The sequence below is a fragment of the Mesoplodon densirostris genome, chromosome 15 (assembly GCF_025265405.1).
Source record: "Mesoplodon densirostris isolate mMesDen1 chromosome 15, mMesDen1 primary haplotype, whole genome shotgun sequence".
Taxonomy (NCBI): domain Eukaryota; kingdom Metazoa; phylum Chordata; class Mammalia; order Artiodactyla; family Ziphiidae; genus Mesoplodon; species Mesoplodon densirostris.
In genome coordinates this window covers 683,521-822,034 of record NC_082675.1, presented here as the reverse complement: position 1 = coordinate 822,034, position 138,514 = coordinate 683,521, and the positions used below count along the sequence as shown (strand labels likewise).

Here is a 138,514-nt window from a genome sequence, read left to right as displayed (position 1 = left end):
ACTATGATGGGCCATTTTGTCACCGTGGCAACCGCTGTGGTCTGAAGGGTTTGGAGAGCCCTGATGAGGCCGGGAAGGCTGCTGTGACAGGAAGTGACAGGGACAGCGAATCAAGGGGGGCTTTTATGGGGCTGTGCGTGGAGCCCGCACCACACGTCGTCTCTGCACCACTGGGAAGGCTCCCACTGGCAGCCGAGTCCAAATGGAAAACTAATGAGGCGGCGGACCCCGTGGGCCTTTGCCGATCTCCTAACAAGCCTCGTTCACAGGGTGAAGGCGGCAGAGCCCGCGGACACGGCCCGCCCCAGGCCCCTCCTGGGCAGCAGGTGGGGGAGCCCTGCTCGGTCGGACCCTGGGCCCTGCCCTGGGCACCTCACACAGGGGAGGCCTCCCCCTAGCCCAGGACACGGGGGGTCTCGGGGTGGGGGGGCTGTCCTCAGGAAGACCCCACATCTCCCAGGGACTCACGTCCTACGTTAAAACTCGGGAATGAAAGCAACACATATTATACATAACTAATGACCACTAATTCCAAGAAGGCTTCCCCGTCCTGCTTCTAAGTCAAATAATCGCCATCCTCCACTTCGACTATGGTTTTTTCAAGTAATCATAGTAATAGCAAGCACTTGCTGAGTTTTCCTCTGTGCCTGGCATTATTTAAAGTCCTTTGGGTGGATTATCTCATTTAATCCTCATAGTAACCCTACGAGGTGGGTACAGTTACTCTCTCCATTTTACAGATGAGGAAACTGAGGCCCCGAAAGGTTCCACAACACTCTTAAAGCCGCACGGTTAGTAAGGGCAGAGCAAAAACTGGAGGCCCGAAGCCAGGCCGGGCTCAGCAGGGAGGCACGGCCCAACCCGAGTCCAGTCCCTGGGCTCTGGCTGCCCTGGCTCTGGTCCCCCACTGGTGAAACAAGAGAGGCAACGCCGGGGGCACAGGAGGAGCCAGCCCCCCGCAGCCCACCCAGGCGGGACCCTTGCTCCAGCTTCACTCCCGGAGTCCGCAGCACCTCATCTGCAAAGTCTCGGCATCTCCCCTTGTAGACCAAGCTCCCAGCTTTGCCGAAACTGAGAGTGTCTTGGACTCCAGTTCTGGATACACTTTCTCTGTCCTACCAGCTCCCTGACCCCTGGCTGATATTCTGCTCTCAGTTTGCAGGACAATAAGTTAGGGACCCAAACAAAGCAAGAGGGAGAAGGTCGCGCCACAGGCTGGGTCACCTCGTCCTAGAGCAGGAGCCATTGACATTCTGCCGGGGTTTTGGGGGCCGTGGCTGGAGCAGGACTCCATGGGGCGGAGGGGCCGTGCCTTGGGCTCCTGGGGCAGGGCTGCCGTGGAGGCCTGCGGGGTGCGGCCCCATACGGGACCTGGCTTGTCTGGCAGGAAAGGGAGGGGTGAGTTCCTCCAGCCTGGGCTCCTTTCCTGCTGGGATGGAGCCATGATGAAATATTCCCAAGGAATCTGGGGAGATGCTATTCACAGCCCCCGTGGGCAGGCTTTCATGTTCCAGACTGCAAATGCTCAGGCCACTTCTGACTGTCCCAAGGGAGACTGCGCGGACATCCTGTGTATCTGACCCCTGCCCCTGCCACGGCCCGTTGCCTGTCGGGAGCCCAATAACTTTTTTTTTTTTTTTTTTTTTGCGGTACGCGGGCCTCTCACTGTTGTGGCCTCTCCCGTTGCGGAGCACAGGCTCCGGACGCGCAGGCTCAGCGGCGATGGCTCACGGGCCCAGCCGCTCCACGGCATGTGGGATCTTCCTGGACCAGGGCACGAACCTGCGTCCCCCGCATCGGCAGGCGGACTCTCAACCACTGCGCCACCAGGGAAGCCAATGCCCAATAACTTTTCATCAGAAGTCAGGCGTGACCTTCTCTTTGTATCTCTTCTGTCAATAATCATCTACCGTCTCTCTTCCTCCCTCCCAGAGTCTCTACTAAGACAGTAAGTTCTGGTTTGGGTTTTGGATTGGGTTGCCAGAGCCCTTTTCCTCTGTGGCAAGATCAAGTGGTCTCTCCATGAGGCTTGTCCATGTGGCTTTGTTACCGAACCCGCCTTGGGTCTGCTCACCTGACGCACAGCAAAGCCAATCTACTGACACGGGTTGTGGTGAAGGAAAGGGCAGTGTTTACTGCAGGCGCCCAACGTGGGGCCCAGCAAGGAGCAAGGTTGGCTAGTGCTCGAAAGACACCAACCCCCGATGGCTTTCAGGGAAAGGTTTTTAAGGACAAAGTGAGGGAGGGGGGTTTCCGGGTGTATGATCACTTTGTGGACCTTCTTCTGATTGGCTGGTGGTGAAGTCATCGGGAGTCGGCATCAGCAACCTTCTGGTTTCAGCCAGTCTGGGGTCTATGTACTTGTGGGCAGCAGACAGTTAACTTCTCCCACCTGGTGGGGGTCTCAGTATCTGCAAAACAGCTCAAGGACACGGCTCAGCATAGTATCTATAGCCCTTGAGGAGGAACTAAAGGTCCTTGGCTTTGTTTAATGGCTAAACTATTATTATTTTATGTTGTTTGACTGTTTTCCTTTCTTTCTGCATTTTCTCACTTCTCTGATTAAATTTGTTCTTTGGAACCGGGGGAAGGCCTAGCAGGCTAAAGTTTTTCTACAAACAAGAGGCAGGTAGAGGGCATGGGAGGGTCTGTCCCGGGAAGGCCCCGTAGGGTCCTGCTCAGTAAAAATTCCCCCTTTTCTTTGATACTCCTCAGTCTTGAGGGGGAACAAGCACAGGACAAGAAAAGGAATAGCTTTGGATAGAGAGGTTAATCATAAACTCGACAGAGGTACTCGGTTTTAGGGGGACTTGGCTTCAGCTTCTCCACCTGGTCTCTCCACGTGGTCTGGGTAGCTGAATTTCTTATATGGCAATTCAGGGCTCCCAAGAGTATATGCGTGGAAGCTACCAGAGCTTCATAACTGGCGTGGTGTCGCTCCCTCCACCTTCTTTTGCTTAGAGGAGGGCTGCAACCTAGTAGGACTCTCCAGTACCTTCCTGGGACAGACCCTCCCCCACATCCTCTGCATTAGCTCCTCTCTGACGTACCCAGATAACAGCATCTGATGCACATTCCTGAGTTGTTTTACAGATGCTAAAACCCCCACCAAATGGATGATGTTAACTGCTTGGTGACCATGAGCACGTAGCCCCCAGACCTACTGGCATCTGAGGATTGATGGTGTGAACACCTGTGACCCCTCCCTGTTACCTCACCATCAACCAATCAGAGAATCGTGCACAAGCTGATCACACACCATGGGACCCCGTTCCTCAGCTGGCCTTTAAAGATACTCACCTGGGACTTCCCTGGTGGCACAGTGGTTAAGAACCCGCCTGCCAAGGCAGGGGACATGGGTTCAATCCCTGGTCTGGGAAGATCCCACATGCCGCAGAGCAACTACGCCCGTGCGCCACAACTACTGAGCCTGCACACTAGAGCCCGCGAGCCACAACTACTGAGCCTGCACACTAGAGCCCGCGAGCCACAACTACTGAAGCCCGCACACCTAGAGCCCATGCTCCGCAACAAGAGAAGACACTGCAATGAGAAGCCCATGCAGCTCAATGAAGAGTAGCCCCTGCTTGCCACAACTAGAGAAAGCCTGCGCGCAGCAACAAAGACCCAATGCAGCCAAAAATAAATAAATAAAAATAAACTTATATATATATAAAGAACTGCTCCCCTGAAAGCATTTAGGTGAGTTTAGGGGTCTCGAGCACTAGCTGCCCTGGACTCCTTGTTGGGCGCCTGCAGTAAACACTGCCCTTTCCTTCTCCACAACCTGGTGTCAGCAGATTGGCTTGACCGCGCACCAGCGAGCAAACCCAAGTTTGGTTCCGTAACGGTTCCAGTGATGAACAGCCTCTTCATGGCAGACTGAACATCCCAGGAGTCGGGGCCCCCAGACCCACCTCAACCACTCCTGACCCTTCCCCTCCCAGACTCACAGGTTTTCCAAACACTCCCAGGACGTGGCTGTAGCATAGGCTGGACTTTGTCCTGGGTGGAGCACACCCAGGCACTTGCCTTCACCAGGGAGGTGCTTCGGGGTTCAGCTTTTCTCTAAACACACATGAAGGAGGAAATGAACAGGCCCAGCGAGGAGAGCGCAACCAGGTCTCCTAAGCAACCACCCGTCTGTTTGGCTCCGGCCAAATCCTGAGTGGCGAGACTCATGAGACCGCCTTGGGAGCTCGGGCCGGGGAATTAGGGTGTTGCAGCTAAATGGCTGCGCTGGTCTCCCCTACCTGAGCCTCTCTGTCCGGTGCTAATTAAGAGAAGCCGTGATGTGGCAGACAGGCACGCAGGTAACACCTCTCTCTCCAGGCTCTGTGAACAGCCTTGGTGACCGTGCGTGCAAGTTCCACCAGGAGTCCCCCGCCCCGCCCCACCTGCACCCCTACACACCTGCACTCACACAGGCAGAGGAACAGATGTTGACTTCAAAGCACTAACAGTCATGCAAATGTTTAGGCAAAATAGAAGTTACTTTAAGCAGAATCTACACCATGTGGCAAACGGGGACCTGCTAGGTGAAGTGTGCTGTCAACAGACAACCAAACCCTCGTATCAGCTTATGGAAAGGAACAAAGAGCAATTTGGGTAACGTAACTGTATTCAAAAGAGAAGAGGAAAACGGGATGCTGGCATCTGGGAGGAAACCTCGTTTGCTGTAAGGTAGAATCAACACTTAAAAAGAAACTGCATGGTTCCTCATACCTGAAGTGTAAATTCGAATCCACTGCAAATCTTTTTTCTATTTGTAGGTTCAGAGCCTAGTGAACCACGGGAGGGGCACCGGGCGCAGAAACCAAACTGTTACCATTTTGAAAACAAGAGTTTCCCCCGAACAGGGGAGATAAACCGTAACTTCTCTTGGAAAAAGATGGAAAACTTCCACGTGACCAAGGCAGCTGGGATCTGCCTTCCGTCTGGTTTCCACCCAGAGCTCCGGAACCCGTCCCTAACCTGGCCAGGCCTGGTTTAGTCCCTTCATCACTGTTGCTATCAGATGAACCAATTGTCTCCCTTCCCGTAAGCCGAGCTGCGCGAGCTGGGTGGGGGGAGCAGCCTGGAACAGAATGCCTGGGCTCACTGTCTCTCTAGCCGTGTACCTGTTTCTTCATCTAAACATAGAGGATGAGCCATGGCACCCACGGTGCCTGGGCTCTATGGGGTGACGTGTGCGATGCACTCAGCCCGTGCTTGGTCCTGTGTGTCTGCCGTTAACACTGAACTGACAGGTGGCCCGGGCTCCGTGAGCCTCCTGCATTTGGCGGCCCGTGAAAAAACCCAAAGGTTGGCTGGTAGGGATTTGGATTGGTTATAACTGACAGAAACTCAACTCAAACTGCTTCAACAAACACACAAATAAAAGCCAAGGGAGAGATCATCTGCATCCTGTATGAGGGGCAAAAACATCAGGACCTGTTTGTGTGTCTCTGCTTCTCTTTATTTCATTTTTCTCTTTTGAAAACAATATCTATGTGCTACTGTAATAGGGAAGAGCTAAGTCAGACTCCATGTTCGATCTATTTCTATGACCTTAACGTTTGCTTTACGTTGCTTTTACTACTATAATCGTATATAATGGCCTGCCTCGGGGAACCCTGCCCACCTGGGGATGGCTGCAGAAAAGAAAAAACTAACACGTCCCCTCCCCGAGGCTGGCCATTCCAGGAGATGTTTTGCAAGACTGGTGGCCGTTTTACTTGACTTCCTCACCGCCTCTCCCTCTCTGACTCTATAAAAGAAACTGTCATCCAGACCCAGATAAGATGGTTTTTCGGAGACACTCGTCTGCCGTCTTCTCGGGCTGCCGGCTTTCTGAAAGAAATCGCATTCCTTGCCTCAGCACCTTGTCTCCGATTCATTGGCCTGTCGTGCGGTGAGCAGAGCGAGCTTGGACTCAGTAACACCATTAGCAGATGGCTGTAGACTCCAACTGACCTCCTTCTTATAGCCTTTAATTCCAGATGAAGAGACCTAGGTGGCCGTGATCTAGTCTCAGGGTAGACCCTGATTGGTCCTTCTTGGGTCAATCAAGAGGAAGGGGAGCTCTGATAGGCCACCCTGGATGTGAGCCCACCTGAAAACTCTAGGAAAGAGATGGAGGGATGACCCTGTTCCCAGAGCAGGTGAGCAATTCCACAGACATTAAAAATACCACCTGCCCTCTGTGTCAGGGGAGTGGGAGAGAACTTGACAGTGAGGAGGGGGCTGATGCTCCCCTGGCATAACGAACCCTGGTGATAACAAAACCTGGTGACTGCAGTAGGAGGAATGTCTCTCTGGACAAAACGAAGGTTTTCTAAAGAAATTGATTCCTGTAGCTGGAGTGTGCTCACTCTGTGAACAATTGCTGAGGATGTAAAAACCCACGACCTGGAGGGGCAAAGTCAGGCTCCGCCACCACCACACACCCACCCCCCACTCCTGTCCTTCCTCACCACAGACTCCATCTCCTCCTTGGCCAGAGAAAACAGGGAGAGGGAACTCCATTGATTGAGCAGACCCTGGAGGCGCAAAAATCACATCAGAGAAGGGCCTTGGGCCTTAATTACCAAGGAAGGGCTAATGCTTCCTAGAAAATGAGAGAAGCAGGAACTCCCTGAGGATGAGGGCTTTAAGGAGACTGGAGAGAAGGAGCCTTGCCCAGGAGAGGCAGTGTTTGCCGGGGTGGTGGTCAGCTCCATGCCTGACCGCTCCGCCGCTGAGCACCCACTCAGAGGGGCAGCCATAGCCCCGCTGGACCCTAATGGTGCACCCTCCCAACTCCTTACTAGGGTAAGTTAGCCCATCTCTTAGGATGTGTATTGATCAGCTCATACTAGGTTGCGCTGCGGTAACAAACGATCCTCACATCTATAGCTTTATTTCTCACTTCCATTCTATGTTGCTTGAAGGTCTGTTGCAGTTTTGCTCCCATTTATTCTTCATTCCCTTTTATTCTTCATTCTTCAGGCAGGGGAAACAGCCAGGCTGGAGCATTCACTATCACGGCAAAGAGCAGAAGTGGAGCCAGGTGATGGCTCTCAAACCTCTACCTGTAAGTGGTCCATCACCCTCCTCCTCATTTTTCAGTAACCAAAGCAAGTCCAACGGCTAAACCTAATGTCCATGGTGGGGAATGGCATCCTCTCATGGGAAGGAGCAGGGAAGATTCCAGAACAGCACAGCCCACCCCAGAGTGGCAGCCTCTTGGCCCCTGTCCCACCTCTAACCTGAGTGGACCCCTCCATAGGAGCCACAGTGTTCCCCAGCCCCAACCTCCCAAGGCCTGAGACAGGGCAGGCATTACCCCATTTCTTCCTGGACATGTGTGTGTCACGGTTCCTCCAGGCTCTGATGGCACAGGGCTCTCCTTTGGGCAACTCCAGACCAGAAAAGAGCTCTGGCCTCTGTCTACTGCTGCAATTATTCATTGCTCTATAAGAAATACCTTAAAACAGTCATTTTATTTCACAATCCTATGGATTGGGAATTTGGCAAGTCTCAACCGGACAGTTCTTTTGCTCCATGGGCATTGATTGGGATCACTGACTGGGCTGCATTCAGCTGGGAGCTCGGTTGGGGCTGGAAAGTCCATGGTGGCTCAGAGTCTTCCTACAGGGCCTTTCTTCCTCTCCATCAGGTTGAGTTTCTTACATGGCAGCCAGCATCCAAGAGACAGCCTCCCTAGTAGAGACGGTGGGAGCTGCGGGTCTCTTAGGACCTAGCCTGAGGCGGTCACTTATATCACATTCCGTTGGTCAAGCTCCATAGGGCCAGCCCAAATTCAAGGGGAGGAGAAACAGACCCTACCTCTTCACGGGAGTACAAAGGCTTTGCAGCCATCTTTAATCCAGTATATTCATACATGTCCCCAAACTTTACATGGCATGTGGTGAGAACATTCTCACCACACGGTTCTCTAGCCACAACCTGGGTGGCCTGGTAGGTATCCTCACTCCGAAAGCATGAAGCCAGGGAATGCATGGCAGCCTTCCCTTCTTGAGACGACTTCTCACAAGATATTCTCTCAGAGCCCTCTGACTTCACTTTGGGGGAGGGGATCCTGCACTACCCCAAACGCCCGTGACCCTGACCCCCTTCCCTCCCCAGCCCCTTTTACATAGACTCAGTGGGCAGGGGGATGGTGATGGTAGGACAGGATATGCCACTCTTGAGCCAGTCCCATCTCTTGGTAGCTCCTTGGTGCTTTCAAATAGGGGGAATTTGGCTCCTTTGTTCTAATCCTTGGGTATTAGTTACCTCTCTAAGACAACAAGAGAAAATTCACCTCAGCATGCTGTTACTCTAGACTAAGGGCACACAATCTCATGATTACCATCATCCTCACCACCACCACCACCATCATCACCATCATCCTCACGATCACCATCTTCACCATCATCATCACCATCATCCGCACCATCACCATCATCATCATCTTTATCACCATCTTCCTCACCACCACCATCATCACCATTAGCACCACCATCATCAGCACCACCACCAACATCATCACCATCACCACTAACATCGTTCCATAGCTGAGGAAACCCAGCCACAGGGAACTAAGTGATCATCACATGATAAAGAGATTAAATTAATCTAAAGCTCAAAAAATCCTCTTTTTCCTGGGTTCTCCTAGGCCAAAAGGAGCAGCAGTGAACCCAGGCTGACCGGACCTCATTCAGCCAGTGGATGGGATGAATGGGAGGGGTTCAAATAATGTCATCAGAGCATAATCCTCTCTCTCTTTCTGCCTCTCTCCTCCCGCTCTCCCTCTTGCCCTCCTCTCTCCCCCGCAGCCCTGTTTGTCCCATGGTCAGCTCCATCCTCAGCCAGGACCTCCCCCAGGTGACTTCTGGCAGCTGTCCTGACCCAACCCCACCTGCTTGCTGCCCCCAGGCCTCTCTTCCTTTGTCAGCCCCACCCAGGGCTCCAGGCAGCTCGGATCACAGGCTTGTCCCACACCAATCAGAGCTCTGAGTGCTGTCACCAGGCCTGGGGCAGGAGCCAATCAGCAGAGCTGGACAGGGGGTGTGTCCAGGCCCCAGGACATCTGGGCTCAGGAGGCAGAGGTGATTCTAAATGCAGACACTGGGGCTGTTAGCAGCAGGTGGGGCAGAGGTACAGTCAGGACCGCGATCTGCCCCCGATGGGGTGGGGCCTTTGCCAAAGCCTAGCGGGAGAGAGTCTGAACTGCTCTGGTTGAGCACGGCCTGCTCAGCCACTCGCTGGCTGTGTTGCAGGATGGAGGACCCTTCCAGGGCCCGAGAGTGGGCTCTTCTCTAACACGCGAACATGAATTGTCTGAGGAGACCCTCGTGCTGACGAAGCAAGAGACTTTGTTGGGAAGGGGCGCCCGGGCGGAGAGCAGCGGGGTGAGGGACCCCAGGAGAACGGCTCTGCCACGAGGCTCGCAGTCTGGGGTTTTATGGTGACGGGGTTAGTTTACGGGTTGTCTCTGGCCAATCACTCTGACTCAGGGTCCTTGCTGGTGGCGCACGCATCGCTCAGTCAAGATGCATTCCAGAGAGAAGGATTCTGGGAAGTTGGTAGGACATACGGACTGGCGTTTCCCCTCTCTTTTGGACCTTTCCCGAATTCTTCCGGTTGGCGGTAGCTTGTTAGTTCCGTGCTCCTTAACGGGACCCCCTGTTGTAAGATAACTCACGCAAGCGGTTACTATCGTGCCTGGCCAGGGCGGGCAGTTTCGGTCAGTGGTTCCCCTAATAGGTGTGTTGTCCTGGATAAGTTACCCTCTCTGTGTCTGTTTCCCATCTGCAAAATGGGAATAGCAGTATATCTACATCTCAGGGATGAGTGTGCATTAAATGATGAATGTGTGCATACGCTCAGACATAGCTGTGTGCCTTGAGGTTACCGTTAGGACAGCAGAAGCTTCATCCCACCAGGGAGAAGAACTCACCTGGAACTAATGGGGCTAACTCACAGGACTGGGACACTCCTGATGGCCCCAGAAAAGACACTGGAAAGAGCTCCTCCCACCATACCCCAGCAGGGTGCAGGGAGAAGGGGCCCAGGGCAGACCCTGAGAGGTGAGATGGCCTCAGGCCGGCGGCATCCCGGGACACGACCTCCAGGCCCAGGCCTTACTGTGTCTCCTTCATGCCTAATTGGATTCCGTTGTAAAGAGATAAAGGCCGTTACTTTGTATCAGCAAGGCATCTTTTTCTGCAGGATTGAGTTCCTGAAAGGGGGGAGACTCTTGAGAGAGACACAGCCGGGACATGGAGGGAAAGAGCCGGGTGTGAATAGACTTTGGGATAAAATCCTGACAGACTGAAATTGATTCTGCCGCCGGAGAAAGCTGAGCGCAGAGGGAATTAGATTTATGCCCTGTCAGATGTAACTGTCTCCTGGTGTCTGTACCAAGAGCTGTTAAAGTGGTAATCTTTAGAGATGTATGGAAATTGCGTGTGAATAGACCCATGCTCCATCCGGGGAACAGGCTTCTTCTGTGGGGATGTACATAAGACGGCATCATGATTATTAACGACACGATAAACACGATGCACTGTGGGTGGAATTTCATCAGAGCATCTCAAAGCACAGCAAAGCTGAGGCTCCTGGCGACTTCTCCATGTCTGTGGTCACTCGGGAACTCTGCGGGCTACTGAGGAAGGCTCTGGGTCCATCGCCCCGGGCAGTTGATGGACTGTGGGGTCCCCCAGCTGAGGGTGGGGAGGGCAAGATTCACTGTGCATCCACCAGCCTCAGTCCAGGACACGCTCATGAGAAGGCTCAGACCTGCCCCTCCCTCGTGACAGAGCCCTGGGACCCTCATAATCCCAGTCCTCCAGACCCCTTGCCCCCCACAGCCAGAGCTGTGCCTCCACCCAGCCTTGCCCACACCACACAGAGCACCCCTGGAGCCTTTCTTTTCATTCTCTCTGACACCCTAGAAGTAAGGTGTTTTGAACCTCACTGAGAAGCAGACCTGTGCCCACTCCCTCTGAACCAGGAGCAGAGAGACAGCTGCCTATACATGTTTGGGGGAGTGTATCAGTCAGGCTGGAACAGGGTCTGCTGTGTAACAAACACTCTCCACACCAGCGGCTGAACACATCAAAGGTACACCTCTCGCTCGTGCTATGTGTCCAATGTGGGTTAGCAGGGCCCTTTGCTCTGGGTAATCACATGGGATCAGGAAACCAGGCTGACACAAGCTTCCACAATCACCAAAGCAGGAACTAGGAAACACCATAAACTGACCTTTAAATGCTCACATGGGGTTTCCCTGGTGGCACAGTGTTTAAGAATCTGCCTGCCAATGCAGGGGACAGGGGCTCGAGCCCTGGTCCGGGAAGATCCCACATGCCATGGAGCAACTAAGCCCGTGCGCCACAACTACTGAATCTGCTCTCTAGAGCCCGCAAGCCACAACTACTGAGCCCGTGTGCCACAACTACTGAAACCCGCGCACCTAGAGCCCGTGCTCCACAAGAGAAGCCACCACAATGAGAAGCCCGCGCACCGCAACAAAGAGTGGCCCCCGTTCGCCGCAACTAGAGAAAGCCCATGTGCACCAGCGAAGGACCCAATGCAGCCAAAAATAAACAAATAAATTTTTTTTAAATAAAAAAAATAAATGCTCACGTTTCATTGTCCAAAGCAGGTCACATGGCCAGGCCAGACTTCAAGCGAGCAGAGAAGCATAATCTCCCCAGGTGTCCGGAAAAGGAGGCCAAATGATTGGTGAACAGCTCAAACGACTCTGGGCCAGCTCATTCTATTCTCCCTCATCTCCCCAAGCAAGACGACCCCAAAATTCCAGCCACATACAACCAGGACCTCTGGGCGAAGCTTTGTACCCTGTCCACATGGGCCCCACTGCATCTGAAGACCCCAAAACTAGAAAGATAAATCCTTTCCTTCCACACACTCAGTGTTGCATGGAACAGAGACAGGAAAACCACCGTAAGCGGGGGAAGGACGGAGGTGCAGCTGTCGTAGAGGAGGAGCCCTCCCTCCCGGCGGACACTCTGAGCCCCTGCAGTGGGCCTGTTTCTTCCTGGTGGCCAGATTTGGGGCCTGCCTGGAAGCCGCCCCCCAGCTCTGCCCGCTGGGAACTTCCGGACTTTCCTCTGGCCTCTGGGCCAGTGTGACGTGGGACTCGGGTGGACGCCGCCCAGGAGCGGCAGTTGTCTCAGCGTGTTCTCTGGTCGCAGGCGGTTAGTGGAAGTTTGTCTCAAACGTTCCCATTCCTCTTTTCTCCTAAACGGGTCTTGTTTTGTCATCACAGCTGTCTCGGAACCTTAGCAGGTGTCTTATTTCTAATCCTGGTCAGCTCTGATGCCAACGCCCCGCAGGTTTGCATGGTTGGGCGCCTCGCCCTCCTCTGTCAGCGGGTGGCCACGTTCCCCGCCCCCGCACCATGTCCAAAAAGCGTGTCTGACACGCCTTTAGCCACAGGGAGATTTTAACAGAGGCCACGATGCCACACCCTTAACTTGGCTCTTGTCATATCTGTGTTTTAATTGAGTTTAAGTTGGGGGGTCTTAAATTCAGTCCGCTTTTCCAACTTGGTGGAAGCCCTTTTTTCACTTTCACTCCTGCTTCAAGATGGCCAGTTCTCCTCTGAGTTTGGCAGCTGACAGCTGCCACCAGATACCGCTACTGGCCTCTCGCCCCAGAGCTATGGTTTCACTAGGTTCACAGTCTGAGGTCCAAGTCGCTGCAGTCACGTCCGACCAAACACTTCCCACCGCAGAGCGTGGAGCTCTCTCTCCATCTTCCGACTAAGCCAGTCCACACGCTTTCCAGTGTTTATTTTCTGTTACAGCAGCACCGTTTCTGGGTGTCACTTTCAGTGTTAGTCAGGGCTGGTTAGGTTCTGCTGCACCTACTAAATGATCCCCAGTCCTCACGGATGGAAAGTGACGAAGGCCCACTTCTCACTCACATCACTACCCTCCCAGGACCTCAGGTCACCTGCGCCTTGAACTCACTCAGGGGCCCAGGCTGACGGGCACCCCGTCCACCCATCCGGCCATGACTGTGGGCAGGAAAAGGGGACATGGTGACAGGGTGGCTGCTCGAGGCCTCTGCCGCCTGGCCTGTGGTCCCGTCTCATCTCCTGATGGTGTCTGCAGTTTCCTAACACACATCAATAGGGGAGTTTGGTGGGTAGTTACTTGCTGTTATAGAATTTTTTACAAGAATGATTCAGGCATAAACTTGTGTGGTTAAAAAGTGTTTCTTGTGATTTTTAAGAAGAAAATTGGGAGAAAAAAATTGGAGTGTTGTTGCAAAGTACACATTTGTACAACGCGGCAAAGGGAAAGAAAACAGTGGAGGCCCCCTGCACAGCTCGGCCGGCTGCCGCCAGCCCCGTGGTCAGAGGGCTCTGGGGGTTCCCGACGCCTCGAGCTGGCGCTCTGAGGCCCGCCTTTCTTCATCAGAGCCTTATCAGAACAGATCTAGGTAGTGTCCGTCTGAGGATTACGTTTCTTCTGATAGGCTCAGAGTTTCACATCCTCACCTGTGTCCTGTGGGACAGATCCACTCAGTACATATGTGTGGGGCACCTGCTGTTGCTGAGCACGAAAGGGCGATTTGCTGCTGGATTCGCTCTCTGCTCCCTCTGTTCATTCATTTATTCAACAAATACTTATTGAGGATCTGCTCTATGTCAGACATTGATCTAGACCGTAGGGATGCTGCAGGGGAGAAAACACAGGCACACACAGAGAAACCCCTGCTCTCATGGCGTGCACATCCTAGCAGCAAAAGGGGGAGCCAGGAAACAGAGTGCCGAATGCTGGTGACAAATGTGCAGGAAGGGACAGGGCGGTGGGAGGGGGGTAAGCTTAAGTAGGGGGTCGTGCGAAAAGTGAGAGGGTGACCTAGTCGCATAACTCAGGGAAAAGCATCCCAGGCAGACGAGACAGCCAGTGCAAAGGCCCTGAGGCAGCTTGGACTGTCCAAGAAGAACACAACATGCACGGGGCTGGAGGAGAGGGAGCAAGGTGGAGGAGAGTTCAGATCGAGGGGTGATGAATGAGGCGGGGCCTGTGGGCTGCTTCAAGGACTCGGGCCTTTGCTTGGAGTGTGAGGGGGTCCCTGGGGACTGTGTGCAGACAAGTGATGTGAGCAGTCTGGCTGCTGGCCGAGAGCAGGGTGTGGGGCATGTACCAGTTATCTGTGGCTGCGTAACAATTGACTCCAAAATTAGCAGCTTAAAACAACTCGAGTTCACGCCCTCACATTTTCTCAGGTCAGGAACCTGGCGTGGCTTAGCGGGCTCCCCAGCTCAGGGTTCGTGGCAGGCTGCAGCTGGGTGTTGGTGGGCTGAGGCCTAATCTGAAGGCTTCACTGGGGAAGGGTCCACTTTCAGGCTCACTCACAACTTCTCAGCAGGACCAGTCCTCCGAGGGCTTGGCTCCTGGCTGGCTTTCAGCGGGGCCATCCTCGGTCTCTTGTCACATGGGCCTCTCCACAGGGCTGCTCTCAACGTGACAGCTGCTGACTTCATCAGACTGAGAAGCGAGAGCAAGAGAGGGGGAGAAGGTGGAAACCAGAGTCTTTCTACAACCCCACTTAGAAGGGACCTCCCATCACTTTGGCCACTTTCTACTCGTTGGAGGCGAGTCACAGGCCCCACCCACACTCCAGGGGCAGGGATACGCCGGGGTGTGACCAGCATCAGGTGAGGCTCCTGGACAAGCTGGAAGCCCGCACAGGGGGCAGGGTCAAGCAGGCCTGGATGGCAGCAGAACGGAGCAGAGTGAAGGTGGTAGGAAGTGGCCAGATTTGGCCACTTTTTGAAGGTGCTGAAAGTGGTCTTTGGGCTGTGAGACCACAAGAGGCGTCTTGGTCTGATTGTCTTTCAGCTTGAAGGGGTTTTGTCCTGACCTAAGATGGGACTAGCCGGGACCCACTCTGGGCGGGGGTCCCTCCCATACTCTGCGACCCTCCTCCCAGCAGAAGAAGGACGTGAGAAGAACGTGTGGGAAACCCCAAGTCCCAAAGCCCCCTGAGAGCAGATGCCCACCCAGGCCCCAGCTCCGATCACCCCACCCGCTCACATCCCCCAGTTACTAAGTGAGTTAATCGCTGTGAAAAGGGAGCTGCAGAAGCCTCGGAGGCCCCCCTGAGGCCCTAAGCCAGCTAACCCTCCCACTTAATCTGCTTTAAGACTGAAGCCTCAAGGGGAGGACCAGTAATCAGTTTTTAAGGTTACAGACAGCATCCCTACTCTAGTGGTTGCCCAGGGCAACCGTGTGGGGCTGAGCCTGAGATTGGATTACTTGCCTTGTGGATTCATCCTTACAGTTTATCCCGCTCTGCCTGAGGCCGAGAGGGATCTGTGGCTGTGTCATGAGAGCGCGTGAACGCAAAGAATTTACGTGGGAAAACATGCAGACCGACGACAGGGATTCATCTCAGCCAGTTCTGGCTTCCTCGTGCACCTTTCGGTTCAAAATATTCCCTGAACTGATTGTCTCTGACAAGGACCCGGCCAGCGGAGGGGATGCTCAGCACCTCCCCCAGGAAGACCGGGTTCTGAAGGAAACCGATCCAAGACCTCAGCCTCCGTTCTCTGGGGACGCAGGTTAAGGCCGGCTTCCCAAGGCCGGAGAAAACAATCCTGCCCCAGAACTCGGTCTCTGAGGGCTCTCGCAGGGAAGGGGACCCCCAGGGGCTTCCACAGCTCCATCTCCCCAGTTCCCTGACCACATGCCTCCTGTCCTCTGCATCAGCCATGCCGGCCTCTGCCTCGGGGCCTTTGTGCTTGCTGGGCGATTCCCGCCTCCCCCTTTCACACGCCCGGTGCCCCTCCGCAGGTCTCAGCTCGCCGCCTCTTCCTCCTGGACGCCCACCTGATGCACCGCCAGCACTCTAGAGCCCATCTCAGGGCACTCGACCCCTCCTGAAATTAACTCGTAGTGAAATTCCTTGCCCAGCACCCGACTCCCTCCCCAAGATGGATGTCCCAGAAGTTTACTGGCCTTGCGCAGGTGTTCTCCCTGATCCAGGGAGGGCCTGGATGAATGAGTGGGTGGGTGAATGAATGAATGAATCAGGAGGACATGTGGGGTTGGACAGGAGCAGGTTGAGAGGCAGGGTCTTCTCTCAGCCGGAAGTGGGCGTGGGCCCAGCACGGATGGGCGGCACCTTAGCAGACCACGCTCGAAAGGCAGCCCAGCCAAACAGTGCTGGGGTCAGGGGCAGCTGAAGCCACTCCCACCTCTTCAAGGACACAAGCCCAGTCGCCACCTCAGCCTGTCCTGCCAGCGCCCTGTCCCACGCTGGCTGGGTGACCCCTGCACCCTCGATGAGGAGTCAGCCCAGGCACCCACCAGGGGACGGAGGGAGCTGCCTGGAGTGGAGGGGCTCCTCCCTGGGCTGTGGCGGCTTCGATGGGGCGGCTGCAGGGACATCGGCTTCCTGGAAGCGTCCTCCCGTCCGCAGCACTTTGTCACTGTGTTAGGCAGAGGGTCTGGGTGCTTCCAGCCCAAGTGTTCCAGAGGGTCCTGCCCTCCTTCAGTCTCCACATTCTCCCCAAAGCTCCTGCAGGACGATGCCCAGTAGAGGATGAAGCAGAAGGTGAAGGAGGCTGGGGAATGAGGCGTCTGGGCCAGGCCAAGTCTTGTGACCCGTGAGACATGCCCCTGCCAGCAGGACTCTGGGCAGGGACCACCGCTGAGTCTGCATCCTGTCCTGGAAGAGCCCCAGGTGTGCTGGGGCCAGCCTGGGAGGGCTGGAATGTCCCTGCGCCGCTCGGGGAAGAGACCACCAGGTGGCAGTGTGAGAACATCCCGCCTGGGTCCAGCCCCTCAGCCCTAGCTGGGCCAGAAGAGACTTGGAGCGGCGTGGCCGAGAATTGGGGAAAAGTCCCATCTGCTTCCTGCGCAGGTGGTCATAAGGCATCAGCAGACCTCCCACACTAGACCTCGGGCCTCAGGAGTCTAGGGTAAGACATGCTGAAGTGCCTGGATTCCTGGTCCTGGCACCCAGCACACCTGCACACACCTGGGTGCACACCTGCACCTGTACCTGTGTACACCTGCACACCACCATGCTCTTCTCATTTGGCTGTGGCATCCTCCCAGGCAAGCCACCAAAGCTGAGGAGGCCGCACGAGAAAGCGAAAGGAGTTGCAAGGCGGCGAAGAGCCAGCTGCAACACAACAGGGAGTGGTGGGGACCGGAACACGTCAGACCGGGAGCCCCGTGCGGGGGCAGCCGCTCCACACACCACCAGCTGACCGTCACCCTGTAGAAATGACCAGCATGCCCACATCTGGCCCTTCGAGAGAAGCTGCAAGCCTGGAGCTGGGGGTGAAGATCCCATTTTTAGAAGCATCCTGTTGGCCAAACAAAACGTGTCTGTGAGTTGGATGTGACCTGACAGGCCCTGGAGTGTGACGTCTGTTTCAGAGTCCAGGTGGCATGTGGATTCCACGTCTGCACTGACCACGCCCTGCGTGGAGGGCCAGGCCTCCAGCAGGCCTCCACTCAGTTTTCTCATGTGTCAAAAGATGTCATCCCCTGACCGGGCCGCTGTAGGATGACAGCGATGGTCCAAATAAAACACCTGCACCTGCCCTAGGGCCTGGCACACAGCTGGTGCTCAATAAACCAATTTGTGTTTGAGAGCATGGGCCCTGGGTCTAGAAGGCCTGGGTCTGGAACTCACGTCTATTCCCAGATTGTAGGTAGACTGCATCACAAATGGCCAACCCAGTATTTTTCAGTCCCCCACACTCTTCCAGAAACTGTCACACCCCTCGTCGCCATGAGGCGGAACCTAGTCCCCTCCTTTGAATGAAACTGGGTGGGCCCCAGTGGCGGCCTCATTGAGCAGAGCTGTCAGAAGGGATGCCGCAGCCTTCTGAGGCTTGGTTGTCTACAGCCAGAGTCTCCGCCTGGTTTTCTCTCTGTGCTCGGGATGCTTGTGCCTGGAACCAGCCGCCAAGCTGTAAGGAAGCCCAGGTGACATGGTGAGGCCAGGGTCCAGCTGAGGTCTCAGCCGACAGCCAGCGGACCCACCAGACCTGGGAGAGGACCTCACCCCCGCTCCTGCCAAGTGGAGCAGAGACCAGCTGTCCCCACCCACCAAGCCCTGCCCAAGCTGCAGATTCACGATCAAGATCAATGCTGTCGTAGTTGTATGCCACTAAGCTTGGGCTGGTTTGTTAGCTCAACAACAGGGAGCTGAAAATGTCTGCTCCCTCAGGGACCTTGGACAAGTCGCTTAGGGCCTCTGTGCACGTCTCCACGTGTGTAATTACAGATAATAAGGTGCCCACCCCTCGTGAGCATCATGAGGATTAAGTAAGAATGTATATGTGATGCACTGGGTTGAATAGTGTCCCCTGAGCATGCAGGCCCCTCCCGGAATTTCAGAATGCGGCTTATTTGGCAGTAGGGCCTTTGCAGATATAATCAGTTAAGGTGAGGTCATCCTGGATTAAGGTGGGGCCTAAATCCAGTGACTGGTATCCTTACAAGAAGAGAAAACAGAAACACAGCAGAGATGCAGGGAGGAAAAGGCTGAGTGCAGGTGGAGGCTGGGCTGGAGGGACGTGTCTGCACAGGGAACACCCAGGCCCCAGAGCTGGGGAGGGCAGGAGGGACCCTCCTGGAGCCTGCGGGGGCAGCCGCCCAGCCCGCACAGTGATCTGGGACATGTGGCCTCCAGACTGGGAGAGGATAAACTGCCCTTGTTCCTAGTCGCCCAGTTTGTGGTGACATCACAGCAGCCAGGGCAGCCGCGCTTGGAGAGACGCCAAGAAAGCATCCGCTGTCACTCAACCTGCACCCAGATCTGCTGCCGGATTCCAGCTGGGGTGAAAATGCCAACTTTACAGTAATAATAAAATGAATCCCCCTCGCCGCAGGCCCCCTGGCTCCTAACGGGACTCCTGGGATGGAATCTTCTAGCGAGCACCTGCTCCTCAGTGGATGGGGCTGTTCTCGTGACAGGTGGCATCAAGCACGGCGCCCACGGGCATGGGGCCGAGGGCAGGAGACCAGCCCCCGCCGGCCCCGGGCACACACTGCTGCCACCCCGCGCCGAGCCCAGGTCCCCCGCTGGGAAGCTCAGCCACGGGGTGGGCGCAGCCCTGGAGACCCCGTCGCAGCGCCCAGGCCTCTGCCTCCTGGGTTGCCTGGTGGAGGGGGTGCTCGGCACTTGCAGCCCTGCAGCCCGCTCCTGCATTTCCAGGGCTGGCAGCTCAGAGGCTGTCCACCTCGGGGAGATGTCGCCACGTGGGCCCCGGGCAGGGCTGGGCTGCAGCTGCTCGGGGCTTTTCCTCCGAAGCACGGCCTGCCTCCGCTCCTGCCTTGGGGAGTTTTGCCAAAGGCATTTAAGCGTGGAACGTGCCCCTCGCCCCACCCCCAGGTCCCAGAACAGAGCCGGTTGTTCAATCCAAGTGGAGGCAAAGACCGCCCCAGAGGCCAGGGAGCCAGGCCCTGGTGTGCACGGCCCTGCGTCCTCGGGCCCATCTGTCTGTGAGCACATGGGCCCACATGAGCACACGTGCACAAGGAGATGCAGGTGTGTCTGTGGGTGCACACATGTGTGCCTCTGCTTATGGACGCATGGAGGCCCACGAGGCACGTGCGTGAGTCAGGCGTGTGAGTCTGAATCTGGACGCCCATGTGTTTGTGAGTGTCCGGAAATGTGCGTGGCCATCTGTGTCCGGGTCTGCAGCTGGGCCCAGATGGGCATGAGCGCGAGTGTGCGTGTGTGAGCACGCGCGTATGTGGGGGGTGTTTGCATGTGCACGGGGTTTGTGACGTGCATGTGCGCATGTGTGAGAGTGTGTGTGTGCAGGCGTGCTCGTGTCTACCTTGGCGGGGTTTCTACATTTGAAGTACACTCGTGGGTCTGTGTGTGTCCTCCTGTCCAAATGCACGTGTGTGCTTGAGGCATGTGCAGGATGGGACAGCGGTGGGGGGTGGACAGAGAGGACGCACCTGCAGGGGCGGGTCCTCCATGGTCGGGGGTCTGTCCTAGCTGCCGTCGGAGAGCTGCGGTCGGCAGTGTCCTGGGCACAGCCTCTCCTCTGCTGCGCGGCCCACCCAGGGTGGGCATTTCTCCAGTGGGTGCACAGGTTGGGGTGGGGAGGGGGCACCTGCCCCAGCACCCGGGTCCCCCTGCAGAGGTCCCCTGACCTCCCAGGCATCTGTCCCTCTGCCTGAAGCTCAACCTGCAGGAGGAGCAAAGTACAGAAAAGGGAGAGGAAACCAAAAACCCTCCAGAGAAATGGAGCACAGGTGCCTGAGAACAACTTCCAAGGGGCCCCCGCTCTGCCAGTGTCCCCGAGTCCCTGCTGGTCCAGGCTGTCTCTTCCTCCAGGGCCCGTGTCCTGCCCCAGCCCCAGGATGGAGGGGAGAGCAACCCTATTCACCGCCAAACCCTTCCCATTACAAACTTCCCTTTGGAGGAATTTGATGGCTTAATCCTGTCACTGCAGGGATGGGCTTATCATCAATAAGAGGAATTTGCCACGTTGGAGGCGGGGCTGGCTGGGAGCTGGGGCCTGGTGGGCTGACTCAGAGAGGTTGCTGTGAAACAAAACAGGAGGGCCGGGGTGGGAGTGAGGGTTATGGGAAAACAATAGAACAAATGAATTGGTGGAACCTTAATGCTGCTTCCTGATCTCCGTGTGACCAACCGTGCTCAGCGTCATGGGGTCCTGAGAGCCCAGGCCTGGGCCGGATGGGCCTTCCCTGAGGCCTGAGGTGGGCGCCCCGCTCTAGAATAGTAGGGCCTCAGCTGGGGGACTTCGGAAGCTGGGTCTGAGCTCACGGGGACGCTCCTATCTGCCTTCTTTCCACATCACGACCCCGATGCCCCCAAAGGTGGATGGGAACCCCATGAACGGGGTTCAAGATCACTTTCCGAAAGCACCGTCCCCAAATTTGCTCCAGGTTTTCCCCACAAATGTGCCGGGATGCTGGGATGGTCCTTCCTGGGCTGGGTTGGTATGCGGCCGGTCAATGTGGCACACACCCTCCCTACCGCCCAGTCCATTCTCTGTCCTGGGTCGCCTTGCCATGCCACAGATGCCTTGACGGCTGCACTTCCCAGGCTCCCTGTCCACTGGCTTCTGCACTGGCCAGCCAGTCAGCTCCGTGGGCATCCCCTCCCGGTCCCCAGCGCTCACTGGACTCACGTAACCAGTGCTCGCTGCGCAGTTACTTTGGAGGCAATGCCTCCCACTCTTGTCAGTCCCTGGGTATCCCAGCATCCCTTAGCCTTGCCTGAACGTCTGCAAATCGTCAATTTATACGGTTTCTTTGTTTGAATTCTGTTTCCTGCTGGCAGCCTGAATGTTACAGGCAGAAACCCAGCAGGGCTCCACCACTGCCTGGAAAGAGCCGTGAGCCTAGACGCGTGAGAACCAGAGACGAGGGTCTTCATGTGAGTCCTTTTCCTAAAAACCAAGCAGATAGGGACTTCCCTGGTGGTCCAGTGGCTAAGACTTCACCTTCCGATGCAGGAGGTGCAGGTTCCATCCCTGGTCGGGGAGCTAAGATGCCCACACGCCTCGCAGCCAAAAAAACAAAACAGAAAACAGAAGCAATATTGTAACAAATTCAATAAAGACTTTAAAAATGGTCCACATCAAAAAAAATCTTTAAAAAAACCCAAACCAAGCGGACATCCGCATTCCCTCACCACCACCACTGTCACCCACTGTCCCCAACAGCCACGCCATTATCCACAGCACCCCAAACACAGCGGCACCGCTATTGCCGACACCGCTTTTGGCATCCCCCCCCCCCCCGCCCCGCCCCACCGCCAACAGCGCCACGAACCAATCATCCATCTACCGTCCCAGGATTCAGGAGCCAAGGTCCACACCCTCAGGTAGCTTGCATTCCAGTGACATGGGACAGAAGACGAACAAACCTCCACGCAGATACACAGCACTTGTGGGCCGGCTATGTGGGCCCGGTGTAAAAACTGAAAAGCAAGGCCCCTTGCTCAAAACACAGGGGGAGAGGGTCGTAGGCACTAAACTCTTTTTTCTTTTTTCTCTTTCTTTCTTTCTTCTGCTGTTTCTCTTTCTCTAACTGTCATAGTGTTTTTCACTTGCTATTTAATGTCATTCTAACTAAATAAAATATTGACACTATTAGCACGAATTTTGCTCTTCATTTCTGCATCATGCAGCGCACATGCCAGAGCATGTAATCTACGGGCAGCGTCACCAAACTCACATGATGTGTGTGGCTCCTCCCTCAGCCGGCCCAAGAGAAAACACAACCTAGACCAAGGGAAGTCACAGGGGGAAGAGAGGACCCCCCAAAGCTTGGAGCCTGTCTGAGGGACGTTGTAAAGCACAGTGTACTGATGGGAATGTGAGGTGCCACCAGGCCAGTGGATCAGGAGACCACGTCCACTTGATGGGAGGGGGTTACTCCCAGCTCCCAGGAGGAGGGGCCACGGGGAGGTCAGGAGGTCAGGAGGCAGAGGGTGGGGTGCACCAGGGTCAGAGCCTTTAATGGGCTTCCCAGGGGAGATGCCTCAGGGGAGCCCAGCAGTGGCTGGCTGAGCCATTCCCGGGGCTCTGGGGCGCGGGGCTGGCCCAGCCCTGGGTGTGAGAGCCCACAGAGGGGGGTCAGGGTGGGGCTCAGGCTGGCTGGGTTACACGTGACAGGGGCGCTCAGGTGAGTGGTTTACAGCCTCCTGGAATCAGGAACCTGGGAGAGGCCGTCCCTCCGGGTCAGCGAGGCCCCAGACACTCATAATTACAGAAGATGGAAGGCGTGGTTGATACCAGGGAGGGTACCAGGCATGGGGATGTCTGTGGGGCCTGTTCCTGCCACACGGGCGTGTGCTCGGACCTGACGACTGAAGGGCCTCCTCCTGATGGTCTGACGGCCAGCCAGGGTCTGGGGGTGTTGGGCCAGGTGTCTCCCCTTCCCAGAGGCCCGCACCCCAACAGACCACACAGACGGGTGATCCCCCAAGGAAATTAGACTTCCGTGCTGGGACGCACGTGCTTCCCTGATCAGGGTCCCAAGGGGCTTGCGTCCACCAGGCTTGCTGCCGTGCTGCCATCCGGGTGGAGCGGCCACCGCCACCCAACGCTGAGACACTGCAGGGTGGGCTCCCAGCCTGATCTGACCCCTCTGCCCACACCAGGCCCCTTGGAGGGCAGGGAGCCAGGGCCTGGGGCCCTGGGGTGGGAGAGGGGCACTCTCCTCCATCCCGTCCAACCCCACTCACAAAACAAGCTCAAAGACAAAATTATTAGACGTTTCAAGGCAGGGACCGCAGAGCATTAAACTTAAGTGTGGTCCCTTGGATTGGGGGCCCATGCGGTGCTCGGGTGACACTCTGTGACGCCAACCCGAGGTGGTGTTTTGATCAGAGGAGCCCAGGGGGAGAGCTGTGCTGTTCAGTCCTGGATGGAAGGTGGTTCCCGGCCGAGGCCCCGAGGAGGGAGCGGGGTGGCCAAGCAGGTACAGGCGGGAGGACAGTGTGGCCGGAACAGATGAACAGGGTAGAGGATGAGCTCAGACAGGATGCAGGGAGGAGGGGCTCAGCCGCGGACAGACAGCAGGCCAGGGGAAGAAAAACAGAAGCTGGGGGCTATGGAGGGAGAGTCACGTGTGTAGATGGAAGAGTGCCTAGAGAGAGACTGTGGACAATGCAAGAAAGAGGCAGCTGCTGGGGGGCCACGCGGTCCAGGTGAGGGACGCGGGCCTGGGCGCAGGAAGCCAGAGGATCCTGGCAGCTGCCCCTTGCGGGCGGGCAGGCGGGCTCCCGGCAGATCAGGAAGCAGGCGGACGCAGGGTGCGGGGCTGGGGAAGTCCTCTTCCAGCTGCTGGAGCAGGAGACGAGGGGGTGGGGCGAGAGTGAGGATGGGGAAGGGGCACCTGATGTTGGAGAAGGGGAGAGACGGACGCCGGGAGAGAGACCAGGACTGGGAAATGCAGGACAGACAGCTGCGGCCGCACCCGGGGGTCAGTGGCTGTGGATCTAAAGCGAGAACAGCCGGCACGCTGTCCTTATCTCCCCCGCAGCCAACTGCAGCTGAGCGATGCAGAGAGCGGCCCAGGATGATAGCTTCTCAGCAAAGCGCGATGAAGAGAGAGCTGACGGGGCCAGGACACCCGTGCAGGAGGGACCGTGAGGGCTACCCGCCGAGGAGCAGCGGGCGGGAGAGGCGGGGGCAGCGAGAAGGCGGTGGTCCTGGGGCAGCAGAGGAAGAAGCGGGACGGCCGGACGAGGCTCCGGAGACGGGGCTGGAAAGCGAGGTGCCGAAGGACGGGGCGCTGCAGACGAGGCTGAGCATGGGGGGAGGTCAGGGGACCCGGCACATGACGGAAGGTCACCTCTGTGCACCCTGAAATAGGCAGGGGGGCGACCCAAGTACAGCGGATGGGTGTGGGGGGAGCCGGACCTGAACGCCTCAGGGAGTGAGGGGCGCCCGGCAGTGGGCAGCCCAGACCCCGGCGGGGAGGACAGAGCGGGAGGGCAGCCCAGGCCTCGGGGAGGCCGTTCAGGAGGGGCCCACGGAGGCTGCACAGTCACACCAGCCGGTCTGACTATGTCGACTTGTCAGGGACGCGGGATGCTGTCCTGCTCCTGCCCGCTCCACCAGGGAGACCCCACGATGCCAGAGCAGCAGGTGGGCACATGCAGGGCGCCAGAGCCCACGTGGCAAAGGCGCCAGGCTCCAATGGGCTCAGGTCTCCCGGCCTGGAAGAATCTGATGTCGCTGCTACCCACCTGGCCAGCAGAGAGGCGGCAGGGAACAGGAGTGTCCCCGAAGCCTGCTGCTCTGGGGTCAGAACAAGACAAAGGCAGATCCTACACACACAGAGGCAGACCAGCACCTCGTACCTTCACGTGTGAGACTCTGGATCCATCATTTAACAGTGGATGGACCTCCCGTGACTTGGGGGGGCGGAAGCACCCTCCTGTGTTCAGGCAAGTCCCCACAAGCGCAGGGGTGGTGAGGGGCGGACCCTGTCTCCCACTGTCTATGCTGACAAGTCCAGACGCCGCCTCTCAGCCCCCGCGGCACGGGACCCAGCTCTGGCCACCCAGACACTCCTATGCCCGTCTTTGATGCAGAGCAGAAGTTGTGCTCATAGTAGCCGTGGGCGGGAAAGGGTTAACTCAGAAGGTCCCGCTTGTCCATACTCTGCAAGCTCCCAAGGTCCTTAGGACTGGCCCTCGCCAGTTTCAGGGCAGTGACCTCTGAGCCCTGGGGAGGTCCTGCCTGATAAAAGTGTCTTTGTTTACCTGGGGCCTTGAGCCACACCACACTGTCTCTGCTGCAATGTGATTTATGGTCAGGCCTTTGGCCACACAGCATCAGCTCGACTTCCAGAGGGGCGGGAGGCTAAGAGCAACCACATGGGCAGGCAGCTATGTCTATGTGATCAAACCCAGTGAGAACCCTGGACCCCAAGTCTCGGTGACCCTCCCTGGTCGGTAGCACTGCACATGTGGTCACTCATCACAGCTGGGAGAATCCAGCGTTGCCCACGCGACTCCCCGGAGAGGGCAGGACCGGGAGCCCACGCCTGGCTTCTCTGGGACTTGGTCCTGTGTGTTTCTTCACTTTGCACGTTCTGACCTGTACCATTTGCTGTAATAAACTGTAGCCCTGAGCATTACAGCTTTTCTGAGTCCTGTGAGACTTAGCAAATCATTGAAACTGAGGGTGGTCTTAGGGACCCCCAGACTTGCAGTGGGTGTCAGAAGTGAGGTTGTCTTGAGGACCCCACACAAGCAGGAAATGTGCAGGTGTTTCCAGGTGCCTGAGCCCCGGCACAGGGAACCTGTCATGCTCTGGCCTCTGACCTCCACGTGTGTGTTCTGCACCTGGGAGCCAACCAGCATCCTCTGTACTAAACTTGTTTCCTGCGTAGATCACCGAGTCCATTTCTGCTGCTCCAGATCCAGAATGCTGACTGATCCAAAGGATGCAGTCTCGCCAGGACCTGAGACGGGACCACTGAGAAAGGTCGTCATGCCAACGGCAAATCCACCTGGAGACCAGGAAGGAGCAGGTGTGCAGCCCTGAGTGGGAACAGGTGTGCCACGTCAGCAATCAGCCGCAGGTGAGATGGCTGGTCATGCTCTTTGAGGCAGAAGGAGGGACAGACATGAAGTCCAGAATGGGGTTTCTCACTGAGACACCGGGAGCCTTCCAGGCCCATGACGGAGTCAGGGACACGCTCGGATGAGGGCTCAGCGGGGCAGCTTCATTCAAGGTCGGCTCAGCTATTTTATCTAATTCCTTCCTTGTCACCTGCAGTTTGGGGGTCCCCGAGACCACTCTCGCCCTAACCCTGATTCTCTCCAGCAATCGTGCATAATGTGCATTTGTTTACTTATGGTCTGTCTCCTGCACAGGGGCAGCCACTGAGGGTGGAGGCGTCCCTGGTTTATGCACTGCTGGGTCCTGAGCGCCTGGCGAGGACTCGGGGAAGGAGGGGTGGGGACGCCAAGTTCCCGGGGCTCAAGACCACCCCCACTCCAGCCTGGTAGGGAGGACTCACCAGGGGTGACAGGCCCAGGCCACGGCCAGAGAAAAGGCCTGGAAGGTGCCCTCCATCACTGGGAACTTGCTGAAGGCCCTCTTGACCAGCAGGTGTGGGGCAGGGCTGGGTCTGCTTTGCCAACACATGGTCATGGGCACATGTTCCCGCTCAGCATCACCACGCCCCGGGAGGAGGATGCCCCAGATACCCCCGTCAGCCGTGCTGTCTGAGTGGGGCACCTCGGGCGCTAACCCAGGCCTAAGGTGTTGGCTCGTGACACTCCCTGGCCGCGTGACCAGTTCTGGGATGGACACTATGGGAGCCAGTGTGACGAGTGAACCGCAGGACTTGGGAGGCTGCTGGGACAAGGGCTTCCTCTTTCAGGACCCTCCACGCCGGCAGGGCCAACGCCCTCTGTCCCTCCCCCGTGCAGCCGCCGGTCACCAGGGCACCTCTCCCTCCCCGCTGCTGCCCTTGGCCCTGCCAGCACTCTGCTGGCTGCCCCCTGCATCCCACTGCTCTGTTTGGACCCCCCAGAGGCTCCTGACTGACAGATTGCAGCCACAGCTCCCACGAGGAGTCCCGACGCCTGCCCTGAGTCCAAGGTCACAGCGTCTCCCTCTCTGTGCTGTTGGCACCCGTCCACCCGCCCCCGGGGCCACCCCCTCGGGTCCTGGGAACACAGCCCGTAAGTGTTCTGCAGAGGACGGCTCAGTCCTGAGCCCCCAGGAGAAGTGCTCTTCTCCACCAGCTCTGCCAAGAGAATCCAGTGTTAACCCACTGGCCGCTGCTCAGAGCACCTGCCGGAAGCCGTGGCCCCCGTCTACCAGGTGAGCTTTCCAGCTGCATCCTGGCACCCGCTGCTCACGCTGTAGCCCTGGGGCCGCAGGGGACTGAGAGGCCAGAGGACCCTCAGGCGGAGGCCACAGGTGCTGAGTGTGGCCGAGCTGGGCCAGAGGTCCTGCGCAGAGTCAACCTCCCGGTAAATTCTCCAAAGTTCAAGTGTAACATGCTTCCGCTCAGCTTGGACTGGCGACCAGAGATCTCCGGGCGGTGACAAGTGACTTCCTCTGAGCTCACCACCCAGGAACTGGATCTCCCAGCAGGACCACTTGAACGGGAGGGTGTCCCGGGGACCCCTGGGCTGACGTAAGGGGTGTAGATATCTGGGTCTGGGGGTCAGACTTCCCCCGCCCCGGTGTGTGGACACACCCTGTCAGGGAGGGCTCTCAAGGCAGGCACTGCCAGTACAATCCCAGACACCCGAGTGACCCCCATGGGAGGGCCCCCAGGAGCCAGGGCCAGGCCTGATTGCCCCTGGGAGACGCCCCCTGGCCTGTGAGAAGAAGCCACGCAGAGTCCAGCAGAGAGGAGGCCAGGCCCGCTGCGCAGCCCTCGCCCAACGGAATAAAGGGTCCCCAGGAGGCCAGGCAGGACTGAGCGGTCCCCGCTCAAGAGGCCAATGGGAGGAGGGTGAGCCCAACCGGCTCGGGATGGCAGGGGGCAGTGAGGGCCACCCGGCACCGCCCGGGAGCCTCCAGGGCCTGCCCGCACCGCCCCCATGCCAGGACCACATCCTCTCTGGTGCCTCCTGCCACTGGTCAGAAGTGTCTGAGTAAAGAGTTCCCAGGGCTCGCTCTCTGGGGGATTTGCTGAGGATTTCACTGGTTTTCCTTCTGCAGCGTCAAGAGTGATCTGAACGCCCTCTTAAACAGGAGAGGCTGGGCAGGGGAGGCGGGGAGGGGCGCTTGGGGGGCACACCCATCCCTCCTTCCACTGGATGTGCAGCGGCCCAGGGGACCAGCCAGGCGGGCTCGTGTCGCGGCTCTGAGGACACAGGCCCCCCAAGGGCAGGCTCAGAGGCCAGGCCGGGGTCCCCACAGGCTGAAGTGCACGGAGGCTGGATGGATGGTGGCCCCAGAGGTCAGGCCCACGAGTCACAGGGCAGGATGTCCACCGCTGGCGAGGAGTGGCCAGGCCTGGAAGGGGCGATTGCAGCACCCGCAGCGGGGCTGTGCTCTCCTGCGGCCCCTCCGGCCCCTCCTCGCAGCCCTCAGGTCCCTGGGAAGGGCATCCAGGGCTGCAGAGCCGTCAGGGGCAGGTGTGGAGCAGGGGGCGGGGGGGGACAGGGCCAGGCCCAGCCTCACCCCAAGCGGCTCCCACCACGGGGGCTCGTGCAGGTGTATGAGGGGGTGTGTGCAGGTGTGATGGGCCCCATCCCCAGCCGCCTTCCCCAGGCTGACCCCAGAGCCCCGGTCAGGTTGCTGTCAGGGCAGCTTAGCTCCTACGCCCTCTCTATCAGGGCTGCCGGCTCCCCTCTCTCAGCCCAGAGCCCACGCAGGTTCTCCCTTTTCCAGAAAGTTGTAGAATATGGACACATATACCCACAAGGAGATAATTTCTGAAAGTGAAACCACTAGGTCAGAAGGGTCTGAACCACTATGAAACTGCCCTTGAGAAGGGCCGGGTCCATGTAATTTGTCTGCTGACTTCCATACTGAGCTCCTGTGCTAAGAGACAGAAACCCACAGTGACCGCCCATCAGGGCGCCCATATCTCTCCCAATCAGGGAGCCCTACTTGTCCCCCCATGGCCGCACCCGGTACCTGCTTGTATGTTTTTTTTTTTTAATAACTCTACTTATTTCTTAACTTATTTTTGGCTGCATTGGGTCTTTGTTGCTGTGTGTGGGCTTTCTCTAGTTGCCGCGAGTGGGGGCTACTCTGTTGCAGAACGTGGGCTCTAGGATGAGTGGGCTTCAGTAATTATGGCACATGGGCTCAGTAGTTGTGGCTCGCGGGCTCAGTAGTTGTGGCGCACGGGCTTAGTTGCTCCGCGGCCTGTGGGATCTTCCCGGACCAGGGCTCGAACCCGTGTCCCCTGCATTGGCAGGCGGGTTCTTAACTGCTGCGCCACCAGGGAAGCCCTATTCGTATGTCTATATGCGTGTTTATTCACCCTGCTGACTCTTCCAGCGTCCCGCGGCTCCTGCAATCTCTGCTCTGTCTTCAGGGGGCCTTCTCCTCTCTGTGCCTCCGTCTCTGTCTCTCCTCTTATAAAGACCCCAGTCTTTGGATTAAGGGCCCACCCTAATCCCATATAACCCCACCTTAGTTACATCTGCAAAGACCCCATTTCCCAATAAGGCCACATTCTGAGGTGGACATGAATTTGGGGGTCACTCTCCCACGCAGCACATTATGGAACCACAGTCCGTATACAGGCTTTGGAGGCCTGCTCCCTCAGCCACCGGCTCCCCACGCTGTGCTCCGGCCTCGCGTCCCCTCAGGGTGTGGCCAGCATTCCGGCTTCGTGTCCGAGGGCCTTTGCATGGGCTGTTGCCTCTGCCCTCTGCCCCCATGTTCCCGGGGCTCGTTCCTCACTGAATTCTAATATCACCTTCCTGGTCATCCAAAGCAAACCAGCCATCCTGGGCCTCCTGAGCCCCATTGCGAGGCACTAACCTCCGTATGGCACACAGTGTGGCTTCATGAGGCCACATGTCCCTCTAACTGGATGGCGCCCCCAGGGCAGGGCTCTATCTCTGCTCACAGAGGCACCCCAGGTGCCTGAGCAGCATCAGGCACGTGACCTGTGTGGAGGGGGTAAGGGTCCCAGGCAGAGCCGGCAGCTGGCAGGTCCCCCAGAGCAGGCCTCTCAGCATGCCCAGCAGCAGGAAGATGGCTGATTTAATTGAATTCCAGAATCCCTGCAATAAGCTAGGAAATTTATACCTGCAATTTGTGGGGCCGAGCTGAGCAGGCAGACGCCTCAGGCCTTGTTACGCATCCCATGGGAGGATTTACTGGGGCCAAAGTCACTGCAGCCTGGCTCGGCTCCAGCCCACCAGCTCGCTCTGGGTGGCTGAGTGGCAGGTTTAGGGGCACCCGCCCAGCCCTGCCCAGCAGGCCTTGGGGGGTCAGGACGAGCTCCCAGCCAGTCTGGGCAGTTCTCTCCGGTCTGCTCCCTGGCCTGCGTGAGAAGGGGTTAAGGGAACATCTGTCCAGCCACTCAGTTGTGCCAGTGTCATCCAAGGGACCAAGCGGGGACACACCTGCCAGCTGGCAGGGCAGGACCAGACTAAGGCTCAGTCCACAGAGTAACCGGCGTCCCCAGATGGACACGTCAGAGCCCCACGTGAGACCACAAGGTAGCTGTGAGGCCAGCGCCCAGCGTTCGGAAGGCTCTGTCCCTGTTCCTAGGCCCAGGGGGGCCTCCTGCCACCCAGGGAAGAGTGCCAGCAGAGAGAGCTGTCAGCACAGAAGCCCTGAGGAGGCCACCTGGCCGGGACACAGGAAGGTGGGGGCCAAGGAGGCCGCGAGAGAGCAGGGCCACCCAGGCCATTTATAAAGACTGGCTTTTATTCAAGTCGGGGGACCGCTCGGAGAAGAGGGAGGGGTGCTGAGCAGTGCAGGGTCTCGCCTTTTATCTGCTCAAAGGCCCAGGGCAGAGGGCAGGGATGTGCTTGGGGGTCAGCCAGGGGGCACCAGGATGAACCTGAAGGGCTTGCTGCCCCCGGCCCTGCACTGGCGCTCCGACAGGCGACGCGGGGGAGGGGAGCCATTAATTTGGAATCAATAGGGGTGTGTGTGGTTTTACAGGTTACGGCTTTATAAAGAAGATTCTGGGTCTGTATGTGAGCATGTGTGAATGTGTGTGCATATGTGCGGGAGTGTGTGGGCATGTGTGTGAATGAGTGTGTGAGCATTGAATGGTGGGTGTAGTGTGTGAATGTGCTGCCTGACTGGGGTGGCCTAAGGTGACGTGTGTGACACACCCTTCCTGAAGTTCAGAACAAAAGAACAATCGAGTGCCCCCCTGGGCTGTGGGGCGAGGCCGCCTGTGTGCCGGCAGACGTGGCAAAGGCGGCCAGGGTGCTCCGGACCCCTGCACCCACGCCCCGTGACTTGTGACACTCTTCCCATCTAGGTGGTGGGGGGAGGTATACTTCCCCTCCCCGGGAATCAGGGCTGGCCCGTGTCCCACCCGGATGGTCAGATCAGGGAGTGTCATCGCTCGAGCCCCGGACCCAGGCCTCAGGAGGCCCCCGCTTCCGGGGAGCCCCTGGGGAGGTTTCCGGGGAAGACAGAAGACCTGGGCTAGGCAGCCAAGGCGAGAGGCCACCGCTCCACACCCCCGTGCCCCAACAGAGCCCCGACAGACCTGGAGCAGCACGTGGAAGGGGTTTCCTTCCCAGCACAGCTGAGCAGATGAGGCCGGGCCCTCTGGAGACTGAGGGGGTGTGCGGGAAGCCCCGAGAGGATGAGAAGGCCGACCCCAGGCCTCCTGCTGCACGAGCTTGCGGCCAACCTAGCACAGCACCGGCGGGCGTCAGCACTCATCTAAGGACTTGTTACGGGTCGGAGGGTTGAATGGCCTCTTCCAAAAGGACGTGCCCAGCACCTGTGGATGAGACCTCACTTGGAAAACATCTTTCCAACGTGCTCAAGTTAAAATGAGGTCTTCCTGCTGCACTAAATCCCCAGGACCAGACGCGGCAGGGCACGAAGGCTGCTCAGCGGCTGAGCTCAGAATAAGATGATCCTGGTGATCAGGCGGGCCCAGCGCCACCCCCGAGCCCGTAAGTGGGAAGGGAGGAAGGGAGGGGCTGTACGTAGAGCGGGTGTCACTCCTGCCGCCGTGCGTAAGTCGGAAATGTCTCTAGACATGCCCCGGGGGCAACATCACCGCAGTGAGACCCCTGCCCTGCCTGACGTGCCGGCTGGGGTCCCCACGACCCACACACCCTGAGCCACGTGGGGCTCAGCTGCTGGAGGTGAGGGCCCGAACACAGAGGAGGCACAGGCCAGGCGCCCCGCACCCACCCCTGTGTGTCTTGCACTTACTGAGCACTTTCCCACCGAGCTAAGTGCTTCATGCGGGCCCTCAGTTCTCTGTCGCCAGCTGACAAGTCGCCCAAACTCGGTGGTTCAACCCAACTGCACTCAGTTCTTTTGCTCATGCGCCTGCCAGGTGGGCAGGGCTCAGTGACCACACTTGCCTCTGCTCCACACCTGGGCAGCTCAGCTGGGCGGGAGGACCCACTTCCAAGACAGCGCCGTCACATGGCTGGGGGCCAAGGGCCTTGGTTCCTCCCCACGTGGCCTCTCCCCACGTGAGCTGCTGGGGCTTCCTCACAGCATGGCGGCTGGTTCCAAGTGCAAACATCCAGCGTCACACAGCCCAGCACACGGACCGACGTGCACTGTGCTGTGTCAGCCAAGGCAATCACGAAGGCCGGCCCGGTTCTAGGGCAGGGAGCAGGCCCAAACAGGACCAGAGGAGGGCATGCAAGTGGGAGATGCTATGCTGGCATCTTTAGAGACTCGCCGGCTACACGTGGATCAAATCACTGTAACCCTCACACCCCCATCTGAGGCAGATGTGTGCTCCTGGTGAGCCACCGAGGATGCAGCGCGGTCAGTAAGTTGCCCAGGGCCACGCACAAGGACAGCGGAGCTGGGATTGACACCCAGACCATCCGTCCCCAGGGGATGGACATTCCCTTGTTGCAGCTGAGTGGAATCTTTTGGACCATCAGCACGATTACAGCCACGAGGTTGATGAGTGTCCCCTAAGGATCCTCATCCACCTTCAGGACTGGCGAAGGGGCGGCCTGGTCGGCACACTCCGTCCATCCCCAGGTGGCAACCCGCGGTCCAGCGGTCACTGTCTGCTTCAGCATCCAGCCTTGTTTGCTGTTCGCCACAGAACAGGTTGGAAGTCTGGCCAAACGCTAAAATTCACACACGTTTCCCCAGCCGCCTTATTCCTCACTGGTCTAGCACGGGGGTGGGGGGCAGAGTCACAGCCCCCAGAGATGCCAGGTCCCAAACTGTGGGATCTGTGAATAGTTACCTTATAAGGCAAAAGGGCCTTGGAAGAGATTATGAATTAAGGTCCTCAAATGGGGAGATTGTCCTGGGTGATGAGGGTGGGTCCAGTGTCATCACAAGGGTCCTTATAAGGGGAGGTGGGGGGTCAGTCAGAGAAGGTGACATGACGGCGGAAGCAGAGGTTGGAAGGATTGGCTCTGAAGTTGCAGAGGGGCGGAGCCAAGGGTGAGGACAGCTTCTAGAAACTGGAAAAGGCAAGGAAAGGACTCTCCCCGGAACCTCCGAAAGGAACCACCTGCCCAGACCTGACCCCCCAGACTGGGATTCGCGGGGAGAAGAAGGGCGGGTGGCTTTGAGCCACGAGCTCGTGTGATTGTCATGCAGCAGGGGAGCCTGCCACCCGGTCACTGTCCCCTCTCCCAGGGCCTCCAGTGTCCACTCGAGGTCTGCCCTGGAATTGTGCCCAAGACCACATCCACCTCAGAGGCCCGAGGGCTTGGCCCCCATCCTCTCCACCCTTTTGGAAACTGAAATCTCACTCTGTTTGGTCCCCAGCCTCCTCCCCTGCTGCATGACAATCTCCCTGAGCTGCTGGCTGGGGCGCAGTCAACACTGCCAGGCCAGAGGTGCCCCTGGGGAGGGCTTCGTGGAGGGGTCAGGTGTCTCTGGCCATCAAACCGCGTCAGTCCGATGTTTGCTGGGAGGGCTGGAGGGCTGGGCTTGCATCCCATGGTCTGATGGTCACAGGCTGGGGGTAGTGGGCAGGAATCAGGAGGCAGAGGCAGGGAGCCAGCCCTCCTCGGGGCCCCAATGCGGCAAGCCTGGGACCCCCATGAAGAGGACTTCCTCTCCCGTGCCGCCAGCTCTCCCAGGCCAGCAGCCTCCTGCACCTGCAGCCAGGCCACCTGGCGGCCAGCAGCCACACCCCAGCCTCCAGACCAGGATTGGCTTTGGGGGACATCGAGGTGCTGGTGTTTGCACCTTTCTCTCCTATTTGTAGGTCACACTTCGAATTTAATTTTCAATCTGCATTTAATTGCCATCATTGTCCAGATATTATATGCTCAGAAATGAAGTCTAAGATGGAACAAGATGAAAATCGGGGTCATCCCCCCGACCTCCGGCATCCCCATCTCTCGTCCCATCCCTAAGAGGCCCTAACAGAGGTGGCTCTTGATTTACAGTGAAAGCAGCCTCCACCTGGTGCTACCCATATCACGCCTGCATTTACGAATTCATTTATTCCTGGGCTGGGGGACTCCCGTCCTCCTGAATTCCAGCTCTCTCACTTACCATTTGGTGGCCCCCAAAGGTCATCAGATGAGAAAGGGAGGGGACACAGAGAGGTGGAGGTGACGTGATGATGCAGGCAGAGACGGGGGCAACGCAGCCACCAGCCCAGGACAACGAGGATGCTGGCAACTCCAGGAGCTGGAGGAGGCCCGGCCCAGATTCGCCTCGGAAGCCGCAGGAGGGAGGGCCCAGCCCTGCAACCCCTGATCCCAGAGTTCTGGCCTCCGGGCTGTGAGAGGACAAAGTCTGCTGGATCCAGCCCACAGTTTGTGGTTACTTGTTGCCGCTGCCCAAGGTGACCTGCCCAGCTGGATGGCGGGTGTGAGCTGGGTGGAGAGCAGGTACAGTAAGTGGTGCAGCCGCGTCTGGACGATGGGCTGTGCGTCTGCACTGGAACGTCCTTTCGGCTTCCCCGTGTGATCAAAAATTTTTCATGACAAAGTGCTGGGGAAGAAATGAAATGTTAGCAAAGTAAAAAGCTGTCTCTCCCCACCACCGCTAACAAAATCTGAACAAATGTTTAAAGACTAGCAGTCTGAAGGACAGCTGAACTCTGGCCAGCGGATCCAGGCCACCCGGACGTCCCCGTGCTACCTGTGCAGAGGCCTTCCCCTCCCCGGCTCCACCTCAGCTTGGCCTCCCACTCCTGCACCCCAGCCTGCCTGACCTCCATCGGGTCACCCGTCCTGGTGGGGCCTTAGCAGGAGGACCCTATTTCTCGCCAACGTGTGAGGCTGGACATTCTAGGGACGGAGGGCGGGGCCACGTCCTGCTCTGCCCATGGCGGCCACCCCGAGAGCCCTGGAGCAGGACAACCCCATGGGAGCAGGGCCTCTCCGTGCCTGGGCTCTGCCTGCTGCCAGCGCCCAGACCAGGGCCTGACCCACAGGCCGCAGTCAGCACTTGCCCATTCAAGTGACAAGTGAATGAGAGCGTCAGCCACCACCCCGCCGTTGCCTGGCCTGGGGATGCCGTGGTGGACACGAGGGCTCTCACAGCCATTTAGGTGAGTCCTTGTCCCGGGTGGAGAAAATATCTCTTAGCTCTTTTCATGTCATTGCTGTTGTTATTCAAGCAGAATAAATATGACCAGCCACCAGCTGGAGGCTGGCCTCCTGCCGCCCCAAGGAGCCGGTGGGCCTCCACCAAGAGCGGCTCTGGTCCTGTCCCCTCCCCTTTGCGATACTGCCTGGAAGCAGGACACAAGCCTCTGTTTGGACCTCAGCACCACAACCTCTTGCTGAGCAATCTCAGGCAAGTCTCTTTGCCTCTCTGGCCCCCATATTCGTCATGAAATGGGTACAGCACCACCAGCCTCGGAGGCGACCTGAGAGCCAGGGGTGTAATGCAGGTGAAGTGCCATAGAGAGCCTGCAACTAGCTGAGCAGCGTTGCTGTTGCAGGTGCTCGGATGGCCACCTGGCGTTAGACGTTTTCTCCTGGAACGAAGTCCATGTTGGGGTGAAGGAGGGGAAATCCCTGTCGAGAGACAGGCCACACCCCCACAGACAGATCCAGGTCTTATTCCCGAGCCCTGGGTAAGTAAGCAAGATGCCTGGGAGGGGCCTGCACCCCGGAGAGGAAAAGGGCGGGAGGAGGGCTGGGCAGAGGAAGAAGTCCAGGTGGGTGCAGGTCAGAGACGGGAGTGATGAGGCCACAAGCCCGGGGCACCTGGGGCCCCCAGAAGCTGGAAGAGGCAGGAAGGATCCTCCCCTGGAGCCTCTGGAAGGAGCGTGGCCCTGCACACACCTTGACTTCAGACTTCGGGCTTCCAGAATGGTCAGAGAATGCACTCCTGTTGTTTCTGGTTTGTGGTGCTTTGTTACAGCAGCCCCAGGAAGCAAGCACGACACCCCGAACCTGCCCCTCACACAGCGCCCCCCCACCTTGAGAGACGACTGCTCCGTCCTGGTTTCTTAGGTCGATAGGAGGACCTTCACGCCTTCCCATATTCCTGTCCTCCCGGCCACGTCCAGGACATTGGCACGTGCTGGCGCATCACCGGCAGCTGGGTGCCGGTGCGCACAGTGGTCCAGGGACATGGTCTCGGAGCAAGTGCATCCGACCAGGATGAGAAGGACTCGTATCCAGACGCACGGCCCCAGCCCCGCCTCTTCTGCCTAGGTGTGCAGTGGCGTTAGCCGGCCCCCTGCTTGTATTCATTCATTCATTCATTCTAGGAACGAGCTCACGTGATTATGGAGGCTGGGAAGTCCCACAACCTGCCGCCAGCAAGCCGGCGGCTCAGGACAGCCGGTGGGGTAGATCAGCCCGCGTTCTAAGGCCTGAGAACCAGAGGAGCCGACGGGGTGAAGCCCGGTCCGAGGGCAGGAGGAGATGAGACGAGGTGTCCCTGATCGCCAGTGAGGCGGGCAGAAAGGCCGCGTGCTCCTGCCTGCACCTTGGGTGCTCTTCAGGCCCTTCCGGATTGGAGAGGCCCTACACCCGCGAGGCCTCTGTGGCAGGGGCCCGCCCCCAGAGGCTCATCGCTGACCCTGAGCGGTGTTGGGTGTGGGCTCCAGGGCCAGGCAGGCTGACACACGAGGCGCTGTCTCCGCCTCTCCTGCCTCCCGGGTCTCACGCCCTCCCCGGCGCCCCTTTGGCTCAGAGGCCGCGTCACAGCAGCGATAGGGGACGGGCCTGTGCACACGCCCCGCTGCTTCCCCGCTGGGCAGCCCGCTGGCCCCCGCTGACCTTCCCCGGGCATCACGTGGCTGGCTCCCTCACCCCCTCCAGATAAGGCACCTTGTCAGCTGGCCCTGCTCTGCCCTTTGAGTACCCTCGTTCCCTACCCTCTTCCTGCTCTATTTCTCTGTGTGACACTGGACAGGACACACAGCAGGCCAGCTGCGTCCTGGGCCCAGAACATCAGCACACAGAGGGCACCCAAGCCGTGCCACCCGAGGGAGTGACAGCTGGAGCCCGAGGCACAGCGCTGGGGCAGCGCGGAAGCCCCACACCATGTGGCCACTTGGTGAGCCCCTGCCCCCGCCCTGGCCCAGAGCACGGGGACGGGACCCAGAGGGCACTGTTGGCACTTGTAGCCGTGAGGCTGTGCCTCATGGAAGGACTTTGCGTGGCAGGTGGCACCTTCTGACCCCGCCTCGGGGAGTCTCCGTCGGCTCCAACCTCAGTCTGCTCCAACCAGAGGCGCTTTGCAGAGACTGTAGAGCTAACCACCCCCCAAATTGAGGGCTGGACTTTGTCCGGCTCCAGGAGGGACCCGAGACCCCGGGCGTCCTGATGGGAGCGCCGTCTGCGGGGCCGCGGCCTGTCAGAGTCCCCGACGGGGGTCACGGCGGGGCTTTGGGCTGAGTGGCATCCGCTCCCCCTCCGGAGGGGCTGGACACTGGGGGCCGCCACGTGGGTCCCACAGCCCCGGTAAAAACGGGACGCCGAGGCGGGGAGCCCCCGGCGGGCAGCACCCCGTGCGTGCACTGTCACACGTCAGGGCCCACGAGGAGGACACCGGACGCTCGGGGTCAGGGATCTCCTGGGTCTGTCCTGCGCCCTTCCCTTGGCTGAGGCTACTTCACGCCCCCTCCCTGCAGTGAACCAGGACCGTGAGAACAGAGCCCTGAGGGGGCTCGGGTAGTCCTCCCGGGGGGTTGTCCAACCCGAGGGGATCTCCGGGGCCTTGGACTTGTCGGTGTCAGAAGAAGGGCTCTTGTGTGCACTGGGCTCCCCCTAACTTTGAGGGTGGCTAACGCTCACACAATAGCCAGCACAGCTGCTTCCAAAACTCACACGGGGGCACCTTCTGTGCTCTGTCGCGCTGCATCCCAGTAATGAGAAGAGGGCCTGACACAGAGCAGGGGCTTAATCAGTATCGGTTGGAATCAGTCAATTGCCCGGTTGGATGTGAGGGTGGGGGACAAGCAGGGGTGCCTTCCAGATTCCAGGAGCGCTGTCTGGGCCTGAGGACCCAGGCACTGGGTCACAGCGACAGAGAGAAAGGCCAGGGGTCAGGCTGACCCCTCTGCTAGCACCTGGCCCCTTGCTGCTTCCCCGGGAAAGCGTTGGCCCTGTGAGAGTCGGAGATGACCTTCCGTCGCATCTATGTGGACGGCGGGTCCTCCCAGGCTGCAGGGGCTTCCTGCTCCGAGGGCTCCGTCCCGGTCCTGGGAGCGCCAGGTGGCCTTTGATGAGCCAAGGGTCCCTCAGTGCACGGTCTGACCTTGACCCAGGCCACAGTTCACACCCAGGTCACATATGCTGAGCCCACTGGGCGCTGGGCCGTCGTCCCCTTGTACTCACAGCCTCTGCCCCTCACCCAGCGGTGGCCGCGTGTTCACGTGCTATCTCCACTGCCACAGCAGGGGCCGCTCCTCAGGCCTTCACCCAGGCCTCTATTTGACGCCTCCCCCGCCCCGGCCTCCTTTTTAACTGTGACCTAAGCCCCCTGGGCTCTGTCTTTGCCAGCCCTCACCACCGACTGTCACCCATCTGACTCACTTATTGTGTCTCACTGGGGTGAGGATTGGGGCCTGACTGCAGGCAGCCCTCAAGAGCAGGGCCAGCCGGCTGCCTGGGGTGCCTGCCGACTCCTTGACCCCTTGGCCCCCGTGAGACCTGCGTCGGGCTCCTGGCCTCCAGACCAGGGAGCGCCTCTGGGGTGGCCCTCCCTCTGGCAGCCAGGAACCCGCACGCCCGGTGACAGTTGTGAAAGCACATTCATCCCACGGGCTTTGCCAAAATCAATCTGTTTGAACAACAACCCTCTGACAGAGCCCTGGGGTAGGGGGACAGACGGAAGCAGCTGTCACCAACAGCTGGTGGGTGCCAGGAGCCTCCCCCAGGGCCTCCCCACAGCCCCAGAATGGCCCTGGGCCGTCCCCACCCTCTGGCTATATCCCTGCTTCTACTTGCTTGTGGTCGCCTGGAGGCTGTGGGGTGGAGAAGGCTTGCATTTGTTAGATGAGTAACGTGGCTGATTAAATTTGCTGGGCAGGCTCCTGGCACACCACGCCGTCTCTCCCTGGTGGGCAGAGCATCTGTTTGAGGTCGTTAAAAAGACGGTGATTGAAACATCCTGAGGACTAGGTCCAGCCCTGAGAGAGCACAGCTCCCAAGGACAAAACCCTGGCCCCGTCACTTAGGCTCCAGACCCCCCAAGGTGGGGCGGGGAAGTGAAGCCCAGGAACAGAAACAGGCGTCTAGCAGCTCCCGGCTACTGGGAACGGGGGCAGGTCACCATCTGTGCCTTTACTGGAATTTCCCTGCCCCACACTTCCCCATCCTGCCGTGGGCCCGGAGAGGGCAAGTCACAGGCTCCCTGCCCTCCGGCCACCACTGAGTCCAGCCCAGGGAGCGTCCGCAGGAGAGCAGGGCCAGGGGCAAGAGAGGGAGGGCCCCTGGCTGCTGCCCTTGACCTACCTGGACCACAGCTCCTGTGGGCATCCTGCCCACGTAGGGTCCCCTCCTCTCTCCCTCCCCGTGTGTCTGTCTCACTCCCTCGGTTCCCACGTCTGTCCCCTCCCCTCCGCCCTTCAGCCCCAGGTGGGACGGCTCCTCCTGTGCCAGCCGCACCTGTGGACGCCCACGCCCCAAACACACCTGTGTCCCTTTGCAACACGGCAACTGTACTTCCTGTAAAAAAAAAAAATGTTTGGTAGTTGCCCTAGAGTTTGCAATGTACATTCACAACCAATCCAAGTCCACTTCCAACAACACTGCCGGGCTCCACAGGCATGTCAGCACCTTCATGGAACACTGCTCTGTTCACATCCCCATAAGCTATAATCACCCGATACATTGTGTCGGTATCATTTTGAAGAAACTGTTACGTGTTAGGACAATTAGAATGAGAAAAAGCGAAGATTTTATTCTGCCTTCATTTATTCCTTCCCCAACTCTCTTCTCTTCTGCAGACGTGAGTTCTGGCCTAAATCGTTCTCCGTCTGCCTGAAGGCCGTCGTCCGCCATTTCTTTCGAGGCAGGTTCCTGGCGCCTCTTTTCTATACCTTCCTCAAAGGGCCCCGGTGGAGGGTGCCTGACTCGTTCCATTTCATTTAAACCTACGATTTTCAACAACCCTATGACATGGGCATGATTTTTCGTGTCTACAGGTGAGGGAACTGAGGCCCAGATTGCTGTGTGCACAGCGTTGGAGGTCATTCACCCACACGATGACTTTAAAGTCAGGCTCTGAACCACTGCACCTGCGCCCAGGAGACTGCAGGATGGGTGAGAGGTGAGCTTCGGTTGGTCCAGCCCTGCCTGGCCCTCCTGGGAGCCCCCAGCCTCCTTCCACCTCCTGCCAGCCGTGTGGCTAATGCCGCTGTGGGCCACACCCTCAAGCCTAGCTTCTTCCCTCATCAGGATGCAGGACACGGCCTCATGTCCTCTGAGAGGCTCGTGAAGTGCCTGCCCAGCTGCCAGCTGGCCCAGTTGTTGCCATGGAAAAGCCCAGAGCGTGTGGGCCGCCTGGCAGCCCGACACCCGCTCCCCTGGGACCCCCCGGCCAGGCTGCTGGCCCAGTGCCCAGAGCACACATGTGGCTGGGGACCTGCTCCCAGCGGGCCTCACTGAGGAGAGCCAGGGGCTTTCCCTGGAAGGGACAGGCGATGCTGGGCCCCTCTGCATCCGTCAGGGCCAGGGGAGCCCCACTGCGGGGGACAGGGCTCTTTCTGCCTGCCTACCTCCCTCCCCCTTTTTGCTAATGGCACCCCAGCCTGCTTTGAGGAGCAGCCTCCCCCTGTGAGTACAGACTCAGGGGCCCCACCCTCACCTTGGTCGAACCCAGGTCTGGCCAGTCAGCAGGTGTCACTCCCCCTACCTCTGGCCGTGTCACACAGGTTGGTCCAGGTCTGGGCAGGTAACCTTAGTCAGACCAGTGATACTCCTGGATACGTGCAAACACCTAGCAAAGGTGAATGGCTGAGCACCGAGCCAGAGAGACTCAGATGTGTCGGCCTGGGTTGACCTCTGGCTCAAGCCATACCTGAAACCAGTATCCCTGGCACCTCCAATTGCCTGGGGTAGCACACTTCCACCTGTATTCATGCCTGATGGGGTTGGGTTTTTGTCATTTTGGGGAGAGCCCTCACTAACACTCTTCGGGTCCTCAAAAGATCCCTACAGGTAGGCTGTGTCCTGGCTCCACCCTGACCCACCTTGTGTGCCTTTAAACAAATCACCCCCCAGGGGCTTTGGTCTCTATGTCATGGGGACTGGGTGCTCACAATGGCCTCTCACGCTGAGCATCCTCCACTCTGTGCCATCCGGAGAACGTCAAAAGAATCTCCTGTGACGTCAGCCTTTCCCCATCTTCAGAAAAATGTCAGGGCACCCAGGGAAGCAAGAAGGGCTGAGCGTTATCTCTTTAACAGAGCTTTGAGCTGCCTGCCTCACTGCAGCAAGAAGAGACTTGTCTGTGCGTAGCCAGCCAGGAGGTTCTTTCTTGTTTCCACCCTTGTGTTCCAGCTTGTGCCCAGCTCTTTGCCCTGGGACTCATTCCTTGCCCATTCCTGACCCTGCAGGTGGAGCCTCCCAGGCTGGCTTCTGCCTGGGCTCAGCCAGGAGCCTTTGGTGGGAGACTGTGTGTCCATCACCCTGGATAGGAACACATGGCCCTCAGCACTTCCTGCAAGACCTGGTGTGGGTGTTCCAGGTGGGGCTTGAGGGACTGGGAAGGGGTCACTCCACATCCAACTCTGCCTTCTTGGAGGAAAATTCCACAACTTTCCCCAGCTGTGAGCAAGTCCTCATGTCCCCCCAGCACCTCACATCTATGAGTAGTGACACTGCAAAGAAAGGGAGCCTGAAGCCAATATATTGGTCCTTCAGCAAAGGCTTGATATTCCCAACGTGCTTCCCTGACCCTCCCCATGCAGGCAAAGCACTCTTGCCTGACATCTGGGCTGGAGACCCCAGTGCCAGAGAGGTCTTCCCTGCGACCCTCACCACTATCACCACCTCCATCTCCACTTTCACTCTCAGGATGCTGATGATGGTGGTGGAGACGATGAGGAGGAGGAAGAGGAGGAGGAAGATGGTGAAACAGGTGATGAAGAAGGTGATGGTGGTGGTGAGGAAGGTGAGGTAATTTGGGACCCATGATGCCTGGCTCATGACTAAAAGCTATGTGACTTCTAGGTCAAGTTATTCAACCTCTGTGTGCTTCAGTGTCCTCAGTGATAAAATGAGGATAAAAAAGGATTGATCTCACCGGGTTGCTATGACAATTAAATGTCTAGGTAGGAAGACGGAACTCTGGCCACTGATGAGCACTCTAACTGCTAACCGTGAGCGCCATCGTCATCATGCCCCCGTCACAGTGTTTGATCACGGATCCCCACGTGAGTCCAATCACAGTGAACCCTGGGATTTTACTAGGACCGTCTCGCTGGGGTCACTGCCCTGGTGGAGTGTGATCGGGCAGCTTCAGTTCCGGGCCCTTTTTCCCCAACCTGCACCCCAGGGTGTGAGCCTGGCCAAGAACAGGGCCAACATAGGGCACACCGGAGCTGATGGAGGGAGACAGGGTCTTGGCAGATTATCTGAAACCCTAGGTCAAGCTGGGTCTGCCCTTTTCAGCAACATGAATAAAGTCCTTTCGTTCTACGTACACCAGTTGAGTTGGGTTTAGGTTCTTCACAACAGCAGGGGTCCCAATGGATCCTTGTGAGCCTCTGCTGAGCCTTGAGGACAGGTGATAAGTGAAGGATGAGCCATGTGAGGTCTGAAGGGTGAGGGAAGGAGGGAGAAGAGGACATGGCCATGGGCAGCAGCTTGAGCTTCCTCACACCGTGGTGGCCAGGTTCCAGAACTGGCCCATCTCTCATTCCCTTCCAGAAAAGGGTCGTCGTGTACACCCACACAGGTTGTACACTACACAACTTCAGGAGACGCCAACCTTCAGCACTTAGGCTTTCCAGCCTGTATTTGGAGTGACAATTTTCAGCCCAAATCTCTAAAGGTCAGCTCAGGTCAGGTTAATCATCAATTCTCTGGATCCACCTGAAACAAGGCTTAAAGAGTAACCTGGACAAGCAGATAAGGAAATCCAGGGGCAACAGATATCTGCGGAGGCAGTCAGGAACCAGATGAGCGAAGCATCTGGTGGAAGGGAATAGGGAGTGGTGAGTATTGTGGCAGGGAAGCACAGACTCTGCCTAAAGGTGTTCAAATGCCTTGACCTTCCACCTGCCCAAAAAGTGAGCCCACAGCAGAATCCAGATCAAGTTCAGAATCTTTGAAATAAAGATGCTATGCCTTAAGCAAGGATGGAGTCTTACCTTGTCCCTCAGAGAGCCCAGCAGAGCAGGTGCTCGGTGATAACACGGACCTGGGGTAACCTGAGACTCGAGACCTCGTGCGATCTCTGAAGGACCAGAAAATAGGGCTTCTGCGTACGAGTCCAGAGAGTTATAAGCGCAACAGCTGGTGCGTATCGAGCCCTGTCTACGCTCCAGTACTCGTAAACGCTGTTGGAGAGACATCTACTGCTTACAGATACCTGTGAGCTCCTCTCACTTCCCAGCCCTCTCGTGTTTTGGGGACCCATGTGGCTGCTCTGCCCTGTGTCACTTCAGGGCCACCGCACGACGGGTTGGGGCCTTCCCTCCCAGCACCCTCTTACACGGCTCGGGCAACTGATACCGTTCCAGACAGTAGACCCTCCACCGGCCTGGGTCCCTGAATGCCCACGTGGATAGGAGTAGAATGAGCCTGTGAGAAGCACTGCACTTCCAGCTCCACTCACACCGTAAGCTAGCCTGTCGTGGCTAAGGCCTAGGTGTTCACCAACAGTTCAAGGCAATGGAGAGGGAAACAGCGCCAAGAGCAGCCGCCGGCCCTCGGAGCGCGCGTGGACGTGCGCCTGAGCCCCCATCCCGGTGGCTCCTGAGCGCCCCCGCCCCGCCCTCCAGGGGTTATTTGCCCAACCTCCCTCCTGCGTCCTCAATGTGCTCCTCCGGCCCGAGTCAGTGGAACCGGAACTTGGGTGTCTGCCATTTGCAAGAACAGCCAAAGAAAACCCGACAAATCCAATGCTGTCCTGCTCTTCTCTGGATTCTCCATAACCGAAGGTAAGTTCTGGAGTTCCAAGGAGCTCAGGAAACGTTTGCTGGACAAACAAAGAAACCGAGCGTGGCACGGGTGCCTGAGAGCTGCCGGGGCCGGACTCCTCAGGGGCCACTTCCTGCCTGAGGAGGTGGTGGGTGGCATCAGCCCTGACTGAGGGGCAGCCAGGAGCCTGGGAGGGAGTATCAAGCTCCAAGGCACAGGGAACCAGAGAACCCGGGCCCCATCCCCTTGGCTGGGGTTTTCATGCGCTTTTGACAGGTAACGGGGTCGTTTCAGATGCACTCTTTCAGTAAGATGTGCTTGTGACAGAGACTCAAACTGGATTAAGCCAAAAGGGAATATATTGCATCATGTGTATGTGAAGTCCATGCATAGCACTGGCTTCAGGTACAGCTGGATCCGAAGTTAAAAATGTCGTTAGATCTCAGTCCCCTCAGTCTCCTTGCTCAGTTGTCCTCCATGTGGGATCCAGTCTCTGGCAGGCACTCCCCTTGTGACGGCAAGACCCCAGTTGACACCTGCCTGCCCCCAAGGCCTGAGGGAAGGAGGGAACCTCCCTTCCATGGTCATCACCAAGGCCCTGGGTCATGTGCCCACCCCTGGACCAATCACTGGGCACATAAGTGAGATGTTCCAACTGGCAAGGCTTGAGTGACACACTCACACCTGGAGCCAGAGATGAAGTTAACACCTCCTTAATTTCATGGACTGAGTACAGGAGAGGAGGAATTCCCCAGAGGAAAATCAGGGTGCCAGCACCAAAGACATGCTGCACAATGTATGATGGACAATGCTCACTGTCCACCAAATAGCCATCCATGCCCCTCTTCCTGGCTCACAGAGCCCCATTTTGTTCCTTTAGAGGCAGAAACCCCAGGACCACAGGACAGTCTGACCCCCACCCCCAGCTTTATGACAAATCATATTTGGTTGAAGACTGTCATTAGTAAATCCACCCCGCTTTGCCAGATTTTCACTTTCCCAGCTTCCTTTACAACAATTAATGGCCATGAGACACACTATTCTGGTGATGAGAACTCCTGGGACTTGGCATCACTGTTGCTTTCCTCTCCTCATGGGGTGCTGGAGTGAGGCCATGATGGCTGGAACTGCAGCAATCATGTTGTATCAATAAAACATCAAGTAAGATAAATAAAAGCCAATGCTGTAAGTAGTGTTCTATTTCTTGATTGTTACATGGGTAACACGGAACACATAACATTTTATGAGAATGTGTTCAGCCCTGCACTTTTCCAGCTGGAGACAATTAAGAATTGCAATTAAGAATGGCAACCTGTAATAAGAACACCTACAAAGAGCCTTGTGTTAGCTCAACTAAGAGATTAAATGAGTTAATGCAGGAAAAGGACTTGGAACCACATCTGATAGGTACATTCTCAAAAAGCGATGGCTATTAGTGTCCTTGTCACCATCACCACTGCTGCGCCACCGCACGGTGCTCCCTCCATGGGGAGCTTCTCCTGGCCCCACCTTTCTCTCCAGGTACCGTCCCACACCATGTTCCCCTTCACTGTCACACTCACTGAAAGAGGTGCCTGTGCTTCCTAACCTCACACCCACAGCCAACCAGCCACGGCAGAACCTGGTAACTTCGAGTGTAATGACTTGCTAACTACCCACCTCCAGTGCTGACCGCAGGCCCCCGCGGGCCAGGTCTGTGCCCCTCGAGGTCACACTGCCTTTGCTGCACACACAGATGTCCTGAAAGTCACTGCAGAACCAACAGCTGGCTCCCACAGGCTGGCAGAGCAGAAACGTTTCAGTCCCTGACCGCTGGTCTCATCACAGTCCATGCCTGAGGCACCAAGCTGTAGCTGAGGAGCTATGTGAGGTCTTTTCTGAGCCTGGCTGCACATCCCCTCTACCCTCCTCATCCCCATCTGCATCAGTCAACTAGTCCACAACATGCTGAGTAACAAACAGCCCCAAGATCCCAGCTTCTTTGGACAAGTGTTTATGGTTCATGTGTTTGGACATTGGCTGGACTGCTCATTTCAGCTGGACTCACTCTACGATGGGCATGCCCAGCACTGTAGCCAGGGCACTCAGTCCTGGGTGTGTCTCACCCTTCCTATCCTCCTGGGTCCAGTGGGCTAGCCTGGGCACAGCCTTCTCACGGCCCTGGCAGTGGCGTAAGAGAGCAAGTGGAAACACACAGGGTCTCCTGAGTCTAGGCTCAGAATGGGCCCATGGCCACTTCCATCCCTTCCATGGACCAAGGCGAGGTTGTAGGGGGCTCAAGGAGGGGGTGCTGGTAGGGGAAGCAACAAACCCCCCTCAGGGTAGCAGCCTGTAGTCATTTCTTGTGGCCACAAAATGGGCAGCTTAAAGCAACAGAAACTCACTCTCTCCGAGTTCTGGGGGCCAGAGGTCTTAGATCAAGGTGCCAGCGGGACTGTGCTCCCTCTGAAGGCTCTGAAAAGACTGCCTCTTTTTTGTTGTTGTTGTTTTTGTTTTTGTTTTTTTTTTGGCGGTACGCAGGCCTCTCACTGTTGTGGCCTCTCCCGTTGCGGAGCACAGGCTCTGGACCCGCAGGCTCAGCGGCCATGGCTCACGGGCCCAGCCGCTCCGCGGCATGTGGGATCTTCCTGGACGGGGGCACGAACCTGTGTCCCCTGCATTGGCAGGCAGACTCTCAACCACTGCGCCACCAGGGAAGCCCAAAGACTGCCTCTTTACTGTTGACCTGAACTTAGCAGGATGAGACTGCTGCAACCCTCACCTGCCCAGGTGAAGCCAGTCTGAGTCCAGCCCGACCTGAGGCCCAGGTGCACATCTGAAGCTCCACAGCAGAGGAAGCCAGGCTGGGTTTGGGCTTCTGTCCACTTCAAGTGGAAAAGCCCCAGGGGTCCCCGTGGCCCCGTCCTCCCTCCCACAGGCTGCCACCCCCAACCTGCTGTGTATACCGCTCAGGGCCATGTTGGGGACACAGGGACAGTACAGACAGGATCTCCCTGCCTTGCAAACACCCCTTTCTTTCTTTTTTTAATAAATTTATTTATTTATTTATTTTTAGCTGTGTTGGGTCTTCGTTGCTGCATGCGGGCTTTCTCTAGCTGTGGCGAGCTGGGGCTACTCTTCATAGCAGTGTGTGTGCTTCTCATTGCGGTAGCTTGTCTTGTTCTGGAGTATGGGCTCTAGGCACGTGGGCTCCGTAGTTGTGGCTCGCGGGCTCCAGAGCGCAGGCTCAGTAGTTGTGGTGCACGGTCTTAGTTGCTCTGTGGCATGTGGGATCTTCCCGGACCAGGGCTTGAACCTGTGTCCCCTGCATTGGCAGGCGGATTCTTAACCACTGCGCCACCAGAGAAGTCCCCAAACACCCGTTTCTTGCATGAGCCTTCCACTCCTCCAAGGCTGGACCTGCTGGAAGACACCTTCCAAGGAGAATCAGGAAGCCGGGACTCCTGGGGCGCCCCAGACAAAGGATACTCAGGGCCCCCAGTATGTGCCGGCACGGAGTCAGGCCCACAGCTGCTCTTCTGGAACTGACGCACCCACGAAGGAGAGGATACCAAGATGGCAGGAGGGAGCCTGTGCCTGGAGAGGCCTCGGGGCCTGGGAGGTGCACTGCCTGTGGGACTGGGCACCGAAGCCTGGCCTTCCGCGATGGGTGGATAGGGGTGGCGGGGACAGCGCTACGGGGTGTTGCCTGTGTGTCTCTAGCATGGCCAGGAGGCTGGGCAGCAGCTGTCAAGATAGAGCCTGGACAAACCTGAGCTCCAGAGGGACCTCTCACAGCCGTCCCAGGGAGCCAAGCCCTTCCTCGGGGCTCCAGGAGGGGCAGGAGATGGAGGAAGCCCCCGGGGCTGCAGCCCAGAGCTGCCTGAGCCTCTCAGGGACGGGGGCTGGTGGATCCTGACTCCGTGGGTGATGCTGGCAGGCCGGGCGCCTTGCAGGGCCCCCGGAGGTGAACTGACGGCTCTCGCTCTCACTTCTGCCTGCCAGAGTGCACGGACTTCTCACGTGGGCAGCCCTGACCGGCCACTCGGGGAGGGGAATTCTGAGAAATGTTCCCACTCAGCTGGGCCGACCCAGCACGAAGCGCCCAACTGCACTTCGGGAAGGAGTGACATCTGAGTTAGGGCTGATGAAGAGGGAGGTTGTGGACGGGGGTCGGGGGGCAGTAGGGGGTCAGGACAGCTGGGAAGCCACCGAGCAGCAGTGGCTCAGAGCCCAAGCACAGAGCAGGTCCCGAGCAGCAGGAATGAGTGGGGGGGCACGCTTGGGATAAGCACATCCAAATCCCAATCCCCTGGATACCCTGCTCAAAACAGATTCTAGGGACTCCCCTAGTGGTCCAGTGGTTAGGACTCTGTGCTTCCACTACAAGGGACGCAGGTTCCATCCCTGGTGGGAACTAGGAACCCACAAGCCTTGCGGCGTGGGCAAAAAAAAAAGACAGAGTCTAATTTCAGGCAGAGGCCATTGGATTGGCGTAGCCTGGGCCCCTGCTGTGACAAATGGGAATATGGTCTCCAAATCTCTACTTCCTTCCTGTAGCAGGGCCACACACACACACACACACACCTGCCATGAGAATACAGTGCCACCCTCCCCTCCCCACACTGGAGCGGCAGGCCTCAACTTCCTGCCCCATGGGTGGCAGTCTTGGCCGAGAGACTTGCTTTGGACGGGATGTGAGCAGACATGATGAGGCTCAAACATAGACTTTCAAAGTGCCTGTGCGGTGTGGCTTGGCCCCATGAGTTTTGCAAAGAAAATGCCTCAGGTAGCTCACCTCTTGCAGCCTGGGTCCCAGAGAGAGTCCCTTGAAACAGGCCTGAACTTGACCCACAGTCTGAAGCTGAGCCCCTCCAGGAACCTGCAGCCCCACCGGCAAGAAAGAAAGAGTTATGTTCCAAGTCACAGAGATTCCAGGGGCTGTTTGTCACGCAGCAGTAATATGGCAGGAACTAGGACACCTGCCCGTTCCTGGGCTAGGAGAGGGGGGAGCATGCAGTGAGCTGTCCACCCCTCCCAGCCTGCGCCCATGGAGGTAGGCTAAGTGTCCAAGTACATTGAGGCACTCTGGCCAGAAGGAGGTGGAACGGATGCCGGGGAGGTGGAAACCAACATCATCTCTCACCGTGCTGGAGCAAACAGCTGTTCACAGATGGGGCAGCAGGAGCTGGCCTGTTAGCAGGAACTCATTTTCTGGCTGTCACCCTACAAGCGAAAAGTATGTTTGAACCCCAAAGGAACAGCCGACTCTGATGATTTATAGGGCCTGAAGCGGCTCTGTGAGGGCAAACTGAATTCTGAATACAATTCCACACCAATTAACTCTGCTCAGAGCCTGACAGAAAAGCAGTGACTCTAACGCAAAGCCAAACAGCGGAGACTGATGGGGCTGACAGGCCACCCTGGAAGCAAATAACTTGCAGCGATGTCTCTCAGAGCTCTGCTGGGGAGGGCACTCTGCTGTGTGTGGTGACCAGGCGAGGGCCTGGCTCTGGGGATGAGACCAGGGGAAGGCTGGGCTTCTGGCCTCACAGCAATGGGCCAGCAGGCTGGGGGTGGGATGGGGGGCTTCTCTCTGGCATTGTCCTGCCCTTGAGGAGGGTCCCCTTTCCCCTGTTGGACTGGGAGGGATGAGTCCTCAGGGATGGGATGAGGCAGGAGAGACCTGGCCTGGCTGCAGGCCAGAAAGCTGAGCCCCAGGGGCCTGGAGGGAGCTCGTGGGAAGGCAGAGAAGAGGGAGGAAATCCAGGTCATCAAGAGCCAGGTCCCGCACAACCTGTGATCCCCAGACCCTCAGCCCAGCTTGTTGGAAAGGCAAATCTCCAGGACCGGATGAGTCTCTGGTAGGTTAACAAGCCTCCTGCCCCTGTGTCACTCGAGGTGAAGCTCAGACCACCCACCACAGGGAGCATCGTCATCACGCCCCCACCCAGGGTTCATGGAAGGGACAGCTGATGCAGAGCAGTTAGACCACCGGCCCACAGTCCGATGACAGAAGCTGAGGTTGGAGCCCAGGTCCCAGATGTGCCCTGCCCAGCAGAGTAGCCACCAGCCACAAGGGGCTATTTCATTTCAGATTAAAGTTAATAAATAAAATGTACAATTCACTTCTTTAGTTGCATGAGCCACATCTCAAGGGCTCAAGAGCCTTGTATGGCTGGTGGCCACTGGACTGGACAGCATAGATCCAGAAAGTTCCCATCACTAGCATGGTCTAGAAGCTATCCCTTAGCCACTGTTGGTGTCTGCACTCCAAAGCCCTGCCATGTCTCTCCAGGAACAAGAGGGCAAATGTGTGTGCAAGCGAACAGGTCAAAACGAGAGGCACAGGGGCCCTGCCACCCGTTACACCAGCAGAGAGTGGAGGAGTCAGGCGCTCAGCTCTGCAGGGCTTCTGCGAACCCTGAGGAGCAGGTTTAGAGCCCTGGGAAGGGTACCCAGTCATTCTGTTACGATGTGCATAGCTGGGGGAAAAATGAGCACAAGGCAGGCAGCAGGCTTCGGCCTCAGATCGCCCCACCCTGCCCCTCTCCAGAGGGGAGGTTCCCTGGGCCCAGAATCCTGAGGAGGTGGCGGCAGCTGGTCCCTAAGGCGCTGGCTAGCCACCTGGAAATGAATCGAAGGAGGGGGGTTGCTCCCCAGGAGAGCTAAGAAACTCAGAGAGGGGTTCCCACAGGGGTCTACAGAGACCCCATCCTTCACCCTGAACGCACATCCAAGCGTCTTCAAGAACAGATGAGCAGACACAGTCATTCCTACACTTGAAAATTTCAACACTAGAACCTGGACCTTCCCAAGCATTGCTCTAGGAGGGTGGGGAAGGGGTGACAAGGAAGGGCCCATAGGAAGCCCCTACAGTCCCCAAGGTCAGTTCAGCAGCCCAGGCTGCAGGTCTCTGAGGCCTCCGGAGCAGGTATGGGGCCTGGAGGCCCCTCTGGGGATGGGCAGGCAGGCCCAAGGGCCTAGATCCAAATGAAACCCGAAAGCATTTCCCCTGGGACCACCCCCCAACACAGGTTTTCTGGCCTTCTGTCCTCAGAGGGGAATTACGGGAGGACGAATGCAAAGCAAGTTTTCTGTGTTCATGACAAGGCTCTTAAAAATCAAAAGGGATGCTGCTGGGGGAAGTCAGAGTTATAACAAAATCTGGAATGGGAAGAGGGGGAGGGGGACCCTGCCCCCACCCCAGAGAGGCTAGGAGAGGCTGGGGGGAGGGCCCAGAGCAGAGGGACCCTGGCAGGATGGGCCTGGGAGGACTGGAGGATGGTCTGGAGGCCTGAGCTCCCCACCCCCTGTATCCAGAAGTTTGTAGAGCAGCCTTCCCAGCCGCCCCCAGGGACAACCCTGCCAACAGCCTGTGACAGCCCGGACCACACAGCTCCCTGCCCTGTGCACGCTGGGGCCCTGGTCTGGCTGCTGGCTGGCCCCTTCTCATCTGGTGGGTCTCAGCTCCGATTGCCACTCCTCAGAGGCCTTCCGGGACCACCCCATGCCCACTTCCTATGACACTTCCCTGTTCGGTTTTCTTCAAGTCACCCTTCCATATTACGTTACTTGGCGCTGTGTTCATGTTCTCTCTCACTTCTAAAAGAGCCATCTGTCTCGTCGACTACTGCACCACCAACAGTGCTGGGATGTAGGGCATTTGGTAAATATGTGCTAAATGAATTGATGACCTTAAGATTTGAGGAAGACAGCTGGCCCCTCCCCACCTGCAGTCGGTCCTCACCACAGTCTCCACCGGTGAAAGAGGAAGGTCCTCCTATACCTAGCTTTCAACTCTCAGGCTGCCCTTTCTCATCCGTTCCTGCCATGATGCAGCCCTGGATGGGGAGCAGCCCCTGCACCCCAAATTGCTGTCTCTGTGCCAACCAGGCACGCCCGGGGCCTCCCACCCAGAGGGGTGAGGTGGGGAACTTGACCCGGGAGAAGGGAGAGGGGCTGCACTTCGTGTAGAACTCCCCCTTCCCAGACTAGAACCCAGAGGTCGGGGTGCCTGGGCAGGGGCCAGTGGAGAGCACGGGGAAGCCGTGGAGGGGCAAGACCAGCCTGCAGGAAGACCCCGGGGGAAGAGGGGCAGGAGACACGTGAAGAAGTCCTGGACTGGGGTGCAGGGTAGTGAGGGGCCTAGAAACTCTCACCCGACTTTCACACGCCCCCACTATGGGCGGAGGTGGTCTGTGCCCCTCCACAAGCAGAGTAAGACCCTTACCCTCCCCTGTATCAGGAATTGGCGGCGAGGACGCCCCACCCTCGGCCCTCGCATCAGGGCTGGGACGAGGACGCCTCATCCATGCTCACCCTGCGGGGGCGGGGGCGGAGGGGGGTGACGGTGAGCGTGGAGAGGCCCCCACTTTTCTGCTCATGCGCTCCCATTTAAAGATTCTTCGGAACGAAGCTGCGCCTGGGGAGGCGCAAAGACGCCCCCCCCACCCCGCAACTGAAACAGCGGGCAGCGATCCACCTCCTCACACCTCCCACTTTCAGGGACGCTAGCCCAGGTGCGAGCGGAGGGGCGGGAAGGGGGGCGGCCTCCCAGCTCCCTCCCCTGAGGGGCGGGGTGAGGGCTGGGCGGAGCGCGGCTCGGGCGGGGCGGGGCCGGAGGCGGGGCGGTGGGGCAAAGCGAGGGGCAGAACGCGGCCTGGGCGGGGCCAGAAGGGGCGGGGCCAGGACGGGGCCAGGGCGGGGCGGGGCTCGCGTCGGCCCTGCTGAAGCGCCCATTTCCTCTGGCGCCGGCTGCCTGGCGGAAGTACGTCAGTTGTTATCCGCTCGGGGCGCCGCTGCCACCGCCGCCTCACGAGCCCAGGCGCCTCATCCCCGGTCTGCGCCCCGCCCGCCCACCGGGCCTCCGCCCAGCCTTCGCCCGCCGCCAGCTGCCCGCCGCCAGTCGCGCATGGGGCGTGCCCCCGGGGCCGCGGCCGAGGGCCGCTGAGCGCCGGCCGCCCCGCCGATGCGCGCGGCCTCCCGAGCCGAGGCGCCCAGGCCGCGCCGGGCCCGGGGCTGAGGCCACCCGCGCGGCATGTCTGGCCCGACCCGCCGCCCGCCGCCGCCCACGGCCGGAGTCGGCGCGATCCGCACCGAGCCCGGCGGTGCCGCGTAGCGCAGCGGCAGCGGAGCGGGAGCCCGACGGCGCGGTCGCAAGGTCACCGCGCGCCATGGAGGCCAAGGTCCGCCAGAGCCGGCGATCGCGCGCGCAGCGGGACCGCGGCCGGCGCCGGGAGGCGGCCCGCGACGCCCGCGATCAGAGCGCGTCGTCGGGGGACGAGCCCGAGCCCGGGCCCGGCAAGGAGAACACGGGCCTGCCCCGCGCGCCCCCGCCCCGCGCCGCCGCCGCGCGTCCCCCGCGCCGCCGCCGCCGCGAGTCCAGCTCGCAGGAGGAAGAGGTCATCGATGGCTTCGCCATCGCCAGCTTCAGCACGCTGGAGGCCTTGGAGGTAGGTGGGCCCCCCGCGAGCATGCTGCCGCGGGGTCGCGAACGGGAAGCCCCTGGGGCATGGGCACACCCACCCCTTAGGGCTCCCCGGGCTGCGTGGGCCCCGCGCGCCCTGCGGGTTGCTCCCGGAGGACCCGGCACCCTGCGTTGGGTGCAGGTGTGTTTGTGTTTTGAGGTGCTGGGGAGAAAAGTCTCTAAATTACACTGTCCGAGCTGGGGGCTGTCTGGCTACTCAGCCGGTCTTTTTTCAGTTGTGTTTCTGTTGCCAAAATATCACTTGATTCGGTTCAGGATGTGCTAGGGAGGTGGACACTGCTGGACTTGGTGGAGGCCGTGATAAAATGGATACATGGGGAATTCCTCCTGTTCCCCTCCTCCTCCTGGAGGTTTCTGTTCAGACGGGGAGAGGGAGGGTCATGTTTTATCCCCCTCTCTGCGACCGCTGTTTGCTACGTGGTTAATAGGAGGGCAGAAAACTATTGCTTGTCTGGTTGAGTTATCATGGACAATATTTGTTGAGCAAATGCTTCCGTCCTCGCCTGGAACCAAGTGAGTGGAGAAGGAAATGGATGCTGTCAGAGTTGGCAAGTGGACTGGTTGGGGGCTGCGGTCTCCTAGAACCGGCCTGGGGAGGAATGCCGCCTGGCTGCGGAGTCCCGTGGGCCCCAGCCAGCTGGCCAGCCCCTCCCCCCTCCAGGGGCCCCAGGCAGCACTTATTTTGGGGGACCGGCACCCGCTGGGTTTGGGGCCCCAGGGACCGCTCAGTTAACAGCTCCCCTTTTCCTGGGGGTTGGGGGCCAGTGGCCTAGGACTCACCAGTCGCAGAAGCTGAGCTTTGGGGGAAGGGAAGTCCCCACGGTGCCGGTCTCTGCAGTGAGCCCCCTCCCAGGGGTGCCCCGGGTCCGTAGAGAGCCTCAGGGTCAGGTGCTGGCAGCCAGGGAGAGGTGGCCCAGGGACAGGTTTGCCCCTTCTTGTCTGGGCACATGGATACACAGAGGTGGGGCACCTGTGTCAGAGCTTGTGCGAACACACAGCCCCAGGATCGTCTGTTGTGCACATCTGAGGGGCCTGAGATGGCTCCTGGCCTAGGGGTCCTCAGCGAACGCGCTTTGGTGGGGCGTGGTGGCACGTGCCTTGGCTCCGTACTGGGCAGGGGAGGTCCCAGGGCTGTTTTCTGCCTTTGTGCAAGCCAAGTCCTGCCCTGCGGCGTCTGAGAGGGGATACACCACCCACCTTCCAGAAGTGTCCCCGCTCTGCCCCGTGGGGAAAAGACAAAGCCCCTACTGCGGCCGCCAAGGCCCTGCGTCCCATCAGCTGGCCTCTGCCACCTGACATCCTCTCCCACCAGCATATCAGCCCCTTTCAGGTTTTGCCTCAGGGCCTCCGTACTTGCTGTTCCCTCTGCCTGGGTGGTTTGGCGCCTTCATGTCTCCGACGCAAATGTCACTCTGAGAGGCCCTCTCCGGGCATGGCCTGAAGCAGCATGCCTTTCCCCCCAGTGTCCATCTCCCCGTTTTATTTCACAAACTTTCTTTGCTGTCAGTTACCACTCTTTCCGAAGCTGTCTGCTATGTTGTGACGCCCTCCCCGCCAGAACTTGTAGCTGAAAGAGAGCAGGCACCGTGTCTGTGTGTGTGGGTGTGTGTGTGTGTGTGTGTCCCCTGCGGGGTCCTAGTGCCCCATACGTGTTTGTGGAGTGAACCAGTGAGAGGAGAAACTGAGGTTCAGGAAAGCTGCGCCCAGGGTCACTCAGTGCACCTGTTGGGTCCACACGCTGCCTGCAGTGGCTCTGGCTGCACCCCTTCTGCATCAGGGGCCAGAAAGTGCAGCCTCGGCTTTAGGGGACTTCTGCAGGCTCAGACCAGTCCCGGCCGGGTCAGAGTGAGACTGAGCTTGCTTTCTGCTTGGCATTCACACAGCCGCATCACCGCAGGGCCACTCCATGCACCTTTCTCTGCCCTTCTGAGCCAGGGAGGAGTCTGCCTGCCTTGGAAAGTACGGGGCTTCTGGACAAGTCATAACTTCTAGATCAGCCCCGCTTGTTTGGCCTCATTTCTTGCTAAAGTGTAGTGGTTTTCCCCCAGAGTTCAGATAGTTGATAATGAGGCTGATAGTGACAGCTAGCACTCAGCAAATGAGTGCGCTCTACCAGGTGCTGTTCTGAGGCCTGCTTGTCCCCACGGCACAGATGGGGACACTGAGGCCCGGCACCATGAGCGTTGAGGCCTCAGCCTGCCTGGTCTCAGAGCTCTGCCAGGCCCTTGGGAGTCCGTCTTGGCCTCCATGCGGACACGGGCTACCACCTCTGGAGCATAACCTAATGTTAGATGTGGCCCTGCTCAGGAGGTGGGACCTGTGCGCGGTGCCAGTGTCCCTCAAGTCCTCCTTACCTTTGTCCTGAGCATGCAGGCCCCCCCACCTCTGCCCAGGTAAGGCCTTCCTGCCCCTTGCGTCCCGGGCAGGTCCCAGGCACCCTCACCCTCTACCCTGTGTACCTGAGTCTGCCCCTGGGGGAGGATGAGACCGATCCCTGCCTCTGGGGTAGCTGAGAGGATCACCGCCACCTCTGTTAGGTGCTGTGGACACAGCAGGAGCTCCACAGTGTGGCGGTGATGTCGGCTGAGGGCAGCACCTGATTTGGCCTGGCTCAGGATGTGTCCACAGTCCTGGGGATAGAGTTGTCTCCTGGAATCCTGGGTCGGGCGGCTGGAGTCCAGCGTCTGAGCTGAGGGTGTTCAGAGGCCACAGTCTGGACGGGGGTCACACACCTGAGCCCTCATCCCCATCGGCTTTCTGAGTCTCTATCTGTCCGTGTGGGGGCACTGGGCAGGTAGCAGCGGGACAGCAGTCTTGTGGTTTGGGCAGGACGGGGGCTCTGTCTTCTGTTCTCACTGACCAGGGACATTTGGGACAGACTGATGGACAGCCTTTGCTGTCCCTCTGATTCCTGTGATGTCACCACCTCCCGGTGTGTTGACCAGAAGCGATGGGAAGGCCCTTGAGGGCAGGCCAGAGCAGCACTGTGGTTCTCTCCCCAGGTCCTCTCAACCTTTCTTCCCTATGGCAGATCTGCCCTCCGACCGCAGGGCAGGTTGTGCGGGCCCCGAGGTCTCCCGGGAGGTCGCCTCACGGGCAGTCAGGACGTGCCCAGCAGACCTACTGTGCGCCTCTTGGGGCTTTCCCTCGGGGCCGCCAGCCCTTGCCCTCAGCACCATCTCTGCAGGTCTGGAGAGAAAGCATTTGCCGCTAGAACCACTCTTCTGGTTGGGCATCCATATGATTCTTTGTTAATTTGCTTTTCGAACAGCAAAACACTTTTACGTGCTTCAAAAGTCAAGCTTTATGACAAGGAGTATTTTGAAAAAAGTCAGCTCCCAACTCAGCCTCCTTCAGTGACCACTCTCGCCAGCCCCTGGCTTTTCCAGAGCATGTTGTGCAGCTGTAACCACGCTTTCAGTCTCGTGTCTCCTTTTTTGCAGCAGGAAAAGGTTATTTACCACATCTGTACACATGTCTGAGAGGTGTGTACCCGGGAATAGAGATGGAAAGGAAAAGACCCCACATTTTAGCTGTGGTCACAGGTGACTGCCTTCCTCTAATTCTGTTTCCTACACGCTGACCAACACGTGTCACTCTTATGAGCACAGAGCACACCCCGAGGCTGCACGTAAGCTGCTGCACGTGGAGTCGTGCCTGCGGAGCCCTGCCGCTGCTGCACACCACGCGGGGGCTGCCCAGGGGCTTGCTGTGCATTTCCCCTAAAAATAATGGTGCTCTTCCAGCTTGGGAGGCGAGCCTCACGCCCGCTGAGCGATGGGGTCCGGTCTGGACCTGGCCCCGTGGGGGGTCGGAGAGTCGGTGAGGGGTGCCGAGACGCCCCCTACCCCCGGCTACATCAGGAGGCTCAGTGGTGGCGGTCTGTCTTTGGGCCAGGTTCAGCGGCCCACGGGGGCGGAGAGTGCGTGGTCTGTGCCGGCTCTGGGTGCTCAGGGAGCAGGGGTGTAGCCCCCGTGGCCCATGGACGGAAGCCCATGCTATTGGTTTGCCTGGGGGGCCACGTGTCCAGCCCAGCCCTCTGACGGGGAAGCAGGGCTGAGACCACGCAGATGATTGGGCTCTGTGAGGAGAGCCAGCAGCCAGAGAAGCCTTCAGCTTGGAGAGCGTCCGAGCCTCCAGGCCAGAGCACCTCCTCCAGGCTGCCTTCTAGTCTTCAGATGGGGAGACTGACGCTGGGCGGGGGGACAAGTCCTTGCCCAGGATCTGCCCGCCACAGTCCCAGTCCACAGATGGGAAGAGGCAGAGGGTGGTCCTGCGTGACATCGAAGGGGCGGCCTTGTCCTGTGCCGCAGGAGCACCGCTGTGGCCCGGGCCGGCTGTCCCACCTCTAGGGAAGGGCCGTCCCTTCTGAGCACCGTGGGCATCGACGCCAGACTGCAGAGCCTGAGGCTGCACCAGGCTGGGAGGGCTCAGCTGCGTCCCCTGCGTCGCCATGTATCCATCACGGGCAGTAGGGTCACAGAGTGAACACGCAGAGGTGACACCCAGCGTGGAAGCAGCCACAGTCCTGACGGACGGTCACAGCTTGTTACCCTCGCCTGCCCCTGAGCACAGGTGAGGGTCTTGAGCCCCATGCAGGGGGCCAGGGCCATCTCCTGCGCTCCGGCACGCTGGCCCACTCCCCTGCTCCCATGGCTGGGGCTTGCGCGCACAGCACTTGTGGCCCCTGGGCCTTGGTTCCCCTGTGTGTCCCACCCACACTGTGAAGGCCGGCGGGGGGCTGATGGCAGGAAAGGTGGCGGACGTCTGTCTCCCCACGGCCGCCCTCTCCCAGGCGCCTGGAGGCTGTGCTGCGCCTGCGGCAGAGCGCCGTGGGCCCCCGCGGCCAGCAGCCTCCCCTTCCCACAAGCTGCGTTTGCCCCGGTGGTGCGGCCCGGGGGCAGCTGCACCCCGCTTTCCCTTTGCCCCACCCTGGCTTCTGGGCAGTGTGCGCATGTCTGCACCGCGGAGGGCGGGGGACCCGGGTACGTGTGTCCAGCGGGCAGAGTCGGCCTTCTGTAGCAGGGATGCTGGCACCTGGAAACCACCCCTCCCGTGGGCGTGGGGTCACTGTGAGCAGGGGGCCACCAGAGTGACAGCAGTGGCCCTCAGGGAGACGCCTGCTGGGGACACCACCACCCTGGCCTTGACCCGTGGGGCTCACGTGCTCTGCGCGGAGCCCTGGGAGCGGGGGCCCTGTGCAGATGGGGAGACTGAAGCGTTGGCCTGGCCTCTGCCGCTCACCTGGGGCAGGGCCCAGGTGCCTGCTGTGGTCTCGCTGCCCAGGCCGTGCTGCCCGCCGGCCTGCACTCCTCTGCCGAGAGCCCCTTTCTGCCTCCTTGGTGACCGGCGTACCTGCTGGCCCTGCTGCCCCTGAGGACGTGTCCCCGGGTGCAGTCTCGTGAGGCCCCTGGGCAGCCGGGCTGCCTCCCAGTCAGAGATTTTCAGCACCGTGGGTTGTGTAGCCGAGCCGCGGCCCCCCTCAGCCAGCCCTGGCGGCCCCCCCACTCCTGGACACCTGCTCTGGACGGTCTCGTCGCTCTTGCTCCTTGCGGCCCAGGCAGTGGTGGCCCCGAGGCAGGCGAAGGCAGGCTCGCATGAGTCTGCCGGGCCTCTGGCAGCGACCGCCGGCCACCAGGGAGGGCTCTGACCCGTCCTTCTCTCCTGACTCACTGAGCATCGATAAGCAGTGCCCGTGCCGGCTGCAGGCTTGGCTCCAGGCAGATAGGTGACTAGACTCGCCGGAGGCTGGGGGGGAGGTCACGGGCTGTCGTGACAGCGTCCGCAGTGCAGGCCAGGCGGCTGCTGGGCGGGAGCCGGCACGGGTGGGGCTCTCAGGTGGAGACGCCTGGGGAAGGTGGGTGAGGCGCTCGGCAGCTGGGGTGAGGGTGGGGACATGGGTGGTCACTGGGGTCACCTGAGGCGCTTTCTCCCTCGGGAGCTGGAATCTGAAACCTTCATGGAGTCAAGTGCTTTGGGGACTTGGGCAGATGTATATGGCTCCAGCTGGGTGTGGAGAAGCTTCCAGTGCCCTGGTTTCCCACAGTAGTCCTGGAAGGAAAACGCGCTGCACTGCGCTGCTCCCTTCGTTCAGCTCCCCAGGCCTCTGTGGGAATGTGGCGGGCGAGCTGACGGGATCCCGGTGGGCACGGCAGGCACGTGAGGGCGGGGACTGCCGGGTCACCCCCTGGCCTGGGGAAGCGTCTCAGTGGCCCAGGCGCTGCTCCGTCCTTGGAGCAGCCGTCTGGGGCGGTCGCTGCCCTCTGGACACCGCACGGAGCAGCACACGCTGACTGGCTGCGGGTGCCTGCAGGTCCCAGACAAGGGGGGGTTCTCTGGTGAGAGCTTAGCGTCAGCCAGAGACTGGTGAGCGGAGCCGCCATCTGTGGAGGCACACGTGTGGCCCTGGCAGGGGGCCGCCGCTCACACGCCACTGCCAGGGAGGAGTGGGCGGCCCAAGTCCGGCCCCGGCCGCGGTGATGCCAAGTCACGGAAATAGGAGCGCCGGCCTTCGGGGCCTCGGCTCACTTCATCCTCCGAGCAGCCCTTGCAGTGGGTGCTTGCTGTTCTATTGTATAGACGAGAAAACTGAGGCATGGGGGTTAAGTCACTTTTTGAGTCTACATGGCTGGCAAGTGGCAGAGCGGGATGGGAACCAGGCACAGGGCGTAGGTCTGTGCTGTGCCTTGGGGGCTGGGGGTGGAGGCCATGTGACCAGAGAGCAGCAGGGCTCCCACCTGTCCAGCCTGGGCTTCACCTTTCTGGCCTAGGGCTGCGTGTCTGGCCACCCTGCCTTTCCTGTCCTTGCGAGGGAGGGGCCTCACAGTTTCACGCTGAGTCAAGAGTTGACCCTGTGAGGATCAGGTTCCTGGTGGGTCCTCCAGACCAGCTTCCATGGGAGCTCCAGCCCTGCGTGGCCATCAGCCACCTCCTGAATCCTCTCCCCTGGCCCTGTCCCACTGGTCGCCCCCAATCTGACATATTGTGCCACCTCGGGTGCCTGGCAGCTGCCACCCTCCCTGCAAATTCTGCAGCCTTCGGTGGGGTGTTCTTGTGGCCCCAGGGCTCCCGTCTCTGTACGAGCCAGTCCCCACAGGGACCGTGGGTCTGCCACGACCCCATCACTCAGCTGACCTCACACACCACAGCTGTCCCTTCTGCCCCCCAGCCCTGGACCCACATGCTGGTCCTCAGACCCTGGCAGGCCCCTGGCCGATGCTTTTCCCACGTGCTGCCTGGCCTGCCCTCAGCCCTGGCTCCGCCCGCGGCCCCAGTGAGGATTTGTCAGACAGGAATGCTCATAGACTCGTCTGGATACAGCCAGGGGCCCCTGGCTCCGGAGATCACATCTCTGCCTGGCCCAGATCCCCTAGGGGTCCCTGTCTGTCATCTGTGGAATGAACCCATGTTCCCCTCGAGGCCTGGCCCTACCCATCTCCTCACCTCAGTCCCTGCACCCAGGAACGCCTGCCTTGGGGCCTTGGCCCAGCTCTCGCCATCACCCAGGAGCAAGTTTAGGATGCTTCTTCCGAGGCCCTCCCAGCCAGCTGAGGTGGCCAGTGAAGCTAGTGAGTGTCTCCCTCTCCTCACGTGTGGCCCCTGGCAGCCCTGTGCCTGCTCCGGGTCGCAATTTCCTCGTCTAGGGAGTGACAAGGTGGAAGTACCTGCCGCGTGGTCCTGCGCCCCCCCCATCTCCCCCTCGAGGCCCTTCTCTGAGCTTGTTTCTCTTTGTGCCCCGCCCGGACGGAAGGCAGGCACGAGATGCTTCAGCAGCAGCGGCCCCGGCCCCCGCAGCTTCCCCTGCCGGGCCAGGCAGGCCTCGGCAGCAGCTGTGCAGGTTCCGGGGCCGAGGGGGAGCTCCCAGGGCCACGAGCGTGAGAGCGGCTGTGGCAGTCGTGGGCGAGTGTGGGATGCGCTGTCTGGGCGCGGGGGAGCTGGCGGTCAGGCCGAGAGGGGCCTGGACAGCCTGACCTCGCAACGCCACCGTCAGGACAGCGGCTGCGACCGTAAATCCCAGGCGAGTGTGGGGCAGAGGGTGGCCCAGGCCATCGGCCAGGGTCACGGTGGGAGACCCACACGTGGACGTGGTCTTGGGTGGCGGCTCAGGCGGATCCACAGGGCGCAGACCTGGGCAGGCCGGCCGCCTTCTTCCACCAGGCGTCATCTGGCTTGTCTTCAGCAATGGGGTAGGTCTGTGTTTTGTTTCCAGGTGACTCTTCTTTGTCCCGGCACACTGCGGGGGCTCACTGGATATGTGAAGGGGTGGGTACAGTGCCTGGGAGGCGCCTCCCTCCTGGAGGGGCTCCCCACTTGCATGCAGGGGGCTGGTGCTCGGGAAGCACTCCAGATGCCGTGGTCGTCCCGCTGGAGGCCCGGCTCCCGACTCCCAGCTCCCTGACCATCTGCCATCCAGCCATGCCGGCCTCACCAGGCGTTCAGCGGGCCAGCGGGAAACGGACCCAGAGGGACCAGGATGCAACGAGGCAGGTTCCGGAAGCTTCTGGAGCAGCTGAGGTGTCAGTGAGGCCTTCAGGAAATGGTCCTCAAGGGCCAGGTGACTCTCAGGCAGGATGACTTACCTGCGGGGTTGGCACACTGGGTGTGGGGTTGAGGAGAAGACGGGCAGCGGTGCCTGTGCGGTGTGAGTGTGACTTAGGCGGTGGGCGGGTCAGGGAGGACAGTTCTGTCCCAGCAGCATAGCTGGAGGGGGCGACTGGACCTGGTCCCCACGCCAGGGTGGGGACAGCCGGGCCAGCTCCCAGTTCAGCGTTCAAGCCCGGAGAGAGGTCAGCTGCAGGTGCCGGAGGTGTCCCCGGCCTTCCTGCGCCTGGAGCAGGGCCCAGGGTGGGGGTCAGGCCAGGCAGAGGGGCCTTCTCACCCCTCCATCCTGGCCCCCAGCCCACAATGTGGGCAGGGAGGGGCTCTGGCGAAGGCTGTCTAAATGAAGGAAGATGCTGTCGTCGTGGTTCACGGGGCCTCCCCAGTTTCTCTAGGACTTCCCTGATTTTGGCACTGAAGTCCCACGTCGTCGCCAGAACTTTCTTAGTCCCAGGCAGGCATGAGGGTTGGTCACTCGGGGGTGTCGGGCACCCGTTGCTGGCGGGTGGTGCAGAAGCTGCCTCCGATCTGGCTAGGGCGAAGGGGAGGGGTTCCCGCTTGGGGAGAGACCCTGCGCTAAGCCACCTGCTGCCCCGACCACAGGAAAGGAGCACCTGCACATTGCGTCTCTGAGGCGTGGGGGAGGGGGGCGGGGCATGGGGGCTGCGGTTTTACCCTGGGTGGGGTAGGGGGAGTTTGAGCCAAAACTTGCAGGTGAGGGGGAGTGAGCCATGTGGGTGCCAGGGCAGAGGGAACAGCCGTGCCAAGGCCCTGAGGCAGACGTGCTCTGAAGGGCATCCGGGTCGGGGCATGACAGCCTGCCCAGTGAGCCATGGGTGAGGCTCTGAAGGTAGAATGGGTGGGGCCGCACTCAGACTGGACGTGGGTGGGATGTGGCGTGAGCTCCTGGAACCATGGAGAGCAGGGGCCTGAACCATGAGTCGGGAGGGCTGCTGGGGCCCTCAGGTCCAGAGCTTCTGGGAGAAGGCAACCTCCGCCACCCGCAGCCTCCTGGCCCCTTATGGGGACGGGTCTCCAGGCCCAGGGTGACATGGACATCCCACAAAGCCTTCCTCCAGGAGGTGGAGGGACAGTGGTGAGGGCTCAGGTGGGCCCTCTGCCTTCTTGCCCCTGGCGGCGAGAGTTGCCCAAGTTTGGTGACGAGGGGTGAGCTCTATGGGTTGGGGCCCAGGGACTGGGGAGCAGACCCCAGCGTGGTTCGCAGAGTAGAGGGGCCTCGCCTGGTCAGAGGGGTGTGGCCGCGCCTTTGCCTGCAGGGTCTGGGGACCTGAAAGGGCCTGATCCAGGTGGGAGCAGGCAGCCTCAGCCCCCAATGAGGGGAATCGTTCCGAGTCTGTGTTTACTAGTTGTCATTGCTTTTATCTCTCCACGGTCGGTTTACAGAAGCGAGTGAGAAACTGTATCGGTGCTGCATAGCAGTCGTGTTGAGGGGAGCTACAGGTGGTCACGTAAAATCGCTGCGGGAAGATCTAGTCTGATTTCACAGCAACATGCCCACCCCCGCCCCCGTGGTCCGGGAGGGTCAGAGGGCCTGGCTACTGCCAGGGGCTTCGCTGCAGGGCCATTGCCTCAAGTCAGTGGGGGCCCGCAGTGTGGCTCGGAAGTGTGGCTGTGGGTAAAACCCCCGCACGCCTCAGCCTCGCTTCTCCCTGCAGGCCTGGGCACAGCTGCCGCGCCAGTCTACAGATGAGGAAACTGAGGCCAGTGAGGGCAGAACTCTGGCACTGCGTGTGCCCAAGCACGGCTGAGCCTTCAAAACGGGCCCAGACACCCCCCCCCCACCACGGGGCTGGCGTCACAGGCGAGGGCAGCCCCAGCCTTGGGCCCCAAGCTCAGGCCTGGCTCGCGCTCACCAGCAGTGTGGACTGAACAGAAGCCCAGGGAGCCCTGCGCTCATTCTCACGGCAGCGGCTTGGGGTGGGAGCGGCTGCATCTGGACCCTGGTAAGCCCTGCTCCAGAGAAATCCTCCTTCCAGGAGAGGAAACTGGCAGGGCCGTTGGCTTAGAGTTCATCCTCTCGAACCTTCAGGCGGGAAACACTATGGGCCTCTCTTGGAGCCGGGACGTGTGCAGCACGAGGCCTCCTGCCTGCGGAAGCCAGGAGAGAGCCCGCGGTCCTGTTGTCCCCTCCGTCTGCACAGGCCCGCGCCTGGTGCACCTCAGCCCGGCCAAGGCAGGTGGCTTTCCTGCTCCCCCCATTCTTCCAGATGCAGAAGGTCCTGCCCTGGGCCCCACCTGCCACTGTGGGTTGTGGCCGGGATGGAGCTGGACTGAGTCCAGGCCAGGGGAGAGGCACTGGTGTTTCAAAGATTCTGACAGTCTAGTTGTTTTTAACGAAAAACAACAGAATGCCAGGTTTACAGGTTTACAGAAGATGTGACGAGTTAGAACAGTCTCTGGTTGACAGATGCGTCCTTTTTAACCACATGAACGATGCGGTGGCCGGATGTGTCTGGAGAGATGACCTAAAATTTTCCTGAGGCCCTTCCAGAACCTGTGGAGGGGCCGAGGTGGGTCCCGGAGCGCGGCGGGGGCGGGTCTGTCTGAGGTGCTCACCACGCGAGTCAGTCAGCACCACGCTTGCTTCGCTGCACGTCTGCCCTGTCCTTCGTCTTTGTTCACAAATGCTTGTTAGAAAGGCCCCGTGTGTCCCCCCGGGGCAGGCTGCCCCTGTAGATAACATGGTTAGTAGTGGACACGTTTTCTGTGTTTGCTCAGACGCACCACGGGCAGCCCTGTTCTGTTCCAGGGCTCAGACATGAGAGCCCAGAGGTTATCCCCCGGGCTAGAAGCAGTCTTCGTGACTTTAGCCAGGTAGGTCAAAAGTGGCCTCGGGTGGCCCTAGAAAGACCGAGGAGGGTTCTTGCTCCCTTCCTGCCCTGTAAAGGCGAGGCTCACCCTGCAGTGCCGCGGGACGTGCGCATCTTGGGACCAGGTCACACGGCGGCAGGATAACTAGTTGCTCTTTCCGGAAGGAGGTGGCCCATGGGGAGGTGGGGAGAGATAACTTGCTTTCTGTGGTGATGAGAAGGTCAAGGTGGCCCACGGTGGGGGGGCTCCGAGGTGGGGAGTCGAGAGGCCCGTTGTCAGGGCAGGCTTGCCCAGAGACTCACGTCCTGCCTGGGGCCCCAGGGTCTCCAGGGTCTCCAGGGTCCCGGGTGTGCGGGGCGGGGTTGCCTCAAAGCCCCGCCTCCCGACGCCCGCCGACGCCCGCGGGGCCCCTCAGGTGGCGCCTGCCCGTGCCAGGCTGGCCCCAGACGGGAGGCCGTGTGGACGGGGCTTCATTTCCACCGCAGACTGAGTGCGGCAGGCGTCCCCTGCCTGCGGGCGGGCCTCGTCCTGTCTGCTGAAGGCCTGTGTGGAACCGAAAGGCCCGCCCTGCCCCGAGGAAGAGGGGAGTCCTCCTGTCTGACGGCCTTTCCTCCACCTTCGGACTGGAGCTACTCCCGCGGCCCTCTGGGCTCACGAGGCCGCCTGCAGCGGGTCTCAGGACGCGGGCCTGCACGGTCGTGCCGCCGCCTCCTAATCGAGCTTCGCCTGCGTGCGCACGCTGTGGGTCTCTTTCTCTGGAGGGCCCTGACTGACGCACCCCTTACAGCGTGGTGCCTGGGGACTTTCCTTGTGTCTTCCCTGGGGCCTCTGAGCGCAGCCTGCTGGGCCCACCCTCTGCACCACGATAGGGCTGGGGGGAGGTGGGCACCCACAGGTGGGCAGTGAGGCTCTGAGGTAACTGATCTGCAGGCTGGCGCCCCGTGGTCAGGAGGTGACATTCAGGGTGGACAGGTGGGGACTCTGGGGGCCTCGCTGCTCTCCAGGGCCTGCGTGGGAGCAGCCTGTTAACAGTGAGACCTTGTGGGCTGGGTGACCAGGAATATTGCTGGCCCTCTCTGGGCCTTGGCCTCTGCCTATAAGGGGGATGACAGTCATGTGTCATGGGCACGCCAGGGGTCAATACGTATTACGTACTCTGCGTGTGGAACGGAGCCGTCTTCACCAATGCTTCCTCATCACCGGAGGGACAGCCTCGGCGTTCTTCTCCAGGGAAGCCCGTGGCCATATGCTGGGCCAGCTGCTGACCAGTAGAACCTCCCTCCTGGCATCACCGTCCTGGGGAGACGGGCACCAAAGAGGGAGCATGGAACTCCTCGTTGCCTCAGGGACTTTGCGCTGGCTGCTCCCTGAGGGAGGCTCCCTGGGCTCTGACCAGGGGTCCTCCCCGAGCATCTCTCAAGTGGCTCCTTCCTTTCCGCCTCCCTGCCTGTGTTACCCTCCCGCCTTTTTGGGTGTCGTGACAACTCGCCTGTTGGGCCGGCTCCCTCCTGATCTGGTCCCAGGTGCCTGGAGCCAAGTTAGCATAGAGTCAGCGCTCACTGCCAGTTTAATGAGTTGGCCTGTGGGCCGGGCAGGCGCTGGGAAGTCCTGGGGTCAGCAGGGGCTCTGTCGGCAGGGCGTGAGGGAGAGTGACCCCCTCGGGCTAAGATGAGCTGGTGCCCTTGGGTGTTCTGGCAGTGGCCACGGAAGTGCAGATGACCTGGGGGTGTCCCTGGGGTCTGATAGCCCAGAGTGTGAGCATTGGGAAGGGTCAGTCCTGCATCCAGGACGTTGGGGTCCCGCCTGCTGCCCAGGTGGAAGCCTGTGGAACTTTGGGCCGATCCATGTGTGGTGGGAGTGCCTCTGTGTGGAAGGGTGTCTGACCTCACAGATGCACCAGGACGAGCGTCCTGCCCGCGGCCTCACGGTTCAGCTGACCTTTAGGAGCCCCCAACCCCACTGGCACAGCATCCCTCTCTGTCTTCCTGGTTGACGCTGAGTCAACTCCTGAGTTGACACTGGGGACAGGGCAGGGACGCAGGGCGTGCAGGAAGGTGAGTACGCCAGCCCTTGGTGTGGGGTCAGAGGTCAAGGGCTGCCTCGTGCCCCCTCTTGAGAGGCCGTGGATGGCCCTTCCCTCCCCAGGTCCTGCTTGAGCCGCAGGTCTGTGTGCCAGTGGATTTGGGCCTGGGAGAGGAGAGGGATCTGCTGCCACCGCCTGTGCAGCCACAATTGTGTGCAGCCGCCGAGGCGGGGGTCAGTCAGCCTGCGACTGGACGTGGCTGCTCCCAGGCCGGGCCACGGGCCACACCAGGCGGGGCAGCTGGGGGGCTTCCGTGCCTGGAGGGACAGCCCGTCTGGCTGACCTCATTGGCACTCCTCTCGAATTCTGGGAATTGTGGGCCCCCTTCACTGGACGGGAGGAGGGACGTGGGGAGTCATCTGGAGGTAGCTGCTGGCTCCAGGTCAGAGGACCCCACGCGGGAAGCACAGCACATCCCTTCCCCTGCTGCCCGTCCAGGGGACCACAACAGGCTGGGACGTTGGTCCTCCCTGCCACCTGCTTAAGTGGCTTAGGGACGTTTCCTGGGGGGCCGTGAGGGTGTCACCTGGGATGAGTCACCATTGCCCTCATTCAGGCTTTCCTCTTCCCCTCCTTCTTGGGCAGATGCTTTCGGAACCTTCTGGGTCCCGTGTTGGCATTTCCTTAGCTGTTGGCATCTCTCTTCAGCAGCCCAGTGGCGCTGGCGCTGCCCCTGGTTCCCCCATGGACCCAAGCAAGAGGCCGGTGGGTGCACCTTGCCTCTTCACCACCAGTGAATGCCAGGCATCTCTGGGCACATTGGCAGAGCTGCAGGTGGGGTGGGTCCAGGCCCCCTTTGCACAGTAGGAGCTGTGCAGGCAGTGCAGAGGCCTAGCCGCCCATGGGGATGGGAGACCATGCTGCCATTGTCGGCATCGTTTTAGCACGTGCTTATTAAACACCCACTGTGTGTCAGGCCCGGCTCCAGGCACTGGGCACGGCTGTGAGCAAGGCAGGCCCAGGTCCCTTCTCTAGGGATGACATCTGGGGTCGCTGAAGCTCTGCACACCTGGCTGACATGGAGACTGCTTTCCCAAGACAGGTTCCCATTGGGTCAGGATGCCAGTTGGGCATCCTGGAGTTGGGCTGATAAACCCACGGGTGGCTCAGGACCAGGAGATGAGGCAGCTGGAGTTGCAGCATCTCTGCCTACAGCCAGCCACTGCGGTGATGGCCCTCAGCCCAGGGCTCGCCCCGGTCTCAGACCAGGAATCCAGAGGGCACCCCCAGGATGGGCCATGCCTCCTGAAGGCCAGCACAGCTGCCAGTCTCAGCAGCTGCTTCCTGCTGAGCTTAGGTGAGGCCTCACACTGGGCCAAGGATCAGGGCCCCACGTTACTGGCTGGGCTCCTTGGGAAAGTCACCCCAGTCACCCTCCCCAAACCCCCAGTCCTGACCGGCCCACCCACGCTCATCAGACCCGTCTCCCGCCTCCCCGTTCATCCACCTCCCTTCATTCCCCTTCCTGTGGCCCTCCCAGGATGGGAGGCTCCTTCCCGAGGTGTGGCAGCCTGACAGCCCACTGCGGTGGGGGGGGGGGGGAGTGGCACCTCCAGGTAGGTGCTGTCACAAGCCCAGGGCCCCACCTTCGGCACAACGTGGTCTCTCATGGTGTCACTGGTGGGATAACACTTGCAGTCGTGTCACCGCCGATTAACTGGCTTTGTCCATCCTCACCCCACAGAAGGACATGGCCCTGAAGCCACACGAGCGGAAGGAGAAGTGGGAACGTCGCCTTGTCAAGAAGCCCCGTGAGTCAGAAAACTGCCCGTCTGCAGAGCCTGGTGAGAACGGGCGGCCCCTGGAGGCAGGCAGCTCCGAGCAGGACCTGGAGCCCACCTGCGACCGAGGGGAGAGGAAGGCCCCGCTGCAGCCCACCAAGCAGGTGAGCCCCTGGCCCTCCCACTCCGAATCAAGGGCTCCCGGGCGGCCTGGGGGCCACAGCAGCACCTGGACACCACCCATCGGCATCTGGGCCTGCCTGGCAACGTGCTCCATCGTTGTTGGGTGTGGGATTAGGGGCACACGTGGATTGGGGCCGGGGGCAGCCGCCTGCCTGAGGGTTCTGAGCGGAGGCAGGAGACACCCCGGGGTGGGGGTGGTCACAGCCAGAGAAAGGCAAACCAGGCCGGGAACCCAGGAACTGGGGGCAGGGGGTGCTTGGCTCAGGCGGGACTGGTGGGCGCACCCGCTGATAGGCTGGCCCCGTTTCCCCATTGCGTCTGTCAGGCTCCGCCGACTATGGGGTGTCCAGCGTGTCTGTAACGCGTGGGGACCAGGCTCATTGCTGGGTGCTCTCCATGTGCTACAACTTACGCGAAACGCGGTGGGTCTGCGAGACAGGGAGGGAGTCACGTCAGTTGTGGTTGGTGGACCAGGTGCAAGGAGCAGCCCCGTTGGGAGGGGCCGTCCTTACTGTCACCCAGAGCCCAGCTGGCGTGGGGCAGGGAGGCTGGGGCCAGGGCCTTTCTCCCAGGGTACAGGGTTCTGGCCTAGGTGTCGGCTCAGCACTACAGCTGTTTTCCTCTCCAGGGACTCACTGATTTGCGCCTTCTTTTCAGAGAGGGGTTCTTCTTGGTGTTTCACACTCCACTTTCAACTCCCTTGGGGATTGGAATGCTGGTGAGGGGGCAGCATGTCTCAGGGGCCTGGGCTGGATGGGGGGTCTGCAGGCACACCTGCCCAGGTGGACACGTGCTCTTTCTTCCATGCAGGTGTGCTCCCCAGAAGGGGGGCCGCTCCCAGCCAACCACTGGGACCAGAACGGCCCGGCCCAGCGCCAGCAGCAGCTCCAGCCCGGCCAGCCCCAGGGGCCACTCCCAGCCCCGTGTCAGCGCTGCCAGCCCCGGCGGGCTCTCCCGGACCCCGGGCAGCCCTTCCAGCCCCAGCGGCCCCTCCCGGGTCAGCGCAGCTGGCCCCAGCGGCCACTTCTGGGCCCAAGACAGCCCAGCCAGCCCCGGCGGTCACTTCTGGGTCCAGGTCAGCCCTGCCGGCCCCAGCAGCTGCTTCCAGCCCCAGATCAGCCCCGCCGGCCCCAGCGGTCACTCCCGGCTCAGCCCCGCCAGCCTCGCTGGGCACTCCTAGCCCCCAGGCAGCGCTGCCGGCGCCTGCGCTCCCTCCTGGCCCCGTGGCAGCGCTGCCGACCCCTGCGCTCCCTCCTGGCCCCGTGTCACCTCTGCCGACCCCTGCGCTCCCTCCTGGCCCCGTGGCACCGCTGCCGGCCCCTGCGGTCCGTCCTGGCCCCGTGCCACCTCTGTCGGTCCCTGCTGGCCCTCTGGCACCGCTGCTGGCCCACGCGGTCGTGGATGGGCCCGTGTCTCCGTGGCCAGCCCAGCAGGGCATCCTCAGGAGAGCGGTGCCAGCCCCCACAGTCACTCCTCATGCTGCGTCCACGCCGCCGGCCCACCAGCTCGCTCTCGGGCCAGTGCTGCTGCCCCCGGCGGGGGTTCCTAGCCCCATGCCAGCCCCGAAGGTCCCTCCTGGGCCAGCCCAGCCGCCCCCGGCGGTCCCTCCTGGGCCTCAGTCAGCCCCAGCAATTAGTCGAAACCCCAGAGCAGCCTGGCCCCCCCAAGCCTTCACTGCTGGTCCCTGGACAGCCGTGCCAACAAAAGCGGCCACTCATGGACCCAGAACAGCCTCACCCGCCCAAGCGGCCACTCTTGGGCCCAGAACAGCCGTGCCGACGAAAGCGGCCCCTTCTGGGCCCGAAACAGCCCTGCCAGCCCCTGCGGTCACTTCTGGGTCCGAGCCAGCCCTGCCAGCCCCAGCCGTTACTCCCCATACCCGAGCGCCCGTCACTCCTGGGCCGGCCAGCCCCACCCCGCCGGCCTCTCCTGGGGCCCCCCAGCCAGCCACGGCAGTCCCTGCTGGACCTGGTCCGGGTCCCTCAGCCCCAGCTCTCCCTCCTGGCCCCAGGCCAGCCCTGCCGGCCCCTGAGGTCACGACGGACTCGATCCTCCACCCCTGCAGTGGCCCGCCAGGCCCCCTCTGTGAGCCCTGGAGCCTGACGCCCGTTTTCCCAGACCACCCCAGGTGTGGCTGTGCTGGGCTGGGCCAAGGCCCCCTCAGCCCGTGGCCCGAGGCGTGTTGTCAGACTGGCCGGAGGCCTTCTCCGGACAGGCCGGGCCGTTTGCGGCTGGAGGCTCGGGCTCAGCAGAGACAGGAGCCCCTGCAGGGCCACCACCGAGCCGAGGCCCCCCACGCCGGGAAGAGAGGAGAGGACCGCAGCGCCTTCCCACCTCCCGCCAGGCTGGCCCCCGCCGTGCCCACTGCTTTGTGACGTGCACGCCCCCGGGAGAGAGCACACAGCCACCCCCAGGGGCTCAGGCTTGTGGGGTGGGGGGTCCTTTAGCATCTCTCTGTGCCTCTAAAGTGCCCACATGTCCTTGAATGTTGGACTTCCGTGCCCAGGTGTGCTGCCCAGCCAGCGTGTGAGTTTGTGTGTGCATATACACGGCGTGTGGTCTGCACGTGTCTGCCTGTGCGTGGAGTGTGTGCGTGTGTGATTTGGGGGGGCGTGCCAGCTATAGGCCTTGCCCTCCTTGGGCCCCACCCCATCTGGCCAGTGTGCATTCCCGTCCCCCACCAGGCAGCATGTGGGCACACCCAGAGCCAGGCCTGAGGTCCTGCTGCTTCCCTCTGCCAAGGGTGATGTTTGTCCAGCTCTAGAGTCCTGTGACTGTGGAGAGGGGACACGATGGATGCTCAGGGCTGTCTGTGGTTGAGCAGCAACTGCTGGTGAGACGAGAGGCTCCCCCTCAGGACTCTTCTTCCACCCCAGTGACTGAGCACTGAAGCCGGGGGCAGTCTCCTGTCCACCCCCCCAGCTTTGGACCAAGAAAGCCTGCAGGGCCTGAGGCCACTCCCAGAACGTCCCCTCCCAGCATCCCACTCGTCCCCTACAGCTTTCCGGCTCCGGGACCCCTAGGACGTCCCCAGTCAGGACAGACCTCACACTACAAAACTTTCTCTGCTTCCCCCGCACTCCCACCCGACCCGCACCTGTGCTCAAGGGTCACCACCCCTTGCCCCTGACCTCTGGCTCAGGGCAGCCCCGCACCTAGTGCTCCTGGAGTCCTGGGCCCAAGGTGGGAGAGCAGCGTCGGCCCCCAGGGGCGCCCTGGCCAGGCTCCCACGCAGTGCTCTGTGCCCAGTCTCATCCGGCTGCGACAGCCACCTCTAATACCGACCCGGCTCATGGAGGCCACGGGGGTGCCCCCCGGTTTCCAGACCCGAGCCTTCCTCCCTGCTTGGTCATGAGGACCCTGGCCCTCCGGGGGTCCTGACACCCAGAGCAGAGCCTACAGATCCCTGGTCTCCCTCCCAGAAACATGGGGCTTATTTTTATGATTAAAGAAAATAAAAAGTGCTGTGCCATTATTTTTATAACAGCATCGGTGTTTGTACTTTTAACACAGTATGTGTCGTGCTGGACGCGCTTTGCTCTGACAAGGGGTTTTCTGCACACCTGGACTTGCCTGTCGTTCATTCCGGCTGAGCTGCAGGAGAGCCGCCGGTGGTGGGGGGGTGGGGGGGGCGGTGCCTGGCCGGGACCTGGCTCACTGCGTCACGTGGTGTGGGCTTGGGGGCACTCGGCTCGCCATGATCACCCTCCAGGCCTCCCTGGCAGCCTCCTTGATGGACCAGCTCCACCTGACCTGTTCTGGAGCCCCGGCTCTGGAAGGGGTCTTTTTCTAGATGCCACTGAAGGCGCTTCTGAGGTCTTGTTGACCCTTCATGTTTGTTCCCACTGTTCCCTGTCGTCATGCGCTGAGGGTGGCAAGGCTTCAGGCCACCCCCTCCCTCCCAGTGCCCTGAACTCCCAACCCGAGGGGCAGCGTGAGCATCTCTGCCCCGCCCACGCCCCTGGCCCCGTGCTCTTGTCTGGGCGTGGCACGGGCAGGCCAGAACTGGCCGGGTGCAGCTGCTGCCTTTCTAGGCCTTTCTGCTCTGGGCATGTTGGCTGCAGTGCTTGGGTGCCACTTAGTGGAGGAGACAGGACTGTCCGGGGCACCCTCTCTGACGGCAGAAGGGGAGTGGGGAAGAGGGCTGAGTCCACAGGGACACCACGGCTGGGGCCGCCCTCCTTCCTCCCCTCCGGAGCTCCGAGGTGACTGGGGTGGGGCTGTTCCCTGTGTGATCTGTGATCGCTGCTGAGGAAGGGGCTTGGCTTCCGCCTGAACCTGCAGGGGCCCTCTAACCCCTACGGGGCTCCGCACGGCCGCGGCTGGCCTCAGGTTCAAAGTACTGAGACCCTGAGGGATGTGCACTTTGGCAAGGCGCCCGCTGGCCACGGAGGGGACTGGGCTGCGTGTGTTGTGTCCTGGGGGACCCGTGTTGCCATGAGAAAATGTAGGTCCACTGTGGCCAGATCTTTGTTTCTGCAAACAACTGGAAACCTGGGTTTTTCTGTGGATTCAGGGATTTATCCTGAATCTTTGGTGGCTAATACTAATTCGATGACTCACCTTGTTGGCCAAAGGACACAGCTGTGTGGGTTCTGCATGGCCTGGTGGCAGAGGTTGGGGCCCTGGCAACTGACCTGGCCCCGAGGTCGGGGTGTGGGGTGTGGCCCACCCCGTCACAGGGAGAGTAGGGCAGCCCAGCCTGGTGGGTGGGGCTGGAGTGAGTCTTTGGGGGTGTCATGGAGCTCTGGGGGAGGCCCCATGCTGCCCCAGGGAGCCCTCGGACGGAGACCAGAGCCTGGGCACAGTGCTCTACTGGGACCTCTCCTCCGGCCCTGCAGCCCACCCCCCCTTCTGCAGACTGGGCCGTGGGGAGGGGACAGGCACCTTCTGGGCAGGAGCCCCTGACTCGGTGCCTGGTCCCTGTTAAACCTGTGATGGGCAAGGGCAGTGGTGCTTGTGATTTGCTGCCAGGTTAGATCAAGCAAAAAAGAACACAGATTACCAGTGTTAGGAACGAAAAAGGTAATTCCCCCGCAGGCGCTACAGACACGGAAAGGATGGTGGCACAGGAACGATTTTATTCCAGTAATTGAACAACTTAGGTGAAATGAACAGATTTTCTGAAAAATACAACTTGCCAAAACCGACCTAAGATGAAATAGGTGATCTGAATAGTCCTGTACCTGTTAAAGAAACTGACTTTGTCACCGGATGCCGTGCCTGCCTGTCACGGCCAGCCCACCACCATCTCACCAGCAAAGAGAAGCTGACCTCACAGTCGGCCCAGGGACTGTGTCCAGCGACCACGCCTGTGAGGCAGCGTGTTGCTAGTGCCATTTTCAGATGAGGGCACCGAAGCAAAAGACAAGCAGCAACAGCAATAACGACACGAGGAAGCATCTCCGTAACTTGCCCAAGACAAGCGGGAAAAGTGGCTGAGCCAGAATTCAAACCAGGTGGCTCGGCTCCAGAGTCTCTGCCCTTGACCCTGACCTTTCCGTGGAAGACAGCTGCAGCTGGCCGGCTCCGTCTCCCTGCCTGTCTGCAGGCAGCGAGGTTCCTCTCAGGAGCTCACTTGAGCATGCCCTTCCCTTGCTGAAAGCGTTCTGGAAGGTCCCCTCCACCCTCGGGAAGTCCTGGCTCCTGGCTATGGCCTGAGCTCCCCCTCCCCCCACAGCCTGCCTCCCAGCTCACTCACCCTGTGGCTCAGCTCCCGCACCGCCCACCCCTCCGCGCGCGCCCTCCCTCCCCTGTGCCTGTGCCCCTCTCCCGCTTTTTTTTTTTTTTTTTTTAATTTTTATTTTGACTGTGCTGGGCCTTCGCTGCAGCACGTGGGCTTCTCTAGTTGCGGTGCGTGGGCTTAGTTGCCCCGCGGCATGTGAGATCTTAGTTCCCCGAACGGTGATCCAGCCCGCGTCCCCTGCATTGGAAGGCAGATTCTCAACCGCTGGACCACCAGGGAAGTCCCCCATTCCCCTCTCTTTCAGCTCACCCTTCTGCGGTGTGGTGATGACCCGTCTCTCATCTGCACCCCTCCACCAGGCCTGGAAACCCCGAGGCTAGCAGAGGGCTGGGCCCCTGGAGCCTCAGTAAACGCCGAGAGTGAGACAGAGAGTCGCAGAGTTCTGGGTGCACTCCACGCTGGCCCGTCCGTCCTCCTCACCATCACACCTGTCGGCTGGGCCCATATTTGTTTGCCAGTTTGTTTAGGGGTTTTCTAATCACTTACAAGACAGTTTCCAGACTGGGCCGGGTAGAGCCCTTCCAGAAGATTCACACTTGGCCTCTGGCAGATGAGCATCGTGGTGGGGAATAAGCTCTGACACCTACTAGCGGTGTGGCCTTGGGCAGGTGACTGCCCCTCGGTGCCTCAGTTTTCTCGTCTGTACAGTGGGGTAATGACACCCCTCCGTAAGGGTTTTCGGTGAGTCAGTTTAAAGTCAGAACCATTCTGGGTCCTGGCTAGCTGCTGTAAATGCCTGGCTCCTTTAATGTGGATGGTTTCTCCCACCTCCACCTGTTCTGAGGCCTGGGCTGCAGCTTGTGGGGAGTGGCAGCCGCGGGGGGCTTTCCTGGGTCGCTCCTCATCCTCCCCCACCCCCAATCATGCCGTCATCGTCATCCTCAGCTCTGCGCCAGCCTGGCTGGGACCACACACGCGGAGGTGCAGTTCCAGGGTTAGGGGCCCGGGCTCTGCAGTGGCCCCAGGCAAGGACTCCTTCTTTTAGATGGCCTGTGTCCTCGTGTGTAAAGTGGGGCTGTCAATGCTGCATGCGCCTCAGGTTGCTGAGATGAAAAACTGAGTTGGCGCGCACGGTCCATGCTAGATACGCTTGTTTGCTGCTCTTATTGTGGTTACTGCTTTATCGTTATTCCCTGTAGAAGGGTTCCTCCTGCCTCCTGGGTGAGGCCTGGCCGGGCGAGGCTCAGCTTTGGCCTCCTTGGCAGGCTCACCTGGCCCCATCCTGCGGGGGGAGTCCGGCGGCCTGGCAGGGCCTAAGGGCAGAGTGCTTGGCCTTTCCGTGGCTTTGGCGCCTGGGCCCGGGGCCTGCAGCCTAGGGAGCAGTAGGCTGGGTGCTGAGGCGGCCTGCAACACGGGCCCCCACCCCAGACAGGACCCTCACGTGGACGGAGCATGGGGGACTTGCTGAGGGGCGCTGTTGGGAGGAGGGCGGAGGGGAGTGGACGCCTGGGGCGCGGCCGGCACCCACCCCACATCCCCGGCCCGCCGTGCTGTCAAAGCCCGTTCGGCGTGTACTTCTTTGGGCTCTGTCGTCAGTCCCTGTCTGGGTCCGGGAATGCCTCGGTGACTACGACACCCGTTGGAGTTCCAGACAGGCGTGACAGGAGTGGGGAGATTTGGGGGTGACAAGAGGCCTGCCTGGAAATGGAAGGGGGCTGCTTTAGACCCGGGGATCGGGGCGGCCTCACCCAGGAGGTGACCCGAGCTGAGGCCCGAGTGACAAGGAGCCAGCTGGCCAGTACCCTGGGATAGGGGTGGCACAGGGCCTGGGCAAGTGTGAATGCCACTCGCCCACAGAGGGGCCACTGGGGGGGTTTAAGCTGCGCAGTGACGTGAGCTGAGTTATGTTTTTCAAAATTCACACTGGAGGAGGGCTGGGCAGCTGCAGGGAGGTGCTTGTGGCTTGACTCAGCAGACAGATGGGGACAGCAGTGGAGCAGGCTGAGTTGCTCAGCCAAAGAGTGGAGGTGAGATGGAGCCCAGAGGACCCTGCTCTGGTGGCACACGCACCCAGAGTCCACTGGCACGACTGGGGGCAGGACACGGCACACCATCCCGGTCCCCCAGCAAGAGGGGCCACACTCAGGCACAGGCAGGGTGTCGCGGACACTCCTCACGTGCACTTGCTTACATAGAGCTCCCAGAGCCTGCTGGCTCCTCGGGTTGTAGCCTCAACTCAGCCAGCATCCCGTACACAGTCTGTTGTACGTCTCCATCCCCCATCTGTCCATCCATCCATCAGTCACCCATCTGTCCATCTGTCCATCCGGCCGAGTCCCAGGGGAAGGACGTGGAGCAGCGGGAGGGGTGGCCAGCCTCCGAGGGCAGCAGCTCGCCCCCTGACCCTGTGCTGGCCGTGGGACCCTCCCCACTGTGCCGGGCCCCATGCCAGGTAGTGGGGACTTAGGACGGCCCCTGCCGATTGGGCACTCGCGGTCCAGCGACCCTGCTTCGCTCTCAGAGGGACACCTGGTGACGCAGGAGTGGAGGGCGCGTCGGGAAGGATTCCTGGGAGAAGCAGGGCCCACGCCCGGAGCCGGGGCTCCTTACGGCTGACTCCATGGCTCTGGAGCCTCCACCCCTTCGCGGCCCGGAGAACCGCCCCCCTCCCTCCCGCTTCCCCGGGTCACCCGGCAGCTGCAGTACCACACTTCACCAGCAGGCGCTGCTGTCAGTCGCGGACGCCAGCCTGCAATGCTGCACTCGGGGTGACCGTCCTCCTCGCGGAGCTGGGGGGTGTGCTGTGCGCATGCGGAGGAGAGGCCGTGCAGGCCGCCTTGTCGGGTGGGGCGGGGGCCCTGGCCTTCCTCGCCCACCCCAGCGTCGGACCCTCCCACCAGCCCCCTCGTGGGTGTGTTGGCACGGTCTGTGAGCAGGGCCCCTCCCTGGGCCAGCCTTGCTCTGTGGCCCTGCCCGAAGCCCGGGCTCCCCAGAGTGGGAGGTAGAGCACAGACGCGGAGCTCGGAGGGCGGGGCCGGGGGGCGGGGGGCTGAACAGAGTAAAGGATGTGATGTCCTCACTGCTGTCACATGCCAGGTGGGGCAGGGTGCAGGTTCACTGGGGTCAGGCGGCCCCCTGAGCGACAGGGAACGGGGTACAGAGCAAGTAGTCGGGGCGGCAAGGGGCTTCCTGGGCAGAGCTTTGGGTTTACAGCCCTGGGGCACTGATGTAGCGGGGGTGACAGAGGGGCTAGGGGGCGGGGCACCATGGGGAAGGGGGCCCCATCCCCGGCACAGCCTGGGCCTCGGACCCTGCTGCAGTCCAGGCTTCAGGTGGACCGGACAGGCTGTCGCCCCCCACTTAGCCGTGCCGGGCACCTGCTCCGGGGGCTCATGGAAGGCTTCGGAGCCCACAGAACGCACTGGGCACTGGGGATCGGCTGGAACGAGCAGGGACCATGAGTGGGGGGCGAGAAGGCAGATGGGTTCTCATGGGTGAGCGCAGCTCGGCCTCCCAGTCCAGCCCGCGGGGGCCAGTCAGGGCCATGGGCTTGACCTATGGCTGCCCACTCGTCCTTGAGGTGCCCAGGAAGGTCTCTGAGACCCAGACCCACGGTGTCCAATCCCTGAGGAGGCCCAGAAGCCCTTGGTTTGCACGGGGGGTGGTCCCTGAGAGGAAATTGGGGTGCTGGGAGGAGTGGGGAGTGAAGGAGGAGGGGCCTCCGCCGCAGGCCTGGGTTGCCATGTGGCCCCGGCACGGAGAGGCCCGGTGTGTGCACACGCGTGTTTGTGTGTGTTCGCTGAGCGGACACGGGGAGGGGTGCCTGGGCTGTCAGGGGCCTGTTTCTGCAGGGGCGTCGTGGAGTTAGCCATGGCGGCGCTGTGCCTGACCCCCTTCCCGCTGGGATGTGCCTGACCCTTGCCCCACCCCCCAGAGCCTGTCCCCTGACTGGTTTGAAGGAGACTCTGGGTGGCCTCCGCCGCGGCCCCCTTCTCAGGGTCCCCCAGGGGCTGCACTAGGCCATCCTCCACCCCTTCCCCTCCCAGGCCTGCAGGTGTGGAGGCCAAGTGGGTCTCTCCTTATCCTGGAGGCCAGTGCAGACCAGCCGTGGGTCAGAGGGCACCTCCCACCCCTGGGGGCGGGGGGAGAGGCGGGGGGCAGAACGCAGAGCCCCTGAGAGGGTGTGTGTGCTCCTGTGCACTCCTGAGAGCTCCATGGGCTGATGCTCGTCTGCGGGCAGAGCCGTCTGGTGGGGCGTGGGCTCCTGCAGGGGCTGTCGCGTGCGTCTGTCCGGGTTGTGCACTGCACAGCTCCAGGGCCGCCACCCCACTGTCTGCAGAGGGGGCGTGTGCACCTGCACGCGCGCAGCCGTCGGGTGTGCGGAGGGAGGGCGCCTCTGCCCCGTCTGCGCGGCAGGGCTCTAGGGGTCGCAGAGGCCCCGTGTGCGCCCTGCTTCAGCCAAGGGTCTCGGCAGGGTGGTGTGCATGCGGGGCACCGGGCAGGTGTCAGGAGCAGGTGGGCGATGGTCGGGATGTGGGCAGGAGAGGCCTGGGTGGGTTCACGCAGGGCCGTCCAGGGGTTCTCAGTAGCCCTCGTATCTGTGTGCTCTGGTGGGTGCTGGTCTGTGAAGGGTCTGGAGTCCCGGTGAGCCCGCTCACTGCTGGAGAGAAGGGTGCCGGGTACCCCCAGCCAGCCCCAGGGCATCCCAGGCCCAGGGCGTTTCCTCTCCCCACCAGAGGGGAAGCCACCTGATGTGCAGCTTGAGGGGCAGCCTGGGGACACCGCTGGGTCCCACCTCTCGAGCCCCTTCTCAGCCGCACCCCCTGGACTGGCCGCCCACTCCCCACACTCTGTGGGTCTGATCACCAAGTGGAACCACATGCTGCCTCTCTGTGGCCAAGTGCGTTTGGCGGCCGGCCCGGGAGACAGACGCTTCCTCCTGGGATGTGCCACAGAACCCAGGGCCCCAGGTGCTCCTGGGGTGCCTCAGTCTGAGGGTGGTGTCCCTAACCCTGCTGGTCTGAGGGAAGTGTCCTCTCCCCACCCTTCTGAGGGCCGTGCCCTGACCCGGCCAGCTGGAGAGCAATGCCCTGCTTCCACATATCCACCCGTCTAAAGGGGAGTCCTGGCCCCGCCAGCCTGAGGACATGTTCTGGTGGTGTGCCACCTTGCACGAGCCGACTGTTACGTGTTCAGGCATTTTGCACACCTCGCGGAAGCCACCAGTGCTCCCCGTTAAGGCTCTCCTCTCCCCCAGGGAGCCGCACTGCTCCCAGGAGTGCCCCCCCCGCCCTCCCCCGTAGCCTCGTGACCCACCTCCTCACCTTTCAGAAGGGTCACCTGCTCAGTGAGGCCCTCCCTGGCGACCCTTCTTTACTCTCCTCTGCTGTTGTCCTTCCAAAGCACCTGTGGCCATCTGCCGACCGTGTGCTGGCCTCTCTGTGGGCTTCAGGAGGGCAGGGGCTTGTGTCTGTTTGTGTTCATCGCCCAGAATAGAGCCAGTTCATAGGCACTCAGTAAGCCTTGGGTGGGTGGATGGATGGATGGGTGGACAGGTAGATGGGTGGATGGATGGATGGATGGATGGATGGATGGATGGGTGACTGGGTGGATAGGTAGATGGTGGATGATAGGTGGATGGGTGGATGGACAGGTGAGTGGATGGCTAGATGGGTGGGTAGGTGGAAGGGAGGAGGGATGGATGGGCAGATGGATAGAGCACAGGGCCCAGGGGTGGGCACAGGCTCAGGGGCTCCCAGCTGCCCTCCCAGGACAATCAGTGCCCAGGGAATCTGAGCTCATCTCTCCAGCTCCAGCTAGAAACGGAGGCATGGCATCCCTGGCCTTCTGGCATAGCTGGCTAGCAGCATTTCTGAGCCGCTAGGAAGCGGACAGGGCTACAGGACAGCCAGACCCCAGCTTGGGCTGTTTGGGGTCCTGGCCTAGGAAGAGAAGGTGACCAGCCATCCCAGTCCAGGGTTGGGGTGGTTCCCAGGGCACAGGACTCAGTTTTACAGGATTTTCTGGGAAATGGGGCTTTCAGAGCTAAAACCGACTGCCTGAGGAAGGATGACAGACCCCAGCCTGCCCGCCTCTGCAGGGCACCACCGAGGAGTCAGGATAAGGCATCCTCTCTGAGGCCCAGCTTAGAGAGGAGACAACTTGTGTGAATGTATGAAGTGGAATGTGGCATCCTCCCTCCTCACATTTCAGCTGTGTGTGGGTTGTTCTTCAGCCTCTGCTTCCCCTCCTGCTTCGCTGGGTGTCCTTGTGCAGTGAGCAGCCTGCACAACTGTACACAGCGGCCCTGCGCCAGGCCTTTCCTGTCCTTGCAGTGTCTCTGGGTCCAGCCTTCTTCTTCTTGGGCAGGGACCCTGCTCCGAGCCCAACCCAAAATACCGTCCCCCAGCAGTGAGTGTGGGGCTTATGGGGGTGATTACTAATGATCAGAGCTGTGAGTCTCAACTGGAGCTGCAGCAGAACCCCCCAGAGGGCCTGAGGACACAGCAAGTCTGAGGTGGGGCCTGAAGGTGCGCATTCGCACTGCTAACAAGCTCCCGGGTCCCGCTGCTGCTGCTGCTGCTGCTGCTGGTTCAGGGACCCCACTTTGAAAGCCACTGGACGAGGTCATTTGTTTTCTTGCAGAGGCTCCTGCCAGCAAGGCAGTGAGCAAGGTCCCCCAGGTTCCCATATTCCCTCCTTTTGGTGAGACCTGTCACGGGGTCCAGAGGCAAGAAAGGCCCATCCCTGCAGGGCAGTTAGAGCCCACTGGGGGCAACAGGGACAGCTGGTGGCTTCTCGGTGCTGGAGGAGGGTTCCGGCTCACACACAGAACCTCTTACCCCCGTAGTGCCTGTGAAGGGCTCTGTCGGCAGCCCCATTTCACAGATGAGAAAACAAGCTCAAGCACAGTCAGAAGAGTCGGCGCTGGCCCGGGGGCCGCGCATTCACCGCTTGGCTGAGCACAGTGGAGCTAGTGAGGCTGGGGTGCCACGGGCTCAGGGTGGGGGTGCTCCTGCCTGGGGCCTGCCCGGGGGTGGCTGTTCCAGCTTCCCAAGAGAGGTTGCCCTCTCCGGGGTCCTTGCACCCAGGGCCCGGGCTGTGGATGGACACTGGCTCTGTGTTTTGCCATTACACTCTGCGGGCCACACATGTAGGGGCCTGTGGCTTTGGGGAGTTGTACCCCATCTCAGGGCTGAGGTTGGCCCTGGGGAGCAGGGGCTCTGAGGGGCTGCCTCGAGAGAGGCTTCTGGCTGAGCCCACCCTGGGGTCTGCAGGAAGAAGGGCTCAGGCCATAAGGGGGTTTCCTGGGGACTCGAGAATATTCCAGAGCATAGCTGGTGCACCTTGCTGGCCCGTCCTGACCTTCCGCCCCGGCTGGGGTCTCTGGGGCTGAAGGATGCTTATGACAAAACGGCTGGGTGTGGAGGACTGGGCCTGCCTGACCCTGGTCGTGGCACAGGTTCTGAGCACCCCTGAGCTACGCGAGCTTGTGCACTGGGCTGGGAGGCCTGTGGGTGGAGAGGAGGGCAGGACGTTCGCACGCCCTGCACGCCCCCCAAGGTGCCCCACAGGGACAGTGGCAGCCCCTGGAGCAGGGGTCATCGGGTGCTAGGCAGCGTGCAGGCCGAAAAGCACAGCCTCGGTGTGCTGCTAGGAGACGTCAGACACGCAGACAAAGGTTTGGGCTGTCAGTGCGTGTCCAGACGAAGCTGTAGGAATGTTCCAACACGGGGAGGCTGGAGAGACCGGGAGGTGGTGGGATGGCCGAGCTCAGTGGGTCCTGCCTGGAGGGCACCAGGAGCTGGCAAGACATGGGTGGAGGCTGGCCTGGTTCAGGGGTGGTGACTTCCTGGGCCTGGGAGGGTGGAGGCCTGGGGCTGTGATGTGCGTCCCTGCCCCGCAGTTTTGTGAGGTTTGAAACTATTTCCGAGTAAAAAGAAAGATGCAAGCAGGATGCTGGGTCCACTTTCCACACTGTCACTTAACCTCTCTAGGCCTTGGTTTCCTCCTCTGTAAAGTGGGCACAAAGCATCTAACGGGGCTTTTGTGTGAGGAGCAAAGAGCTGAGGGCCCGCCAGGTCTACAGAAATTCCGGCAGGTATATGACACAGCAGCGCCCGTCCTAGTGAGTACTACTTGCTTCGTTCTGCAGATGAGAGAACTGAGGCGCAGAGAGGTTGAGTCATGGCCCAGGACACAGAGCGGGCAGCGGCTCTGCAGGCCTGGCAGCCCTGACTGCCCACCTTGGGTTGTGGTGCGGACTGAAGGGGCCCCGGAGCGATGTGCGTGCCGGGAGCGGGGGTGAATCGCCGCCGGCCTGTCTTGACGCCCCACGACCGGCCCTGCTGGAGTGGAAGAGGGCAGGGCGGCCCACCGGCCCGCTCCCCATCCAGGACTCTTCACGGTCGTCCACTGGGCCAGCGGGAGGAGAGGACAGACAGAGCGGGCAGCAGTTTAGGCTGCTGAGGGCTCGCCCTTTGCTCTCTGAGGCGTGTCTTTCCCCTTCTGGGTAGGAGTGGGCGGTGGTGGGTTGTACACGTTCGACTCCGCCCGTGCCGCCCCCTCCCCAGGTTTCAGCCCAGAGGGACCGGGTCGAGGAGGGGGGAGGAGGCCGAGCCTGGCTGTGCCCCGGCCCCACCCTGCAGGGTGTTTGCTAAGCCCGTCTCTCCCGTTCCCCAGATGAAGGTCACGGTGTCCAGAGGGGGCGACCACAACAGTGACGGCGACAGCGTCCGAGAAGCCACCAGCTCCCGGAGGAGCAGTTCTCGGGACCAGCTCAGTGATGTGAGTAGCCCAGCCGCTCACCGGAGCATTTCTGGGTCCCTGGGGTGACTGCCAGACCAGCCCCCAACCTTCAGACACTGCAAGCCGTTTGCTTAGGGCCCCAGAGTCTCAACTGAGGGTTCTGTGCTCACAATTAGCATCTGCCTTCATTAAAACATGATTTTTCACTAATTAGGGCTTCCCCGTTAGGAGAGATTTAAATGAGGAGAAACCATGAGGCACTGGCAGGGAGGGGCCCGTGGAGGCGACCGTGCTGGGGTGCAGGTCCTGTGTCCCGCTGGGGGCAGGCTCTGGGTTGGTGCCAGGCTCGCAGCCGGCAGGGATGTGGATGGGGAATGACTCCCACAGATGTGTTTATTAAGAAGGGCAGGGGGAGCGTCTCTGGCCCGGTGAGTAGGTCTGGAACTGCAGGGAACAAGCTGGAAGCACTCCCACCCGCCCAGGCGGACCAGCCTGTCAGCTCAGGCTGGCAGTGGCACGGGTGTCCAGCAGTCCAGCTCTCTGCCTGGATGCTCAGGCAGCCGCCGGGGGCCACACGGAGGGGAGGGTGCCCCGCCGAGACGCAAGCCGGCCCGGGTCTGGGGACACCCTTCGGTGTCCTGCCTAAAAGACGGGTCCCTGAGCTCAGGTCCCGGGGTGGGTGTTCTTGGGGCCCAGTGTGGGGATGACCCAGGCAGACAACACACAGGAGCTCCCGCTGGGATTTGGTCCACAGTGGGGGTGCTGGGTAGCCCTCCAGGGCCCCCGGGTCTCCCTGGGCCGTGGAGAAGGGGATGGGCAGGTGATGTAAGGGCTAGGGGTGGGGACAGAGGGGCCCCAGGGGGAGGGAGGGCTCAGGCAGAAGGGTCCCCAGGAGGGGGCACTGCTCCTGGAAGAGGCCTTTGTCTTCTTGACCCCCAGCTGCAGAAGTGGCCGCAGAGCAGAGGTGGGTTTTCTGCAGGGCTAAATGGAACGAGTCGTCTCTCATTATCATTTAAATGGGGGCTGGGGAGGGCGGGCACGGGAGGCCAGGAGGAGGGCCTAATTGCCCGGCTCCGATCTTGTTGCCACAAGATGGGAAAATAGGCTGGTAATTGTCTGGGGCCGCGGGGGCCGCCCTACTTCGAGCTCCTCTAATTGCCAGCCGGGGTAAATGAGCGGAGACCGATTCTGAGCACAGCGCCAGCGGCGTGAGGGCGCAAGCTTGGGGGCAATTATGGCACCCTACCCCCGCCCCCCCCGAGCAGCAGGGCCTGGGACTGGGCCACCCCTGGTGGTGAGGGACCCCCACTGCAGTGAGCTCGGCCTGGCAGACCCCCATGGGCTGGCCCGGGCGGCCAGGGTCTGCCTGGGGAGGGGAGGGGTGGCCTGGCCTCAGCCGAGCAGAGCAGAGTGGTGCAGGCTGCAGTGGTCACCCTCCCAGAAGAATCTTGGCATCTGGACCTCAGTGCGGTCTGGACCCTGGTCTGTGGGTCCCACACACCTCAGACAAGCCCGCCCTCGCTGACTGCGCCAGTGTCCCCCGCACACACACCTGCCCGGTCACCATGTCCTGTCCGCCTGGACCTCAGGGCTCAGCCCTGGTGACCACCGCCAGCCCTGGGGAGCTGGTGAAATGCACTTGACTGGTCTCTCCCATTGGATCCGAAATGCCCTTTTGAACCAGAGGGAGCTCCATCAAGCATTGTTGGGGTCACCCTCACAGGACCTCTGGGGTGGCTGCCAGCCTCCAGGCCACAGCTGACCCCCACATCTTGACATCTGAGGCCCCAGTTGCCCAGCTCCTCCTCCAGGAAGGCTTCCCGAGGTTTCCCGCTGGACCCTGTGACCTGGGAGTCTCGTGGGTGGTGAGGGCAAGGTCGACCTGAGCACAGAGAGGGGGTCGACCCCTGGCCCAGAACCCCATGTGGAAAGGTGGGGTTGGTCCTCTGGGAGGGGCTAAGATCTGGCCAAGGGCTGAGCCCATCCCCGAGGAACGTGGGGAGACCCCGCTGGGCTGGACCACATCTCCAGGTCTGGGGGTCGGAGGCTCCTGGTGCGGGTCTTCAAGCCAGGCCCCCAGGCTGATCTGGGCTCCATGGTGTTTGGCGTGGCCCCAGGCCAGAGTTCCAGCAAAGACCCCGGAGGGGGCTGCCGGGCTCTGCCGGCTCAGGTCCTCGGAGGAGAGGGTGGCCATCAGGGGTGGCCAGCGGTGCCTGACTGTCCTTCTTCCTTCCCTGCAGAGCTCGGCGCAGGCGGTCTCAGGCAGAGGTTACTCCGTAAGTCTCCCGCCCTGCTTCTGCTGTCTGCTCCCCCCACCCCGGCCCTCAGGAGCCCCGACTGTGCCAGGCGCTGCCCCCAGGCTGGAGGGGGGGTTGGTGCAGGTTGGGGGTGGGGCCAGAGTGGGCAGAGGCTCCAAGGGAGCGTCCCTCCTGGGGTCCTGCCCTGCAGCCCTGGCCTGTGAGGAGTGTGGGTGGGCCGGACACTCTGCCTCTGGGTCCTGTGGGGCAGCGCTTGGTGTCAGGGGTCCCACCCGTGGAGCAGCTGCCCCCCAGCACCCTGACACCATCTCCCGGACCATACTCGGCTGGGCCGGAGAGTCTGGACTGAGGTGTGAGGCCCCAGCCCCTTAGCTGTCATCTGGGGCCCAAGGGCAGGCGGGGGACGGCCTGCTGCTGCTTGATACTCCAGCCAAGGGGGGGCCCCATCCCTGTCCCCCAGCCCCCTCCTCACGACTTTATTTCATTTCCTCTTAAGTATCAGGAGGACTGTTAATGACACCATAAATCCTAGAGCTCCATAAAAGCCATTTCTGCAGATTTACAGCCGTTTCGGCTCATTGGAGGGCAGGGTCCTGGGCTCCGCCCGCCTCATCCCCGCATCCCCTGATTTACTGCGAGTTGCAGAGTTCCAGGGTTTGACAGGCAGCCTCTCTAAGTCACAGGGGCTTTTCATAGGGTGTGTAATTAACCCATTAATTCCCCGGGTGGCAGGGACAGCCATGGATCCCTCCTGTGCTCGCCCCCAGCTCCCCGACCCCCAGGGTCCACTGGCCCAGGCAGCTCTGCCCTCCGCCTGTAGCCCCGGGCCAGGCCATAGCTTCTTCGAGCCTTTGACCTGGGGGGCTGGACACTGCTGGGTGGCGGTCCCGGGTGCCGCCGAGGGGTGTCTTCCCGGGGAGGCCTCTGCCCTCCTGGGGCAGCCTTGGTGCTCTCATCCGTGGTCACGGTCATGGCTGGTGGCCTGTGCTGCTCCTTCCTCCCGTGGGCCTGGGCGGTCCTGACACACCAGCCTCCCCTGGAGCTGACTGTTGGCAGTGACATTCAGGCCAGGAGCTGGGCCAGGACCAGGGCTGTTGGAGATGGTGGGCAGTGTGGTGCAGGTCGGCACGGGGGCGAGCTGGCACGGTAATGGGGACAGTGGGGGCCAGAACGCCCACCGGCCTGCATCGGCCCCAGAGGGTCCAGGAGTCCCGAGAGGCTGGGCCCAGGGACGCCTTGTGTGGAGCCTCCCGCTGGGTCTGAGATGCCCAGGGCAGCTGGGGTCTCCCTGCCCCAGGTCTCCTTGCCAGAGCTGCTGGGCGGCCCTTCTGCTTCCAAATCACCATGTGCCATTCGTGGTTTCTCCCCAGAACGCTGCTTTGAATGTTTCCTGGAGAAGAACCTGTAATTAACATGCCAGCTGCTTGCAGCTTAGCTCCGTACCGCCGCTGCACGGGAGTGACAGATGGTGGCAGGCAGGGGCCCAGCCTGCTGCTCAGCCGTGGGGTTCCTGAACCATGTCTGCAGATGCCTGTGTGTGCGCACCAGGCCCTGGTGTGAGCAGATGTGTCCACAGGTCCCTGATGTGTGCCGGCCAGCACTGCAGGGCATGCATGGTCAACCCGGCCCTGGTGGCCCTCTTGCCTAGTTGGCATGGTAGCAGGTGGGGCTGCCCCTGGAGCTGGAGGAATGGAAACGGGCCCAGAGGACCCTTGCCCAGCAGGCAGCGGCTCGGGGCTGGGGGCAGGAAGGCAGCTCTGCCAGGAGCCAGGGGGCTGGGGTTTGGAGGCCAGCTGGGCTGAGCTCAGGGCGGCTGCAGTCCTGCCTCTAGATCCAGATTTCACTGTGGAGGCCTCAGACACACCTGAGGGTGCCACTCAGGTTGGGGGCCGTGTCTGTGTGTGGCTCTCAGTGAAAGGGGAGTGTGTGTTGTGTACCCCTGTGTGTTGACATATGTCGGTCACATGCACGTGCCTTGAGGCAGTGTCTCTGTGTGGCCATGCGGCTGCACGCCTATGCCTAGAAGCGTTAGTGTTTCTCTCTGGCCATCTGCGTGTGTGTCTGGGTCTTGTCCTCTCGAATGTCTGTCTGGAGGTGCCCGGATGTGTCTGTGTATGTAGCAGGTGGGTGTGTGCCACACGTGTGTATCTGCATGTAAGTGTCCATCTGGGAGCCTGTGTCTGGACGTGGCATGGGTGCATCTGTACATGTACAACTGTGATTCTGCAGTACGTGTGTGTGTGTCTGGCCACGTGGCATTGCGTGTAGGTGTGTACCTTGGCCTGTGTCCCTTGCCGTCTGTGCATGTCTGTAGTTGGGGCCTCAGGCCCAGCAGGGTCACGCTTGTCCTTGCCTCTCCCCGACAACGTCCCCCCACCCCCATACTAGGTGACAGGGCGGCGGGGGGGGGCATTTGTCATCTGACCTGGTTTATAGACCATACTTAAAAAAGTTTAATTTGCCGAGATTTATCCCCAGCAAATCCCCAATTATCGTTCATCCTCAACAGCATCTGTCCCGAAAGCTCCGTGCAGCCTCTCCTGCCCGCGGTCAGAGGTTCGTTAGTGCCATAAAATTACTTAGAAAGTAATTTTCCTAATTTGGCTGCTTGCAACCAAGGACACGAGGATTCGTCTCCCGCCGAAGCAGGGGACTTGGGGCTTTCCTCTATTAAAGAGAAATGAGTATCTAGATTCCTGCCGAGGCGGGAGGCCGGCCCTGCCCCCACCCCGAGTGTGCCGCCCGGGGACGGGAGCGGAGGATGCTGAGCAGCAGTGATGCCGCGGTGACCCGGGCAGGTGTCCCACGGCCACCCTCCGGGGTGGACGTTGTTGTCCTGGCGATGACTGCCCACCCTGTAGATGAGGATGCCGAGGCACGGGGGCAGAGAACCCGCTGCAGCGCCCACTGTCATGAAGGGTCTCTGCTAAGGGACCCCCGGCCCTGGCCACACCCCGGCGTCCCTGCCGTCCCCTCCCACCCAGCCCTGCCCCCGCCCCGGCCCCTGGTTGTCACCGATGGGAGGAAGCCTGCCCGCCACCTCGCCCGCCTGTGCCCGAGGCACAGCACCCAGCTGGCTGCCTTTGGCACCTCTCCCACCCTCACTGGCCAGTCTCAGCGGAGCCGCCGTCCTCCCGCCCTCTCCTGGGCTTGGGTGCATTTGTTTCTTCCCTCCTCCCCTCAACACACCTGGGTGGAGCATCTGCTCTGCACCGGTCAGCGCCCTTCACGGGGCTGGAAAGGAATCAAACAGCCAACGCCCCTGCCCTGGGGATGAGTAGCGTCCCCCGTGGAGGTGGTGAGCGCTGCGGAGGAGTTTGCTTGGCGTGGCGGGAAGGCCTCCCCACCTCGCCCTGACACTGGAGCGGCCCCGACGCACAGGCACACACAGGGAGCGGCCCTTGCGTAGGCCTTGGGCCGGGGGGCCCGTGTGTGTCATGTGTCGGGAACAGTGCGGGGGCGGCCAGTGAGCCTCTAACTCTGGTTCCCAGTAGAGCAGCGGAGGGCTGGGAGGAAGGGGCACCGGCGTGCACCCCGGCCTCCAGGATGCCCAGGCCCGCCTGGGTCGGGCCGGGCCCCACCTGCCAAACCTGCCGGGGTGGCCCCCATACACACATACACACGAGGCATCGTTAGCTGATGGGCGTGACTGCCTCAAGGGGGTTTCTGGAAATGAACTCTGAGCTGTTGGCCGGGCTGCAGAGAGCCTGCCAATCTCACAGCACCTGCACTGCAGCACCAGCCCCGGGTCTCAGGGACCTGCACACCTCGCGTTCCTGGCACAAGTGGGTGAATAAGACATGTCAAGGCCCAGCTGGCGCCCTCTCCCGGGGCCACAGAGGGGGCTGCTGTGGCCTGTGGCGCGCCCCTGGCTGGTCCCTTCCCCTCGGAGCCTGGGCAATAGGGCGGAGTTAAAACTAGCAGCTGGAGTGGCCCAGACAGAGCTGACACAGGGGCTGGCAGGGCCCAGGCTGGCGCTGTGCCCAGCCAGCTGTTGCCGAGGACGTCTGTCTGGAGGGGTGGGGAGGCGGGGCGCCGGGGCTCATTGTCGAGCAAACACCTCGACATCTGGGGGTCACGGGAGGCCCCTTTCCTCCCCCGTCTGGGGCTTGGTGCCAGCTCGTGGTTGGTGGCCTCAGTTCCTCTGACGTGGGCCTCCCCCGGCAGGCTGGCTGGGCTTCCTCCCGCGTGGTGGCTGGTTACCGGGGTCCCGAGAGCTAGGAGGAAGCGGTCGCGGTGGAGTGCCCTCAGCTCCGGGTGGCACGACGTGGCTTCCTGAGGCTCTGTTGTCATAAGCACCCCTTAGGCTCGTGGGGAGGGACTGGGGAGGCCTCCCCTCTCTGGTCGGAGTGCCAGCACCTCATGAGAGGGCTGCAGGCACCCGGGCAGCCTGGGGAAGCACAGGCGGCTCACTGACCGGAGCCCCTACCCACCCTGATGAGGCCTCTCACACTCGGGGCACAGCGGCTTCTGCCCGGGAAGTCAGCCGTGCATGCGTGTGTGACAGGTAGCATCAGCCCGCGCGCAGCCCTGTGAGGTGTGGCGGTGGCCGAGGCCAGCTGTGCTGTAGCCATGATGGCAGGGCCACGTCCCGTGCCTCGCGCGTGCACGTGCCCGCCGCCCTGTGGCTCCTGCCGGCCCTCCCAGACGGGCTTCTCGGGGCTCCCGGCTCCACACTCGGGTTTCTGCCCCGCCACCCTCTCTGGCAGGAGCGAGCGGCACAGCCCTGCCTTCTGGGAGCCCCGGTCTGGGGCTCGGGAGGGCAGAGCGGGTGGCCCCTGGGAACGGGGTACCTGGTTGGCCACCTGCAGGTCACTTGCCCGCTTTGCCCGTAAGCCAGGGGCGATCGTGGCTGAGATGAGGTGCAGCACGTGGCGGGGGACTCGGCTCTCATGAGCCTTCGGGGCGGGAGGGCTGCTGGATGCGCGCGGCGGAGCCCTGCAGGCTGGCAGAGGCGCCCGGGGTGCCCCTGGGCCGTCCTGAGGCCTGTCCCCGTGCCCACCGCGGGAGCGGCTCAGCGCCCTCAGCCCCCGCGGCGCCCCCTGCACGCTCTGGCGGCCTGGCCTCCTCTAACCTGCCCCACTGCCCCCACTCGTAGCCTGCGGCAGGCTCCGTCTTCATGAGGCGGGTTTACGACATCCGTTACCCTGCTCCTTGGGCCACTTCCGAGCAGCCGTAATTCGTACAAAAGCAATAAAAGCCTGTCAGGCTCTCCCTGGAGCCGGGAACTGCATCCTCGTCCCACCTCTGAGCACAGGACAGTCCTCAGCCGGCCGCTGGGAAGGGGTCGCCAGGGACGGCGGGTGTGCGGTGGGCAGTGTCCTCACCTGGGATGCAACCCCAGCCCGTGTCCAGCCAGCCTTCTGTCAGGAGGCACTGTCTGCCCACACATCCATCCGTCTGTTCGTCCATTCTTCCATCGTCTGTCCTTCACTTAGCCCACCTCTCAGGGTCCTGGGGTGCAGCTGTGCCCCACATTCGACCAGGTGGAGTACACGGAAGTCCTTCCCTGTGGGTTGATAGAGAGCTTGTGTCCCGCTGCCCCTGTCATCCGGCACCTCTCCTGGCCTGGCTTGGGGCAGGGGGGTCAGCACCGCCTCCTCGGCCAGTTGTGAGGGGTTCTGAACGTGGCACGTGGGTACATCCGCGGTTGTTATTCCCAGGGAAGCGGACCGTGATGTGTTCGCCTTGGGGGCCTTCGCCTTTGGGAGGAGGGCCAGGAGGGGAGAGCGCCCAGGACAGCCGGACCGTTCGTCGCTGACCTGGGTCAGTGGATGTGGCACCAGGAAGGGGATGGCCCTCAGGGCCTCTGCTCAGCTTCCTGTGAGCGGGCACTGGGTGGGGGGCCTCCCTAGGCAGGGGGGCAGCAGGTTCTTCCTAGAAGGGGTCTAGGCCCCAGATAGAGCAGGGACAGAGTAAGTGATAAAGAAGAGAAGCAGGTGACGTGCGCGGTGCTGTAGGCCTAGGTGCTGCTGGTAGGGGGGGTGGGTGCTAGCTTTAGAGGGGGTGCTGGAGTAGACGGAGGAGCCGTCAAGGGCTCAGGATTTTACCGGCACGGGCGGCCCCGAGTGGAGCCGTGCGCACCTGACAGGTCCGCCTGCTGGGGCTTCCCGTGGGTGCGCTCTGGGCCCCTCTGTCTGTGGCCATCCTCTGCAGGCAGCCGGGTCCTTGGCCCCTGACTCTGCTGTCCCGCACAGAGGTCAGCCTGCCAGGGCGGGGTGTGCAGCAGGCAGGCCAGGGCAGCACACCCTCCCCCTGAGGGCTTCAGCATCTGGGCCCCTCCGGGGTCCTGGGGACCTGGCCTCCCGGCCAGGAAACCTCCTGCAGCCACCCTCTGTCCGGCCAGACGCTGGGCTGGGAGAAGGAGGCGTCCCGTGCTCCCCGGGGGTCCCTGGCCCTGAGCCCGCGTCACTCCCTCCGCCCCACTGCTGGATGCTGCTCACCCTCTCATGAAGCAGCGCCCCAGCGTGTGCTGTGGGGAGGCCGTCTCAGGGACCCCACGGGTTACAGTGAGATTGGGGTGGCACAGACCTGGACAGCCACCTGCCTCTGGGAGTCCTGGGCCTCCAGGCCCCTTGGCCTTCGGGCGCTTGACCCAGCAGGACGGCTTGGCCCTCCGGGTTGGTGAATGTTCTGGCTCCTAGCTCTATTCTATCAGGAACACCCTGGAGCCACCTCCGGGGAGGTCACGTGTGGCCCCCAGGTGTCGATCAGGGGAGGAGCAGGGATGTCAGAGCTGAGGCCACTAGCCCCTGCCCGCCTGGAGGCTGCACTGCCAGGTGAGTGGCCCACTGGGCAGGGCCTAGCAGGGTCTCAGGTCGGGAGAGGAGGTGAAGCCGCCAGGCTGGGTGCCACCCGGTGCCCCAGTCTTCTCATCTGTAAGACAGTGGAGCCCCGGAACCCACCCCACAGGGCTGCGGGGAGAATCCACGAGCCCGCCAGGCACCTGCTGTTACTCTGTGCGCTGCGCGGCGGGTCGTTGTCACACTCCACGTGTCTGCCGAGGGCATCCCTGAGGCCTGTGGCCTCTGCACCACCCGCCCTTGGGGCCGTGCTCCACTGGGGGCACAGCAGAGCGAATCTTGGGGTCCCTGCCCTGGTGGGGAGATGGTGGGAGAAAGCAGATACATCAGCGGCAGGTGCTTCCAAAGAGTGCTGGCTGCTGCGGAGGGCATCTGGGGGCAACTGTGCCAGCGGTCAGGGGCAGCGTCCCAGGAAGAGCCAGCAGGGAGGTCGGGCCAAGGGCAAATGCAAGCTGGGGTGCAGGTGCGCCAGGGGCCCGAAAGGAGGAAGGGAGGGGCCCGCCAGCCCATGGCTTCAGCAAGGCTCGTCCCAGCTGCCCGAACACATCAGGCGTTGGCACTCCTCTGGGTGGGTGGCTCCATGGGAGCTCTGGGGACTGGTCAGCAAGGCGGACTGGAAGCTGGGAGGCCCTCTGCTCGCCGGGGGCCTGAAGCTTCAGGCCGGGTTGTCCGGGCCTCGGGGTTGACATGGGTGTGTGTCACCCGTGTGTATCTTGTGCTGTCATCTGAGCAAGGGTCGGCAAGAGAGTATTCATTCGTGAGAACACCTCGAGTCTCCATGGCGTTTTGCAGCCATTTTGCACCCCCCATTTAGGTGGCCTCACTCACACCCCTGGCTCCTGGGTGGGCATGGACCCACCCTCTCCGTGGCAGCTCGAGGCCCTCCACGGGGGTCTCCCTGTGGGATAGTGGGGCGGCTCGGGGCTCTCAGGGGCCAAGGCAGCCCTGGGGCTGGCCTGGTGGCACATGTGCCGCTTTCCGTTGGTCGGCTCAGCCACGCCAGCGCAGGTCCGAGGGGAGGGGATGGGCCTCGGCCCTCGATGGGAGGGCGACTGAGACCATGCCTGCCGCGATGTGGCTCTGCCACCTCAGGACCCCCCTCGCCAGGCCAGCGAGCTTCTTCTCCCTCGTGTGTTTGTCATCGGTTGCTAAGTAACCAGTTGCCCTGACTTAGTTGCTTAGGGCAGCAGCATTTACCATGACCGTTTCTGAGGGCGGGCATTCAGGGGCGCTTGGCTGCGGACCTCTCCAGAGCGCAGCCTGCGGGGTGGGGGGGTGAGGCCCAGCTCTGGACAGCGTGGTCACTCTGCAGTGGGCTCTGGGAGGGCTCGTGGGGGCCACCACAGCCCCCTCCCCAGGTTCCTCCCCCGCCCCTCCGGGCAGGCAGCAGCTTCTGCCCCCGGCCCCACGCCCCCACCCCGCTGCCTGCTCCCACCCCGGGGCGGCTGCAGAGGCGGAGATGCAGCAGGCAGCCGCCCCTCCTGGCCCAACCTGGGGTGCGGGCAGACCCTGAGCAATTCAGGCCCCTGGAGGCCCCGCCCCCCTCGCACCTGCAGGCAGCACAAGCCAAGGACTCTCGTCCAGTCTGGTCCTGTCCCTAGAGGCTGGACGCCGACGCTCTAGGGAGCCCCTCAAGGCCACGGCCACGTGTGCCAGGAGCCATGGCTGGAGGGACGGTCATTCTGGGGAGCGGGTGGGTGACGGGCAGGCCACTGGGAGTGAAATTCAATTATGTGGAACAGGCGGGGCTGCCGGGACCCAGAAGGTTAGGAATTAATGTTAACACCGTTCTGGTTAAGACTTCTTGTGTTGATAAATAATTCATAAGGCAGTTAGCGCTTTGACTCTGACAACAGGAGAATATATTAATACAGTCGACTCCAGAAAGGTCAGCGGCGGGCGGCGGGGCCGGGGGCCATCTTCTATTCATTCCTGACGTGGGATCGTTCATCATTCCAGCCCAGCGCGGGCTGCGGGGAGAGCCGCTGATGAGAAAAGGGAGGGCGGGTTTGGCGCGACCCACCGTCCTGGGTGTGGAGGAGGGACTGGCCCCAGGCCCCAGCAAGGCCCCTGAGATGGAGCCGAAAGCTGCAGTGAGGCCCCGCCTGTTCCCCTGCAGCTCAGGCGGGGCCGGGGGTGGGCGGGAAGTGGGTCCTAAAGCGGCGACTGCTGGCCGTCCCCAAGTATTTGTGGCGCCCTCGCTGTGGGCCAGGTACCACTCCAGGCCCCAAGGTCAGAGGACCGAAGAGAACCCAGAAGTCTCCGCTGTCGTGGAGGCCATGGAGGGAGGGGCAAAGGGGGGAAGCGAGTCAGAGGAGTGTCGTGTCAGCAGAGGTGCACGGAGCGGGTGACGCAGGAGGGGGAGAGGGTGTGGAGGGCGCCCTGAGGCTCGGGGTCCAAGGGTGCCACCCGAGGAGAGGCTCGGCCGCTCCGGGTACCTGCGGCATGGGCGCTCCTAAGGGGAATAGTGCCTGGGACCCTAGCCATCACGTGAGCGCTTGTGTGTCAGTGTGTGTGTGCTTGGGCATGTGTGCACGTATGTGTACAGGTGTGTGCATGCACACGACAGCGTGAGTGCACGTGCGTGCATGCAGGTGTAATTACAGTCACGATGTGGCCAGCCAGCGGCGGGGGGATGTCAGGTGAGCTGGTGGCCCCTGAGGCCTGTGGAGATTTGGGGCCGTCACGTTTGCCCCGGGAATGAGGCGGATGCCACTCTTGGTCCTGAGCAGTGATGTGGCTGCTGCTCTGTTGCCGGGAGCTGCTGGTGGGGACAGATGAGGCATAGAACGGAGGATGGGGGCTGCAGGGACAGACACGTTTGGCCCAGCTGGGGGCAGCAGATTTGCTAATCGGCTGGCGGAGCCTGCGTGGAGGGCTCCGGGAGGACTCCCCGCAAGGACGGGGCTGCCCTCTGCGCCCACTGTCACAGCATCCTGCGTCGCCCCTCACGGTGGGACCACAAAACCCCAGCATAGAATTAGAAAGCAGAGGGTTCGGCCCTTGGTGAAGCTGATGGGAAGAGAAGTTGCTGGGGGAAAACGACTGGTTCACGATGTGAGTACCAGGCCTGGGTCCCGGCGTGGAGGCGCAGAACAGAGGCCATGGGGCGCCCGCAGCGCATCCTCGTCGCTCTTGGAAAAGCTACCCACAAGGAGATGCCCCAGTTCTCCTTGGTATCTGTGGGAGCTGCACCGGGAGAAAATGAAACGTAACTTTGTGTTTTTCATAACAGGGTCAAGGCTCTGGTGATACTGAGCAGGTTGTCGGCTTCGTGAACTTTGTCTGACAGAACATTCCAGAATTATGTGAGGTGCTAGGCAATGCTGTGGGGACGGCCCCCAGCACAGGCAGAAACCCCTCTCTGTGTGACACCCAAAGGACCCTCTGGATGCCGGCCCTCGAGACCCCATGAGGGGAGGAGGAGGAGGGTGGACCGGTCAGTTGTCAGGGCTGAAGTCATCCACCTGCTCATTCACTCGTTCCCTGCCTGTGCTGTCCGGGGTCTGTGCACCCCCGAGTCATCCATTCAGCCACTCATTCCCTGCCCACGCTGGACTGCAGGAATGAGATCTTTGTACTTTTCTTTTTTTTTTTTTTGGCCTTGCCGCGTGGCATGTGGGATCTTATTTCCCCGACCAGGAATTGAACTCGCACGCCCTTCATTGGGAGCACGGTGTCTTAACCACTGGGCCACCAGGGAAGTCCTGGAATGAGATCTTTGTTCTCAGGGAACTTGGGTTTCACTGGAAGGACGCTGATGATAAACAAATTAGCAACTAACTGAAGATGGCTGCAGGGTGAGGTCAGGGCTGCATAGGCGGCTGTGGAGCACTGCGCCCGAGCTCAGCTCAGGGAAGGGCGGGGAAGGCCAGCCTGGCCGGGGTATGGGGGGCGGGGCACAGGCCAGTCGCACAGGCCAGGCGTGGGAAGGCCTGGAATTCTGTTCCAGGTCCTCCTGAGGTTGGCGGGTTGGGAGGGGCGGCTTTTGCTGTGCCCGCCCCCCCTCTCACTGGGCACCGGCTCCACCCCAGACTCTCCCCACTGAAGACAGACCACGCGCTGGCCGCTCGGAAGCCGCAGTGTCCACAGCGACAGCTCAGGCTTGGGGCCTGGGATGACGCCAGGCTGCCAGCAAGCCCCGCACCGTGTCCCCGGTGGCTTCCCTCAGAGGCAGCTCTCAGCCGCGTCTGAAAGTGCAGGAGGGGCCCCAGCCCCCCTCACCCCCACCCCGTCTCTCAGGCCCCGCGAAACCCTCGGCCCGGCTGCAGGGCCGTCTCTTCTCAGCCAGGCTTGGTGGCCGCTGTGGCCCTCAGAGCTCCACCCACTGCCACCTCTGGCTCCCTGCCGGCGAGGCACAGGCGCGCAGGCAGGAGCAGGGAAAGGGGAACGGGCAGCGGGTCTCAGCCCTCCTGGACCGGAGGGGCCTGGGGCAGGCAGGTGGGCCGTGTGGGCTGAGCACCTGGCCCAGGCGGACTCGGGCCCCTCTGTCCCCGCTGCGCCCACCCCGTGACGGATGGCGTCCCCACAGCGCATCCCTGCTCGGTGGTCTCCTCCCCACCTTCTCTCTGCTCACAGAGGCAGTCTGCGCCCGGCTCTTAGGAGGCAGTTACTTAACTGCTCGTTAATCAAGTCATTAGTGCTTTGTCTTGCTTTAAAGCCTAAACACTCACAAAAAGTGACTTAGCTGAGTAAACAAGAATGGGATTTTCAGGATCCACCATCCAGGCATCATGCCTCATTAATCAGGGCCGACTGTGACTTCCTGGGCCGAGGGGGCCAAGGGCTCTTTGAGGGGCAGTACTGGGACCTCAGTCCAGTCTTGGCCACCACGAGGGAGTCGCTGGCGTGGGGCCCTGACGCCATGGGCCAGGTTAAGACTGTAGGTTGAAGAGCCCTGCTCACCCTCCCTCCAGCCGTGCCCTGGGAGGACTCCCAACCACTCTGCCCCAGTTTCCCCGTCCATAAGCAGGTAGGTCTGTGGTGGGGACTAGTGAAGTGTGTGGAAGCAAAAGCCCAGTGAGCGAACGCAGCGGCAGCCCCACGCCCTGCGGTTTTCTGGGCCTCTGCCTCTCTTCTGCCCCCACTCCTGCCAGCCCTACGGTCCCAGGGCTTGCCTGGGGTTCTAGGGCAGGTGGACCATGGCACAGGGCCATTTGGGGCCTGGACCCAGCTCACGGCCCCTGCTCAGTGGGCATGTGGCCACAAATAAATCCCTTTACCCTTTGAGCCTCTGCTTTCTCATCTGTGAAGTGGGCTTATGCCACAGTGAGCACTGGTGGCTGCAGCCGCCCTTGAAAGGAGGGTGGTGCCAGCCTTCTCCAGCCGTGTGCCCAACTCCCAGCACTTCAGACCCGGTCACCCGAGAACCCCACGGGCATCCCATTCCGCAGATGAGACAGCGGAGGCCCCAGCACTGCCCTCCTCGCACCCCCGCCCCCGAGGGCCCCCAGGGTCGACTTCTGACAGGGAGGGGATGCCTGGCTGACACCCTCAGCCGCGGTGCTCCTTTACGTGATGGAGGTGCGCGTACAAGGATGAGAAGCGGCCTTCCCACTCCAGAGCGTGACCAAGCAGCGCTGCCTCTTCCCAGGCTGCCCCCTGCCCAGCCGGGGTCCACAGCTCCTCGTCTGGCTCCGTATTTTAGCTGAATCGCTTCATTGGCACGTGTTCTACATCCCCATAGAGCATTTGCAGCAGAAATGAAGGTGACATTTCCGCCCGGGCTGGGGTCCCTCTGCTCTCCAGACAGCGACGCCCCTCTCTTCTCCCCCAGTTCTTCCAAAGCGGCTCCAAAAAGCAGAGTGTTTAATAAGCTGGAGCTGACGTGCGGGCCAAGGGCGGGAGTCCCGTGCGCAGACACGGACTGTCCACACGGCCACCGCTCCTGGGCCTGCGTGGCCCCGTGGCAGGTCGCCTGACTGTTCAGGGGCCACACACTCGTGGGACATCTGGCAGGACACGCTAGGGTAGAGCAGCCCTGGACAGGGTGTCGGGTGCTCATGTGTGAGATGCCTCGGAGCACGACTCCCATGTCTTGGAGCTCAGGTGTGCACAAGGCGCACATGAGCCATGAGGACACGCCCAGCGAGCGCTGCCCGCGCCGAGGACTGGTGCCACCTGGGCTTCCCCGGGCGTCCCCTGGCACACCTCCGGCCACATGGCTATGACCCAGGGCGGGAGTCAGCGCCAGCTGCCCAGCAGCTCAGCCCTTCCTGTCCACCACGCTCAGGTGGCCTGAACAGAACGTCCTGTCACCTTCCGCTCACGCACAGGCCGCGGATCCTGCCTACTTTTTCAGTTTGCAGCTGCTCAGGCCTTTGCAGGTGACGCTGCCCGCTGGGAGCCCGGCCCAGCCAGGGGGAAGGGCCGGCCCTCCTTGGCCCCCAGCAGCTCTGCAGTCAGGGCCTCCGCGGGCCCTTGTGCAGCCCAGGCCCTGCTGCTGGGCACGGGCCCGGCCCACCCCCGCCTCCAGGCGCCAGGCCACACTGGCCCTGAGCCTGCTGGGCCCCTGGATGGAGGTGGGGCCGCCTGAGTGAGAAGGGCCGGGGCGGTTTCACACCCTCCTTCCAGCAGCCGCCCGGCCGCCCCTCGACCTGTGTCTCCATTGCACAGTGGAGACTCCGCAGCGATCAGGAGGGACACCCCCGCCCCCATGGGTGACTTTGGCCCAGCCCTGGGTGCTGGCACGTCTGCTGGGGGCACAGGCTCAGCGCAGGGCTCCCTGCCCATGAATTTTTCATGCCTTTGTTTGGGGAGTGGGAGCGGCAGCCGTCCTCAGCGCTGCTGTGCCGCGCGGTAATTAACGTTCGCTCTGAGGGCAGGACAAGGCCCGTCTCTGCGGCTGCTGAACAGCCGTGTCATCTGTGGAGGCCACCGAGCAGCCCTCGCCCCAAGCAAGTCGCTGCCCAGGTTTCTGGAAGGGTCTCGGTGACGGAGGCCAAGCTCTCCAGACCTGCTGTGCAGCTGGTGCCCCCGGGGAAGCAGGCACTGTCCGGCGACAGTGTCTGTGCCCAGGGCCATGGATGGCTCAGGTGCCTCCGAGGGCTGGTCGGGTGATATGGAAGAAGGAGCTGCGGCCGATCACGGTGACAGCGAAGGTGACAGTGGTGATGATGAAGATGCGGTGATGGTGATGGTGACAATGATGATGGGGGTGACACTGAGGAAGGTGGAGATGACGACGACAGCGGCTCACATTTATGGAGCCCAGACTGCCAACCAGCTGCTGCTCTGAGCTCTCCACCCACACCGACTAATTGAACCCCAAGCCACCGCAGCACGGAGGCCCCCCGTCTCGGCAGACGAGGAACTGAGGCTCAGAGAGGTAAAACGAGCAGCCACCATTACCGAGAGTGAAGGCACGACGGAGCCCCGGGCTCCAGGACCCGCCGTGGGGCTATGTCCCCAGCATGCGATGAGGGCCAGCACTCGGGCCCTGGACGTCAGGAGAGGTGCGGAGGGGGCCCAGTGGAGTCCTGCCTGGCACTGGGCAGGGCTGTACGTGGGCATGTGGCTCCGCATTCTCAGTAAGACGCAGGGTCTCATGAGAAATCTCCAGAGTTTTAAATGTTGGCAGCGATTTTTTTTTTTTTTTTTTTTTTTTTTTTTTTTTTTGCAGTACGCATGCCTCTCACTGTTGTGGCCTCTCCCGTTGCGGAGCACAGGCTCCGGACACGCAGGCCCAGCAGCCATGGCTCACGGGCCTAGCTGCTCCGTGGCATGTGGGATCCTCCCGGACCGGGGCACGAACCCGTGTCCCCTGCATCGGCAGGTGGACTCTCAACCACTGCGCCACCAGGGAAGCCGGCAGCGAATTTTTTTTTTAAAGTTAGGCCAGTTAGGCCAAACAAAGCCTCATCCAGCTTATGGCTTCTCAAGCTGTGTCTCAAGGCCATGTCCACCCGTGGATGGGTGCCTCATCACGTCACGTCCATGAACGTGGGCGACACGCAGCTAACCCTTGGGCATCCCCACGTCACATCTATTAGCGTGAGTGACACGGTGGCCTGGGACGTGGGAGAGCTGAGCTCTGGGGCTTTGGGATGCAGGACCCTGAGCTCACATCTGCCTCTGACCTACACTGGGTGGTCTTGAGCTCCCAGCGGGGTGCCTCTCCCCAGCCACTCATTAGAGTCACCTGGCCCAGGCTTCAGGCTGACGGGGTCTGAGGTCCCTCGGGTGAGCTGAGGTGCACTCAGGACTGTAACCCTCTGGGCTGACGGAAGGATGGGCAGAGGAGGTGGTCCTGGATGAGTGGTCCTACTGGTTCATTGTTTGCCGGCTCGACCAGGCTGGGAGGAACTGGTGCTACGTCCTGAGTGGGACTGGGGCTGGGGGCGAGCAGGGGAGGATAGAGTTGATACTGGGCTCTCATCTGGGCCAAGGAGCGCTCCCTTTCTGGCCACCAGCCATCAGGGTCAGGGGCAAGAGCCGGCACTTCCAGGGCTGAGAGACACCTCCCCGAAACTCTCAGGTTTGGGCCTTCAGCCATTCCAAAGGGGAACCCCTCATTCTCGGCCTAGTTGGAAGACAATAATAATATTGAGTGTTGATGGTGGTGATGGTGATGATGGTGATGATGGTGGTGATGGTGGTGGTGATGGTGGTGGTGATGGTGGTGATGATGGTGATGGTGATGGTGATGATGATGGTGATGATGGTGATGGTGATGGTGGTGATGATGGTGATGATGGTGATGATGGTGATGATGGTGATGGTGATGATGGTGGTGATGATGGTGATGGTGATGGTGGTGATGATGGTGATGGTGATGATGGTGGTGATGATGGTGATGATGGTGATGATGGTGATGGTGATGATGGTGATGATGGTGATGGTGGTGATGATGGTGGTGATGATGGTGATGATGGTGATGGTGATGATGGTGGTGATGATGGTGATGGTGATGGTGGTGATGATGGTGATGGTGATGATGGTGGTGATGATGGTGATGATGGTGATGATGGTGATGGTGATGGTGGTGATGATGGTGATGATGGTGATGATGATGGTGATGATGGTGATGATGGTGATGGTGATGATGGTGATGGTGGTGATGGTGATGATGGTGGTGATGATGGTGATGGTGATGGTGGTGATGATGGTGATGGTGATGATGGTGGTGATGATGGTGATGGTGATGGTGGTGATGATGGTGATGGTGATGATGGTGGTGATGATGGTGATGGTGATGGTGATGGTGGTGATGATGGTGGTGATGATGGTGGTGATGATGGTGATGGTGGTGATGATGGTGGTGATGATGGTGGTGATGGTGGTGATGATGGTGATGGTGATGGTGGTGATGATGGTGATGGTGGTGATGATGGTGGTGATGATGGTGGTGATGATGGTGATGGTGGTGATGATGGTGGTGATGATGGTGGTGATGATGGTGATGGTGGTGATGATGGTGGTGATGATGGTGATGGTGATGGTGGTGATGGTGGTGATGATGATGATGATGATGGTGGTGATGATGGTGGTGGTGATGGTGGTTATGGTGGTGGTGATGATGGTGGTGATGGTGGTGATGATGGTGGTGGTGATGGTGGTTATGGTGGTGGTGATGATGGTGGTGATGGTGGTGGTGGTGGTGATGAAGGTGGTGATGATGATGATGATGGTGGTTATGGTGGTGGTGATGATGGTGGTGATGATGGTGGTGATGGTGGTGGTGAAAATACAACCACACGGTATATCGTGATGAGTACACCCAGCGCTGTCCTAGTGCTTTGCACGTATTCACTCACATAAGCTGTACAGCAGTCCTGTAGGTGGGCTGTTGGCTCTGTTCTACAGAAGCGTAACTGAGGCGCAGAGAGGTCATGGCACTTGCCCAGGCTGCACAGGTGGTAGCACAGCGTCAGAGCAGGCGTCTGCTCCAGAGCCCAGGTCTTGGGCGCCCACCATACCTAGCACATCCCTTGGGGCCTAGGGTCTGTCCCCTGCTCTGTGGACTCCCCTCCTGGACCCCCACCCATTCCAGGATGACGCTCTCCAGGACCGCCCAGCCCAGCCCAACCCCGTGAAGGTCGCCTCGCTCAGGCAGCTCCCACAAGACAGATGTGGCTCTTTTTCCCTCTTTGTCCTGATTAATTGCCTCATTCAATTCCGACTCTATTGCAGTTAAACATTAATTCAGTAGGACTTAATAATGTGAATTCATTTGCAATGCAGCCTGTGCTGGCTGAAAACGGTGAGCTGTTTGGTTAATTATAGGCTCCATGGACTCGCTGGAAAGCACCCTCACCCCCTCCTTGATGTCAGACCATTTAGCTTTCACCAGTGGCACCGTCCGAAAGCATGGAAGGGATGAAACCGGGCCTGGGGTGGAGCAGGGCCAGGCCTAGGGGTGCTTCCAGGCTGCCCAAGGGACAGGTGTGCTGCGCCCAAGGCCCGGCCCCCTGACGGTTTCATGGAATTGCAGTCTCCACCTCAAGGGCTAGTTAGGCATAAAGAGGTCTGATTGGGGGTGTCTGGCAGCTCGGCTAATTCCGCAGCGTCAGAGGGGTTCCTGTCCCCCACGGCCCCCCTCCAGGCCGCGCTCCCACAGGCCACGACCCCCGGTTCCCCCCACCCCTCCCTCCTGGCACAGAGAACGTCCGGAAGTGCCGGTCATGTGGCCGCACGACAAAGCTCAGTCCCAGCTTGCTGCGCAGTGAAGCTTTGCATGTTCCGGCCACTCGCCTTTCCAGCCTCGTCTCCCACGTCCCCTCCTCGCCTTCCTGCTCTGTCTCTGGGTTTCGGCCACCCTGCTAGAGCCAGCCAGCCATGAGGGGCGGACCTGGCCTCTCACCGTGGTTGTACGGCCAGGAGACTGGGCCCGTGGCCCCTTCTGCCATTTGTGAAGGGACACCCGCCCTGGAGGTCTTGGGCCAGGCCCTGCAGGGTGCAGTGTGAGGCTGGGGGGCAGAGGGTCCACGGGGCTGCTGTGAGCCTCAGGAAGATCCCCGCAGATGCCCATTCCCCCTGTCCCCAGGTCACTCTCCGCCTGCGGTGAGTGGCTGATAAAGCACGAGGCAGGTGGCCACAACTCGGTAAACTCTGTCGTTGAACCCACCCCGGCCCTCGCCCCAGGGCGGGTCTGGTGGAAGACCCCACAGACACAGCACGTGTCTGTGGAGCACCTCCACATGTCTGCCTGGGGCCCATCACCCTCCTGTGCGTCCCGGGGAGATTTATTTTCAGCAATATAATTCACTTGACATAAACGTGTCACAATTACAGTTGCTGGGAAGAGATTCTTTATGGTTTATATTCTTTTAGGGGGAAAATTGCTGTGGTTTCTAGAGCAGGCTTTCTTTTTAAAGCTCTGCTCACTGAAAATGGAAAACAAGGATTTGTTTGCACGATTTTCACAATCTTCCCTTAACCAGCTGCGCTAACACGTGGAGCGGTTTCTGCTGGGGCATCTGCAGGGGCGGGCGGGGGGAGCAGGTGGCCCCCACCCCGGCAGGCAGCACCTGCGGCACAGGCTGTCCTGACTGCTTGTCTTCGACGGTCCCAGCCCTCGCTGCCCCCTGCCCTCCCTGCGGCCCTTTCAGGCCACCCGAGGCTGGGCCTCTCTGTCTCCCTGCCCAGGCGGTGCCCAGAGTCCCTGCCCTGAGCCCTGGTCCGTCGGCCTCATAAGCAGCCAAGGGCCCCTCGCATCCCACCGCGGCCCCCCCACTGCCTGGAGAGCTCAGCACCTGGGGGGGAGCCTGAGGGGGCGGGGGCTGCTCCGTGTGTTTCCTGGGGTAACCGGGTAGCTCCGGCCTGCTGGGGCGTGCGGGTGCTGGTCTGCATCTGCCTGGGCACGTGCACTCCTCGGTCTCACCTCTGCCTCGCCTACCCCCACGACCGGCCCCCTGCCCAGGTCCTCGGTGGAGCTCCCACCAGGGCTTGCCTAGGCCCCCAGATCCCTCCCAGCTCCCGGCGCCTGGGCCCCTGGTCCTGCTGGCTGGGGACACCCCCATCCCACACCTGAGGCCCCGAGTCGCCGCCTCTGGCCCTCCCCCCCAGCCCAGGCCCCTCCCACACTCTCACCTTCTCAGCCCCTAGCACTGACCGCCTGTGGGGCGCTGACTCACCTCTCTCTCTCTCTTCCCCCCACTGCAGTGCGACAGCGAGAGCGACGGGGATGACAAGGTAAGCCTTCCCCCCCTCACCTGCCCCTCCTGCTGACCTGGACCGCAGGCAGAAAGGTCGTAGTTCTCCTGTGGGGTGTGCGGGTGACGGTCGCCTCCCCGACCTGGCTGAGGACAAGATGCGGTAGACGTCCACGCTGGGACCTGGGACGCTGCCCGGGCCCCTTGGGACTGCAGGACCGAGCCTCAGCTCCTGGCCTGTCAGCAGCTGTCTCAGTCCAGGGTTCCCTGGGATGGGGGAGCCGTGGGCAGAGCGGGGGCCACACTCTGTTGCGTTTCCATGCTAGGGGCTGTAAACATCACCCCAAAACGGTGACTTCCGCTAATAGCAACAGCGCCTGGCCCCTCGCAATTCCCTCCTAACCCCCGCTTTTCAGGAACAATGAAGTTTCTGCTAACTCGGGATTTACGCAGTGGGAGAGTTAGCACAGGGACAGCCGAGGGGCCTCCGGGGGTGCCGGCATCCTTCTGCGTTCCTTTCCGCAGCTCCTGCCTTGGTCCTTGGGGTGCAGGAGACCTTGGTCCTGGCCCTCTGCAGGGCCCTGTGTGTCCTGGGGGAAGGGGAAGAGCTCTTGGCTCAGAAGTTATTCGCAGAGTACCTACTGTGTGCTGAGCTGTGTGTGGGCAGGGACACAGCTGGGGGCACCACTGGGGACTGGCTCTCGGGGGCAGCGACCAGAAGCAGCAGCAACAGGCCTGAGACCCAGCGGGTGCAGGTGCCGGGCACTCACTGTCCCAAAACCCTGTGGGGCAGGAACTGTCACTACCTGATGTAGAAGTGGAGACCAAGGCACAGAGAGGGTGAGGAACCTGCCCGAGGTCACACAGCTGGAAGCCGGGCAGGCTGGGCACGCCGTCCTTGGTGAACGAGCTATCAGCCCACCTGAAGAGCCTTCGGTGGTGAGACTGGCAGGAGGTGGCCGCGCCGCCGTGGTGGAGCCCCTCGTCCTCGGGGTGGGGCCCCCCGGGGGTGGCGCTGGGCACCAAGGAGGACAGGTGTCCAGCGGTGGGGCCAGTGTGCCCGAGGGCTCTTCGTGTGAGGCGGGTGGAAGGGCACTGAATACCGACTGGCGTCTAGGCAAGTTTCTGTGAACTGGAACGTGGTCCCGTCGGGGGGTCTGTGCAGTGTGAGAGCCTCAGTTGCTGCCTCTCTGGTGTGTCCTGGCCTGCGTGGGCAGGAGCTGTGGACAGCCAGACGGCCAGCCCGCCTCGTACAGGCTTCACGCTCAAGCACAGAGTAGCCTATGAGCACGTGAGCAAGTGTGGAAGGAACCCAGAGGCCGGCTAGCAGGGTGCTCAGGGTCAGGGCAGGCCTGCAGAGGATGCCTGGGGTCCGGATGACCAGCCTCATGAGGTAGGGCACTGGTCTGGGCTGGGCGAGCGGTTATCCCAAGGGCCGGGAGGGGGACTGGAGTCGCGCGGTGACTGGAGGAGGAGCAGGTGTGGACGGGTGAGGTGGGGGTGCGGGTGCGCCGTCCAAGGTGAGCTGGCCCAGAAGCCCTGTGTGGAGTCCTTGCTGCAGTCTAGACCGTCCTGGGAAGGTGGCCAGAGGGCAGGGCAGCTAGGAAGTGTCTGTGGTCCCGAGTGCTCCCCCCTCAGCCGTCCTGTGAGTGGGCAGGGTGTCGGGCCGCCGGTGGGCACTGGGACAGGTGCCTCGTTTCTTCAGGAGCTGTCACTCCTGATGTCTTTTTTTTATATAAATTTATGTATTTATTTTTGGCTGCGTTGGGTCTCCGTTGCTGTGCGCGGGCTTTCTCTAGTTGTGGCGAGCGGGGGCTACTCTTCGTTGTGGTGCGCGGGCTTCTCATTGGGTGGCTTCTCTTGTTGTGGAGCACGGGCTCTAGATGCACGGGCTTCGGTCGTTGTGGCTCGCGGGCTCAGCAGTTGTGGCTCGCGGGCCTAGTTGCTCCACGGCATGTGGGATCTTCCTGGGCCAGGGCTCGAACCCGTGTCCCCTGCCTTGGCAGGCGGATTCTTAACCACTGCACCACCAGGGAAGCCCCACTCCTGATGTCTTTAATGTATTCGATCGCAGCACCTGGGAAAGTGCTGCGCTGGGCCATCACCTTCAGCACCTCCTTTAATTGCAAATCTGCAGGAAACGCTCTCTGAGGCCAGGGGCTGCTTTGAGGGGGGTGTGGGGAGGGGCTTCTGAGACCCTGAGGCTGCTGACTGCTCTGTCCAGGGGCCCCTTGGTCAGCACTGGTCTTGGCATGTTTCTCCCTCCACCCCTCAGTCCACCCCTCCTGCCGGAGCGAGGACCCTGGAGTGGAGACCAGGCGCTGGAAGGGCCCGAGCCAGGGCACAGCCCCACATGGCAGCTCTGACCAGGCACGCCGAGAGCTTCTGCCCAGGGCCGTCAACCCCGGGCACCGAGGCCGGCAGGCCGTCAACCCCGGGCACCGAGGCCGGCAGGCCGTCAACCCCGGGCACCGAGGCCGGCAGGCCGCGACCGAGGGCGAGCCGGAGGCCGTGGCTTTGGCCTCCTCTGCATTCACGCCCACCCGCGCACGGGCAGTGGCCCCGAGCTCAGCCTGGCCAAGGACTGACGGGCACAGCAGGCGCGGTCACCGGGGGTGGCCCGGGTGGCCCGGGAGCTCGCTCTGCTCGAGCCTGGGGTGGGGCCTGGAACCAGCAGTTCCTTCTGGCGATTCCCTGTGCAGCGTGAGGGAAGAACCCCACTCTGAGGGTCTTTGGGAAGGCCAGGGTCCGAGTTCCAGAGGCCTCTGCTGGGAGAGACTGGGTTCTGCGCTGGGGCTGACCCCATGGCACTTACACCGGGCCTCGGCGGCCGGGGGTCCTCAGGAGGAGGGGCAGAACCTGGTCTTCCCCATGGTGACTGGGCCCCGGCATGGCCATGGCGGTGGGCCCCCAGTGGGCTGCACAGGCGATACGGGCAGGTGACCGCCCCTGGCTCCGTCGCGGGCAGGCCTTAGTGGGGCCCAGGCAGGGGAGGGAGAGAGAAGCTTCCCACTGTCGCCACCTGCTCCGTGAGTGACGGGGTGCCTCTCCTGGGCTATGGTGAGCTCTGAGTGGGCTAGCACAGGGTGACTGAGCCTGCCATTCGTGGGGCAATGGGCCCCCTGAAGTGGGCAGAGCCGGCCCATGCTGCAGAAAGCCTCTTGGCTGATGAGCCAGGGAAAGGTACAGGATTCCTCCCCGGTCACCCGAGTTTGCCTTCTCCATGAGCACATGGGGCTTCTGGGACACTAGGGTATGTTCCAGACAGCTTGAGATGCAGGCCAGAGGCCAGGGCCGAGATTCCATGCAGCTGACCATGGTGCCGCTCGGAGAAGGGGTCCTGGACGGAGCCCAAGAGCTGCCTGGTGGTGGGGAGGTCTTGGGGCTTCCCAGAGCAGCCCCCTGGGATAGGGGCCCCCTCTAGGGCCCCAGGGCTATTCACCAACCAGCATGGACAAATCTTGGTATTTCTGCCGCCGGGACGGGTATGTGTGTGGTCAGCACTGGCTGGGCTGTTGTGACTTGCCAGGCCCTGCGTGGCTGCCTGGGCTGTAGGTCTGGAGGCTGCAGCTGCCCTCACCCTGCCCTCAGCATCTCTCCTCTGGGCGTGGCACAGTTTCCTTGCTCGCCAGCTCACATCTCTGCCCTTACCAGAAAGATGCAGAGACCTCTGCTGCCTACATGATAAACTCCCTACCCCTGTCCTGGCTTTCAAGGTGCAGACACCAGCTGTCTACCACATGGCCCCGGGTCAGGGAGGAAGCTGTAATGGAACTGGACTAAAGAAGGAGTTTGCACTTCTCACCTAAAGGCCCGGATGTGGACCCTCCCGGCTGGCGTGGCCTGTGGGTGGTCATCAGGCTCCTGTCTCTCTGCTTTTGGCCGTTCTTGGCATATGGCTCCCTTCCTCATAGTCACCTCTTAATCCACAGAAGCAGCTGTAGCACCAGCCATCTTATCTGCATTCCCCTTTCCCACATCATTGATCTTACAACCTGACTGATCACCTCCTGCGTGGTGAGGCAGGGAGATGTTGATGTAAACTGTCCAGTGGGGTCGAAGCAGAAGGAGGGAGGGAGGGAGGGGATGAGCTCAGAGAGGCCACATTGTAAACAGTCATGGCCAGAAATTCAGCTTTTGATCCAAGTGCGGTGAGGAGCCACCATCCTGGGAGGTCCCTGGCACACAGCCTCACCCTGGCAGTGCTCCCCGGGGACACTGATTATGCACCAAGGCTATCACCTGCGGTCCAGACCTCTCTGTTTCCTCCATGGCAGGGACACCCGGTTACTCGAGGCTGTTTGGGTCTGAGTTGGGGTGGTGGGTATGGAGAGACCTTTGGAGTTCCTTCTGTCCTTTACCCGAGCTGGGTTTCTGGGCAATGAGTAACTTCCTCTGGGCCCGTCCAAAAGCAGGCGCAGGTCAGAGGGCCAGGGTGGACACTTGCCTGGGACCTTGGCCAAAGTTACCATCCCCCGCCTTCCCCACCCCATAGGGCGGGGAAAGCAGAGAGAGGCGTGCGCCCTCTGCGGCGCTCAGGGGCAGAGCCCTGCCTTTCCGAGGCCACGAGAACACAGGTGGCAAGGAAAACACTGTCCACCCACAGCAGGGCCCTGGCCTCCCTGGAGCCTGGCCGCGAACAGGCTGAACGAAGCTGGGACAGGCTTGACTTGTCACGCTCCTCGGTGCACAGCAGACTGGAAGCAGCGGTCAGAAGCCCCCCGGGCTGCTCGGGTTGGCGAAGGAGACGCAGCTGGGTGTGCAGGTGGGGCGGGAGAGTGAGGGCGGAGCCCCGTGTGCGGGGTCTGTGGGCGCTGACTCCACACCCGTGCTGGGCGCTGGGGATGGCGTGCCAGGCAGGCAGCCCCAAGGAGGCCTCCTCCTGGGCAGGGCGGCAGGAAGACCAGGGCTCCGTGTCTCCCGGCCAGTTTGCTCCCCCCGCACCCGCCAGCGTCTGAGGTCCAGGTCTGAGGGCAGCTGCACCTCCTCCTGCCCTGCTTGCCTCCCTGGCCCCGGGCTCCTGCCGGCCCGCCCGCCCCTTGCCCGCCGGCCTCGGGCTCTGCCTCTTGGCTTGAGGTGCGGACACGCTGAGGACAGTGTGCCTCCCAGACACGGACAGACAGTCGGAAACCCGCGAGGCCTCTCCAACCAGCCCAGCCCCGGAGGCTGACACGCAGACAGACAGACAGACAGACAGATGGAAAACCTCTCCGCCGCCTCCCCTTCTGTGGGACCAGGCCCTGCCCTGGGATGCAGGCCCCCCGCCCGCTGACATGCTCCCCTCGCCATAGAACCCCTACGTGCTTCCCCACGCCCCACCCCGGCCCTGCTCCGGGCGCTCAGTGCTGGCGGGGAAGGCGGCCTGAGCTGCCAGGAGGCTCCGGAGCCGGGCGGCCAGATGGCTGCGGTTGGTGTCTAACTGCTGTTTTATTGGAAAAATACGGGGTGAAAAATTGTGTGGGGCTCGTCAGGCAGCCTGCTGGTCCGGGCCGGCTGCCGCCTGCCTGAGCGGCCCGGCCAGCACCCAGGCTTCTCTTGAGGGGTGTCTGTCTGGCCTGCCTGCCAGGCTCGCCCCTCCAGCCCGCCAGGACGTGCTCCCCGCACTGGGCTGCGGGAACTGGCAGGGCTGGGGATGGGGCTGTCGATGGGGCCGTCAGGCGGCTGGCAGGGGGCCGGGCGTCCTCGGAGGGCAGCCCTCCAGCCCCGAGCCTTGGTCTCCTCTTTGCTAAGCGTTGCGAACGGGGGGTCGTGGCGGTGCCTGCGGCCCGGGGTGGAGGCCGGGGCTCGGGGGGTCGGCGCTGGCTGCTGAGATGGCCGAGCGGGCATCCGCCCCCCCGGCCCCGGGTCAGCCTCGCTGCTGGGGGCCCTCGGTCTGCAGTGAGCACAGACGCCGGTCCAGGCGCCTCCGCCCGATGTCTGAGGGGGGCCTCCTCTGAGACCCTGCCTTCTCGCCTCCGACACGAGGCTCGCCGGGCCCACCCCTTAGGTCCCTGTGGCAGCAAGGAAAGGGCACGACAGCCCGACAGCAGCTCCGAGCAGCGCCCGGCGTGCGTCCCTGCCGCCCGTCTCGGGGCAGCTCCCCTCTGCGTCCCGGGCCCCGCTGGCACTTGCCTTCCAGGCCACCGCTGCCGCACCCAGTTCCCGCGCGACGCCCCTGCTTGCCCTCGGAGCGTCCCTGCTCACAGAGGTTTCCTCCGTGTGCCGGCCCAGCCCCACTCCTGAGAACACCTTCCCGTAGTCTGTAGGAGGCTCACCCGTCCTCCTGTCTCCCAGCCGCGGGCACCCCTCCAAGGCCGGGTGCTGGGGGGACAGAGGTGCAGGGAGCTGGTGCTCCCCGGTGCAGGGGGTCCTACACAGGCGACCTCACCGGGGTGTCCTCACAAGGGCTCAGGGCTGTGCACCGTGACCTAGGGCTGCTCCACCCAGAGCGTGTCTTCCCACGGGTCTGCCCGAGGAAGAGGAAGGGCCTTGGCAGTTTGCTCACTGAGGGTCCCAGGCAGGCACTGGGGCGGCACATAGGTCCCAGCAAGGACCACGATCTGACATGTAGCCCGCGCCTCCTGGGCCCTGCACGCGTCAGCTCAGTCAGCCCCAGATAACCCTCTGAAGTGGCATCTGTCCTCCAGCCCCACCCTCAGCGAGGAACCCGAGAGACAGCGTGAGGATCTGCCAGGACCGGAGGCCTCAGGGGAGTCAGGCACCGTCAGGCTACTGTAAGAGTCCCAGCAGGCAAGGGCGGAGGCCTGGGCTGTGGATGCAGGGCTGGGAGAGGCACCTGTGTCCTACGGCTGCTCTAACAAATTACCACAGACTGGGTGGCCTAAAACAGCTCAAGTTTACAGTTCAGGAGGTCAGAAGTCCAAAATGGGTCTCCCTAAGCCGAAACCAAGGTGTCATCAGGGCTGGTTCCTTCCGGAGGCTCCAGGAAGAACGTGGTTCCTTGCCTGGCCGGCTTCTGGAGGCTGCCATGTTCCTGGGCTTGGAGCTTCCTCCCCTCGTCACTCTGAGCTCTGCTTCTGAGGTCACATCTTCTTCTCTGACTCTCCTGCCTCCCTCTTATGAGGACCCTTGTGATCACATTGGGGCCATCCAGGCCCATTAGGGCCTGTTGGCTGGGACGCTAGAGCCCGCTGATGCTTTCAGGACCCCACTGCTCACCTGGGACGGCCCTGGGTGCGTGGGGGCCCGCAGGACGCCACGGGATAGAGGTAGGGGAGGGTCTCAGTCTGGGAGGTGCTGGGTCTGAGGAGCCTGAGGGGTGTCCCAGCATAGGTGAGACAGGTGTGATGGCCGCCAGGGACAGAGAATGGGGGGCAGGCACTGACCCCAGGGGCCCCGTCCACGAGCGCCGTGTAGTGTGAGGCCCAGCACAGCAGCGAAGGTGGGAGTGCCCGCTGTGCTCAGCAGAAAGCTGGGTGCGGAGAGTTTAACTTCCTGCTGGGGTCACACAGACCTAAGTGCCAGGCGGGACTTGAACCTGCACCTTCCAGCTGAATGGGCAAGCTGAGGCGGAGGAGCAGCCAGGAGGCTGGAAGAGAAGGTGGAAGACCTCCACGGTGGGGGCCGTCTGCCCCTCCCGCCTCCCCCACCCTGGCCTTTCCGGAACTAGCTGAGCAGGACCCCGGGCAGCTCCCACATCCACCTCCAGGTCTCCCCGGGCTCCCGCAGGGATGCACCGGGCTGCCTGGGTGCTTACATGGGGGTTGTCCTCTGGCCCTGGGGTGTCCATACCCCTCTGTGCCCGGAGGGGTCGTAGCGCCTTCAGACCACACCTGCCCTGCTAGCCTGGGAGGGGGCCCCACTGGGCGGGGACGCCAGGGGCCTGGTGCAGGCTTCCGAGGTGGGTGGTCCTTATCTGGGGGCAGGTGAGGAGGCAGGTGGGAACCATGGGATCGGTCAGGGCACAGGCAGAGGCCAAGCGTGCAAAACAAGCAGATGCTTTTTCAGAAATGGTCAGAGCTTGAGGACCAGTCAGGTGGACGGGGCAGGGGTTAGAGGGCGGCTGAGACCCCCACCCTGTCCCTGCACGCCCCGGCCCTGCCACAGCGGAGAGCTGGGTTAGCGCCACAATGGCGCTGTGCCCCCAGGTCCCCAGCAGGACCAGAGGCGCCGCCCCGAGAGGAAGGGCTTTGCCATTGTTCTGGCTGAAGTGAGCCAGGCCTCCGTGGCCTTCGTGCAGATGCAGACGCGGTTGGGGACAGGCAGCCGCCGCACGCCCCTGCCCTGCGTCGCACGCACGCGTGCTCCCACGCGTGCACACGCACGCCTTCACACCCGCACACGTGCGCGTTTGCCCAGTGTCACACACACGTGCAGTCCGCGGGCACTCACGTGTGCACATACACGGGTGTGCTCAATGCCCACACTCCCCTCCTGATACCTGGAGCTCGTGGCTTCTGCTTTTGACACTGGCTGAGAACCCACTCCCCTCAGGGATGGGCTGGTCAGGGTGCCCACCGCACACTCAGCGGACCCCAGTACCACACACTGGGCAGCTTAAACCATAGGAAGTTGTTCTCCTGTGTCCCAGAGACCGGGAGCCTGGCATCCAGGTGTGGGCAGGGCCGCACTCCCCTAGAGGAGGCTTCCTGCCCCCGGTGGCCTCAGGCTTCCGTAGCTCGTGGAATCGCTCCCATCTCCACCTCCGTGGTCACGTGGCCTCCCTCCCCCACCCCCGTGTCTGTGTCTCCTCTGTGCAGAAGGATGCAGTCATAGAACTTGGGCCCCCAGTCCAGGGTGCACTCACCCCGAGATCCTGAATCACAGCCGCAAAGGCCCTAATTCCAAATACGGTCACATCCTGAGGTTCTGGGTGTGCATGTCTTTGGGGGCCATACTCAGCCGCTGCAGCACGCTGCCCTGTCCTCCTGCCCGCAGCGGCCTCACGGACAGCGCAAACCGCAGAGGGTTGTCGTGGCCGCAGCGCTGAGGGCTGCAGAGGCCCCGGGGCCTCCTGCGCCCTAGAAGCCCCGCTCAGCCTCACTCTGCATCCACGCGGCTGTTCTCCCAAGCCCATCAGATCCTCCCTCCTCCAAGGCTTTCCAGAGGGTCTTCTCAAGTGCACGAACTCTCACATCTCTGGCACAGTCTGCAGTCACCCCTCTGCCGTTTTGCACTGAACTTGCATTTTCTGGTCAGCCAGGAGGGCGAGCCAGCGTTGAGCGGGCTCTGTGTTTACCCTTGGTCGGCCCGTTACTGAGCATTTGTAGATTTTTCTGGTCTTTGCTTCTTTCCCAACACTGGACACCAATGATGGACATGCCCAGCTAGCGAGGACCCTCTGGACCCCGCCCCGCCCCCCATGCCCTCCCCTCTGCTGAGCCCGCCAGCCTGGCCGAGAGGGTCTGCACTCTGGTCCACAGCCACGGGGTCCCTCTGTGTGAGGCCACAGTCGCAGCTCGGCAAGGATGAACCGAGGCTGGGCAGCCTAGCCCAGGAAGCCTGGCCCCCATCCCCCCAGCCACACTGGCCTTCTCACACGCATGGGGCCCTGTCTTGGCAGGTGTCCTTGTCACACGGCCCACGGGCCTTCGTCTGCAGCCCCTGCATCCACTTGCCCCCCAGAGAGGCAGCCACAAGGGAGCGGGCCAGCTGTCAGCGCCTTAGCCCAGCCGAGGGGAGCCCAGCGATTGATGTGGCTGATTGGCAGTGCGGTGGGCACTCCCAGTGCCCCCCGGCTGTGGGTGGGGCCCCCTCCATGGCCCCTGTGACGACACCTACCCCTTGCTCTGCATAAGGATGACAGATGTGGTTCTAAGATTGGTTGTCGGCCCTGCCCACCACGTGCGGGCGCTGAGTGCATTACCTCTGTCTGGCCTGGAAGTCGCTCAGGGACGTCCCTGCACTCTCTGATGGCGGCCTTCGTTCAACCCGGTAATCTAGTCCCGCTCCACTTCCTTCTAGATCTCTAACCTCATTAAATCTTTCATATCACAGCCACTTTCCTTTCTAAACAGAATTAAAGCCAGTCCTGCCCAAAGTCTGATTTTACCCCCAAACCGGAGGGCGGGGCCGTGGCTCAGAGGTGGCATGGCAAGGACTGTGGCCTCTGCAAGGACCATGAGTGCCCAAGGTGGTCTTAAGAATGATGTTTGAAGTGAAGCCGTGTCATTACAGGAAGACAGGCTCCTCCAAGGTCAGGCTGTGGTGGGAGAGGAGCCAGGGTGCACATTGAGACCTTGACCGTGACCTGATGGTCAGACTCAGGGGCTTGGTCTGGACCAGAGTGACGAGGCCGGGCTGGGGCTAGAGAAGCTCCTAGCTGCTCCCGCTGGCTCCCAGCGCTGGCCCAGCCCTCATTTGCCACCCGCTCTCCCCACTGCCACTGGCTCCAGGAACCTTTTACTGCCAGGGGTGGGATCTCCAGGTAGCTGGGAGAGACTGGGTGCAGCCCGGCTGCTCATCTGGAGGATACGTGATTATGGAGCATACCTTTGGGGCCCCGAGGATTCAGCAGCTCAACTGGGGGAGGTTGCCTGACCTGGTGCACCAGGGTCACCGCCCCCAGAGCTCCAAGCTCCGTAACCAGCTGCCAGCTGACATCTCCAATGGGAGAGTCCCTGTCCCCACCTCTGGAGGGGCCCCACCACCTACCCCCTTTCATCCCCACGCCTGCTTGTCACTGCAGCGCCTAGCCCAGCTCCTTGTGCCCCACCCAGCCCTGTGGCGGATCCTACAGAGGGGTCTTTTTAAAGACCTCATCACCTGTCTCCTCAGATCCCACACACATCTCCTCCTGTTGCTCAACACAAATGCCCAAGCTCCCTCATGGCCCTCAAGGCCCTGTGCCCCACCCCACCTCCCTGGCTGGCCCTGCCAGGTTGTTCCTGCCTCAGGGCCTTTGCACTGGCTGTGGCCGCCCCAGAAGACTCTTCCTTGAGCTCCCCTCAGCTTCACCTGTGGTCCGTCTCAGCTCAGACGCCCCTCCTGGGAAGCTCCCCCAGCTGCCATTCAGATCAGTGCCCGTCACTGCTTTTCACACTGCCCTTACGGTCTGCCCACCCCATCTGCACTCGTATGACCTGTCTCCTTGTGTATGGCCCTTCTCTCCCACTAGGCTGTGAGCTTGACTCAGGCCTGCCGATGGGGCGGCTTGTTCTTCTGCATTCCATCCCCTAATCAGGGTCCTGGCTGTGAGTGTAGTTGAGTGTGGCTACGGTGACAAGTTGTCACCAACTGGGCGGCTGAGTACTACACTATTATCTCTCAGTCTGGAGGCCAGAAGTCCCACAGGAGTGTCCCCGCGGGAGTCAAGCTGTGGGCTGGGCCGGCCCCTCTGCGGCTCCAGGGAGAATCCCTTCCTGGCCTTTCTGAGCTTGTAGAGGCGCCCACATACCTGGGTTCCCGGCCCCTTCCTCCATCTTCACAGCCAGAGGGCAGCGTCTTCCCATCTCTCCTCCCACTAGTAAGGACCCTGAGATTAAGCTGTGCCCATAGCATCGTCTCCCCATCTCCAGGTCAACTGACCAACTTTAATTCCGCTTTGCTATGTAAGGTTCACAGACTTCTGGGCTTAGGGCACCTTTGCTGCTGACCCCAGAGGGGTAGAACAGGACACCCCACTGCATGAACACCTTTCCCCTTCGCTGCCAGAGGCCTTGGAGCTGGGCCAAGTGCAAGAGCTCACGCCCTGCTGGGGCACGGTGCAATGGGCACGGGGGCACATGGGCCCGCAGACACCCACCCCTGAGGTAAAGCCACCCCCCAGCCTGGGAGTCAGGGTTCTCCCGCCAGAATCCCCCGTCCCAGGACCAGTCTCTGCTACTCTCCTAGAGGAGGAGCACGTCTCGGCTAAGTCCGCGGACCCCAGGGTCACACTGCCGGGTTTCCAATCCCAGCCCTGCCCCATACCAGCTCCATGGCCTCCAGCATGTCACCTCACTTCTCTGTCTCAGCTTCCTCATCAACAAAATGGAGATGATAATAGTATGTCCTCAGAGGATAGGCGTGAGGGCCCAGTGATTTCATGGTTAGAAGCCATTCAGCACGGTGCCACGTACGTGCTGTTTTTATGGCAGGAAACAGGGTGTCGTGGTATGACGTTTATGGGGGCGGGGTAAGGGGAATATATGTAATTGGTAAATAATTCAAACAGAACAAAAGGACTTAAAAGCCCCACCTAGAGGCTGGCACCGTTGGCCATTTCTTTTTTACGGTTGGAGATTAACTGTGGGCTGTGTAAGTGCATGTGTCTGCCTGTGTTTTGCCGCCTTTTGAAAAGGGAGCGCTGGCCCAGTGCCCGCGGCTCTGGAGTTGTGTCCCAGGGTCCCGTTTGAATGGCTGCGCGCTTCCCTGCTGAATGGACCCGCCTCTGATCACCCAGCTTAGGGCAGGCGTATGCAAGCCCTGAACCTGGGCTCTAAGCTGTGGGCCCCTGGATGCCTCACCAGAGCTGACCTCCTGGTGCCCCTAGCTCCACAGCAGCTTAGAGGTGGGCTCTCAAACTCCTTCCAGGAGCCCCTAGGCCCCCTTACCCTCCGTGGATTGTTTTACAGCAAGTTTCATGATTGGGAGTTGTGCTGCTGGCGTCCTGGTGTTGCACCTGCGTGCTCTGGAATGTTAGGTGCCACCCCGTGGGCCTGGATCGGTGTGGGGCATATACTCGGCCTTCTCAAGGGGCGGTTGTTCCCCCTGGATCTGAACTCGGTTTGGGCCCACGGAGCGGCCAGGTGGCTCCGGAGTAGTGGTCAGGGTTGGCGTGTACTGCGCAATTCGCAATTACAGTAACTACTTGGACCCCTTCTCCCACTTTGCATCCCCATTTCGCAGATAGTGAAACTGAGGGCGGAGCTTACATCGGACAGATGTGGGGGCTCTGTTGTCCTTCCTTCAAGTCCCAGCTCCTCGACCTCGCCGCTCCGTGACTCAGTTTTCCCCTCTGTAAACTGGGCGTAGGAGCCATCCATATTCGTTGCTGTGAGCGTCGGAGGAGCCGGCCCATACAGCGTTCGGTACAGCTGACACCGCGCGCTCTGACCTGGTGACGGGGATGGGACGGCGAACGCTCGAACCCAAGTCTGCGGCCCCGTGCGGGCAGATCCGCGTCTCGGGGCTGGATTAATCGGGCCTGCCCGCGCCCCGCCCCCGCCCCGCCCCGCCGCGCTCCCTGGCCGCCGCCTGCGCGCCCGCCAGCAGTGCGCCTGCCGCCGCCGTCCCCGCCGCTTGTGGGCCCTTCGCCGCGCCCGACGGCGTCCGGCAGCCCAGTGCGCCGAGAGCCGCCCGGAGCGCGCCGAGTCGGCGCGGCGGACATGCGTGCCCCGCGCGCCCCCGGCCTGGGTTCCGGCTAGGCAGGGCGCCACGGGAGAGGGGCCACCTCGACGGGCCGAGGCTGGCGGTGGCCCGCGTCCATGCCGCCCAGCTTCGACTCCGGCTCCGGTACGAGGACTAGCGGCGGTCGCCTGCAGAGCGCGCCGAACCCGGGGCGCCCGCGCGGTGAGTGAGCGCTGGTGGCTCCGGGGAGGAACTCGGGACTTTGGGGGCCGGGGTTGAGAGAGCAGCCGCCCCCTCTAGAGGAACGGGGAGCGGGAGAGGCCCCCGGCGCTCTGCTCACTCCGTCTCTCACGGGAGCCGGGCGCGCGGAGACCCCACGTACCTCCGCCTGCGCCCCTGGGGCGCACGTGGCGGCAGACCCGCAGAGAGTCCTGGGCCTCGGCCAGGGCGCTGGGGGGCCCGCGGCGGAGGCGGGGCAGGGCGCTGGGGGACGCGCGCCTTTGTCTGCGCCCTGGCGCGGGCTCGGCCGCCCGGGTTCCCGGCCGCCGCCGCGCTCACCTGCCCGGAGTTGGAGCTCTTTGTCTGGGGCGGGGCGCGGCCGGCGGAGTCTGTGCCGCGTGTCTGGGCCGAGGCTACCCCGTAGGTTGGGTCCTCGCAAACAAAGCGCGCCTTGACCTCCGCCCGCAGCCGGGATTGCGTATCTCCGGGGAAAGAGTGCTGACCCTGACATTCTCCGTACGGAGCGGGCCCCTTCCACGGGGACCCTGAACTTGCAGCCCGGGGACCTCCAACCTGGACTTTGGCCTGAAGTGACCCTTTCGTTTCACACCCACACCGGTTCAGTGCCAGGATTGGAGGGTGCCGGCGCTGCCTGGGTCAAGTCCCAGTGGATAATCCTCGGGAAGTTATTAGCACAGATCTGGTGGTTGCGCTAGGGCTGCCCACCCGCCTTGGGTCTGCTGGCCGGCTCCGGACCCCTTGTCCTGGAAGGGAAAGAACCGAGGGACCTCGACCTGGGCCAAGTCCCAGCAGGGGTGGCTTTGTGCCTGTGCTGGGAAGGGCTGGAACCTGAGCCACGGCCCCGGGGGACCTGGGAGCTAAGGGTGCCTGTGGGTGTTGGTTGAGAGCCTTGTCCAGTGGGCCTGGCTGTGCCTGGCCCGGTGTCCCGGCCCTTGCCGTGCGGTGGAAGCCTGCCAGGTCCCTGCCCACGACCCCTGTGGGGACTTGGATCCCTCAGCTTCCCTGAGCAAACTTTAACTTGGGCAGTGTGGCTGTGAGGACCGGACGGACGGGGACAGTGGCCTTCCCACCTGCCTCCCTCCTTTGCCCGGGCGGCATCCCGGGGCTCGGCAGAGCCAGGGAAGACGCTCCCCGTCGCTGCTCCTCGCCCCCCTCCACTCCCTGCTCTGCTCGCCTTTCACTTTCTCAGTGTCTGGGGCGCCACCTCCTGGCTCTGGGGTCCGGTGCTCCAGCCTGGGGCCTTGAAGTGAAGCAGAACGGGCCTGGCTGGGCCTCCCGGGCAGGGCAGGGGCGCCTGCAGCTTTAATTGGACTTGACTGCTCTTCCCCCCGCCCCCAGTCTCGGACCGAGGGCAGCCCTGCCCCACAGGAGCAAACGCACTTTCTCACAGTGACGCCTCTACCACGTTCCTTTGCGACACCAGCCTTGGTGGGTCGGGGTGCCCTGCTGTATCAGAGGAGGGCTCCGGTGAGGGCTGGCCCACACGGTGCAGCTGAGGCAGGTGCTCGAGGCCGACCTGCCATGGAGTAGCCCCCTCCCCCTCCCAGTGGCCCAGCGACCACACCCCTGGGAGCTAATGACAGCTTGCAGGCTGAGCTCATTCACTGCACCTGCTGATGGCACGCGATAAGGCACTGGGGTGGGCTGCTGGCACGGTCAGCACCACCCCCAGGCCCAGAGGGGCTGTCGGTGCCTCAGGGAATGGAGACCTTAAGGGGGCGGCCTCCGGAGACCAGAGTGGCTGCCCCTGCTCTGGCCCATCTCATGTGGGGTGGCGCCAGCCCTGCCCAGTCATGCCCTTCTCCCGCTGGTGCAGGGCAGCAGGCGAAGAGGATTTCAACGTGCGCCAGTGGGGTCTGGGAAGGCCTGTGGGGACTTGGCCGAAGCCACTGGGTCAAGGGCCCAGACAGGCCGGCCGGCCACACCCTTGTGGGGGCTGGGGGAGAAGCTCACACTGTAGTTTGGGGCAGTGGGAAGGCACTGGAGTGTTTTCAGTCCAGGGTGACTTGTTCTGGTTTGGTTTTTAAAGAGACTCTTGGTTGCTGTATGGAGAATTAATTTGTGAGAGTGTTAACGAGACCAGCTGGTAATTAAGCAGCTGTCACTCGGGCTGTGTGGCCTCAAGTGGGAGTGTCAGCAGGACCCCCTCCTGGGGTCATGGCCAGGGTCCAGTCCTGTTAGGCCTGGGGGTCTTTGGGTGGGAGGATCGGTGACTCATGGGCCTCTGCGGGAGGATACAGGGCTCTGGGGGCCCCTGGCCGGAGCTCCCAGCAGAGCTGGGGCCCTGCCTGGTGCAGGGTGAGCAGGCGTGAAGTGTCCCCATCCTGGCCCTGAGCGGTGGGCGGGCCGGCGCTGCTGACTCTGCCGTCCTGACCCCGCGGACCCCCAGCTCAGGTGGACCCCTCACCCACCCATCCCCGCCCCCCCCCCCGCCCCCCGGGGTCTCCTCGGGCGAGGCCACGATCCAGGCTGCTCACCACGCAGGATGCCTCGGGAACATCCTTAGGAAGAGGTCAAGCCACAGCCTCCCTGCAGAGTGCACGCCCGGCCTCAGCTCCCTGCTCCCCTGGGCGGGGGGACCCTCCGCTGGGGACTCCCGCGCGTTAGCAGACTCCTCTCTGGTGCGGGTCCGAGTCCAGCCCGGGGAGCGTGGGCCTGTGTTTTCCGGCTGCGTTTGCCACCTGTTTTCTTCCCAGTGCGGGGTTTCGGGGCGTGGCTAGGCAGGAGGCTCCAGCCCAGCACGAGTGCGGTCTGTTCACGGTTCGCTCTGCACGTTGCCGTCAGCAGGCCTGGAGCGACGCGGGCCTGGGGAGCCTCGGTCCGCGCAGCTCCTGCCCTTTCCCACAGGCCCGGGCCCGGCCTGTGCCGGGCGTCCCGTGTGCGTCGCTGTCTGGGACTCTTGTTCCTGTTCTGTTCACCTGTCAGTCTGTTCTCGCCTCAGTCCCCTTCTCGTGATTGACTTTCTTGCACCACAATTTACATGCAACAAAATGCGCCTGTTTTGAGTGTACAGTTTGGTGTGTTTCGACAAATACATACGACTACATACCCCCCACCAGAGTCCGACAGAGAATGTTTTCCTCACCCCAGAGCTCTTTCATGCTTTTTTCTTTAAGTTTTTTATTTATCATGGTGAGATACACATAACAAAACGACCATCTTGACTGTTTTAAGTGTACAGCTCGGGGCATTAAACACATTCATATCGTTGTGCAACCACCACCACCATCCAGCTCCAGGATTTCTTCATCTTCCCAGACTGAAACTGTCCCCATTAAACACTAATGCCCCCTCCCCTCCCCCGGCACCCACCAGCCTGCTTTCTGTCTCCATGGATTTGCCTGCTCTAGGGACTTCATATAGTGGAATCACACAGGATTTGTCTTTTTGTGACTGGCTTACTTCACTGAGCATAGTGTCCTCAAGGTCATCCACGTTGCAGCCTGTGTCAAAGTTTCCTCCCTTTTTAAGGCTGAATAATATTTCATTGGGTGTATACACCACATTTTATTTATCCAGCCATCTGTTTATGGACACTTGGGTTGCTTCCACATTTGTTGTTTTTTCTGTTTTTTGGGGTTTTTAAAATATTTATTTATTTGGCCCGCGCCGGGTCTTAGTTGCGGCACTTGGGATCTTCGTTGCCACGTGTGGGATCTTTTTAGTTGCGGCGGGCGGGTTCTTAGTTGCTGGCATGTGGAATCTAGTTCCCTGACCAGGGGTCGAACCCAGGCCCTCTGCATTGGGAGCGCGGAGTCTTAGCCACTAGACCACCAGGGAAGTCCCTGCTTCCACATTTTGGCTATTGTGAATAATGCTGCTGTGATCGTGGGTGGACGGATACATGTTTGAGCTTCTGCTTTCAGTTCTCTGGACATACGCTCACCAGTGGGATTGCCGCATCATACGGTAGTTCTATGATAAGATTTTTTTTTTTTTTTTTTTTTTTTCTTTTTTGCGGTATGCGGGCCTCTCACTGTTGTGGCCTCTCCCGTTGCGGAGCACAGGCTCCGGATGCGCAGGCCCAGCGGCCATGGCTCACGGGCCCAGCCGCTCCGCGGCATATGGGATCCTCCCAGACCGGGGCACGAACCCATATCCCCTGCATCGGCAGGCGGACTCTTAACCACTGCGCCACCAGGGAGGCCCTATGATAAGATTTTTTGAGAAACCTCCGTACCGTTTTCCACAGCGGCTGCACCGTTTTCCATTCCCACCAGCAATGCACAAGGGTTCCAGTTTCTCCACATTGTCCTCGCCAGCCCCGGCTGTTTTCTGTCTTTCTTGATCGTGGCCGTCCTGGGGGGAGGCCTCATGCCCTTTGGTACTCAGTCACCCCACGCCAACAGCAACCACTGTCTGCTTTCTCCCCGAGGAAGTCCACGATGGGGGCATCGGGAGACACTGGAAGCAGAGTAATGGTGCCCAGGGTGGGGGGAGATGCGAGGATTGGGGTGATAGCTGAAGGGCATGTGGTTTCTTTTTGGGGTGCTGAAAATGTTCTAAAACAGGTTGAGGTGATGGTTGCTCACAGCTGTGTGCCTTCAGTGGGCGTGTTGTATGGTATGTGAATCACATCTCAGCGAAACTGTTTTAAAACAACACCAGCTAGGGAGAAAAGGTCTGCTCAGAACAGCCTTACGTGCTTGCGGCTGTGAACCAGTGGGTGGGCCACATCCTCATCCTGACTGTCCTCACCAAGGCCCTGCACACACGGGGGCGTCTCCCCAGGAGGGGAGAGGCTGAGCGGCCCAGGGGCCCATCAGAAACTGCCACGTTCCCTCCTGCAGTGGGTTGACCCCACTCCACCCTGGACACTCTGTGCATCATGGTGGCCGGGGTCCCCAGACCTGTGACTCAGCATGTCTGGGGCGTGGCAGGTGATGTCCTGCAGCCTGGGGCTGGGGGCTGGGGGCATCCCAACTCTGCTCCCCCCACCCTGCCACCTCCAGTGCCAGGCCCAGCGGAGCCCTCAGGTTCCTGGCGCCCCGATTACCAAGTCCTAGCTCCCCACCCAGCAGGGCCACGCTGAGCCCCTGCACCCCTGCTGAGTGGGGCGTCTTTGGTTCCCTGATCACAGGCCGAATGACCTGTGTCCGAGTACTTGCAGCTGGGCCTGGGCGTGGTCACCCTCCTCCATGGGGGCTGTGGGCACAGAAGGATGTGTTCTGCCAGGCTGGGCGGCCCTTGTGTGTGCAGACCTGTTTCCTGGGTGCCGGGGGCAGGGGCTGAGGGCCAGGTTCACCCCAGCCCTGTAGGTCTCTCTGGCCCCTGACCCTCCTCTCTTTCTTCCAGGCGTCTGTGGGCTCCGAGAAGCTCTTTGCCCCGGCAGCCGATAAAGGTAAGTGTGTCCCTGGGCTCCTGGCCTCTAGGAAGGGACAGGACACATTCCTGAAGTCCGTGGCGGCCCCCAAGTTAGGCTCTGTCTTGGGTTTCAGGTGCAGAGCCTCAGGCAGGAGTTGGGTGCTGTCATTTACTGAGGGATGCAGCCCGCCCCCCCGCCAACCCCCTGGGAAAACCACAAGGAAACAAGGGAAGCTGGGAACGGGGCCCGTGTCTCGGCCAGAGCTGGGCAGTGCTGGAGCGGCGGTTCCCAAAGTGGGATCCCCGCACCGCTCAGGACCATGAGGAACGCACTTCCCCGGGCTCCCGGGCTCAGGTGCTCTAGGGTGGCCAGCAGCTCCTGGCTCGGGATGCAGCCCCGCCAGCACACCCAGGCCCTGGCCAGTGACCCCCGAGTGGCATGGCACACATACCCAGCATTTCACTGTCCCACAAAGCTCTTCTGGCCGGCACTGCTCTGGAGGGTGGATGCCTGGCCACGGTTCTATCAAGGCCAGGATAGGCCTTTGTGACCCAGCCTGTCGGCTGTGGGCTGTGGCCGGGAAGGGGGTTTCACTGGACCCAGCGCAGGGAAGGGGCCCTTTTGCTCGGAGGGCTCCCTCAGGATATGACCACACAGGACAGGCCTTCGGGCACCCGCAGCCCCGTGGGTCCTGCTGGCCTGGTAGCCAGGCACGGCCTCTACGTGCCTTGAACTCGAGAAGCCCCTTCCTCAAGTCGGAGCATTGCAGCCGAGCAGATTGCGGCCTGCTGGGGAGTCTGGGTACGGTGGCCCACCAGAGGCTCCGGGGAGCCAGGCACACTCAGCTGGCACTTCAGACGGAATTAGTGTAGGGCGTATCAGTTTCAGCAAATGACCACAAACCGCACAGCTTGAAACACCAGACGTTCACCCGCTCATGGTTCTGGAGATCAGAAATCTGGAGTCAAGTGTGCGCAGGGTTGTGCTCCCTCCGGAGGCTCCAGGGGAGGGGTCCCTCCTGCCTCTTCCAGCTCCTGGTATTGCCTGCAAACCTGGGCATCCCTGGGCTTCTGGCTGCATCCTTCCCATCTCTGCCTCCGTCTTCACGAGGTCTCTTCCTCTCTGTCCCTTACAAGGACGCCGTCACTGGATTTGGGGCCCACCCGAGTCCAGGCTGATCTCACCTTGAGATTCTCGGCTTGATCACGGCCGCAGAGGGCCTTTCTCCAGATAAGGTCACGGTCACGGGTTTGGAGGTTATGGTTCAGCAGAGTTCAGGGAGCTCTGGGCTTTGAGGTGCCCAGAGAGGTGCCTAGTGGCGGTGGGTGGGGGGTGATGAGTAGCAGTGCTCATGCTTTTCCAGCGGCAGGAGGCTCTAGCAGGTTCCAGGCGTCTCCAGAAGGGCTGGGGCGCTGGTAGCACCCGTGGGGTCACGTCCAGGTCTGCATGGCCCGTGCCTCTGCCTCTTTCCACTCCGATGGCTGCTCTTGCTTTGTGAGGGCCTCGTGTGGAGATGTGAGAGAGACAGGAGGGGAGAAAGGGCTAGCGTCCCTGGGCAGCTGTGAGCAGCAAGCGGGCTGAAGCCAGCGGCCCTCTGGTCCTGTCCTCGTTGCAGGAGTGGTGGCAAGGGCCTCCTCTGTAGGTGCGTCCCTAAGCAAACAGACCCAAGGCAGAGGGAGGGGTTGCCCTAGGGAAGGAGACTTCCCAGAGGGTCCAGACCTCTCACCTCTCTGCCAGCCTGGGTCACACTGCCCTGCAGCCGCAGGACAGGCTGTGGCCAGTTCTTGACTCAGCGAGCGTGGCAGCCGCGGGGTCAGCCCACAGCCCAGCGACCTGAATTCCCACTCCTGGGGACTGGGTTGCTGCCCCTGCAGGCAAAGCAGCTCGCATGGGTGGTGCTGCCCTCCGCCTGGCTGCTGGGGCTGTGACCTGAGGCCTCCCTCGTAGCAGTTTCAAAAGGAGGGTCTGAAGTGAGCCGGCGGCTGGCTGGAGCTCACGGCCCAAGGGCAGGCCCGCAGCTCGGACGGGAGCGGAGGCTCTGGGCGGCGAAGTGGGGGCAGTGTTGGCCCGCAGCAGCTTCCTCCCGACAGACCAGGCAAGGCTGGCCATCCGGGAGTCTCCCCCAGGGCAAGGGCCCACAGAGGGCTTAGGTCAGGGGTCCCCCGGGTGGGACCCGCAGGAGCGGCCACTAGCCCCGGTGAAGCTCCTGCCAGAGGAAGGAGGGGCAACGGGATGAGCTGGGAGCCCAGCGCCCCGCCTGGCCCGGCTGCCTCGTGCACCTCCGTCTCCCTCTGTAAAGTGGGGCCGGGACAGCCCCTGCGCTGGGATCTCCGTGGGCAGGAGGTGCAGGACACTCCCTGCGGGTCGGCCCTCGGCGCAGGCAGCCTGGGGGGCGGGATACCGAGGTGTTCTGGGCGGGAGCTCCGCGCCGCGTGTCTCCCCGTCGGAAACGGTCCTGGACAGCATTCAGTGAGCCGGGACCCGGGCTCACTCCGGCCCCTCTCTCCGCAGGACCCACGCTGGGCGAGAAGTCTGAGGCCAAGGCCGGGGCGGCGCCCAAAGTCTCGGGCCTGGAGCGCAGCCGCGAGCTGAGCACCGAGCCGCCCTTCCTGCCCCCTGTGCGCAGCCCCGCGCCGGTGGTCCTGCCCTCCGCCGGCCCCGCGCCCGGCGCCCCGTCCAGCCCACCCGTCAAGAAGGAAGCCCCGGCCCTGCCCCGCCTCACGCCGCAGCCGCCGCCCGCGCCCCTGCAGACCCGGGCTTCCCTCCCGACGCACGTGCCTCTCCCCCCGGGCGCCTTCCCGGGCCCCGGCGCGGCAGCGCACAACGGCCTGCACAGCCTCAGGTGGGCGCGGGGCGGGGCCTGCAAGCCTCAGGTGGGCGCGGGGCGGGGCCGCGCAGCCGCCGGCCGGGCACTGAGCGCCCCTCCCTGCAGCAGGAGCAGCAGCGCCAGCAGCGGCGCCAGCCTGGGGCTCGCGAAGCACGCGTCCCTGTCGCCTCACGGGCCGGGCCCCCACCTCTCTACCTCACACTTGGCGCTCCGCTCGCAGGCCCAGCACCAGCACCACGCGGCGGCCATGTTCGCCGCGCCCCCGACACTGCCCCCGCCCCCGGCGCTGCCGGCCAACAGCCTGGTCATCCCAGGACACCCCGCCGGTAGGTCCGGGCGCCGTAGGTGGGGCAGCAGGGTCACTGTTCCCCTGCACCCTGGGATCCTAACCCCCGCGGGGAGGGACGCGGCCCCTGGGGAGGGGGCCAGCCCTGGACGTCTATCCTTAGTGATCTGGCTCTCCAGACCCCACCCAGCTGGATGGCAGTCCCCCAGCAGCCCATAGCGCTAGCAGGCCACCTTGCCCAGGGCAGAGAAAGCTTCCTGCCCGGGCCTCGGTTGTGTGCACACACACACACAGAGATACAGGTGCTCACACACGCGTACGCGGACACAGACATCCCTTGCTCCATTCTGAGCCCTTGCCAGGCCTGGTCGGGCAGTCTGAGGCGGGGAGTTGGCGAAACCTGGAGCTGCTCCGTGGTCATGGCAGTGAGGGCTCCCAGGCCTGCCGTGGCTCTTCCCATCCACCGTCCCTGGGCTGCTGGGGGGGCGGGGGAGGGGAGGAGGGTTGAATTGCGGAGGAGAGGGGCCCCAGGTGAACAGCAGCTGGCCTGGCCCAGCCTGGCCTCTCCCTCCCTGCCTGATTCCAGCAGGGGCCCCCTCACGGCCAAATCTTAGGTCACTAAGGATTTCTCTGTGGGTCTCCAATTTTTTTCTAAATCTCGTCGGCCTACCTTGGGTTGGGGGCAGCTCAGCGCCCCAGGATGGGACCAGGACCCTGGTCTGGGGGTGCTGGGACGGGCAGGGCTCCCCTTCAGGGCTGTCTCCGGGGGCGCCCAGGGTGGCTCATGGTGTTCTCTCTTGCCTTTAGATGCCAGCCTGTTGATCTCATTCAGCCAGCCAATCATGTATTGCCAGCCTCATTCGGGGATTCTGATTGGTACTTGGTCACAGGCACCTCTCTTATCTCCACCCTGGGGCCCGCACGTAGCGAGCGGCCACCACGGCTTGGCCTGCCGAAACCGGGAGTGCCAGCAGGTGACTATCCGCCTCGCCCCGCCGGGAGCCCGCGGCCGACGTGCCTCTCTGTCTCTCTCTTTTTCTCTTGTAGATCACGAGCTGCTCAGGCAAGAGCTGAACGCGCGTTTTCTGGTCCAGAGCGCCCCCCTGGGCCCGGGAGCTCTGCTGCGGGCGGAGTTCCACCAGCACCAACACACACACCAGCACACACACCAGCACCAACACACATTCGCCCCCTTCCCTGCCGGGCCGCCCCCGACGCCGCTCCTGCCGCCCGCCGCACCCCCGCCGGTGCGTAGGCTGCGTGCCGGCGGGCGGGCGGGGGCGGCCCGGGCGCGGGACACGCAGCAGGCACACGCAGACGCTCTCTGCACGCATGCAGGCTGACACCATCCCCTTCCGTCCGGCTGTCCGTCCAGCTCCTTCTCTCGTCCCCCCGCCCCCGCCCCGGGTCATGCCATGAGGTTCCCCATCCTGAGCTGTTGTTTCGGGCTTGAGGAGCACCGCGTGTCCACACGGCCGTGGGGCCCGTTCCACCCACGTGGGGTCCTCAGTGTCCGCTGGCAGCAGGGCGGCAGGTCCGGAGGCCTAACAGGACTGAGGGGCCACGGGAGCCAGGACTCTTCTCATGTTCCTTGTCCTTGAGGTCTCATGCCCTGAGCCAGCTGCTGTGGGCAGAGTTCCCTCTGCTCCCACCCAGCTTTGCTTTGTCACTGACTAGTCTGCCAGTGGCCTAGGTGTGTCCTGCAGCCTAAGCACCAGCCTTGGGCTCCATGCCCTCCCCCCGCCCCAGTCATGGCCACAGACACCAGATGGGCGAGTCGGCGCCTCCCATGCTGGGACCACTAGAACAGGGAAGGCCAGGGGGTAGCACCCTCGGGGAGCCTAGGGGACAGCTGGCTGGAGGCCACCAGCCTCGTTCTGGCCACTGCCTGGCCCGAGGGCGTGGGTGGGTGTTTGGCCAGCAGAGGGCGTCAGCGTGGCCGGAGGCCTCACTCTCTGCCTCCTTCCCTTCCAGTTTGACAAGTACACGCCCAAGCTGGACAGTCCCTACTTCCGACATTCCAACGTGAGTGTCCCTGCGCGCTCTGGGCTTTCCAGGCAGGGTGAGGGGTGTGGAGGGTGGCAGGGCTGTGCCATGTCCGTGTAGCCTCCCACCCAGTGCAGGGGTGATGGGGCGGGGACCGGAGGGCTGGGCCCGGCGTCCCTGCCCTGGGCGTCCAGGCTTCCTGCGAGGCCCCTGGAACGCCCCCCCTGCCCCCCTCCCCCCGCCTTCTCTTGCAGTTTTTCCCGCCCTTCCCTCCAGCCGTCCCAGGACTGCCCGCCCTGCTCCCACACCCAGGTCCCTTTGGATCCCTGCAGGGTGCTTTTCAGCCCAAGGTACCAGCTGCTCCCAGGAGGGGGGGTGGGCACTGTGGGTGGGGTCTGCTGGACCGCCCCCCCGCCCAGCCAGCCCCTTCCCGTCCTGGGGCAGCTCCAGCCGCCTCACACGTGGTTGTGTGTGTCGTGCTCCCGGGTGGCCCCCAAGGGGTCTTCACCTCAGTGCAGAATATCCTGACCCTTGGTGGGGCCCTCTGTGCCCCGTGGGGCCGGGAGAGCCTGGCTTCGCTCGTTCTCACCTCTCCCGCTGGCAGCGCTCGGGGTTGGGGTCTGGATGGCGGCAGCACAGGGTCATCCTCGCTGCAGGAGGCCCAGGCAGGAAGCGTCCCCTGAGGCCCCAGGACCAGGGACTGGCCTTGCTCTGCTCACCTTCCCTGAAGCGGGGCTGCCTTGGCCCTTGGGGAAGACCCTGGCCCAGGCACGTCGGTCAAGAGCCTTTTCAGAAACCTCCGGACAGGATATGGTGGGAGGCCAGGCCGCCCCTGGGTGGCGCCTGGGGGGTCTCGTGCCGCCTGGGCATGGGACCTGCAAAGTCGTCTCGTGCCCTGTCCGTCCCTCCCCCTCAGACCTCAAACCCACTTGAGCTAACAGGGCGGGCCAGCGCTGTTCACGCCCCATACAGAGAGCCCTGGGGTAGGTGGCGGCGGTGCCCGTGCCTGCCTCCTTCTCTGGTGGGCGTTCCGGCCAGCGTGGCTCCTCGTGGAGGCCACGTGGTCCTCTCCCCCGACCCCCCGGGGCTGGGCTGCTTGCAGAGCCCAGGTCTCATGCTTCTTCCTCTGTCGACGGCAGGTGTCAGACCCATACCGGACAGCAGTCAGGGTGAGTGTGTGTATGCCTGCTTGCCTCACCTTGGGAGGAAGGGGCCTGGCGGGACCTCAGGGAAGGTCCAAGGCCAGGGAGGACTCTGGGTGCCTCTTGAGTGGCCACAGGGGGTGCACTGTGACAGCAGGAATCTGGAGTTGGTGGGGGGAGTGAGGAGGTCCTGGCCTCAAAGCTGAGCCCGTCGCCCGCCCTGTCGCAGAAGCCCGGGAAGTGGTGTGCTGTGCACGTGCAGATCGCCTGGCAGATCTACCACCATCAGCAGAAGATAAAGGTGAGCCTGACTGCTCATCCTGCCGGCCAGGCCTGCGGTTCAGAGGGTGCCCCTTGCCCAGGCGCTGTGCCGGGCTGTGAGGGGTTGCAGGTGGGGAGGGGACAGGACAGCAGTGTGTGGGGAACTCAAGGCCACTTCCCACCTGGTCACCCAGGGTGACGCAGGCAGGGGTTTGGGAGGAGCTGACTCTGCGGGCCTCCCCACCCTCAGCCGAGTCCTCCCAGTGGGCCTTCGGCCCTGCCCCCTTCTTCCCCCCAGGTGTCTATTAGCACTTGGGCCTGCTGTGTGCCTGGGTTTTTAGCCAGGGGCAAAGACGACCAAAAGTGCTCATGGAGCCTGCGTGCTCCTTGGGGGGGCGGACAGGTGGTGAACAGGAACCCAGCTCGAGGCCGTCCCCCTCCCGGCAGGTGGTGCCAGGCGCCCTGGCCGAGTGACGCAGGGAAGTGGGAGCCCTGGGGACCCACGGCTGGGGCAATGGGCCGGGGCACTGAAGGTGCTGGGATGGGAGCCCTCGTATTGCAGAAGGGTCTCCATGGTCTCGTCTGCCGTCTCAGATGACACGTTACCCCATGCACAATATTTTTAACTCATCACGTCCTAAATATGCTACAAAAGACCAGTCACAGAAAGGGATTTATGACAGATTATTGTGCGTTTCAACATGCAGATGCTCAGACAGGGCCACCTAGAAGGCACAGTGAAGGAGGTGGGGCAGGGTCCCCAGCTAGGGCCCAAGCACCCGCTCTGTCGCTGCCATCTCGGCAGGTAGAACTCACCTAGCCCCATGCCTCCTGCGGCCCTTGTGACCCAGGGACCGGCTTCTTAGTTTTGTTTAACTTTAATAAATTTGAATCTTAATACTGAAGCTAAATTTAGTCATCGGAAAACTGGAACGACTTGGGTATGGGAATGTACTTTTCCAGCTCAATTTTACAAAATCTAAACAGACAAACTATTTCCAGTGAAAATGTAGCATCTAAATTGAGATGTGTTTTAAGTGTAAAACACACCAGCTTTCAAAAAGCGCATGAAAAGGAGTGAAACACCTCAATCAGGACCTTCATGTGTCAGTCACACATGGCGTTCAGTTATCCTGCATCTGCCGAAACGTCAGGATAAATCTTACCTGTCTCTCCGCTCGCTGGGCAAGGCCAGCGGAGCAGGTGACGTCCCACCTTGCTGTCAGCTCACTGGCAGCCCCTGTGCACACACTGTCCTGCAGATGCAGCTGGGCCCTCACAAACTGGACGCAGGCGCCAAGCTGGACTTGTTCAGCAGACCCCCTGCCCCGGGTGTGTTCGCCGGATTCCACTACCCGCAGGACCTGGCCCGGCCCCTCCTCTCCAGCTCAGGTAAGGCGGCCTGGCTCATGGGCGCTGGGGGCTCGGCCACCGTGCAGGCCAGGGGGCAGCTGGGCGGAGGCGTTCTCGCCTTTTCCCTCTGGCTGGTGCGGGTGCCAGAGGGCTCCGGCTGCTCGGGCGGCGTTCTTGTTTCTCCGGCCGTAGCTGGTGGAGTCTGGCAGCCCTGCCCTCCTCGAGCTTCTCCCCCTGCGGGGACTCCCCCCCCACCCCCGGCCCCTGACCTGAGCCCCGCATGGACTCTGTCCAGTATGCCCTCCTCTCTGGGGCGTCCTTCCGATGTCCTTCCCAGGACGGGTCTGGCTTTCCTCCGGAAGGCGGGAAACAGCTCCCGGGACCCGTGTGCTTGCCCCCGCCAGCAGCCGCGCCACGGCCTTGCTGTGTCAGGGTCCCTGGGACTACCCCCAGGCTCGCAGTGCTCCCAGGACTCAGCACAAGTCACACTCCAGCCGTGGCCGTATGCATTGCAGCCGAGGGACACAGAGCAGTCGGCAAGGAAGAGCGGGAGGGTGGAAATGGGCGGGGCCTCCTGAGCCCTGCCCCGCGGGCCCCAGGATGCACTTCATTCCCCCGAGGAGCCATGACAGCAGGGCGAGGCGCTGTCTCCCAGGGAAACTCGCGGAGACCCAGCGCCCGGGGTTCTTACTGGGGGCCGTTCACGTAGGCAGCTCTGCCTGCATGGACCAAACCCGGACTCCCAGAAGGAAAGCAGGTGCTCGGCACAGACCACCTTGTTTGCGCAAGCAACCTGAGCGTCCGTGAGGCCTTCCTATCAGAGGGAAGCGAGAAACCTGCTGGAACCTGAGTTCCCAGATGCCGAGGGCAGCCGTGCAGCAGGCCTTTCCTAGGTCAGCGGCCTTGAGCCCTCGCTCTGGGGCTGCTGCTGCTTCCTCCCCAGCTGTCAGGCCCTCAAAGGACGTCACCTCCTCAGAGAGCCCTCCCTGACTGTTCCTCGGACCACCCCCCACCCCGCCTTCCTCCAAGCTCATGTATGCTCATACCCACCCACTGCCCCTTGCACATGGACACGTGGTCCATGCGGGCAGCCCGTTGGCACACTGGCATGACGGGTGTGGATGGGGTCACGCTGGCTGGCTTGGTGAGCACGGCGCCTCTTCCCAGCCCCAACTCCACCGCCCTGATGGCCTCCAGACCTCAGCCAGGCGTCAGGGCCCCTCAGAAAGCAGAGGGCCTCCCAGCTGGGCCAGAGCCCACAGGCTGTGGCCTGGACCCCTCTGTGCTCCACACCCACCCATGGCCCCGTCGATACACCATCCTCTTTAGCCCTGGGGCCAGCTGTCTTCCTAACTTTGACTTAAGGTCACTTGGAGGCGAGGTCAAGTTTCTAGCTGGGAGCTCTCTGGGACTGGAACCTGCCTGTGTCTGGGTGGAGGAGCCCACCTCTGACGCACACAGCGCGCCACTGTTGGGGTCCCCACAGGTGGAGGGACACGAGGGGGCGCCCACGTCACTGGTCTCGCCCGGCGCTCACTTCTAGGCGACGGGGTGGGGCACCCTGAGCAGCAGAGTTGGCCCCTGACTCAACAGCTCCGTCTCCAGACTGGGCCCACCGGCTGTCCTCCAGGTTCGGTCCTGGGGGGCGTCGGGGGAGCCGGGGCTGTTGCCACCGTGACGTTTGTGGGCTGTGGCCTGCAGCCAGGGGACGCTGCAGGAGGAGCTGCGGCCTCTGGCAGCCGTGACTCGGGCCAGTGCCCGTCAGCACCCAGGCCGCACCCACTGTTAGGTGACCGGGACGGTAGCTCTGGTCGGAAACTCCAGGGCCGCTGGCTTCGGGAGAGCCCCCTGAAGGCTCGATCGCAGGCCTTGTCTCTGCCCTTTTTCCTCTGGGGGCTCCACTGCTGTCAGCACCTGCCTCCCTGCTCCGCCCCCTCGGGGTCCCCCAGGCTCCAGGGAGATGAAGGCCCACCTCCTACCTGGTCACGTGCTTGCAGTGGGAGGGGCAGCCGCGAAGGGCGCGCCCACCCTTGGAAGGAGCGCCGCGGCCCCAGGTGCGCTCCGGCCTCCATCAACCTGTCTCCCCTTTCCCAGGTGCTGCCCATCCCACCACCAACCCGTTCGGACTCTCAGCCCATCCTGGCAGCTTCCTGCCCACTGGTCACTTGATGGGTAGGTGCCCCTTGAGGTCCATGCGGTCTGGCTGGCCTGTGCTGGCCTCAGGGCTGGGGGGATGCAGGTGGGTGGAGAGATGACCCCAAGAACCCGGGTAGCCCTCCGATTGCAGAGGTGGCACCTGCCAGGTTCGGGAGCCGCGGGGTGGGGGGAGGGTCTGGTGCGCACGTGGAGACCCCTGAGTCCTCGTTGCCCCCACAGACCCTTTCAGCAGATCAAGCACCTTCGGGGGCCTGGGGAGCCTGGGCAGCAACGCCTTCGGAGGCTTGGGCAGCCACTCGCTGAGTGAGTGACCGCGCCCCGTCTCTCCCCGCGCATGCGCCCTCAGTTCGCGCATGCGTCCTCCGCGCACGCGCCCTCACCCTCACTTTGCGCATGCGTCCTCCGCCCACGCCTGCGCGGGTCGGGGCCGCCCTGACGCCGGGCGCACGGACCCTCTTCGCCGCCTCCTTGGGGATCGTGCGGGTCTGAGGTCGGGACTCTCCGTGTGCGTGTGTGCGCCTCCCTCGCAACCCGGCCTCACGCTCCCACCGCCACCCATCCCCCAGCTCCCGGTGGCGGCCTCTTTGCCCCCAAGGAGGGCCCCACGCTGCACGGCCTGCCCAGCCCCCGCGAGGCCTGGAACCGGCTGCACCGGGCGCCGCCCTCGTTCCCCACGCCACCCCCGTGGCCTAAGCCTGTAGACGTCGAGCGGGTCTCAGCCCTGACCAACCACGACCGAGAACTGGACAAGAGCAGGGAGGAACGGTGAGTGAGGACCCTCCGCTCTCCCATCCTGCCGGCTTCCCGCCCCCGCATCCCCTAGGCAGCTCCGCTGAGCCCCGGGTACCCGCCCGCTGGGCACGCTGAGCTCTGCCTTCAGACTCCTTGGTTGGGAGTGTGTGAAGTCTGTACCCGCAGGGCCAGGAAAGACAAGGGGAAGGGGACCCCGGGGAAGGGGACCCCACAGCCAAGCACCCTCCATTCTGCCCGCACAGAGGATCCTTGCGGGCGCAGGGTCTGGCCAGACGCCATCCAGGGCGGGGGTTCACTCCCTCCGAGGCCCTGGCGGGGACCGTGGGCTTGTGGACCACAGCGGGGCCTCGAGGGAGCTCAGATCAGCGGGGCAGAGAATGCCGTTGCACGCTGCAGGGGGCTGCTGAGCCACCAGGGGGACCGAGTCTGGGAGGTACACCTGTGAGCAGGTGGATGGGGGCTGAGCTTGGGCGTGCGCCCCCGCCCCCGGCCCCATGGGCTGCGGAGCTAGGTCAGGGCAGGGGAGGTGGTAGCACGTTCTCAGGTCGGCGGCAGAGGCTGGGACTGGAGCGTTCTTGAGGCGTTGCGGCCCGCCACGTGGACGGGAGCAGGGGGCTCCCTGTCCGGCCCTTCCACGCACGTCCTGTCCCCCCACCCTGAACGTGGGGCATTTCACTCACGGGCAGTGCCGCGTGCCAGGCACTGGGTGCACGGGTTGGAGCTTGAGACAGCGAGGAGAGAGGAGACGACCTAGAATCAGCCTGGGAGACGGTGGGAACGTGTGTCACAGGACCCAGGGAGGGTGCCAGGGAGCAGCCCAGGGCCTGCCCAGCCAGCGCTGTCACCACGGCGGGTCAGGAGCCCGGGGGGACCTCAGGGTCGAGCGGGTGGGGCTCAAGTAGAGTGATGGGGGCCAGGTGCAGCACTGAGGGTTGGTCAGGGGCTGTGGGACCTGGGGACTCCCAGGGGAAAAGGGAGCCTCGGAGCTGGGCCACTCAAGCCCAGCTGCCCTCCCAGCGCCTCATCAAGGTGGGGGCCATGCCCACCGTGCTCCCAGCTCAGGGGCAAAGGACTTTAAAAAGTACAGGGTGGCGCCTCGGATGAGAACCAGACTGCGATGGGGCGGGTGGAACTGTGGTGACCGCAGCCACAGGCCACACTGCGCGTGAGGAAGGGTTCGCAGGCCCCTGTCCGTGCAGCGGGTCTGGGGCCTGGGTGGAACTGCCCTGAGCTCTTCACTGAAGGACTTGTCCTGGCTCAGGGGCTCAGCGGCCTGGCTCCCCGTGGAGCACTCTGCGGTTCTGCTGCAAAGTCGGTCTCCATGGTGCTTGTGGAGGGGAGACACGTGTGGGGTAACCCTCGTGGGGATGTGGGTTGTGGTCACCACGTGTCGACGGGGTGCCACTAGCAGTGATTTCAGGGAGACTGGGGTGCTAAGCGGACCCCACACACGCGCACGCAAGGACCTTGAGGTCACTACGGTGGGTAGCGGCCTCGCCGCGTTGAGGCGGGAGCTTGGTGTCAGGGGAGCTCGCTGCAGGGTGTCCCGCCAGGCTGAGGGGGGCTGTCTTGTTGCTCCCAGGGACCTCCTGGAGAAGACGCGCCTGCTGAGCCGGACCTCGCCCGTGGCCGCCGTGGGCCACCCGGGCAGTGGCCTCCTGCTCCGCGGCCAGGGCGAGCCGGGCCGGCCCGGGGTTCCTGCCGAGCGCGAGGCTGAGCCTCGCGTCAAGGAGAGCCACTCCCCGGCCCGGGAGGACAGCGCCAAGCCCAGCAAGGCGGCCCTGGGGGACGGCCTGCGCCTGGCAGGCCTCCTGGGCCGTGAGCCGGCCAAGCCGCTCGAGGCGGCGGCCGAGCGGCCCCAGAGCGACGTGAAGGTCAAGGAGGAGCGCGGGGAGGACGGCGACGCGCCCCCACAGCCCGGCCCGGGCCCCGCGGGCCGCGAGCGCCCAGCTTTCGTCTGGGAGCCGCCGCGGGAGGCCTACCGCGGCCCGGAGCCAGCCCGCCGCGCCCCGCTCGCCCCGGGCCCTGCCGCCCTCCTCGAGCCTCCCGAGCGACCCTACCGCGACCGCGAGCCGCACGACTACAGCCCCGAGCGCTTGCGGGAAGCGCGCCGTGACGAGCTGGAGCGCGCCCGGGCCGCGCACCTGGACGGCGCGGCGCTGCTGCCCGCGCTGGGCGCCCTGCACTTCCCGCGCCTCACGCCCGCCGCCGCCGCGCTGCACAACGGGCTCTTGGCGCGGACCCCGCCGGCCGCCGCCGCCTCGCTCGGCGCGCCGCCCCCGCTGGTGGCCGCGGCTGGGCCCCCCACGCCCCCGGGGCCGCCGCGGAGCAGGACTACGCCGCTCGGGGCCCGCGCGCCCGGCGAGGCCCGCGACTACTCCCCGTCGCGCAACCCCCAGGAGGTGGAGGCGCGGTAGTGGCCGCGGGGCCGCGGCCGCCGCGTGTGCGGAGGCCCCTCCACGAACGCACGCACTGCTGTCGACTAACCTAAGCGTCTGTTTCTAGAACTTAAGCACAGTTCCATTGGCCCTGGGGCGATGCTCGCTCTTCCACTCGCAGCCTGCGGAGTTGGGGGTGTCATACACAGCTTTTCTGGGGGTGATCTTTTGTTTTCCGAGCTTGAGATGAGGCTACTGGAAAAAAAATGCAAGTTTGTACCTTTTTTCCCACAGGTGAGAAGCGTTTTTAATAGATTTGTATTTTTTTCAACTTTATGCTCTTTAGACATTTAAATGAAACAAAAAAGACTTTTGCTTTTTAACTTTTAGTTTGCTTTTGCGATTTAATGGCCTCAGAGCCCCAGGGGTTTTTTTTGTCTTATTTATGGAGAAGAAAACGGTCATTTTGTCCAGCGCACTGTGAGGTCCCCACTCAGGCCCGGCCCTGGCCCTCCCTTGGTACTTGGAACCGAAGTTACAGATATATATTAAGATAATTAATAATGTACAAAACTTTATTTGCCTTATTATGCAGAAATGTAGAAGGGTTTCTTTTCCGGTTTGTTTTTTTAAAAAAAAACACAAACAGTGTAAATAGTCTGTTAATATAAACATATGATGTTATTAAGTTCTTAACCTATAGGTAGACTTTATAAAAACGGTTTCTAGAAACTCCTCTGGTTATCTGTTTAACATGGTCACAAAAACCCACCCGCTGTCAGTTGGAAATGCCTTCGGACGTTTAACTGCAGCACCGTCCTTCAACTATGCAAGCGCTCAGGGCGGCCGGGCCGCGGGGGGGACCACGGAGCGGCCCTGGGACGTGTGCGCACCTTGTGCTGACTGTGCGGTGTCCGCGGGATCCACCGCAGACGAGTAGGGTTTGGGAGGTGAAAAGGCTAAAGGCACAAAAGAAAGAACTGCGGTCTCTTCTCACGGAGGACAGCAGCAGACGGTTGTCTCATGTTTTGCCACCGGCCAAGGCCTTGGCATGATTTCCGTTTGGTTTCAGTCTTACTTTCATAACCCCGTGACTGTCACCATGCCCTGTCGGCGTCCCTTGTTCCCTGGCGTCCACACCTGTGTCCTCGGCGTTGGCGCCGTGGTTCGGCCGTCTGTAGCTGTTTGCTTTATTCCGTTCTGTACCTTCGACCCTGTGTTTCCACTGTAGACTCCGGTTATTTTAAACATTCTGTTCTCACATCAACCAGTGAAGGTAAATACAGCCTTGATTTTGGACGGACAGGCGGTTGAGTGTTTTGTGGGGCTTTGTGACAGCTGGGGGTCGCACACCCACCCTCAGTTCTTTCCCGCACCCTTGCTTCCACCACCAGGGCTGCGGAGCGCCGTCCTCGAAGTCGTCGGCCTCGCCTCGCTCCGTTCCCCCAGGCCGTTCAGGCTCTTCCCTCTGACCTTTGCCTGGCACCTCCAGCTTGGCCTTCAACTCTGCTTTGGTCAC

The 138,514-nt window shown here is 61.7% G+C and overlaps 1 protein-coding gene across 12 annotated transcripts; it reads left to right on the top strand.

Moving 5' to 3' along the window:
• The first annotated feature begins 53,648 nt into the window (after nt 1–53,648).
• Nucleotides 53,649–138,293, top strand: FBRSL1 (fibrosin like 1). Of its 12 annotated transcripts, none has more exons than XM_060118501.1 (20): nt 53,655–54,059; nt 69,292–69,492; nt 83,880–83,984; nt 86,186–86,221; nt 105,109–105,138; nt 123,843–123,888; nt 126,364–126,694; nt 126,788–127,005; nt 127,773–127,841; nt 128,013–128,212; nt 128,940–128,990; nt 129,206–129,301; nt 130,091–130,120; nt 130,323–130,394; nt 131,617–131,746; nt 133,194–133,337; nt 133,802–133,879; nt 134,084–134,167; nt 134,431–134,629; nt 136,200–138,293. In XM_060118501.1, the coding sequence occupies exons 1-20, from the start codon at nt 53,781–53,783 to the stop codon at nt 137,032–137,034; spliced, it is 3,234 nt and encodes a 1,077-aa protein (XP_059974484.1). In that variant the 5' UTR covers nt 53,655–53,780; the 3' UTR covers nt 137,035–138,293. The 12 variants fall into 12 exon arrangements, with proteins under 12 accessions (XP_059974488.1, XP_059974484.1, XP_059974483.1 ...); XM_060118500.1 differs by having other exon boundaries at nt 126,785–127,005; XM_060118502.1 differs by lacking the exon at nt 127,773–127,841 and having other exon boundaries at nt 126,785–127,005.
• The last annotated feature ends 221 nt before the right edge of the window (nt 138,294–138,514 follow it).

Coding starts and splice junctions, on each gene's coding strand:
- FBRSL1 (XM_060118497.1), top strand. CDS start 53,781: ATGGAGGCCAAGGTCCGCCAGAGCCGGCGATCGCGCGCGCAGCGGGAC. Junction 126,695..126,784: donor AACGGCCTGCACAGCCTCAG/GTGGGCGCGGGG, acceptor CCCTCCCTGCAG/CAGGAGCAGCAGCGCCAGCA. Junction 130,395..131,616: donor ACCATCAGCAGAAGATAAAG/GTGAGCCTGACT, acceptor ACTGTCCTGCAG/ATGCAGCTGGGCCCTCACAA.